Source organism: Rhinoderma darwinii, chromosome 5, assembly GCF_050947455.1.
Source record: "Rhinoderma darwinii isolate aRhiDar2 chromosome 5, aRhiDar2.hap1, whole genome shotgun sequence".
Lineage (NCBI taxonomy): Eukaryota > Metazoa > Chordata > Amphibia > Anura > Rhinodermatidae > Rhinoderma > Rhinoderma darwinii.
The window spans coordinates 315,749,413-315,893,591 of NC_134691.1; positions in this window are offsets into that span (position 1 = coordinate 315,749,413).

Here is a 144,179-nt window from a genome sequence, read left to right on the forward strand (position 1 = left end):
TGCATCATCTTGTGTAAAGAGCAGATGGGGAAGCAGGGGGGGACATATTCACAGAAAAAAAATAACAAAACTTTTCTTACAATGTTTAAATATGAAAAAAAAATCTACACATAATTAGTTTTGCTGCATTTGTAACAACCCGTACTATAAAATGAATACGTTATGTATCACGAAAGGTAAGGCAATAAAAATAGTAAAAAAAAAAAAGCCAGAATCGCTGTTCATTAAAGGCTAAAATGAATTACACTTAAAAGCTATGTACACCTTTTAAAATATTATTATTTTTTTTTTTTTTTTTAATAAAAATGTGAATCAGTGTGTTTGGTGCAACTTTTTAAATAGTTTTAAATAAAAAATCTTTCAACTTTTTGAGATACAGCTGCTTTGCATTCTGTATACAGAGCAGCTGTATCGTGCACTGAGACCTTAGAAATTGAGCGGTTTTTGCCATTGTGTGCCGCGGGCAAAAAACACAACGAAAAAAGCTTTCCCTACCTCCCATTGATTTCAAAGGGAGGTCAAAGGCGGAACTGCGGCAAGAAAGAGCATGCTGCTTTTTTTACCGCGAGCGGCTAAAAACCTCTGCAGAAAAAAACCATTTTCGCCTCCCATTGAAATCAATGGGAGGCAGTTTCGGCCATCCTTTGTCTCTGATTTCAATGCGGATTCCGCGTTAAAATTAGCGTAAAAAAAAATCAGTGTGAACTTGGCCTTAAGAGAAATATCAGTTATGAAAAAAAAAATCACTTTCTCATTGTAATATTTTATATTAAAATCCCTCCAAGGCTTGATCAAGGTTGGTGAAGCCACATGAGCAAAAAAACTTTTGTTGGGGCCCCTCTTAGGTAATAGTGTCATATAATGTGGGGCTAAGGTTATTCAGGGTTTTATAAAACACTTAATTGAAGGCTAAGTATGAAAACAAAAAATGTCAAATATGCATATCTATCCAAAAACTATCTGTTTTTCTTCTATTGTCCTCTGTGCCCTCTCCCCTTGTTCGCATTGCTGTGTGATGTCATCTTGTCCAAAACTCCTGACTACGGTGGCCATTCAATCCCCTGCGGTGACAATTATGACAATAAACATGAACACTCGACCATTTCTTCTAGCTAGTAGAGTAGGCAGACGGGGCTTTAGAGCTCCATACAAGGAGGATAAAGCTCAAACCCTTAATTAAATATAAAAGTTGCATAAAATCTACTGTTACATATCAAAACATTTGTATTGTTGAAGTTCCTCTTAAACACTCTAATTCCCATGCCTTGTCTGGGAAAAGCTGGACCGCACTGGGAGTTGTAGGCCCCTAGGCAATTGCCCCTTTGGCCCTCCCTGCAATGCGGCCCTGGGTGTCTCAAAGTCCCTATATTTTTTATATGGTCTGTTTGCCAGGTCGCCCCAGAATATGTGTGGGCCACTCTATAGCAACTCAGTATAGGATTGGCGTAACCAACTCATCAAAAATAAAAATAAATAACGTATGAGATAAACTAATAGAGGAATTATAGGAGTTTACCATGGTGGTGCCAAGTTGTAATAATTAGTTATATTCACCAAAAATGAGTAACCCCAAAAATGAATTCAGTCTTACAAAAGGCCATTTTTAGCTGCTGAATGATGTCTTTTGATGTCGTATTATTGCCACATCTCCTGCATTCATGTTAGTATCACATCCTAATGACTAATGTTGTATGAAATGAATGCCGAGTCTATAACCTCCATGTCAAAGTCTTCTAAACATACAAAGTTTTGTGCCTAGTGAATTTAATACTCCAAATATCTGCGGGGGCATTTTTCACTAACACAGTATAATTCACTGTTAATCGTGAAATCTGTGGATTTGGGGTCAAATTAACAGCAACTTTATTTGAAATGTTTGCAGGAATCTGAGAAAATGTTTTTATTAACTATGGGTGACCTTGTGTTATCTACTAATACTAACACATGTACAAACGTGTTATTGCAATTGAAACAAACAGTTTTAAAAGGGAATAACTCACATTTCATTTTTTTTTTTTTTTTACGACCTGGAAACTTCATAGACGAGTAATGATACTCCTAGGGCGTAGGGTTAAACTGTCTTGTTTCTTTGATCTTTTTTGTTTTGTGTGAGAAGTCGGATTGTAGATTTGTATTGTCAGGATAGAAGAGATGGACTATTCACCTAAGGAGCGTAATATTATTATACCACTTAGCCTCCAATCTACAAATAAAAGGTAAATGAGCTACTTTGCTTGATCAGCAGATTTTTCCGTTTACAGAATTTAATGGGAAAATCAATTACAATGACAAACATGTCAGATCAATTTAAAGGGTCATTTGAGTTTTGCCTAAATACTTGGTCCTCTCTCTGTACCCACAATCTTATCGCTTTAAGCTTGCTAGTTTTTTTTTATTTTCCCACTGGATTCCTTATCTGACACCTTTTCTAGCGGCATCCAAAGAAGTCCTTAATGATCGTGTCATGTGTCAGAGCTTGAAGTGTTCTATATTAGATCACATGCTCCTTTGCTGGGTACCCGATGCTGGAAGAGGCACCAAATCAGGCCAAGAGAAGAAACCAGTGGAAATCTAAAAAGAAGCAGCAAGCCAAAGTAGGTTAGAAATCGGACCAGGGGTCCCAAAGGCCCTTCTGCAATATAAGAAGACACCCGTAATATAAATGCCACATGGTAGGTGGGGGCCCCCTTACAGATTGCGCATTGGGGCCCATGAGTCAAGTTACACCCCTGGGTCCGGGCAAAGCTCTTATTTTTCATTTTTCCCAGAATGACCCTATAGCCGATGTATCTTAAAGGCTATGTAAACCTTTGAATGGCAATTTTGTTGTTTTTAATAAAAAGGTTAATCAGTGTGATTCGTGCAACTCTCTAAAAAGTTTTTATTAAAATGTTTTTAACTTTTTGAGATACAGCTGCTTTGTATTCTCTATATGAAAAAATAAATAAATAAAAATGCCATTTAAAGGTGTACATAGCCTTTACTGGATCAAAATCGCAGCTCTTTGCAATTACTTATAACGCATACTTGTGTCAGTGATGTATTCTTGGCTCATTTGCTTTTCCTTTCTTTCTATACCCCCTGTGTGGGCTCCACAATATTGTTTTACGTCTAACCTTAGAGTTCTCCATACAATAAGTACACCTTTGAAAATTAGCTTTGTCAATTTGCCCATCTGTAATACTAGATTACTGATTGAAGACCTTGGGGTAAAATAAAGACCCCCTATAGCTCTTAAAATTAATGATTTAGGGTACGCATTAAGCAGGGTGCAATGGCAAAACAGGCAATGTCCCAAGGCTTAGGAGTCATCTCAGAGTCAGGTAAACTATTTTTCACTCTATCTTACTGTCAGCAGTTACCAGTCAACAAGTAAGACTATCTACCAAACAGACAGAACAATGGATGAATCTTGGCCAGATTTTTTGGCTGGACAAGAACATTTAATGTTTGCACACTCAATATGGTGTTGAAAAAAAAAGCATTCTAGACTTCAGGCCAATTCCACTGGCCGAGACTTATTAAATACTCATCCTGCTCTAATATTGAATGTTTGCTTAAAAGGGTTGTCCAGGATTAGAACGACAGCTGCTTTCTTTCAAAAACAATGCCACATCTGTCCACTAGTTGTGTGTGGTATTGCTGCTTAGTCCCATTCACTTCAATTAATCCGAGCTGCAATACCAGACACAACCCAGTGCTGTCAAGAAAGCAGCCATATTTTTCTAATCTTGGAAACCCTTTTAAGGAGAGCGGAAGCGGACGTTTTGAAGAAGTAAACTGTGTGACTATTATGGGAGAATTGTGGCTGACAACTCTAGGGCAGTACTGTTGCTGCCATTGTTATGGCTGCACTGTGGCTGTCACTGATGTTAGAAGAGCGCTGTGTACACTGTCATTCGCTGAATGGGATTTGGATTAGTACAAATTAGTTTGGAAATGCAGTATAACTTCTTATGTTCTTTTAAAAAAAACTGTTATTGATATCACCTGTATAGTGGATTCATGTACCTGTACCAAGGGATCTATTCCTCACTCACCTACGGTAAATTATTTTATTAGTTAAGCGTTTTTGAACTGTCCAAATAATCACATACAGGAAATAAATTGCAATGACAACTTGTATTAAATATATGTAACAGCCCAAAATATATTTTATTTAATAAGTTTTATTTTATTTTAAAACATGGTTTATCATTTTGGTCCAAGAATCAACCAATATGGGCCTGCCAATAATTCTGCACAAAGTTGAATACCCTAATTTTTCATTTTGTGCAGTGACCTTTCTATTCACCGCCCGTTCATTACGTTCAGCTCCGTAGGGTCAGTTGCCATGGTAACTATTATCTGTGAATAAAGCGATGCTTCAGAAGCGGTCGGTTACATGTTTTGTCTTTCTGGTATCATTTATCTGCATGAATGGAGAGACTTGAAACAAATGCTTAACCACTGCAAACATGACCTAATGGGGCTACATTCAGACTTGTACGTAACTAATTGGCAGCTACTTTGGAACTAATTTTGGATTCAAATTAAAATAGTAAATAAAATTAAATTATATTTTATTATAATTGGAAAAGAAAAATAGGAAACAATTTTTAAGTAGAGCCTAGAAATTCACAAAATTTACCAATTCATGTTTTTAACAATAAAAATCTTAAAAATTGAAGGTTATCTAATTTAATCCAATCCCTGGAGAATGGGTACAGAATTTCAAATATGGCACAAAATTTGAATTAAGGGCGCTTTTTGGGACTTAATGTTGATAGCCTGACATTAGACCTCCACAACATGTTGGGTTTACCACCACTAGTATATACAGTATTATCAGCAGTGCTAAATTTAAACATAATCTTTCTATATCATAAATCTAAACCAGTGACATTGCAATTTATTTTTTTTAATTTCTGAGGCTAAGCTGCCTTAATTTTGCTGGCCTAGCACTAGCTTTCCTATAATTTACTGTACACTTGCTTAATGCCTCAATATATAGTGCCAGTTGCTAAGTTATTCCATACTATCTTTAGCGTCCAGTATTATAATGTTCCAAGCTTTCCCTCATAGCTTGTTGACCATTGTCATTGCTGTCCATTGCTTTGTTGACTTACTGTTCTTGGTGTACAAGAAAATGGAAACAGTCACTCTTATCCTTTGGCTTATTGCCCCAGTCATTGGAGTACTGTTATATGCTGGCCCGATGAGCAGTGGCTTTTTGTCCACAGTCGTTGGTATCCATTGGTTTCCTGTACCCTGCCAGAAACCTCCAGTTTCAACTTTTTAAGGCTTTGTTCACATGACTATGAACAATACGTGTGCCATATATGCACCAGATAAAGATCCTAGTGTATACGCCAAACATATCTTTAGGGCTCCATTTACCCAATGGAAGCCAAAAGAGTATAATTTTGGACTGCGTCGGGCTGGTATTAAATTTTTTGCTGTATAGAAAAGCATACATAGTCTACTATGTTTTTGTATGCAGTAACATACCTCATAATAAATATACTGCGTAATATGCATTTTTTTTTTTTAAAACATCGGTGCCTATGGCGATGTATACCACTGTATGCCTATACAGTGACATACTTCAGAGCTTTTCATCAAAGGTGTACTCCTATAGTATATATCTCATGGAAAGCTTAGCGTGGTGTTAACAGAGCCTAAGCTCTTTAGCAATTCTTGACATACAGAGCCTTATTTGTGTGTATAGTGTTGTGGCCTGCTCTATCTAGTCCTCTAGCATTACAATAGGGCTGTCATTAAATGCCCCATCCTATAATTATAATGGGATGACTCTGCTGATTCTATCTCAGTCTACACAGCAAAGCTGAAAAAGTAGGCTGCACAGAAAACAGGAAATGTCAGGGTTCCACCTCTGGGACCTGCAGCTATCTCTGTTACCGACCCGAATGTGTTTGACATTGAAATTGTGCACACCAGCCATCTGCAGCCCGACTGTCTATTGAATACTATCCTCGGGACTGTGACTTGGGAATATTACCAGCAGAGTACTGCAAAGAACGGGTGTTCATTAGACTTCGCACCCCAGGTTAGGCTGCTCCAACTTAATTACTGTCCAAATCATTCATTGTTCCTGCCGGCTGCCAAACTACTACTACTGCACTGTACGCAACTCCTTTTCCAACAAGTCTGCATGGTGCCACTGAAGTCTGTTCCCGCTAAGCAGTGCTACTCTTCTTCACCATTCATGAGATGTCTCGCTTCGCTATGCTAATCTGCTTCACTATCTTCGAAATGTCATCCAAGCTCTGCATAGATTAGCCGTAGACCAGCATCCAGGCACGGTCTTAGGCTTATTTTTGTCAATGGCTGAGTCTGTCACCTGACCTCAACCAGATTGAGCATGCTTTTCACTTATCGAAGATATAACTGAAGGCAGAAAGACCCACAAACAATCCGCAACTGAAGGCGGCTTCAGTACAGACCTAGCAAAGCAACTTATTTGGGGAAACTCAATATTTGGTAATGTCTATGGGTTCCAAACTTCAGGCAGTCATTGACTGCAAAGGATCTTTCATCCAAGTATTAAAAGTAAGCCTCATATTTATAATTATGGAAGTTTGTCCGATTTTGTTTGAACCTGTGTAAATAAAGGAACTATGTAACTCCTACACGGTTGAGGGAATATTTCTGTTAAACCCCTTAAAATAAAGCTAAAGTCTACACTTTAATTACATTTTGATTGCTTTTTTAAACCCATTGTGATGATGTAGGGAGTCTAAAAGATGAAAATTGTGTCACTGTCCAAATAATTTTGGACCCAACTGTATTTTGTGGGAAAACCCCTTTAATGGTTGACCCATTTGAAAAATAGAGAGTGAATTTTTTTAACAACTTGACAGAAGAGAACAACTCAAGGAAATTATTTTGTTAATGGGAATGCTGTAAGGTTATTTGATACTTTTATGCATATATTAGTTACTAAACATGCTTCTCCCAAAATCAACTTTTAATGAATAAATGACCTTAGAGAGACTTTTTTGCTATACACGTTACACAGGAGATTCTCTCCCATACAAATTTCCTACGCATTGCTCATTGACAAGAATGAGCCCCAGGTAGAGCTGTGCCATGTAATGTTGTGTAGACGGGCAGCATTTCCTGTAATGTGTGATGGTTTAATCAAGGTGACCTCTACGTGACTTATTTTCATGAATAACCAGGTTTGTTGCTACCTCTCCCACCGATTTTTCTGTAAGGAAATATTCTGTTAAGGGGCAACAGTTTTCCATTTCAGTGTGAGGCACTTCCCAGATGCATATTATTTCACTTGGCTGGGATTGAGAAACTAATGGTATGTTTGATTTCCAACACAAGATTCTATTGAAGTCCCCGCTGCTTCTATTACAGAATGGGTCTATGTGTGTTTTGTTAAAGCAGCACAGTATCACACTCATACAAAGGTAGGGTAGTCTAGGAAAAACTTTTTCATCAGAGGATGGTCCCATTTATATTATTTTAAATAGCTTAAAAATGTAAATGAATGAAATTCAAATTATTATTAACATTTAATAATGAATAGTAGTTATGGAAACAGTAACTGCCATTCACTACTATGGAAGTGTACGGAAGTAGCGTAGCTCAGCGAGTTGCGCTGTTTCCGTAACTCAGCCATGTATTTCAGTGTATTGTACCAGAGATCTAATGATTACTGGCTCAAGTCCCCTAGGGGAACTAATAAAATGTATAAAAGATAACAGATACATTTTCAGGAGTGTAAAAAATATTAAAAGTTAAAAAAAAAAGAAATTAGTATCGCTGCGTCCGTAAAAGTCTGAACTATTACAATATAGCCTTATTTGACTCGCACGGTGAATGGCGTAAAATAAACGTAATTAAAACGCCAGAATTGCTGTTTTTTGGTCACCATAGCGCTAAAAAAAAATGAAATAAAAAGTGATAAAAAAATCTTATGTACCATAAAATTGTGCCAATAAAAACTACAGCTCGTCCCGCAAAAAATACGCCTTCACATCGCTCAATCGATGAAAAAATATAAAAGTTATAGCTCTCAGAATGTGGTGAAACCGAACAAATAGTTTTTTCTTTGTAAAAGTAGTAAAATATTAAATTTTTTCCTATATTCTGTTGTCTAAAACCTGGGTGCATCTTATAGTCAGGTGCGTCTTATAGTCTGAAAAATTCGATAAGTCAATTTCCTCAACCCTTAAGACCAAATGCACACGATGTGTATTATGTTGCGGATTTTCCGTGCGGATTTTCGTGTGGAAAATCCGCAGCAAAGTAAATGAGATTTCATTTAATCTCATCTACATGTTATGGATTTTTTTCTGCATGTAAATTTTAAAATCCGTAGCATGTCAATTTATCTTGCTTTTCCACCTGCAAATTGTATCTGACAAGTTTATAAAAAAAAAAATGAACAAAATCCGCAGCATAAAAACTTACCTATTATCGCATCAAAATTGAAAAAAAATACATCTAGAAACGCATTAACAAAACGCACTATTAGGTGCTAATTTTATCTACGGAATTACCTGTGTTTACCTGTGGTTTTGATGCAGATTTTCTGCACCAAATTATGCAACGTGTGCATGTAGCCTAAGGGTATATTCACACACACGATAGATTTGTTGCAAAATTGTCTGCGATATAAAATCTGTTCCATACATCCCAATAGGTACATGTATTTCTGCGAGATCCATTAGGATGAATAGGGCAGTCAAAACAAAATTTTGCAACAAATTTGCTCCATGTTCATATAATGTATGGCTTCCCAAATGCATTAAAATAATTTTAAAGTCGGTTTTATTCCAGTATCAATTAAAGGTCAATTGTAATTGGGTTGCTTTACTCTGACCTGAAAATCTGTTCTGAGGTTTCAATCATTGTGGCCGGATATGATATTTCTTCTCAAACTGGAGCAGGAAGTTAAAAAACATACGTAACCATTTTGGGGACTGTGGCGAGCTTTCTTTGATCACTTGGTCATCCATCTACATAAAAGTATACACATATACTCTTATGCTCTGCCCTCTTATTACCTCCTGTACAGGGGGGTAATTAGGAAAGACTGGGCCCCATAGCAAACTTTTGACTGGGGCCCCCCCTCGCCTGGGTATCACGCAACCCCCCTTGTATATAGTGACTCCCTTTAGATTCCGCCACACAGCAGCGCCCCCTATAGATAGTGCCATACAGCTCCCCTGTAGATAACACCATACAGCCCCCTTGTAGATAACTCCATACAGCCCCTGTATATAACACCATACAGCCCCCCTGTAGAAAACTCCATACAGCCCCCCTGTAGATAACGCCATACAGCCCAACCTGTAGATAACGCTATACAGCCCCCCTGTAGATAACGCCATACAGCCCCAAATCCCCCCTGTAGATAACACCATACAGCCCCCCTGTAGATAACTCCATACAGCCCCCCTGTAGATAACGCCATACAGCCCCCCTTGTAGATAACGCCATACAGCCCCCCTGTAGATAACGCCATACAGCCCCAAACCCCCCCAAAAAAGGCCTATAGTTTGTCCTACAAAAGAGATGTATCCCCTATCCACAGGATAGGGGATACATGTGTGATCGCTGGCAGCGGTAAGGAGAACACAAAGTTCTCCATGATGAACCTCGGACTTCTGTGGTCTGCACAGTTCAATAAAAATGAAAGGAGCGCTGGTCACGCATGTGCACAGGCGCGACCGGTGCACAATTGATTTCTATGGAGCTGCCGACAGACCCCGGAAGTCCGAGGTTTGTCATGGAGAACTTCGGGGGACTTTTCGGTGGGCGTCCCAGCGATCACACATGTATCCCCTATCCTGTGGATAGGGGATGTATGTCTTTTGTAGGAACAACCCCTTCAGTGGCGTCGCGCTGTAGCAGCCATAGCCGCTATGGCTGCTACAGTGGTAGTTACGCCACTGCTCCTCTATCCATGTTGTTAAATCTAGTTTATGTTACTTTAATATTCACACTTCTGTGCCTGCTTCAGTTAATACAAGGGAAAGGAATTCCTACACTGAGTTTTGAACAATCCTATTTTTATTAAAAGGATTCCCCAATAATAAACTAATCCTAGATTACCCCACTGGTGGGACCCCCAGCGATCATAATCTGCAGGGAAACAAGCAGCAAGTGTTCAATTCCCCTGCAGCATCACCACAGGAGAAACAAAGCATTACACAGTTTCCAGTTAAAATCAAAGATGAGGTTCCAGAATAGAGGACCCCATCTATTAACTCAGAGTTCCCTAATAAGGGATATGACAGTGGTTTTATTTTAAACCTGACATACCCTTTAAAACCACCACCTGACATGCAAACTTCTTTGTTTCTAATACTTTCAATGAAGGGCACAGATTGAACATAAAATATGTAATTTTGAGAACATTTTGAACTAATAACGAAGAAAAAGCTTAAATATTTTATAAAAACCCTAAGGACCGGGCTATGCTGCTCCTGGCATCTGACTCCTTCCCCACAGTTATTGAAATATTATCCTCTCAGAGACTTGGATTTTTGTGTAACATGTTGTTTCCTGAAGTTACTGTGCCTGTTATCCCTTGATCATTGTGCTAGGTTTACCAACACACCAGCTCTTCTTTGGTGTTTAGTTAAAAGTCTCATAAAGGCCGTTTTAAATCCTTGTGGGTTTTAAGTTGCTTTTCTGTCCACATTTCTTCAGAGTCGGTGACATTATTAGTTGCAACTCACAGACACCTAGTACTCTAGAAAGCAACCTTTTTTATTTCTGCTTTCAAGCTGAGATGAAAGATTGTAAAAGCTTTTTCTTTTCTCCTTAGGGAATTGCAGCTCACAAATGTTCCTGTGTCCAACAGTTATTTTACTACTTGGGGAAGATATTTAAAGGGTACTTTTCTTCCTGAATTGGGCTACAACTTTAATAAATGGTGTCTGTCAGCTACTTAATTCTCATCATACTTTATTTTGATCTTCTAGTGTATTTAAGATGTTAGGGAGAGTGTGTTTTCATGAACCGCGTACACCGGAACCCTTCTTAAAGCCAAATTGTAACTTTTTTTTGTTTTGTGTATATATAACTAGAGTAAAAGGGACGGCTGCCAAAAGTTCCTTGTAAGTCTATTAGCTTCTTAGCTCTCCATATTAACATCTGTCTTTACTAAATGGTTACAGGGCCTTAAACACATAATACAGGGCATGATGAATGCCAGGGACGGAATATTGTCAAGGTTGTAGTAGTGCCTCTATTTAAAGGAACATAACTCTGAATATTGATGGATTTAACTCCAATAGGTAAATCTTCATGAAAATCAAGTGCAAAGAGTCAGCGTGTACAATATCTTTTACATTTTTGTTATTATTATTAGGATATTTTCATGTAAAACTGCTCAACATTGTTTAATTCCACCCAAAGACATGGATATCCCATAAATGTCTGATGAGTCCCACCTCTGGTGATCCCCACTTACTGGGAGAACAGGGATCCTGTGACCCATAATTTGCATTAGAAAAAGTTGGAAAAACCTGTCCGGTTTTTAATGCAAAATGGGGGACTGTAGCTCCACAACAGTTAGGGGCACCTACCTATGAAACATTCATGGCATATATTATCAATATGCCTTAATTATCCATTGTCAGAATACTCCTTTAAAGGAGTATTCCCAGAATCAACAATTATGATCGTCTGATCGCTGAAACCCCCACCACTGGGACCATCACCAATCATGAGTACGAGGGTCCCGAGCCACCTGTTCCTCCTCACTTCTCAATCCAAGTGAGGAGGACATTGAATGGAATAGTGGTCAAACATATGCACTGTTACTCCATTGAAAGTCTTTAGGAATGAAGGAAAGAGCTGAGTACAGCACTCGGCTGTTTCCATCAATCCCATGGACATTGAATGGAGTGGCGGGCGCAAACTCGACCACCGCACTATTCAAGCTCATCCCCAATGCAGGGGAGGAAGTGATGTGGAATGCCTGTTCTCGTGATAATTGGGGGTCCAAATGGTGGAGCACCCAGCGATCAGACAATTATCACCTATGCTGTGGATAGGTGATAATTGTTGATTCTGGTACAACCTTTAAGTTCCATATATTGAGGGAGTAATAATTATGTTTTGTCAAGAGATGTGAAAACTTTTTAGTTTGACCAATACACAAATACAGGTGGCATTTTAAAGAAAGGCAAATGCTTTTTTACAGTACTGCTAATTATATACGAGATAATGTAAATTATAATAGTTTGCATTAATAGCATTTTTGTTTATAAAAAATTATTTACAGACATGTTTTATAAAGATTATTATGCTCGATTCAACTTTGCTCACTATATCAGTCCCTGTCAATCAAAGGTGGAGCTTCACTTTATTATAACTTTAAATAAAATCCACAGACCACATAAAATATTGTACAATATCAAGCCACTGAGAATGGTTTTAAAGTAGGAATTGTTAAAAATGTTAGGAATTTTCAATTTGTAACATATATTTGAGATGCATCAATTTGTGAAATAATTCAAGGAGTATACTCTATAACCTATAAAGCCCTTGGCACTGCAGTCAAATAAATAATGTATTAGTTCCTACTATACTGTAACCTTTCATTTTATGATTTACTATCTGTTAAGCTCTTTCCTACCTTAACATTTTCAATTAGCGTAAAAATATTTGGTTAACCTGAGACGTTCAGTGTTGCTTATAATTTATACTACTGGTGTAATTTTTTCCTCTTTTTTTTTTTTTAACATCATGAGTATACGTTTGAATAACCTTTCCAGAGTACTTTAATTCATAATAAACAGAGCATCATATTTCTCTGCATTACATTTTTGGAAAGAGTTCTAAATACTCCAGTTATACATTTTGCATAAAATAACACTATTTGCTATATCCTTCCTAACTGTTCACTTGCTCTGAATTTACTGCTTTTTCCGTCCCCTCAAGAGGATAGGGCATCAGCTCACTTAGGGGTCAAGTTACAGCTGCCCAGAGAAGTCTATGGGAAGGGGAGATGAGAAGGGAGCAGCGTGAGAGAGAGACAAAAGAGACACAGACACTGCAGCATCCTCCTACTAAGTATTATATATCACCCCAGTGCTGGATTCTCAGATACGTTGCTCATTACTGCTATATATTGTCCTCCATGTTGCTGCAGCTTCTATATATGTGAAAGATAGAGATAGAACCGCATGATTCTCCTCTTCTATGTGTGCAGTGTATAGAAGACATGATAGCAATTAGGCTCTGTCCACTAGCTCAGAGACAACTGAGAATTAGAGAGAGAGCCTGCAGAGCATCCCATTCTAAATCCATAGGCATTCATGTTAAACGTTACCTTTTATATCTATGTCTATGCAGGGAGTTTGAAGCTCTGTAACAAAAAAACAGAGCTTCATATACATAAATATATTAAGAAATTAGTCAGCACAGAATATTGGACCTATTAAGATTCAAAAATAAATGGTGTTCAAGGGTGGACATTCACTGTAAATATGTTAACCTAAGTTTTTCTTAAAAATATCTAAGTTAACTTTTTCTTTGAACATTAATATTAGGATCATTATGTGTATGGCCATTGATTGTGTATAGTTTGCAATGTGCAGAGAGGACCTTCTGTGTACAGTAACTTGTATTGGGTTCTACATTTTAGACATAGCAGCTGCCCATTATATTTTCAACACATGCACTTTAACATTTCCTATGAATGGGATAAAAGCACATCAAAGCAGCAGGACACTGATGACAGACAAACTGATGACAGGAACAGAATACGCGTACCTATAGCTCAGATTGCCCAGTGTGTCTGAAAAGATGTTATTAATAGGAAGTAATAAAAATGTTAATTCTAGTGAAACAAAAGTTCTAGGCAAAGGTCATAATTGTTCTGGATTTTCAAACACGATTAATAAGTAGGTGTAGTCATATTGGTGTAGCTATACTATAATTTAAAGGAAGGGCAGTTTCATTGTAAAAATGACTTTAATTATTAGCTCATAAACCTAAAGATGAACACATTTGTAATATGCTTTAAAGTGACCCTCCAGTCCCCACAAAAAAATAAACTAACAATTGTAGAATGATTTTTAACTTATCTAGTGTCCATCCTGTTGGTTCCTCTCTCTCCGTTGCCTCGTTCTCGGTCCCCGTTGTCTTCTATCCAACATGGCCGCCGCTGTCTCAGACTTGCACAGGGAGTGTAGTCTGCATGTCTGAGACACGCCCCCTACTCCTCCTTCACTGCTCTCTAATAGACCAGTGCTGATGACGTCAGCGCTGGACCATCGCTACTGACACTTCAGGGGGCAGTAAATGAGGAGCTGGCATGTAGACATGCAGACTACATAAAAGCTGCATCTTAAAAAGTAAAAAGCATTTTTAACCCCTTAAGGACGCAGCCTAGTTTGGGCCTTAAGGCCTTAAGCCTTTTTCTTCAGGGTGCTGGCCGTTTTTCTGACGGCTAGCACCCTGACCCATTCATTTCAATGGGGCCATGCACACTTCAGTTTTTTTGACGGTCCCGTTGCTCCATTCCAATCAAAAGTAGAGCATGTCCTACTTTGGTCCGAGATTCCGTGACCGTGAGGCCCATGCAAGTCAATGGGGCGGTCAAAAAAACTGAAGGCACACGGAAGGCATATGTGTGCTGTCCGTGTGTGACGGAGCCGTTGCATAGCAACGGCCGGGCGGGCAGAAATACATTACAGATATATTACACTAAACGGCAGCCACTTCTCTCTATCTATCACTGATAGAGGGAAGAGGCTGCTGATAAAAATGTTAAAAAAAGCAGGTCATACGTACCCCGGTCGTTGTCTTGGTGACGAGTCCCTCTTCTTCCTCCAGTCCGACCTTTCTGTATGACGCGGCAGTCCATGTGGCCGCTGCAGCCTGTGATTGGCTGCAGAGGCGGTCACGTGGGATGAAGCGTCATCCCTGGAGGCCGGCCTTCTGACGTCATCCAGACTTGCGTGACCGCCACTACAGCCTGTGATTGGCTGCAGCGGTGACATGGGATAAAACGTCATCCCAGGAGGCTGGACAGGAGGAAAGTAAGTATGAACTTATTTTTTATTTTTTTATTTCATTGAAATTGTATTTTGCGAGCGCCGAGCATGGTCATTCTTCAGCGCTAGTCACTGTCCAGGGTGCTGAAATCAGTGCAGCCCATTAACTCTTTCAGCACCCTGTACAGTGACTAGCGCTGAACAACCCTGCTTTTTCAGTACCCTGGATAGCAGTGGCGTAACTACCGCTATAGCAGCCGTAGCGGCTGCTACGGGGCCCGCGGCATGGTCGGAGGCTCCGCTAGCAGCCGCTATGGCTGCTACAGAGCGACGCCACTGAACACTACGGCAGAGCAGGGAGGTATCTCCCCGCTCTGCCATTAAACAAAAGACATGTATCCCCTATCCACAGGACAGGGGATACATGTGTGATCGCTAGCAGCAATAGGGAGAATGGGGGACCGAAAGTCCCATGAAGTTCTCCATCACAAACCTCGGACTTCCGGGGTCTGTGTCGGCAGCTCCATAGAAATGAATGGAGCACCGATCGCGCTTGTGCGCATGCGTGACCAGCGCTCCTTTCATTTTTATTGAGCTGCGCAGACGCCGGAAGTCAGAAGTTAGTCATGGAGAACTTCGGGGGACTTTCGGTCCCCTATCGCTGCCAGCGATCACACATGTATCCCCTATCCTGTGGATAGGGGATACATGTCTTTTGTAGGACACACTGTAGGTCGCATTTTTTGGGGGGGTTGGGGACGCTGTATGGCGTTTCCTACAGGGGGAGGGGCTGTATGGCGTTCACTACAGGGGGGGGCTGTATGGCGTTCCCTACAGGGGGGCTGTATGGCGTTCCCTACAGGGGGAGGCTGTATGGCGTTCCCTACAGGGGGGCTGTATGGCGTTCCCTACAGGGGGGCAGTATGGCGTTCCCTACAGGGGGGGCTGTATGGCGTTACCTACAGTGGGGGCTGTATGGCGTTCTCTACAGTGGGGGCTGTATGGCGTTCTCTACAGTGGGGGCTGTATGGCGTACTCTACAGTGGGGCCATACAGCCCCCTCTGTAGATAGCGCCATACAGCCCCCTCTGTAGATAGCGCCATACAGCCCCCTCTGTAGATAATGCCATAAAGTCCCCCCTGTAGATAACGCCATACAGCCCCCTCTGTAGATACCTACAATGGGGGCTGTATGGCGTTATCTACAGTGGGGGCTGTATGGCGTTATCTACAGAGGGGGCTGTATGGCGCTATCTACAGGGGGGGCTGTTTGTCGTTATCTACAGGGGGCTGTATGGCGTTATCTACAGGGGGCTGTATGGCGTTATCTACAGGGGGGGGCTGTAAAAAAGGCACTATCTACAAGGGGGGGGTTGTGTGACACCCAGGGGAGGGGGGGCCCCAGTCAAAAGTTTGCAATGGGGCCCAGTCTTTCCTAGTTACGCCCCTGCTGGACAGTACCATGTTCGGCGCTCGGAAACAGAAACGCAGAGTGCATACAGCAGTGCACACGGAAATCACACGGCCGCTAAAACGGGCACACGGATCCGTCAAAAACGGCCGTGAAAACGGTGATGGAAGTATGCACGAGGGCTTAGGCTCAGAGCCCATTTTTCAAATCTGACATATTTCACTTTTTGTGGTAATAACGGTTTGGTCGATATATTCAGTGTTTATTTGTGAAAAAGTGCAAAATTTTGAGAAAATTTAGAAAAAAATAGCATTTTTCTGAATTTAAATGCATCTGCTTGTAAAACAGATGGTTATACCACCCAAAATAGTTACTATAGAACCTAAATAAAAAGCACTTCGGGAATACTTGTTTGGTTTTGGTTTTCAAGAAATTATTACTTTATTATTTTTTATTTCCAAAGAATAGTAACATAGAATGTATTTTTGAAGCAAGCGATGTATAGTTTAACGTTTCGGCCCAACCTAGGCCTTTCTCACAATCGCTGCATAGAATGTGGACAGGGGAAATCCCGGAGTCATCCAGACTCCACACTACTTACCAGGAGCGTCAGTTCTGAAGTGGCTTTAAGGTCCTATGTATTAGAAATCCCCATAAAACACCCCATTTAAAAACTAGATCCCTCAAAGTATTCAAAACAGCATTTAGAAAGTTTTTTTTAACCCTTTAGGCATTTCACAGGAATTAAAGCAAAGTGGAGGTGAAATTTGGAAATTTAATTTTTCTTGCTGAATTTCAATTTTTTTTCTATATTTTTATTGTGTAACACGGAAGGTTTTACCAGAGAAACACTACTAAATATGTATTGTCCAGATTCTGCAGTTTTTATAAATGTCCCACATGTACCTCTAGTGTGCTCGTGGACTAAAACACAAGCTCCAGAAGCAAAGAAGCACCTAGTGCATTTTGGTGCCTTATTTTTTATTACAATATATTTTAGGCAGCATGCCAGGTTTGAAAAGGTGTTGAGGTGCCAAAAAAGTAGGAATACCCCAAAAGTGACCCTTTGGAAACTGCACCCCTCAAGGAATTCATTCATGGTTGTTGTTACCATTTTGACCCCACAGTTTTTTCACAGCGCGTATTTGAATTGGGCTGTGAAATTAAAAAAATTACATTTTTTCCAATAAGATGTAATTTTTTATCAAAATTTCTTATTTTCCCAGAGAACAAAATGCCGCATTTTGTTTCCCAATTTGTCTTGAGTGCGGCAATACCCCATTTGTGGTGATAAACTGCCGTTTGGGCCCATGGGAGGTCTCAGAAGGAAAGGAGCGCTATGTGTTCTTTGGAGTCCAGATTTTGTTGGATTGGTTTTCGGGTACAATGTCGCATTTGCAGAGCCCCAGAGGTATCAAAGCAATGGAAACCCACCAGAAGTGACCCCATTTTGAAAACTACACCCCTCAAGGAATTAAATTATGGGTGTTGTGACCATTTAGACCCCACAGTTTTTTCCACAGAATTTATTTGAATTGGGCTGTAAATTAATAAAAATCTAATTTTTTTCCAATAAGATGTAGTTTTGGCTAAAAATTTCTTATTTTCACAAGGAATAAAATACCCCATTTTGTTGCCTAATTATTCGTGAGTGCGGCAATACCCCATTTGTGGTGATAAACTGCCGTTTGGGTCCATGGGAGGGATCAGAAGGAAAGGAGCGCTATGTGTTCTTTGGAGTCCAGATTTTGCTGGATTGGTTTTCGGGTGCCATGTTGCATTTGCAGAGCCCCAGAGGTATCAAAGCAATGGAAACCCACCAGAAGTGACCCCATTTTGGAAACTACACCCCTCAAGGAATTCATTTATGGGTGTTGGGAGAATTTAGACTCCACAGTTTTTTCACAGAATTTATTTGAATTGGGCTGTGAATTTAAAAAAAAATTTTTTTTCCAATAAGATGTAGTTTGGGCTCAAAATTTCTTATTTTACAAGGAATAAAATACCCTATTTTGTTGCCTAATTTGTCCTGAGTGCAGCAATACCCTATTTGTGGTGATAAACTGCCGTTTGGGCCCATGGGAGGGATCAGAAGGAAAGGAGCGCTATGTGTTCTTTGGAGTCCAGATTTTGCTGGATTGGTTTTCGGGTGCCATGTTGCATTTGCAGAGCCCCAGAGGTATCAAAGCAATGGAAACCCACCAGAAATGACCCCATTTTGGAAACTAAACCCCTCAAGGAATTCATTTATGGGTGTTGTGACCATTTCGACTCTACAGTTTCTGGACAGAATTTGTTGGAATTGGGCTGTGAATTTAAAAAAATGCATTTTTTTCCAATAAGATCTAGTTTTGGCTCAAAATGTCTTATTTTCACAAGGAATAAAATATCCCATTTTGTTTCTCAATTTGTCCTGAGTGCGGCAATACCCCCTTTGTGGTGATAAACTGCAGTTTGGGCCCATGGGAGGGCTCAGAAGGAAAGGACCACCATTTGGCCTAATGGGGATTTTCTGGTGCTAAGTCATGTATTCAGAAGCCCCTAAAGTACCAGTACAGTTGAAACCCCCGAGAAGTGACCACATTTTAAAAACTACACCCCTTAAGGCATTCATCTAGAGGTATAAGGAGCACTTTGACCACAGGTATTGTGTAAAAGATAATGCGCAGCAGATGGTGCAGAGTGAGATTTGCAATTTTCTATACATATATGCCATTTCAGTGTCCAATATATTGTGCCCAGCATGCGCCACCGGAGACATACATCCCATAAACTGTAATGTGGGTTCTCCCGGGTACGACAATACACTACATGTGGCTGTTAACAGCTGCCTGGGCACACAGCAGGGCCCAGATGGGAAAGACGAGGGGGGATAAGCTGTGCGGAGTGCATCAGGGTAAGTAAAACTGGGGTAGATTGAAAATCAAGGGATGTATGATAAATTTTAAAACACTTTGATACAGAGCCCTGGTTTTTCGGGACACGTGTCACATTGATATATTGTGTCCTCCCTTATCCCCCTCTTATAGCAGATTTTGCACCTCTTGACTTTTTCCCTTCTTGCCAGTTTGGGGAACTTCTCCTGGAAAGTGCTTCCCTGGTACGATGCGTGTGGCCTCGCTTCCAGAAGTACTGGGTGCCCCCCCCTTCCTGGTCCCTAAAGATTAGGTTCTTGATAACCAACTCTTGAAATTCCCGGAAAGTTCCCGTCTGGCCTGTACATCGATGTAGCACGTACACATTGTATAATGCCATCTGTATGATGTGCACAGCAAGCTTCTTATACCACACCGCATGGCGCTGTAGGGCTTCAGGACTTGATCTGACAAGTCCACCCCTCCCATGTACCTATTGTAGTCCAGGATGCAGACTGGTTTGGGGGTGTCTGTACTGGTACCTCTTACTGGTACTTAGGTACTGGTGTGGCCATGTATTGTTGTCAATACAAGGACATCTCTCTTGTCCTTGTACTTGACACACAATATGTTGCTGCTAGATTGTGCCCTGCTGTCACCCCTTCTTGTTTGCCCAAGCAGAGTCTTAGGGAGGCCTCTCAGACTTTTTTCTAGCAGTGCCGCATGCCGCAGGACTTCTGGAAGCGAGGCACTTGAAGAGTGGGACGCTGGTATAAACATTATCCAGGTAGAGGTGGTAACCCTGGTCCAGCTGTGGGTGCACCAAATCCCACACAATTTTTGCGTTAATTCCCAGTAAGGGGGGGGGCATTCTGGGGGCTGAATACTGCTGTCCTTCCCTTCATATATCCTAAATTTGTAAGTATACCCTGATGCAATCTCGCACAACTTATACATCTTCACGCCATACCTTGCCCTCTTACTCGGCAGGTACTGGTGGAATTGAAGCCTCCCTTTAAAATGTACCAAGGACTCATCAATAGAAATACAATTCTCGGGGGTGTATGTTTTTGAAAACTGGGCACTGAAATGGTCTAATATACAAATGGTCAAAACTGGGGTTATCTCGGTGTAGGCACTGCTCATTATCAGTATAATGTAAAAAGCGAAGTATTGCCTCATAACGCATCCTGGACACGGCCATGTGATACATCGGGGTGTGGTATAAGAAAAAGCCTCTTTTTTTTTTTGGGTTCCTGTTCAGTTCTGAAGTGGCTTTGAGGGGCTTATATATTAGAAACCCCTATCAAACACCCCATTTTAGAAACTAGGCCCCTCAAAGTATTTAAAACAGCATTTAGAAAGTTTATTAACCCTTTAGGTGTTTCGCAGGAATTTAAAGCAAAGTAGAGGTGAAATTTACATATTTCATTTTTTTGTCAGAAAATCCTTTTTATTCAATCTTTTTCTGTAAAACAGAAGGTTTTACCCGAGAAATGCAACTCAATACTTATTGCCCAGATTCTCCAGTTTTGAGAAATATCCCACATGTGGCCCATGTGTGGTAATGGACTGAAGCACTGGCCTCCGAAGCAAAGGACCACCTAGAGGATTATGAGGCCTCCTTTTTATTAGGACAAAACAAATAGATTCCACAGCACTGGACTGCAACTGGGTGCACGCCTCAATTGGACCTGGTCCACGGTCCTCAATATCAGGCAGACAAAAAATGGACAAAGGCAGCACTTCCAAAAAGTATCAGCAATTTATTCACCCGTGCGAAGTTTCAGTCCAGCAGGACCTGGTCTCCTTTTTATTAGGTACCATGTCCGGTTTGAAGAGGTCTTGTGGTGCCAAAACAGTGGAAACCCCCCAAAAGTGACCCCATTTTGGAAACTAGACCCCTTGAGGAATTCATTGTAGTTTACATGGGGTGCATGCAAATTTTTGATCAGTTTTTGTTCTATTTTTTAAGAGGTGTGGTCACTAAAAAACAGCAATTCTACTATTGTTTTTTATTCTATTTTTTTTAGAGCGTTCACCGTGCGCTATAAATGACATATTCAATTTATTCTGCGTGGTAATACGATTACGGCGATACCAGATGTTTATAGTTTTTTTATGTCTTATGGCGTTTTCACAATAAAATACTTTTTATTAAAAATCATTTACTTTTTCTTGTATTGCCATATTCTAAGAGCCATAACGTTTGTTTTTTTCCATCAAGAAAGCCGTGTGAGCACTTGTTTTTTGCATAATAAACTGCAGTTTTGATCAGTACCATTTTTAGCTACATGTGACTTTGCAATCTCTTTTTATTCAATTTTTTGGGAAGTGAACTGACCAAAAAATTGTGATTCTGGTATGGTTTATTATTAATTTATTTTACGGCGTTCACCGCGCGGGATAAATAACTAAATACTTTTGTAGTTCAGGCCATTACGGATGCGGCAATACCAATTATGCATAGTTTATTTGTTTATTTATTTTTATTAATAATAAATGACTAATAAGGGAAAAAGGGGGATTTTTACTTTTGTTACTTTTAAAACTTTTATTTTCTTATTTTTTCTTAACTTTTCTTAACTTTATTACTTTGTTCCACTAGGGGACTTTAGGGCAGGAGGCCCTGATCGCAATTCTAATACACCGCACTACATAATAATAATAATAATAATCTTTATTTATATAGCGCCAACATATTACGCAGCACTTTACAATTTAGAGGGAACATGAAACAAACAATATCAGACATTACATAGTGACAAAGTTAATTTACAATTCAAACCTGAGGAGTGAGGACCCTGCTCGCAAGAGCTTACAATCTATGAGGAAATAAAGGAGACACAAAGTGTAAGTGTTTGTTCAGTACAATAGTCCGGCCATTTTTATACACATGGGGTGGTGCACATAAAGCTGCATGAGCCGGTCACTAGCCAGTATCCGTGTATGACGGACATGAAGAAAAGGAGTGTGAGGGAATCTTATTCTGATGACTAATCTAAAAAGAGGGCCATGGAAAGGAGTCAGATTAGGGAATGTTATAGGCCTGTCTAAATAGATGTGTTTTCAGGGCACGTTTTAAACTGTGGATATTGGGAATTAATCTGATTGTCTGGGGTAGCACATTCCAGAGAACTGGTGCAGCACGAGAAAAATCTTGGAGACGGGAGTGGGAGGTTCGGATTATGGAGGATTTTAATCTAAGGTTGTTGGCAGAACGTAGAGCGCGAGTAGGGTGGTAGACAGAGATGAGGGAGGAGATGTAAGGAGGTGCAGCACTGTGGAGAGCTTTGTGGGTGAGAGTAATAAGTTTGAATTTTATTCTGAAGGGGATGGGCAACCAGTGTAGTGACTGGCACAGGGTAGAGACGTTGGTGTAGCGGTTGGACATAAATATGAGCCTGGCTGCTGCATTAAGGATAGATTGGAGAGGGGAGAGTTTGGTAAGGGGAAGACCGACTAGTAATGAGTTACAGTAGTCAAGACGAGAGTGAATCAACAATGAGAGTTTTGGCTGTTTCCTCCGTAAGAAATGGGCGGATTCTGGAGATGTTTTTGAGGTGAAAATGACAGGAGCGTGAAAGTGATTGAATGTTAGGAGTAAAGGAAAGATCTGAGTCAAAAATAACCCTGAGACAGCGGGCGTGCTGCTTAGGAGTTATGATAGTGCCACACACAGAGATGGAGACATCAGGTTTAGGGAGTTTAGTAGATAGTGGGAAGACAAGGAGCTCAGTTTTAGAAAGATTCAATTTCAAATAGAGAGAGGACATGATGTTAGAGACAGCGGACAGACAATCACTGGTGTTCTTTATTAGAGCGCGGGTGATGTCATGGGAAGAGGCATATAATTGGGTGTCATCAGCGTAGAGATGATACTGGAAGCCAAATCTGCTGATGGTTTGTCCAATAGGGGCTGTGTAGAGAGAAAAGAGGAGCGGACCTAGGACTGATCCCTGAGGAACCCCGATAGCAAGGGGAAGAGGAGAAGAAGTGGAACCAGCAAATGACACACTGAATGAGCGGTCAGAGAGATAGGAGGAAAATCAAGAGAGAGCTGCGTCCTTGAGGCCAATAGAGTGGAGCATGTTGAGTAGGAGTTTGTGGTCTACAGTGTCAAAGGCTGCAGAAGAATCCAGAAGAATCAGGAGAGAGGATTTACCCTCCGATTTAGCCGCCAAGAGATCGTTTGAGACTTTAGTAAGGGCAGTTTCTGTGGAGTGTAGAGTGCGGAAACCAGATTGTAAGGGGTCTAGAATGGAGTTGGCAGAGAGATAGCGGATAAGGCGAGAGTAGACCAAACGTTCCAGGAGTTTGGAGATGAAGGGGAGATTAGAGACTGGTCGGTAGTTAGCAGCGCTGGATGGGTCAAGAGTTGTTTTTTTCAGTAATGGGTTTATAATGGCATGTTTGAAAGCGGAGGGAAAGATACCAGAGAAAAGAGAGAGGTTAAATATTTTGGTCAGGTGACTAGTGACAGCCGGGGAGAGGGACTGGAGGAGGTGTGAGGGGACAGGATCACTAGGGCAGGTAGTAGGACGAGAAGAAGAGAGGAGCCTAGAGACTACTTCTTCTGTTATTGGGTCAAATGCTGAGAGTGAAGAAGAGGGAGTGCGGGAGGGAAGGGGGTCAATGTTACTCGGGAACTTGGAGATAATATCATGGCGGATGTTGTCAATTTTAACTTTAAAATAAGTGGCCAGGTCTTCAGCACTGAGATCTGTGATTGGCGTCTGCCCTTTAGGACTAAGGAGGGAGTGAAAAGTATCAAAGAGGCATTTTGGATTATTAGATAGTGTTGAGATGAGAGAACTGAAATAGACTTGTTTGGCGCGGTGAAGGGCAGAGTTGTAAGTTTTGAGCATAAATTTGTAATGGAGGAAATCTGCAGCCAACTGCGATTTTCTCCACAGTCGTTCGGCACATTTTAAGCACCGCTGAAGAAAGCGAGATTGAGGCGTGTGCCAGGGTTGTCGTCGTCTTTGTCGGGTGGTTCGGAGTGTAGGGGGGGGGCTGCTTCATCCAATGCATTCTTGAGAGTGTTATTGTAAAGTTTGGCAGCCAGATTGGGACAGGAGAGGGAAGTGATGGGAGACAATGAGGACTGTAGACTGTCTATGAGTTTTTGAGTGTTAATGGCATGTAGATTTCTGTATGTCTGATACGTAAGGATGTCCTGAGAAGGCAGAGAATATTTGATAGTAAAGGAGAGAAGGTTGTGGTCAGAAAGCGGGAGAGGAGAGTTAATAAAGTCAGAAACTGAGCAGAGACGGAAGAAGACCAGGTCCAGGGAATGCCCGTCTTTATGTGTAGGAGAGTTAGTAAGTTGTGACAGACCTAGGGACGAGGTTAAAGATAGAAACTGTGAGGCATGTGTAGTGCAGTGTATTAGAGCTGTCAGCTACTCACTGACAGCAAGCATAGTGGGTCCTGATTTAGTCCTGACACTAGACTTCCATAGATGGCATAGCCGGACGCCATTGTTAGGCGTCCGGTTGCCATAGCCACCATCGCCGGCCGCTATCGTGTAGCAGGCCGTCGATGGTAGCTTAACCCTTAAGAAGCCGCGATCGCTATTGAACGTGGCTTCTAAGGGGTTAATCAGCAGGGACACAGCGATCGGTCCCCACTGAAGGAGCTGCGGTAACTGCTGTACGAGACAGCAGCTGTCACAGCTCCTGTATGTGTCGGGAAGACGGCTAAAATGGCCTTTCCCCTTCAGTGATGTACCATTCCGGCGCTGAGCGCGAACAATGCACTTAGCACGACGGAATAGTACGTCGCTGAGTGCGAAGGGGTTAATAAATGTCAATTTAAAACTTGTTTAAAATCACATAAATATAGATTTTTTTTAAGTAAGTGATTCTTTAAGTAGCTTTTGAGCTTTGTCTCCTGCTTCATCTACTCCTGGTTAAAGATTTGAGATATAAAAAAACTTTTTTGTCGTACAACTGTCTTGTTGTGTAGTCTGGACCCTCCCTATAACAGCAATCTAGCTGAGTGATATGGTCCACTCCCTATAACAGAAGTATAGATATGTAGTCTGGAGCACCCCCTGCAACAGCAGTCTTAGGCCTAGTTCACATCTGGTTTTGGCCTTCTGTTTAGCATGTATGTCGGGAAAGCTTCTGGCATACACGCTAAACGTGCTCAACAGAGGCAAAAATAGTGTCCTTTTGGCCTCAGTTGGGCTGATATTTCTGGTACAGTATATATGTTTTTTTTTAAGACTAGAGAAGCTTACTAGACTGCGCCATGAGATCCAGCAAAAAAATGCATACCATGCCGTATATGTTTTTTTAACATGGGAGCCTATCTGTGATAGATGTCACTATAGGAGATCTGTCACAGGTATACGTTAAACGTATACGTAGGGGAGCTTCCCCAGGGTCGGAATTCCCAGGGTAGAGCACTCCTGATGCTCTGCCCAGCAATTTCGGCATTGTAAAGATTCCCCAGGTCCAGAGTCCCCAGCCAGAGCGCTACTGATGGTCTGGCTGGGGATTCAGGTGTTGTAAAGCTCCTGACATCACTGTCCATATATTGATAGTAATGTCAGGATCTTCCCCAGAGCCGGAGTCCTCGGCCAAAGCGCTTCCACAGCTCTGGCCAGTGTCTCCGACATTGAGTGCTCCTGACATCACTATCCATATATGTACAGTGATGTCAGGAGCTTACCGGAGCACAGCGATTCAGGTATTCCTATACAGTAGGATACGGGGCAGCCATCTGTCGGAGGTATACGTCGGAAATTTGATGTGAAGGGGGCATCAACGTGTAGTGTAGACCACCACATAGCCCAATTAACAACGCCTAAATCTCACCTGTCCAGATAGTTTGCTACAATATATAAATTTAGGTAAAATATTTCAGTCTGGAGTACAAGTTATTTAGCAAACATATAATAGCCTAGGCTGCAAAAAAACAAAAAAAAAATAACGGTAGCAAACTCTCAACTGTGAGCAGGACCAGGGCTGTAATGGTTTTCAGCTTCTTTATCGAGACAAGAAAAATTTTATTGGAAAAAAAAAGAAGAATTTTGCAAATATTTGCCTCCAAATTAAGTGGACTAAATGGTGATTTTTGTAATATAAAACCCCTCAAAACCAGACATGAAAACCCTCCTGCTATTTGAAGAAGAAAAACTCCTGGAGTTCTACTTTAAGATGCTGGCCTGAAACCAGTCGAGTACAAAGGGAAGTAGTCTCAGCAGTGAGCCTCAGAGGTCCAGTATTCCACCTGTGAAGAACAAGTGTGAAGTGTAAGCCAAATTCATTTAGTTCCCTTTACATACTTGTCAACTTCACTTACTGCAGTTTTTCTCCTCCTTCTTCTCCAGAACGGACAGTTAATTGTTGTTCTATTCACTCCATCACATAACACCATTTAACGGGTATGACAGGCGCTGCTTGCTAATTATGAAGCAAAATTTGCACTGTAAGGTTTGTTGTGTCAACAGGCTCCCTGGACAATTCCGTGATTGTTTTATGAAGAGATTGGGCAGTCAGGGTTGAGAACTTTCACTTCAATTATCCTCATTTAATGTCAAGGCTTGGAGTTGTTCTACTGGAATGAAATGAACAAAATAATGAGCTCCATTCTGGCCCCATGCAAGCAGTTGGTGAACCCTAAAGAAGTCGGCTAGTAGTATGTTATGTCTCCTTTTATTGAGAATGGTACAGACGTCAGGCCATATGTCCCCCCCCCCCCCACCCCAGATGAGCAGCATTGAGAAAATAAAAGAAATATTACGCATTAGTTTAATGCAATGTGAACACAAATGTGTTTCCTAATGCCTGAGATAAATAGCAGCTGGCACTTTTTCATTTGGGCAGATTTAGATAATAGCGAGATGTTTTAATAACCATTAGCTAACTGTTCCTGGACAGTAAATAGTTTTGACATTGTGTTTCCTAATCCCTCTGCTTTTGAGCCACACATAAACAGTTCCTCGCATCTGCTCTAGGACTGGAAAATGTTCATTAGTTTCTAAATTACTTCCTACATTGTTAGAAGCGTTAATAACAATGCCGAACCAAAAATATTCTATAGGGCATAGAATTATTGTCAGCTTAGATTTTAGTAAAATTAACGAGGACCTGACACCATTCCTCACATGTCTGTTTTAGTAAATACTTGTATTCCCCCAAAAAATATGTTTTCTTTGAACTCTGTGTTGTGCTGTTCCTCTGTTATTCCTCCTAAAAATTTATGAATAAATTGACAACTGGGTGTTACCAGTTGGGGGTTGTCCTTACACAGACTGACACTGTCCAATCAGTAGTGAGAGCATGGGACTGCGTAGGGACACGCCCCTTTTGACAAGGGGAATAGTAACACCCAGTTGTCAATTTATTTATAAATTTCCAAGAGAATTAATACAGGAATGGCACAATGCAGAGTTGTAAGACAATATGTTCCAGAATTGTTGTCTCATGGGGAATACAAGTATTTACTAAAATAGACATGTCAGGAGAGGTGACAGATCCTCCTTAATGATGGAAATCTTATTATTAATCATCTTTACAATTCCACAAGTTGAGAAACTTGGCTTTATATATTGCAGTAAACTGCACAGAAGCAACCTAACAAATCTTTGTAGATACATGCTTTATAGTTACATGTGTGGGTCACACCTTGGTGGGTCAGACAAGTTGGCATCATCATGTAAGAGATTTGGAAAAGTTTTCAGGTATGGTTGTAAACCATTTGTCATAGTGTTACAAAACTTTCCAAGAAAGTGGAAGACTTACCCAGGACGTGAAATCTAAGAGACCCTCCTGTTCTTCACACTCAGAGATTTACGGACTTTCCCAGTTAATTCTACAAGTCAACCGGAGTTAGTCACCAATTGGTGGCCCGTGCACTGCTGAAGATATCAGATAGGATTACGGTGAAAAGTACTGATGCGCAGTATTGTCATAATGTACCTATGACAACACTGAAGTGCTAGGGCACAGCACAGGAAATGCTTTCACAGACGCAAAAGGGCAAACGAACTACAGGCATCTTTAGTGTCATTTTAAAGGGTTTTGTGGTTTAGAAAATCCATGTTTAAAAATTCTATTAGAGAATTCTGAGTTTATAGAGGGGGTTTTATAAGATCCTCACCTTTTAGCCAGAATGGAGAGCGGCTGCAAAAAGCGTCTCTCATTCTGGAGGACCCAGCACGTCCATGCGTTATATGGTCAGCCTATTCATTTGAATGTGTTTTGTGTAATGTTTCATTTCCCCTGAGGTGGCGCTGCAGGGACTTTGAGAATTTGCTGCTAGGTTCACTAACTAATTACAGCTAATTTCAGGGGATCTCAGCAATTACTGATGCAAAATACTGGCCTGTAAAAGTGGCCATAATGTAGTATAGAGGGCTGACAGCTGTTGGGAAAGGGGCATCCAGAAAAAAACATCTGTCTTCGGATGCTGTAGAACAGGCTGGATGGCTGCAGTGATATAATACTGTACTATCTATAAGGCTATTTATAAGTAACAAAGTAATACAGGATATCTATAGCAATTACTGTACTATTGACTACTCATTTGTCTTGGTTTTCAAGATTACCAGACATTTCAAACTACCCCAAAAATTATTTTTCTACTTATTAGAGATGCTAGACATGAAATTAGCTGTTTTTTTTACAGTAAATTTTTTTACATTTGGTACATGAAAGCACATTTCTATGCAACTATAAATAATTTCTGCTGCTGCCACCTACTGTACGTATCAGAGAACTACAGTACTAATAATAAAAACATTTTCTTTATAACATAAAATATTTGTATCCCAAAAGCTTTCATATGTCTCATACATGGAAACTTCTGTACCAACTGCCAACGGAATAATTATAATCCGGGCATGACTAGGAAGAGCAGCCTTTATCCCTGAGATAACTTGAGGACTGAATTTGATTGGTGTGTATAGTATAAATTAAGATATGTGCTCTTTTAATGTACTGATGTATACTTGTATTATATATCTGCACAGTTTTTGGTGAGGGTGTTTTGAATCAAGCTGATTATTTTAAATATTAGAACATAAAATTACACATCTCCGAATACCAGGCACAACATGAAGTTCAGATGGTTTCCCCTGGACTCCAAACACTGTGTAAACGGATCATCAATTCCATATGTGATCGTCAGAAAACACATCTAGTAGCAATAGGTGCAGACGGGATCTTGGAAAGGTTTATGATCTTCTGCAGGTCACTCTGTTTGATGAAGTCTGACTGAGCCAGAACAAGCGGAGACAAATTTAAATAATAACATTTCAGACTGAAATATAGCAAATTTATCTTTAAAAACTAGAATGGACATTACCCAGAAATATGACATAATAAAGACGCCAACGGCTAATTTACTAAAGATATGCTATTAAATGAATTTCCTAAATTCTCCTTTTGGGCTCTTTGAACTAAGATTACAGTAATTATACAGAACCATACCATTGACAATAGGTGATGGAGACAGGATGGTCTTCTCCCCCCTCCCTGCACAGTGACCTCCATACATGACACAGAGCATGCCCACAACACTTTCTCATAAAAGTCAATATTTACTGTTTTTGTTGCGCCAGAATTCTAGCCTAAGTTCCGCCTTTTTTGCGCAAATGTATTTAAATTAATGTATTATTGATTTGCGCCAATGGAACAGATGTTTGCGTCTTACTAGACACTTTTCAAAGTGTCTAGAAAAGGGGGCTGGGCGCAAAAAACTGACGATGGTATAAGGAGGAGGAACGTCTCTAACCTGTCGAGCGAAATGAGCAAAATGTATCATACTTTGATTAATATGGCGCATCATCTGACTGCTTGGTTTAAGTTTACACTGTCTAACACTTAGACAGTATTAGTAAATCTGCCCCAATAAGTCATTTTCGGACTTAATTTTTTTATGTTCAGTTTTCTGCAGTAAGGAAAACGTGACGGATTTATTAAGTTTTAGACATTGGCGCATCTTCTGACTGCCTGGTCTAAGTTTACAATGTCTAAAACATAAAAAATCTGTCACGTTTTCTTTACTGCAGACACATGAACATAAAAAAATGAAGTCAGAAGATGACTTATTGGGGCAGATTTACTAAGGGCACGTTCAGACGTGGCGGAATTGCTGTGGAATTCCGCTGTGGACAGTCCGCAGTGGAATTCTCCAGCGGCCGTTATTTACATTTGTTTCAATACATTTTTAGGCAAGTTAGTTCAGATGTTGCGGAAAACTCTGCTGCGGATCATAGGCTGGAGTGCGGAATTTTCCCTCCGCAGCATGCACTGTCTGTTGCGGAGAAGAAGCAGAATTTCACAGCGTATTTCAGCCTTTGCAATGCAAAAACTGAAATCTGTGGCAAGTCCGCTGTGTTTTCTGCAGTGTCTGAATTACCTGTCAAATATGCAAATGTTGGTACAGATTCGTTGCGTAATTGCCCCAAATCTGCACCAACATTTGCAGCGTAAAAATTCTGCCACATCTGAACGTGCCCTGATAATGTCTAAGTGTTAGACATAGTAAACTTAGACCAGGCAGTCAGAAGATGCGCCAAATTTACCACAGTGATATGATAAATTTGGTGCAAGCTAGACTTGTTAGACACTTTTCGCAAGATCTTTGGCGCACTTTGAAGCAATTTGTCTTCGTCTCCTCTTGGTAGGATCCCCCCCCCCCCCCTTTGTCACAACTTTTTTAAGTGTCTAGAGAGGTGCAAAAATCTGTTGTAAAATAAAATGTGCCAAATTTGCACCAAAATACTTCAATTTGTGGGAAATTTTTTGACACTTTCTAGGTGCAGACACATTAGTAAATGCGCTCTAATCTTCCTGTTTCAGCAGCTCAGGCAAGACGGATGCCGCTATAATCATATAAACAACATAAATTGAAAAAGAAATGTACAATCAGAAAACAAAAAACGTGGGACGTCTATTGGATTTGTGTTCTTCATTTTGCTTTGTGCTCCATGAAAAAAAAAATTACTAATAATTTTAGAGAAAAAGTATTTTCTATTTTTATTAATGGCGCCTTCAAAAAAGAAGGAAAAATGCAGCCATATATTCAAGTTGATACAACCGTTCTATAAAACAGACTATTGCTGTATGATTCACTGTACATAATAAATAGCCTCCATAGCAATTTATTGCTACTACATGTAACATTTTGTTTAATTGCCATGTAAAATCCCAATCCTCCATCCCTCCCCCCCCTCTTATAACTTTACTCTAAAGAAAAAAACATGTCATAAAAAAATAGGGAATGACCTCATCCCTGATGGAATGATCTTTAACCACTGAAAGGATTTATATTCTCTTTATCCATTACAGACTGACTCCAGAGCTTGCTGTAACTGGTCTCAGGATATTAATTATGACACTGTGCAATGAGCACCCGCCCCACCAGACAAAAGGAGGCCCTTTTTCTTTAAAATCACTTTTTGGATTATTATGTCGCTTATTATCCACATGAAGCTTGTTATATTTAATGAATGGCATAGACCTGGTACAAGTTTTCTCTTATGCAAAATTGGGATTTCTGTAAATCTTTCTATACGTGTTCTGAAATTCACTTCTCCTTGAGAAAATACAACTGTTATCTGACATATTTTTAGTGTTTTTCCGTGTAAATTCAATAATATTATGGCCGGTTCACCAAGGGGTGGCCTCAGATATGTGTGTGACCTGTGCAGTCACACAGGTTGTATCTGCCGTCCTTGCTGATATGGGTGCCACTAATGGCCTGGCACCCGAGTCTTGTCACCAATATAAATATTGGTATTAATTGTATATTAGTATTATTTAGGGTCAGTTCACACTGAGTTTTTTTGGCACTGATTTTCACGTGGAAACTGCTGCGGAATCAGCGCCCAAAAATATCCAAAATCGCCTCCCCCATTGATTTCAATGGGAGGCGGAGGCGTTTTTTTTTCCCTGGGTGGCTATTGGCTCCTCAAGGAAAAAAAAAAGTGTTGTGTCCCTTCTTGCCGCGATTTCCGCTTCTGACTGCCCAGTGAAATCAATGGGAGGCAGAAAAAAATGACGGTGCTCATTTCTAGGCGTTTTTTGCAAAAAAAATTGCGCGTGATCCTTACATGAGCTTCCATGGCGGCAGATGAAAAACGTGGGAAAATAAGTGCAGGCAGTTCAAAATCCGCCTAAAAATTCCTGAAGGAATTCTGAGGCAGATTTTTTCTGCCTGCAAAAAACTCAGTGTGAACAGGGTCTTAGACTTTGCGTAGCATTGTTATTAGATTACTTTATGTGTAGAGCTGTTATTTGGTCACTGTATATTTATATTATTTGAGCACTGTATGGTGGTATTTACTTAAAGAGGCTCTGTCACCAGATTTTGCAACCCCTATCTGCTATTGCAGCAGATCGGCGCTGCAATGTAGATTACAGTAACATTTTTATTTTTAAAAAACGAGCATTTTTGGCCAAGTTATGACCATTTTCGTATTTATGCAAATGAGGCTTGCAAAAGTACAACTGGGCGTGTTGAAAAGTAAAAGTCCAAGTGGGCGTGTATTATGTGCGTACATCGGGGCGTGTTTACTACTTTTACTAGCTGGGCTTTCTGATGAGAAGTATCATCCACTTCTCTTCAGAACGCCCAGCTTCTGGCAGTGCAGATCTGTGACGTCACTCACAGGTCCTGCATCGTGTCGGCACCAGAGGCTACAGTTGATTCTGCAGCAGCATCAGCATTTGCAGGTAAGTAGCTACATGGACTTACCTGCAAACGCCGATGCTGCTGCAGAATCATCTGTAGCCTCTGGTGCCGATGTGTCCTCGCTCGTCTGACACGATGCAGGACCTGTGAGTGACGTCACAGCGTGATCTCTCGAGAACACGGCTGTGTCTGCACTGCCAGAAGCTGGGCGTTGTGGAGAGAAGTGGATGATACTTCTATGCACAACGCCCAGCTAGTAAAAGTAGTAAACACGCCCCGATGTACGCACCTAATACACGCCCAGTTGTACTTTTACTTTTCAACACGCCCACTTGTACTTTTGCAGGCCTCATTTGCATAAATACGAAAATGGTCATAACTTGGCCAAAAATGCTCGTTTTTTAAAAATAAAAACGTTACTGTAATCTACATTGCAGCGCCGATCTGCTGCAATAGCAGATAGGGGTTGCAAAATCTGGTCACAGAGCCTCTTTAAGCATTTTGTGGCATTTTAGTCTGATTATCAGCGCTCCATGCAATTACTCGCTGGTGAGCTTGTGGAAGGCTTGTAATACAATATCGGAAAGAGCAGAGCTGCCGTGCACAGCATGGGGGATCGAAATAATAGCATCCTGGCCCTCAGATAAGACAGATTATGGACTTTAGACAACTCAACCCCAATGTACGATATCAACTGGACTGTTGTCATTGATCATGACTATGCCCTAATGTAGCAGTGTGAAAAATTGCCAAGAATAAAGAATTAATATAACGAAACCATTACCCAAATGTACTGACTTATTTAAATAATTTTTTAGACAGCAACTATTTCAGTATTTTAATATAAAACAAAAGGAGAAGGTAGAGAAGCTGCTCATAATCACCAACCAATCAGAATGATGCCTAAATTTTATGACCTGTCATCCTATTGGTCGCTATTAGAAATACCATTGGTTGGGCACCCACCCTCAAAACCTCTGTCTTTAAATGTGGGCTAAAAATCATATACAACACTTCTCTCGGCTCTTAGACCTGGGGGACTTCCAATATAAATAATGGAAAACATGGAGCCCATTCATTTCAGTTGGTTCCCCTGTCTGATGTTGCTATTCTCCCACTTCAAACAGCTACACTGAAGCCTCTTTGAGACCACCACCCAAAATTGCATTGAAAAGTGGTCTTCTAGGATGGTGATCTTCTCAAAGAAGATGTCCAGTATGTATAATTATAAATCAGAAGCAAGAAATCTGGTCTGGATAAGGGGGTGGTCTTCTCAAAGAAAGAATATACACCCATGCAGATATAGATGAACTTACTTTATAGGTGGCAGATCTGATTTTGTCAGTAACTCTGTAACTCCTCCTGTCCTATGAAAAACTACAGTTTACACATTATGATAGGTCAATGTGGCAAAATGAGAACATCAGCTCTACTTCATTGACAAATTCACCTGTGCAACAGCTACACATACTATTATATTTTACTTATATTCTCATATATTTAACAGATTCTGCAGAGTTGTACACATATTGTAATAGGTCACATTAGTCCCATTCCCCAATTGAAATTATGATCTCGTTTTCCTATCTAAGACACGTGTCTTATATGTACGTACATATATACACAATTTCATAGGAAGGCAAATAACATGTCAGTTTGTTTTTGTAGTGTGAGGGAATCCCAGAGAACCCAGAATAAACACATGCCAATGAAAGAGGTACATACAAACTCCATGGTATGTTGGTAGTTGCAGTGGCATACCTACTATGAAGTCAGGGTACACCTCCGCTGAGTGGCCCGTGAGGCAGACCTAGCCCCTCTTGGCTCCGCAACTACTGCATTGAACTACATACATGCAGGCAGTTCTGCCTCCCGTGCCCTTGTTACTCCCTCTGATTTCTGTAAGAGAAGAAATAGAAAATACATTTGTTATTGCTTTCAGGAATGGTATACAGGCACAATCCCAAAATCTTTTAATTAAAGTGACTGTCCAATTGTGAGAATAAAAATGATATGTAAGTCAGGAGCCATGGGTGCTGCTTACCTGCTATTTATTTCTCTCACTGCTTGCTGATAAGCTGCTTTTAATCTCAGTGCTAGTAGGGCAGAGCTATGATTGGTGACTACAGCTTAGCTACAGTGCCTACATGGAGTCTGAGGTAGTCTGAGATACACCCCGTCTCATTATTGGTTAAGGCTGCTGTCCTCTCCCTCCCCACTGTAGCTCTGCCTTTTCAGATTGGCTGCTTTGTATAAACGCAAGTGTATCACAGGCTCACCAGGAAGTTAGTGCAACGAAGGCTGATTTCTATCACAGCAAGGGCAGAATGATTCTAAAGTACAGAATACTAAACTGCCCATGAGAAACAGAAAGATCAGGTAATTGACATACATCTACACGTGAGGAGCGGATAGAAATTGTGTTGATGTCTGGTGAACGCAGTACCCGGGTCATTGCAGCAGATTTCAATGCAAGACACCCTACGAGACCACCCATCTCCCATGCTACAGTTTGCAAACTGCTTGCCAAGTTTCGTGAAACTGGTTCAGTGTTGGATTTGCCCAAATGTGGACGCATGAAAACTGTCACTAATGAAGAAACCTCAGTGGCTGTCCTAGCTTCATTCAGCAAGAGCCCACAGCGTAGCACTCGCCGCATGTCACTGGAGAGTGGCATCAGTCAAACATCCCTTCGGCGGATATTAGCTACTCACAAATGGTACCCTTACAAACTCCAGCTGCTGCAGCATCTCAACGAGGATGACCCAGATCGGCACACTGAATTTGCAGAATGGGCAAAACAAAAATTGGAACAGGACCCTCAGTTTACACAGAACATTTTGTTCAGTGATGAGGCAAACTTTTATGTGAATGGTGAAGTTAACAAACAAAACCACCGCTATTGGTCTGACACAAACTCACATTGGATAGATCCCTCCAAGACTGTTGGAACACAACAATTGATGGTATGGTGTGGTATATGGGGTACAAAGATAGTGGGGCCATTCTTCATCAATGGAAACCTCAAGGCCACGGGATATATGAAATTGCTACATGATGCTGTGTTTCCCTCTTTATGCACTGAAGCTGGCACGTTCCCTGAGTTTTTCCAGCAAGATGGTGCACCACCACATTATGGGTGTCAGGTCCGAGCATTCCTAGATGAACAGTTTCCTGGAAAGTGGATTGGTCATCGTGGGCCAGTTGAATGGCCCCCTAGGTCTCCCGATCTGACCCCCTTAGACTTTTAACTTTGGGGTCATCTGAAGGCAATTGTCTATTCTGTGAAGCAACTGAAACTACGGATACTGGAAGCCTGTGCTAGCATTTCTTCTGCGGTGTTGCTATCAGTGTGTGAAGAGTGGGAGAAGAGGGTTGCATTGACAATCCAACACAATGGGCAGCACTTTGAACACATTTTATAAGTGGTCAGAAACTTGTAAATAACTCATGAAAGAATAAAGTAACGTTAAAACCAAGCACACCATTGTTTTTCTTGTGAAATTCTCGATAAGTTTGATGACCCTCTTCCCATTGAAAAAACTAAAGTTGGATACAAAATGGCCGCCATGGTCAACACCCAGCTTGAAAAGTTTCCCCCCTCCCATATACTAATGTGCCACAAACAGGAAGTTAATATCACCAACCATTCCCATTTTATTTAGGTGTATCCATATAAATGGCCCACCCTGTACTGAGGGAAATGAGCCTTAGTAAGTGGGAGCCTGGAGGGTCGCTTTAACTATAACAACTTCTCCTGACAGAGAGTTTCTTAGTTTCACTGCTCTTACAGGAAAGAACCCCCTTTTATGCTTATAGTGGAACCTTTTTTTCTTTCCACCATAGAAAATGCCTCCTTGTCATAGTTGCAAGTCTAAAAAGATAATTAGCTCTCTGTACTTTCCATTCATATATTTCTATAAAGTGATTAGATCATCTTTAAAGTGTAACTAAACTTTCAACAAATTTTTGACATGTCATAGTGACATGTCAGAAGTTTTGATCGGTGGGTGACTGAGCACTGAGACCACCACTGGTCTCTAAAACTAATCGTCAGAATCTTTGGGTGAGCGGTGTGCCGCTTCGTCTCTTATCTGCTTTCCTCTAAGCAGTGTACGGGCTCAATAGAAAGTCTATGAGTCTGTAAACCGCTCGCTCGGCTTTTCCAAGGAGAGCCAATCAGAAACTAACCAATTCTGTTGCTTCGTTTTAGCAACCGGTGGGGGTCTCAGTGCTAGCCCTCCCACCAATCAAAACTTCTGAAACGTTACTACGTTTTTTAAACGTTTACTTACCACTTAAGACATCTTTTTTCAATCAATACGTTGTTCTCTATAAGTAAATTATGAAACTTGTGTGAACAATGTGTATTTTTATGATCATTAAATCTGTTTACTTCATTAGAACAGTCCTGTCCACCAGCAATCTTATAAAGAAAACAAACATTTTCTTTCCGATATCTAATTTTTCTCAATTTTGTTGTTTAGTGGATTAAGTCAAGGCCATTTCAGAACACAATTCTAGCAATATTCTTTCAGCTTGTCCTTCTCTGAGCCTGTTGAATTGGCATTATGTAATTATCACTGGCTAGAACAAGTTTTAGCTTATTTTATGAGATCTGCCATAAAGAAAGATTTCATTATTAATACACAAAGAAAATCATAGCTGTCAATTTCTATCGTTTACAACTCCTTAACTGTGTAGATCCAATTCTGAAACTTACTTGTCCAGTTATTTTGCTGACAGAAGAAATAATATTCCAAAAATATACACTATAAATCTTTGCGTTAAACCTTCAATCACCCCAAACGTAAAATCTATACTTAATAATATAAAACAAATTGAAACTATGCAAAGTTACTGAGTAAGCATTCAGGTTTTATAATATTTCACAAGCATTGTTACATTATTTACAATCCTATAGAGTAGGATGTACTAAAACCTTTCATGGCCCAAACTCCCAGATCCACATGATTCTCCATTATTCTACAGAACCAAACTTAGATCATCATAGGACTTAATGGTAATTTAAGTTTAGTTCAGTAGAACCGTGAGGGTCCTAGTATTGACGCCATAAAACAGACGCTTATATTAAAGGTAATGTCCACCCAGGGCCGGCCTTAGGAGTGTGCGAGCTGTGCGAGCACACAGGGCGCCGCCCCTCCAAGCATGTAGGGGGCGCCACTAGGCTCTGCCTCTACTCTGTGCTCTGTTCTTAGTTACACACACACGGAGTAAATAACAGCCGAGGAGCAGAGGAGGAAGTTCCGCCCACAGCCTGTGATCCTGTCAGCATGGAGAGATGGTGAGTGTCTGTGTGTGTCTGTGTATCTCTGTGTGTGTGTTTGTGTGTGTAAACAGTATGTGTCTCTGTGTTTGTGTTTGTATGTGTATATGTTACAGTGTGTGTGTGTGTGTGTGTGTGTGTGTGTGTGTATGTGTGTCTCTCTGCATGCGTTTATGTCTCTTTGTAAAAGTGTGTGTTCAATATTAAAGAAGAACAGATAAAACAAAGATATCTGTGCTGCCTCCTATATACCCTGCTGCCCCTATATACCCTGCTGCCCCTATATATCCTGCTACCCCTATATATCCTGTTGCCCCTATATATCCTGCTGCCCCTTATATAACCTGTTGCCTCCTATATACCCTGCTGCCCCCTACATATCCTGTTGCCCCTTATATAACCTGCTGCCCCTTATATAAACTGCTGCCTCCTATATACCTTCCTGTCCCTTATATACCATGCTGCCCCCTATATACCCTGCTGCCCCTATATATACTGCTGCCCCTTTATACTATGCTGCCTCCTATATACCCTGCTGTCCCCTACATATCCTGCTGCCCCTTATATACTCTGCTTCCTCCTATATACCCTGCTGCCCCTATATACCCTGCTGCCCCTATATATCCTGCTACCCCCTATATATCCTGCTGCCCCTTATATAACCTGCTGCCTCCTATATACCCTGCTGCCCCTTATATACCCTGCTGCCCCTTATATACCCTGCTGCCCCTTATATGCCCTGCTGCCCTATATACCCTGCTGCCCCTTATATACCCTGCTTCCCCTTATATACTCTGCTGCCCTTATATATATGCGTGTGTGTGTGTGTGTGTGTGTGTGTGTGTGTGTGTGTGTGTGTGTGTGTGTGTGTGTATAGTTATCATCTACAGCATTATCTGTACTCAGAGAGTTATCACTGTGTTATATGTGGTGTTACATAGGACTGCAGGTAACATCTGCTACATTATCTGTACTCAGAGAGATATCACTGTGTTATCTGTAATGTTACATAGGACTGCAGGTAACATCTACATTATCTGTACTCAGAGAGTTATCACTGTGTTATCTGTGTTGTTACATAAAACTGCAGGTAACATCTACTACATTATCTGTACTCAGAGAATTATCACTGTGTTATCTGTGGTGTTACATAGGACTGCAGATAACATCCACTACATTATCTGTAATCAGAAAATTATCACTGTATTATCTGTGGTGTTACATAGGACTGCAGGTAACGTCTACTACATTATCTATACTCAGAGAGTTATCACTGTGTTATCTGTGGTGTTACATAGGACTGCAGGTAACGTCTACTACATTATCTATACTCAGAGAGTTATCACTGTGTTATCTGTGGTGTTACATAGGACTGAAGGTAATGTCTACTACATTATCTGTACTCAGTTATTACTGTGTGTTATCTGTGGTGTTACATAGGACTGCAGGTAACATCTACTACATTATCTGTACTCAGAGAGATATCACTGTGTTATCTGTAGTGTTACATAGGACTGCAGGTAACATCTACATTATCTGTACTCAGAGAGTTATCACTGTGTTATCTGTGGTGTTACATAGGACTGCAGGTAACATCTACTACATTATCTGTACTCAGAGAGTTATCACTGTGTTATCAGCGGTGTTACATAGGACTGCAGGTTACATTTACTGCATTATCTGTATTCGGAGAGTTATAACTGTATGTTATATGTGGTGTTACATAGGACTGCAGGTAACGTCTACTACATTATCTGTACTCAGAGAGTTATCACTGTGTTATCAGCGGTGTTACATAGGACTGCAGGTAACACTACTACATTATCTGTACTCAGAGAGTTATCACTGTGTTATCTGTGGTATTACATAGGACTGCAGATAACATCCACTACATTATCTGTACTCAGAAAATTATCACTGTATTATCTGTGGTGTTACATAGGACTGCAGGTAACGTCTACTACATTATCTATACTCAGAGAGTTATCACTGTGTTATCAGCGGTGTTACATAGGACTGCAGGTAACACTACTACATTATCTGTACTCAGAGAGTTATCACTGTGTTATCTGTGGTATTACATAGGACTGCAGATAACATCCACTACATTATCTGTACTCAGAAAATTATCACTGTATTATCTGTGGTGTTACATAGGACTGCAGGTAACGTCTACTACATTATCTATACTCAGAGAGTTATCACTGTGTTATCTGTGGTGTTACATAGGACTGAAGGTAATGTCTACTACTTTATCTGTACTTAAAAAGGTATCACTGTATTATGTGTGGTGTTACATAGGACTGCAGAGTCTGTTTGTGAATGTGTCTTTGTGCTTGTATATATGTGCCTTTTATGTATTTGTATATGTTCCTGTCTGTGTATTTATCTGCCGTTATGTGTGCGTATATGTGTCTGTACGTCTATATATTTACCTGTATGTATATATTCCAGATGTGTGTATGTATATTTGCCTGTATGTCTAAATATCTGTCTTTATGTATGTACAGTAGATATGTTCCAGCGTGTCTATATATGTGGTTAATTTTTGGTTTGTGTAGGGGGCGGCAATAGAGAGTCCCGCACAGGGCGCCATCCAAGCTAAAGCCGGCCATGTGTCCACCCTATAACATCAATTTGGTATTTTAACCCCTTGGAGGCACAGCCAATTTTCGTTCTTTCATTTTCATATTCCATCTTCGCATTCCAAGAGCCATAACTTAGCCATATGAGGGCTTGTTTTTGGCGGGACGAGTTGTAATTTTTCAATGACTCCATTTAATGTACCATATCATGTTTTGGGAAACTGAAAATGTTTTACTATTTTTACCAAGAAAAAACGAATTGTTTAAAAAAAATAAATTGTTTTATGTTGCCATATTCTGAGAGCCAGAACTTTTTCATTTTTACGTCGATGGAGCCGTGTGAGGGATTTGTATTTTTTTGCTTGGGTATATGTCGTTTTTATTAGTACCATTTTGGGGTATATGCGACTTTTTGATCACTTTTTATTAAAATTTTTGGGGATGCAAAGTGCCCAAAAATCGAAATTGTGTTTTTTGTTTTACCCTACGGCATGCACCCAGTGCGTTACATAACATGATGTTTTGATAGATCTGACTTTTACGCAGGCGGCGATGCCAATTATGTTTTACTTTTTTTTATTGCTTACATCATTTTTAGTGATTTAGTAATTTTACATTTTTTTTATAGGCTTCATAAAAATATTACAGTAGGCAGACCTGGAGGCTTTCAACATGCCTCGGCTGTCATGAGCCTTCTCCCTCTATCTAAGCTCTCAGATATTGCAGTCACTATTGACTGCAGCATCTGAGGGACTAAACGGCCGGGATCGGAGTTATCTCCACACCCGGCTGTTGCAGGTATGGTGTGGGCTTACCACCTGAGCTATATTGTGATGGCGTACATCCAATGTAATCCTACGTTGGATGTCGTCAAAAGATTAAACTGAAGAAGGTTCAGATTTCTTTGCTGATTAATTTCTTATTATATCTTTATCGCGGTTGGAGATTTTTCTACATTGAATTTAATAATAACACAGTATGCAGTAAGCTCCCCCTATTGGTGGCTGCAGGTAACCAGCATTTGGTGAATGTGTAAAACAGACATAAGGGGCAAACATACCATGTGACGTGTGCCTTTAAAATAAAATTTGTCACAATCTTTGTCAAATCAAAAGCAAGAGGTAAATAGATGTTTCCCCAGTCACCGATGCGTAAAACCAGTCTTTTATTTTATCTGTTGAAAACACAGGTATTGTAGATACAGTCTTCTAACATGGGGGATGGCGCTATACGTGCATCATCATGGTCCTATCGGTACCAGCCCCAATACAGAATATTTTTAATCACAGTTAAAAGGAATACACCTCTAATGAGATTTTAATTTTTTAAAAACAATAAATAAATAAGACACCGCTACGTTATTTCCGGATTTATTAGAGCACCTGAAAGTGCTGGTGAATCCTTCTTGTTGCTTAGTTTGTCAAATTAAATTTTACACTTTTCTATTGTGTTGTTCTTACGGCAATATTGATAAATGTTTATGCAGTGCCGTATTATATTTATGTATGTTCACCAAGGGTTAACCAAGCACACCTACTGAATTACCCCATTGTAAACCATCAGCAAATCATGTCTATGTGTTCTGACCTATGTAAGGATGCTAAGCTTGCAAAAAATATTATTGTTTGGTTTTTTTAGACTTCAAACAATGTATTTTAGTCCTGCTTCATGCCATAGACAAGACTTTCTTTTCAAGCAAAATGCTATGATGTAAATCAAAATGACAATTAACCTCCTCCCTACCAGGGAGCACTGTAATAGCACTGTATGTTCAACAAACGTAGGGTATCTTTCATTAACTTGTACATGTCTTTCATTTAAACGTCTTTCATCTCATAATATATGAAACAACCTAAATTCAAAGACTGCTAGTAGCTTGTGAATGATTTAAAATGCGTTATGATAATTAGTTCCAGACTGCACCATTGTAGGCAACGCAAGATACAGAAACACTGTGCATGACTATGAACACTTACTTTATGTAGACATCATAACTAAAGCCTAGTTCACATTGCGTTTTGGGACTAAGTTTAGCATGTAAGTCGAGAAACCTCCCAACTTACACATTAAACATGTCCATTGGGCTCCATTAGCCCAACGGAGGCCAAAAGAGTATCCTTTTGACCTCCGTCCGGCTGGTATGGGTCAGTATACTATTTTTCTTCTTTTTTGAAGGATAGAATAGCACAGTAGACAACGCTTTTCCATTCAGCTGGACCCTACAAAAAATATATATACCGCGCAGTATATGATTTTTTAACATGGGGGCCTATGTGTGACAGATGCCGCGGTACAGCATCTGTCACAGGCCTCCATTAAACGTATGAGTCGGGAAACTCCAGTGACATAATTGTCCATATATGGAAAGATATCACTGGAGTTTCCCAACGCAGCAGAGGCCGCCCTTCCCGTACACACAGTGGCCCTATCCATCGCGACCACAAGACCTTTATAGTCGAAGTCCCCGGCTGCTAACTTTGACCGGGAAAGCCGCGTCCTGTGGTAGCACCAGTGGCGTAAATGGCAAGGTACCCTAGGCAAGCTCCATAACATCCATACGCTTCAGTGGAGAGGGCCATGCATAAGCGCGGCCACCTCCTACATGTGGTTGGGACAGGGGGTCAGGTGGGTACAGGTACCAGAGGTGGGATGTCTCATCAAACACCTTTTTAAAATAAAGTAAGCACAGCAATTGGATAATTTCCATGGTTCCAGCTCCTAAAACCCCGAGTGAACAGCTAATCTCACTGGGAGAAACTGTGGCTAGCCAAACTTGTAGTATCAAATGACAGTCATTCAAATGATGGGTGGGCCAGGTCCACAAGAGCAAAAGCCGCTCTATGTTACTGGCTCTCCAGTTTCACTTATAAAAGGGGGTAAGAGCACGGGACCCACCTCTATGATGTCCAAATTTGCCATTAGGTAAGACAACACTTTAATGTTTTTGTTTTTTTATACTAGTTAGAATGATACATATAGTGTGTATAGTGTGTGTATATATAACTTCATATCGCAGAACACCAGCCACACACTTATTCTGTATTGAAAGATTCTTCTTCCTATACCAGTTTCTAATTTTGAAAAGTCTTTGCATAGAAGTAGAGACATGTATAAATATCCGAGATAGGCCAATTATAGGCAACCGATTTACAAGCAGCTTCTACTCCAAGCAAGTTCCAACACTAATGAAGATAACTTGCATATCTAGGTCTGTTGGAATGTAAGGCTTTGAAGTTTGTCAAAGCTTTTATCAATGTGCTACTAAAATGTCCATTATAAAGTCAGCATGGTTTATGTTGGCAGAGCTCGGAGATCTCATAAGTCATAATTACAAGGTGAAGATGAGTAACTTATGTTACTCAAAGTCCTATCTAATCTACTTTATTCTAATATGCTTATTTGGGTAGGCTGAAATTTATAATGAGTGAGAGTATACAAATTATCTGTGTGCAAGTATAATAAAAATGTTAATTATTAGAGAGCAATTTGTAGAAAAACAACTTTGATAATTGCTATAAAGTTTAATTTGTTCAAGAAAGCATAGATGGGTCTAGTATGTATATATTAATGTTTCTAGACCTTTTTCTTTACATTAGTAGGTAGCAGATGGAAATGAGTGTAATGTACTATTTTAGAAGGGAGACTGACTGCAGAAGCAGACTACACAGGGTACGTTTGTAGTCTGTAACCATGGAAACCTATAGGTCTGTAAAAGAGCATTAGATACAAAATGATAGGAAATTTTCAATCAAGACTATTTGTAAAGTTACTCTTTGTTTTAGACACACTGGAGCAATAAATATACAATATAGCATATCATTAAAAAACATCTCACAGACAGTGCCTGACCGATTTTTGTTCCCACTTTCTCTTGGTCCTGCATTGTGGCATTTTATGCTATTTTCCTGCTCAGATACCTCAAGGGCAGGACTACCTACTGGAATTTTTATGATTGCAAAAGAAATACACCCTTTGCTGGATTGATGTACATACAACATGGATTATTGAGCTAATAAGCAATACATAGTCGCTCACTGTTGAAAGCACTTTTCACATCACTTTTCACATCACATTTCCTGTGATGTATGCCTTACAGTGTCATGCATCCCCTATAGGATTCCATGTTTAAAAAAAAGGTATATCGCGCGGTATCCATTTTTTCGGGATCTTGTGGTATGAAATATTGTAGTCTACGTTCTACAAAAAAAGGTATACTAATGTATACAGCCCAATGGAGTCCAAAATGACACTCTTTTGACCTTCGATGGGCTAAGGGAGCCCTATAGACACGTGCTAAATGTACTTCGGGAGCTTTCCGGGCATACATGCAAAATGTAGGGCAAAAACGTGATGTAAATGGGACCTCGAAGGCACCTGGAAGTGCAATGTCAGTGCTGTTTTCATTAACAACTATTTAAATTTCAGCTTTCTTTATTTTCAGGGCAGTTAAAAATGATATAAGTGATTCAATTGGTTGCTATGGGCAACACTAACACTTTGTTAGAACAGTTTTTATGCATGAGGGCATTGTGCTAAAATGCAAAAGTAGTGTTACCAAGGTGCAGTGCCACTGACAGCCACCAGAGGCCATCAATTTGAATTTGGGGGAAAAAGTTTGTGTATTATACAAATCCTTTGAATGGTGATGCATAAAGTATATACAGCATTTACTGTATATTATTAACATAGGGCCAACCTATTACTCAATGCTTGAGAAATATATTTACTCACATGAGAAATGTCTCAAACATACACAAACATATTATGCTTAATTTCAGGGGAACCTATATGAATATAAGGAGAACATACAGACATGGACATATTGGTGGCTAAAGAAAAACACAACTTGGCACTAAAGTATATGTACTGTGAATGTAGAATAAGGGTCAAATATACTTTTTGTAATCCTTCTTTCCAAAATGACCAATACTGCCCCCTCTAGACTGAGCTTCCAAAGTAGTCAACAACTATTTCACTATATTCAGAGGAAGAAACATTGTTGAACAAAGTCGACTGCACTATATATTCCGTCAAAACGACGGAACCCTTGCACAACTGAGATAAACGGAAACCATTTGCAATCAATGGTGGTGCAAACGTCAGAACGGGACCCTGACGCAGATGTGAACGAAGCCTAACCAGCACAGTATTCTGGCTGTAGCTACTAGAAGTTGTCTTCAATACTAAACAACCAATTATGCACAATGAAAATTGGTAGACTGGACATCTGCCGAGACATTCATACTGGTGCCATCGCTATCTTATGAAAGACAACGTTATTACAGAGAGAGTTGATAGTGAGACCACATCATGTAAGCGTCAGACATTCATGGTGCCTTCCCCAAGATTCCTTGTACATTTCTCATGTGGTCAGTAAGATATACATAGCGGTTTACATTCCAGTACATGGATTACAAAACATAGATACGCTGACCAGGATGTCAGTAATGAGCTTCTAGACACATGGGAATATTTGTGTTATGAAAGGAGCAGATAGTCACGTAGCAGAGAAATGCAACATCTTAGCATAACATAGATTATCAGCATACCGTAATTTAGTAAAAAAAAAAATGAGGTAATGATAGTTTATTCTTATATTATATTTCAGCGACAATGAAAGCAGGCCCACTTACTCCATGGATTTTTTAAAATACATATATACAAATATATATACAGTCCAAAAGCAAATGGACACAACACTCCAAAATACCATAGATTAGGCCATGTGCTCGTTTCCAGGGGATGAATCAGTTCCCAAATTTCAATATAAAATAACCATAGAACAAAGTAACGGCACCAGGACTTCAAGGTAGATGAAACAGGGTGGATTTATTCACCTCAAGTGAGCTACGTTTCGGCAGATGCTCCAGCCTTTCTCAAGCTACAACACACTGCACACAGTCAGGTTTAAATAGAAAGTACAATCACCAATTAGTGAATACATTGTTAGTGTATATTTCATAGAAAATGATCATATAAATATAAATGACATTCCCTATCATAGGATAGTTGTATAAAGCGCATAATAATTCTCATAGATATGTATACAAAGTACACAAAATATCAATACATATCATATCAACCTAACCGAAAAAGCAGCATGAATCAATATGGCCCAAACATATAAAGTACAAGAAGTAGAAGTATTATAATCTATATGGGCCGATTCAAGGGTGTATACCCAAAAGCATCAAGACTAAATATATAACCTATAAGAAATAGATGCTCACAAAAGATAATTAAAATAGAAAAATATTTTTATTGAAACACATAAGAAACAATAGACAATAGATTAAAATGAGGAATCCATGAACCGCAGTTAAAGACTGAGATAGTGCCTGTCGTTTTTGACTGGACCCTCAACTACTACTGTTTTGCAGGTTTTTGAGTATGACAGCTTCTTATAGTGTAGTGGTCAGCTTGTCTGCCTTACATTTGGGAGGTTGCTGGTTCAAAGGCCAGCTGTTTTTAAAAAAAAATATTATTAATATCTTAATTGTATTAGGCTAAATTCACACTGGCATTAATATACGTTTACCTCTCTTCCGTCAGAGGAAGAGAGGATCGATACGTTAAACGGAAAGCAACGGTTCCATTAGAATTACCATTGAATGTAATGGTAATTCTTTTATATCAGTTGCTTTCCGTTTGTCTCCATTCGCTAGATTTCCGTTCTCTTGAACGGAAATAAAAGTTCTGCAGGCTGCACTTTTGTTTCCCTTAAAAAAAACGGTAACTTAGCGAACGGAGACAAATGGAAAGCAACTGATACAAAAGAATTACCATTGAGAGCAATGGTAATTCTAACGGAAACGTTGCTTTCCGTTTAATGTATCGATTCTCTCTTCCTCTAATGGAAGATAGATAAACGTATAGAAACGCTAGTGTGAAAGAAGTCTTAGGGCCTGTTCACATCAGCGTTGGCTTTCCGGTTTCCGTCGGAGGTTTCCGTCAGCGGAAAGTCAAACTGAAACCACAGTTTCCGTTCGTCACCGTTCCGGCAGGTTTCCGTTTTTCCGACGGAATCAATAGCACAGTCGACTTCGCTATTGATTCCATCATTAAAACGGAAACCTGCCGGAATGGTGACGAACGGAAACCATTAGCAATGTTTCCGTCACCATTGATATCAATGGTGACTGGAACGGAAGCTGTGATTTCAGTTGACTTTCCGTTGCGGGGTTCACCCGACGGAGAGCTCCGACGGAACCCCGGAACGGAAAGCCAACGCTGATGTGAACAGGCCCTTACTTTAATCGTTTTTTAATTCAACTTGTGCCCGTACTCTTCTTTTTTACTATCCCACTCGTGTGATCCCTTATAAAAGGTGTTAGTTATGCTCTTTATTATCACTGAGGCCCCGTGCACACGACCGTGCCCGTAATTACAATCTGTGATTACGGGCACGGCCGGCCACGGACGTCTGCAGACAGTCATCCGCATTTGCGGACCGTGTTCCCTTTATAAAGTATAGGACCATGGCCCATAAAATAAAAATTATTTTTACCGATTTTTTACGGAAGGTTTCTACGGCCATAGAAATTAATGGGTCCGTAATTACGGACAAAATCTACGGTCGTGTGCATGGGGCCTTACTCTTGATTTTGTAATGTGTCCGTAAAACTTTTGGTCTGTCCATGATTTTTAGCTCAGTTGTCAAGAAATTTCTGAAGTGGAGGTTGGCAACGATGCCGGGGAGTCTTCGGCGAGCGGAGGAGCTCGCTCCGCTCTGAACTAATTCTGAAGCAGGGAGCTGATCGTTTCCTGCTTCAGAATTAGTGGCTACTCCTTGAGCAGAATCCCAGGCCAGAGTCGGCAACGGGGATTCTCTCAAGGAGTATCTACTGACGTCACTGTCCATATATGGACAGTAACATCAGGGCTTTACTCTGGGAGCGGAATCCCCGGCCTATGCTCTGGCTGGGGATTCCGCTTCTAGAGGGTGTCTCAATGGCGCTGTCTACAGGGTGGGGGCACTATCAACATGGAAACTGTAGCACTATATAGGGGCACTATCTACATAGGCACTGTGGCACTATCGAGAGGGCAATGGCACTTTATATATGGGCACTGGCACTAGGGGCAGCTTTGGGGGTATTATACTGTATAAGGGCAGCTAGGGGGCATTATACTATATGGAGCAACTATGGGGTCATTATACTGTATGGGGAGGCTAATGAGGCATTATGCTGTAGGGGGGCTTTAAGCTGTATGAGGTCAGCTATGGGGCTTTATACTGTATGGGGCAGTTATTGGGCATTATACTGTATGGGGCAGCTATGGGGGCATTATACTGTATGGGGGCATTTGTATGGGCATTTTACTGTATGGGGCAGCTATGGGGCATTATGTTGTATGGGGGAATTTGTTTGGGCATTATACTGCATGGGGGCATCTGTGTGGGCATTATACAGCATGGGAGAATCTATGTGGGCATTATACTGTATGGGAGCATTTGTGTTGGCCTTATACTGTATGGGGGCATTATACTGTATGGTGGCAGCAAGAGGGCAATATACTGTGGCACTACCTACATGGGCACTGTGTCACTATCTACAAGGGCATTGGAACTAGGGGCAGCTAAGCGGGCATTATACTGTATGGGGCAGCTATGGGGGCATTATGCTGTATGGGGGAAGCTATGGGGGCGTTATGCTGTATGGGGAAATTTGTTTGAGCATTATACTGCATGGGGGCATCTGTATGGGCATTATATTGCATGGTAGAATATGTGTGGACTTTATACTGTATGGGGCCATCTGTGTTGACTTTATGCTGTAAGGGTGCATTTATGGGGCATTATACTGTATGGTGGCAGCTAGAGGGCATTATACTGTGTAGGGGCAGCTATTTGGTATTATACTGTGTGGGAGGCACTATGGGAGCATGATACTGTGTGAGCTGAATCGGGTGTGTATGGGCGGGGATTGGGTGGGATTAGAGGCGTGGCTTAAAAGAAAAAAAATTGTCCATCTTTGTGATACTTGAAAGTTGGGAGGTATGAGTTTGCCTACTGTGGAAAATGTGAGGAGAAAATGGGAGGCAGACTCTAAAATGCTGATCTCTCTAGAACTGCATTTATCAACCCTTGGTGAATACTATAGATGCCTCCGCATTCCACGTGGTATGCGTTCTCATTTGAGACCCAATCTCTTCTCGTCTAATATATTATTCAAGGATAGATTTGAAGCCATTTCTAAAAAATATTCTAAAGATCTCCAGTTATTAAATATTGAATTCCTCCAGAAGGAAATTGATCTCGTCAAAATACAGATCAGTGAAAGAGATATTCAGCTGACAGAGTTGCAAATCTTGAAAGACAAGATGACCACTTACCTACAGAAATTTCGTGGCGATATTGAAAAAACAAAAAGCCAAAAATGGCAGCTGGATGACTATGCCACGGGTAAAATCTACTGTTGGCAGGGAGAGGAATCTGACGTTAGGGGTCCCAGAAGAAATTAAAGAGGGCCTAGAAGATGCCCCAAGGGAGTTGAACCCTATATTACAAATTCTGAACTTTCTGATGATCAGTTTACCATCTCTTTTTTAGGGGGCATTATGGACACTCCGGCAGGGCCGGAAGGAAACATAGGAAGATGAGCGAACTACAATAGAACCAGAGGGAGGATGATTCCAGCACGTGGGGCCAGACAATATCAGACCCGGAAGAAAAATCCCCAGATCTAGTGGTGAATATATACTACTCCTTGCTCAACAAAGATGTATGTAGTGGAAAAATAGAATATAATTACCTATGTACTAACAGAAAGACATGGTGGAACCAAAATGTATCATTACATCACAGTCATGTTTTCATTTTAACTGTCAGCTTTTACTCAATCAGTAGTGTGGATAGGTGATCAGAAGAGGGGACTGGGGCCTAGTCATAGGTGATGCAGTGGTAGCCAAAGAAAACTCTGCCACACAAGAAAACCCCAATATTATATAAGGTACATGATAGGTGGGAGCCCCGTTACAGATTTTTCATTGGGATTCATGCACTTCAAGTTACGCCTTGCATGATAGCAAACAAGTTCTTTTAGTATCTTTTACATGGCTCTTACTCTATAGATGCCCCCTATGGTAGTTAAACAAAGACTTAAGGAAATGAATATATAAAATGTCTTGTTTCATGAAACTGCAGCACCTATTTTACATGAACTTTTGTCATTGGGGTCAGACTACCTATAAACAGGCAGGCCCGGGTGCCCAAGTTTTATCCAAGTCAACAGCATGTTATCCCATTGTTCTTATAACTTATATGGACAGTTGGTGCTTACTGTATATTTTATCCCACCAATTAGATTCTGTATCTATTGGATGGAATGGTCATTGGCTGCCTATACACTTAACAATAATTGGCTGGCCACCCTTACTACAGGCTAGAAAAAGTGATCAATTGAGTTAGTGAGCCTTTGTAAGTAAGGCCTCTACTTTGTGAAGATTGACTTAAAGAGGCTCTGTCACCAGATTCTCAAATCCCTATCTCCTATTGCATGTGATCGGCGCTGCAATGTAGATAACAGTAACGTTTTGTTTTTTTAAAAACGTTCATTTTTGGCCAAGTTATGAGCTATTTTATATATATATATATATATATATATATATATATATATATATATATATATATATATATATATATATATATGCAAATGAGCTTTGAAATGGACAACTGGGCGTTTTTTTTTCGTTATGTCCAACTGGGCGTGTATTGTGTTTTTAACTGGGCGTGTTTACATGTATGACGCTGACCAATCAGTGACCAGTCAGCGTCATACACTCCTCTCCATTCATTTACACAGCAGCGATGTGCAGCCACATACACAGAGATTAACGTTAATCAAGTGTCCTGATAATGAATACACATGACCATCCAGCCTGGACGTCATGTGTACTCAGAATCCTGACACTTCTGAATCTTTTCTGTGAGATTCCAGCAAGCCACTCGTAATCTCGCGAGATTACGGAGGTAAACGAGATTTCGTTTCCCTTGCTGGAAATCTCAAAGAAAAAGAGTCAGAAGTGTCAGGATTCTGAATACACATGACGTCCAGGCTGGATGGTCATGTGTATTCATTATCAGGACACTTGATTAACGTTAATCTCTGTGTATGTGGCTGCACATCGCTGCTGCGTAAATGAATGGAGAGGAGTGTATGACGCTGACTGGTCACTGATTGGTCAGCGTCATACATGTAAACACGCCCAGTTAAAAACACAATACACGCCCAGTTGGACATAAAGAAAAAAAAACGCCCAGTTGTCCATTACAAAGCTCATTTGCATATATATAAAATAGCTCATAACTTGGCCAAAAATGAATGTTTTTTAAAAAAAAAACTTTACTGTTATCTTCATTGTAGCGCCGATCACATGCAATAGGAGATAGGGATTTGAGAATCTGGTGACAGAGGCTCTTTAAGAATTATTAAAATGATTGTGTATGAAAAGCAGTCATAGTGCTGTTTTGCACTCTGTAATAAAATTTGGGTAAAACTTCACATCCGAAGACGTTGAGAGTGTGGTGACTTCTTTCCTTCATATCAAAGATCACAAGAAACCAGATAAAGATTACATATGCCAGATAAACGTCTGCAACTGTGATGACTTACAGTTTCATACAGATTTCCAGCCCATTATATAACATGCAATGTATAATATTATATAAAACATTATAATAGTGAGACCTTGTACTGTTAAAGAGGCTCTGTCACCAGATTATCAAATCCCTATCTCCTATTGCATGTGATCGGCACTGCAATGTAGATAAGCGTAAAGTTTTTTTGTTTTTTTTTAAAACGATCATTTTTGGCTAAGTTATGAGCAATTTTATATTTATGCAAATGAGCCTTTCGAATGGACAACTGGGCGTGTTTTCTCTTATTTCCAACTGGGCGTGTATTGTGTTTTTAGCAACTGGGCGTGTTTACTTCTTTCACTGTACAATCACACTGTGCTGTGGATCATGCTGGGCTGGAACAATGAGAAGTGTATGACACTGATTAGTCACTGATTAGTCACTGATTGGTCAGCCTCATACACTCCTCTGTGCAACACCCAGTTGGTAAAAAGTAAAAACACGCCCAGTTGTCCATTGAGCAACTCATTAGCATAAATCTAAACTAGCTCATAACTTGCTCAAAAATAATCGTTTTTCAAAATAAAAACCACTGTTGTAATCTACATTACAGCGCCGATCAGATTATGTAGGAGATAGGGCATTTATAATCTGGTGACAAAGCCTCTTTAAGGATTTTACTGGGACTACAAGGCAGTCCAACCTTTGAATAAATGCTTTTTTTGGGCTTTAGTAACTGGCTTAGTGATAATACAATTATTTAGACTGGGAATAATTGAAAACCTGGACAAGTTCAATAAGGGCTTCTCCAGGACAAAATTGATGGCTTATATTGAGCATAGGCCATCAATGTTTAATCGGTGGGTCTGACCTCTGGAAACCCTGCAGAATGATGAAGAGGTTGAACTCCCACCAATCAAACCTTGATGACCTAAACTCACTATAAGCCACCAATGTTTATGTCCCTGAGAACTCTTTTATTGTTCTTAAACTGAGTGCCCCTTGTGGAAATACCAAAATTGGCAGATTGCTAGTCCAGGCTTGACGATAATGTGCTAGTGAATATGGAAGAGTGAGTGTAAAGCCCTAAAGAGCTGCATAAAATATAGATCTAACAAGGCAGAAAATAAGCTTTGCTTAAAGTTCGGGACTTATATATTATTTGTAAGACTTTAACGGGACATCAATTTAAATACACATTTCTGCCACTATTAGTATTTATATAATTGAGACATGAAATAATTCTAGATTAATTAAAAAAATTATATTTTTAGGAAAATGCCCTATTTTTTTATTACTCATTTCACTTCAGTCATAGCAAAGGTTTAAAATTCTTTTTGCTCCTGGAGATACTTTCTCCTGTGCTCATTGCTGCCCCCTGCGGAGTAATGCACTTTGTATAACCTGGCAAACAGGAATGTGAGAAGGGAAGTGACAACTGCTCTGAACGTATTTCTGTCTCCAGAAAATTATTGTCATTTTTCAAGCCTTTTGAGCCATTGGTCTGGCTAAGAAAATTTATTTATTGCACATACACCAACTACTGTTTTTGCTGCACCCTGCGGACAGGAATTTGACTCTGTACGAGTAGAAGGATTTTCATATCTGACTGGAGTTGATCTTTAACAAGTCAGGTGTTTTTCATCAAGATTTCACACAATGATTTCTGAAATGTAGGCCATTGGGTCAGATAGCCCCATATTTATGACTCGCTAAGAAATGATCCTGTAATCACTCTGCCGAGCAGGAAGGAAACTATTAAGAGTTGTCAAAGTATATGCAAAAATCTGAGTGCCTGATAAATTAAAGGCTTGATCAGTCCAATCCATCCAATGCTGCCCCTTTATATTACTGTAACAGCGGACTTTATAACAAGCTTTCCCGCTGTCTAACTAATCTTAAAGGTAGTAATCCAAGCATTGCCTCTGGGCAAATATTTACAAGCACATCTGGCATTGCTCTGTCTTCCATTCACCAGCCACATTTGTTTTCTTTTTATTAAATTTCCCCTCTGCATTTCTAATGTCAACAACTGCTTTTATCACAGATAATAACTTCCTTTCATGAACGTATTCATATACCTATACAATCCACGATATACTGCACATTATAGTTCATGAGAAAACACTGTACGATGGAATGGCTTTTATACAGATACGTTTGAAACATTCTAAGAATTGTATCTATCTAACCTCAACAAATTTATTTGGGTACAATGTCAAGGAAATAAAATTAATACGTTGCAGAAGTTTTTTCCAATATAATAATTAAAGGAGGTAATTGGGGACCGAAAAGTATTAGTAATGCACTCACTGCAGTATGTGACTACACTCGCTAATATACATTCCGTTTCCCTGTCGTGCTGATTATGAGATTTTAATGGATTTTCAAAGCACTGGCGGGGACAGGAAGTCTAGTGGCACAGTCTTCCTTGGTGAGGACTCTTCATCATGTGACCGGCCCTGCTGTACTCCATGCAATCGCTGTACTAATGCTACATTGATTACATAGGGTACGGCGGGGCCGGTCACATGACGAAGAGTCGTGTCATCTTGAAGGAAGACTGTGCAGCTAGAATTCCGGGCCCCCGCCTGCGCTATAAAAATCTAATAAAATCTAATAATCAGAGCGACAGGGGACCGGAATGTATATTAGCGAATGTACTCACATACTGCAGTGACTACACCGCTAATACTGTTTCTTCCCCACATAACCCCTTTAAAGCAATTTTTCCAAAATTTCAGTGTGCTCAAACTTTGCTGCAAAAATACAACTGGATCATTTTTAGCTGAAAGATCTGCTGCACAACTGTTAAAATTACCTATTGTTACCAATAACATGTAGGCACTGCTTGACTAAACATACATGTATTCCCTGGGTACATGTGATAAAGGGGTTTTCTGTAAGTCAAACATTGTTGGCCTAGCCTTATGATTGGCCATAGATATTTGATCAGTGGAGGTCCCACCCCAGGAACCCCCACAGATCAGAAGAATAAAGAGAACATAGAATTCTAAACATACATACAACAGTGGCTGTGTACCTAAATGTGACGGAGCTGCAGTACAGCCACAACTGATCATATGGATGAGCCAATGTGTCTGTGTAAACAGTGGAGAGTTCACAAAGCCTTGGTCCCTACATTCTGATGAACGGCTGAGGTCCTGGGTTTTGGAACCTCATCGATCAAACATTAATAGACTATCATAAGGCTAGGCCATCAATATTAGACTACCAAAAAAAACAAACCTTCAATAGCTCCAAGATACCACTATACACTTCGGTTGGGTTATAGTTAGACTTTAAAAAAATTTACTTAACCAATACATTTTTCCCCCAGTACGGGCCTCAAAGGGAGTTTGACAGTCCTCCAAAAACATAAAAAGATTTGTGCCGAACCATGAACACTGAAATAGTGTATCACAATTCAACTCAGTAGATATGTTTTGTGATACTTTTGCACAACTGGTTTGCAAGTGTTAAAGGGGTTATCCACGCACAGACAACTGATAACCTATCCACAGGATAGGTCATCACTATATGATCGTGGGGGTCAGACACACGGACCCCGCACCGATCAGCTGCCTCCAGGCACCGGCTGTCCATTTTGTACGTATGATTTTGGGTGCATTTTCAGAAAAAGCTATCGTGTGCACACTGGAGTAATAACAGTATTCTTGACAACAATGTCACTTCTGTCTTGTATTTTTTTTTTAGCAGTTTTGCCCTCCTGCACGCTCCATTTCTAATTGACAGTTTTTTCTGAGCTTAATTAAACTCTGTTGTGAGACGCTATTCGGACACAATCTGACGCATGCAAACGACCCTATTATGACTGTTATGTACAGAGCTGCAATAGGGCTTCCATAGGGATGTCGTTTTGCATGAGCCCTCTACTGTATTTCCGTATGCCTCTGTTTTCATACAGTGGCATACAGTCTTTTTCTGAATGAAAAAGAAAAATAAATAGTGGCACACTCAATCGAAGAGAATATCTCCATACACACAGGGACATGGTTTTAAATAAGCGCAACAGTTACAGACATTACGACAGCGAAAGTGGAGAAAGAGAGACATTTTTCTTTAACAAAGATATATTACAGAATGTTATTATATTTGCATGCACTATTGATTTACGGAAAATAAATAAGGCCTAGTTCACATCTGCGTTGGAGGCTCCATCAGGGAAACCAATGTAACCCATTAAAGTCAACAGGTTCCGTTGGCCGCAGGTGGTGTCCATGGTGCAAAGGAACCGACCCTTCCGGTTATTCCATTGTTCTGCTCCTCTGATGAAGCAAAACGATTGAATAACAAATGCAGATGTGAACTAGGCCTGATAGGTACGCATTAGGCCTTGTTCACATGGTAGTTTTCCGCATTGGAATTAGCATCAAAAACACTTGTAAAAACTTCCCATTAGCTTTAATGGGAAACCACACCGAATGAGCAAGCGAGCGGAATTGCTAACTGACTCGCTAAAAAAATAGTGACATGTCACTTCTTTCTGCTTCCGCAGTGTATTCTGACACGAAAACAGCACCAGGTAGACACACGGAGATTATCTCCATTGGAAGGGACTAATCTGCGTTCAGAAACAGGGCTCGTTTGACTGCAAATTTCGGCAGAAATCTGAAAGTCGGCCTCAGGAAAAATTCATCATCCTTGGATGCGGAAGAGCTGAACATCTTTGTTTTTATTGGAATATGAACTTGCTTCCAACATTAGTTTCTTCAATGTGATAGAAAATTTAAGAGCTTGTCCACAGTTATGAAAATGACAGGGGCCCCCGAGGTATTTGCTTGAGGGACACAAAAAAATGACCCCCAAAAAATGTGTTTTATTGGAATTTAGGGCTGTTATTTAGCATGGATTTGTGTTTGTGTATTTCTCTCCTCCCTTACCATTCTTTTCTCCATATGTAGTAGAATGGTACTTACCATACTAATGTCCCCTATGTCAGCTGTACAGGTGGTACGAGCGGTTTCCAGTTGTTTCTATCTCCAGGCAGATGTTTCCTGGTGAACAGCTGATTGGACGAGGTCAGCTGTGCTAATTGCATGAGCAGGTTCCAGAATCTTCTATCTCCAGGCAGATCTTCTCCTAGGAACAGCTGATTGGCCATTTGAAATCCAAAAGGCGAGAATCTGATCTATAAATGAGTGAGTTTTCATCGTGGTCAAGCAGATCGTCTGGAGCCTGGACCGTCGCCCACCCACCCACTCTTATGTCTGAAATTCCTTCCTGTCACGATGTTTGTTGGAGGGGTTTTGTCACCTAATGCTGGGCGGACTTGGTCTTTTATTATAAAAGCTGGATTTTTTTTATTGGTTTTCATGATTTTAAGTTATGGTTATTTATATATTTTAATTATTATTTCATTTATGTTACCCTTAATAAACATTGTGGCCTTTACTATCCAAAATTCAATTGTCTGTGTTATTTATTGGTTTATTATTTTTGTGGGGTCTGTGCTACCATGGCGTTAGTAATCAAAGGTATAATTATATCTTTATTGGGAAGTGGGTAAAAAACGTTGTCTTGTCAGGGGGCCGTGAAATTTTATGGCGGCCTGGTTTAGCCAGATGCGCTCTAAACACAACATTTTACCATCCGGCATTAAGAAGCCATGTTCAGTTTTTTCAGAGTAATTTTCCCGGCTACATTCAAGAGCAGTTTAAGATAAAGAGATGATTGTTTTATATTTACGGACTGTGAGTGATGTCTCCAGAGTATTTTAAGCTCTAGCAAGTGCATGTTCAACAAACTCCAGCACTAACAAACTGATGATAAACATATTTTCCGCTGCTCTCCAACTTCTCCACTTTTAATACTTTAATCAATGACATCATGCCCCAATCTGGGGAATTAATTGGTTCAAGCTCTGAAGGCCAAAGCTGATGAGAGAGCTTCCATTTGGCTCAGCGTATTGGGGAAATTTTCCTTCTGGCTCAATGTATCTGTTTGCAGGAGACTGACTGACTTCAGCAGCCGTGTATAGTGACAAGCAAGCCTCTTGTATTGATATGATGTCATCCATAAGAATGCAAATAGTCTGGGCAATGTATTAGAGCTGGCATTAAAAGTGAACTCAATCCGCAAGACACTTTTTACGCATCGTACTAAAAATAATGTTCTTAAAAAGAGAATTATGGCTTATTTAAAATGACGAATGTGTCCTCTCGGGGCAGTAAATGTTATTGAACGATTTTTGTTGTCGCTCTTTATGCCTTTTCACATACAGATATGTAATATGTTTAATGGAGGATGGCATATTGGACCTTGGATATTGGGTCCTGTAAGCATATGTGTATAAATCATCCTAGATACAAATTATTATTCATTTTGGTTGCACAAAATACAATCTCATAGAAGAAAGGTTGTTGATTGTTCCAGCCATTAGGGGAAGGCAAGGCACAGGAAGGCAGTGCTGGACAGTCAATATCCGGAGTTTTCTTAGGCCTCATGCACACGACCGTAGCCAATGGCGGGCTGTGCACATGGCCGCGGCCATTATTTGCTTTGAGCCTGGACCACAGAACACGGTCGTAATAAGACTTGCCCGTTCTTTCTGCCGTCCAGGCTCCTGGGCCATGCACGGACCGCAGAAACCACGGTCGTGTGCATGGCCCCATAGGAATAAATTGGGCCACAATTCGGGGGAATTGCGGCCGCAAAAGCACGTTCGTGTGCATGGGGCCTTAGAATAAAATGTTGAGATAATGGAAAGATGCATATTATGTAAGAAATGAAAAATGCAAAATAAAATAAAAAAATGAAGACATGGCCAATATAAATAAATAAGCTGAAAGCAACTAGTATAAATGTGAGCACATCATATAGCTATGTTATTTTGGCTGCAGATACACTGTTACGTCCCAGACTGTAATGACAACCGGGTAAGCTGCCAATCCTCAAGCAACATCCTTAGGCAACCTGAGGACTGGAGCAATAGACTGCAAATAAACTACAGATAAATACAGTAGATAGAGAGATAGAGAGATAGATAGATAGATAGATAGATAGATAGATAGATAGATAGATAGATAGATAGATAGATAGATAGATAGATAGATAGATAGATAGATAGATAGAATTTCAAAGAATAGGCAGCACTCCACGTCTTGGTTTAAAAAAAAATGAAAAAGCTTTTATTTCACCCATATGGCAAAGTGCAACGTTTCAGTCCTAATCCGGACCTTTCTCAAGCAGATAGATAGATAGCATAGTTCCCAACAGTCCCGAATTTGCAGGGACTGTCCCGAATTTACAGAGACAGTCCCGGCAAATAACTGTGCCGGACATTTCCTGGCAACCTCCTTATTCAATTGTATCTGCGTCCTCAGATACAATTGAATATTATGGCAGAGCAGGAAACTATATGCTCCCTCCTTTGCCATTCACTCCTCCACAAGTGGAATCCCCCTCCAGAGAGGATTGCGCTCCTAGAGGTATCCCCTGACATCAGGGGCTCCTCCAGAATAGGGAACCCCCGGGCAGTGCATCGACAATGCTCTGGCTGGAGATTCCACTCCTAGAGGAACCCTAGGAGCGAAATCCACCGGCCAGAGCGTTGCCGATGCACTTGCCGGGGATTCCTCTTCAGGAGGACCACCTGACGTCACTGTCCATATATGACTAGTAGCCATACTATGAGTAAGAACAGTGTTATTCTAAACACATAAGCTGTAACACGCCTAACCTGTGTCCTCTTTGGGTTTTTAAAATGAACAAATGAAGCTCTTTTTATATTTTATGGATGTGCTGAGGAACTTCCTTCTTTCCTAATTTACATGAATTTATTGCCGGCCTGCAAGCCCCCTCCTCACAGCACTCCATTGTGGAACTACAGATCCCAGAACGTACATATTGGGTGAGCACACTGTGGCTTTTCTTGCTACTTTTTTCCTTTTTTCATTAACGCATTAGAAGAATAATCGCTCTTTACCTCTGAAATATATATGCCACACTAGTTCTCTGGAAATTAAGTTAAGTTTCTCCCGAAATATGGTGGTTGTTCTCTATGCATCTCTGTAAGACATGTATGAAAGCCACTGAGTACAATGTATAAATAGTTGTGGCCACTGGATGTTGAGTAGCTATTATAGTGCCAAAGAATGTGTGCCCATAAACTCAAGCAGCATACATTTCAATCCCAACCATATGTTTACACAATGCTCAAACATGAAACGAAGGCAACAGATCATCCAATCATGCACACAGTATTGTCACAGTAGAAGGATAATGCAAACAGTAATGTCACAGAACAGAGACAATGCACACTTTAATGTCACAGCATATAGATAATTCCCACAGTGATGTCACAGTGTAAGGGCCATCTACTCAGTATAGTTACATCACAGTATTTATACAGTGTACATGATGATGTCATACCACAAGAAAAATACTCACAAAAATGTCAACATGCACAAGGTGACATCACACCACAAGAAAAAGTACACACAATAATGTCACCATACATGTATAATGCAAACAATGAAGTAACACAGGAGTATTGCAAATGTTGCCACAGAGAAGGGATAATGTTGCTACTATGTGCACCTTAGCCGTGAGTGGAGATGCACCTATTTAGTCGTTGAGCACCAAAGCAGCTGATAGGTCTGCTACCCTGTTAGTTACGGCAGTAGTTATGATATCGCTATCAGGTTCATTCAAAATTTGTACTAATATTCAATCTTTTGGCCAATTTTCTGAACAAAATAAAGATTCTTCCATCTAAATAATTTTTACAAAACAGTTGATATGGCAGTAAATAATAAAGAAATGTGTTTTTGAAAAAAAACTTTTAAACAATTCGTAATTAAAATTTTAATAACATGTTGAATAATTTTGTAAATACTTGACTTATTTTGTCCTTATATTATATCATATGTCATTTTCTTCTCTATTCACAACCAAGGTGCTGGTTCCTTCATAGAATCTATCGGGTAATTTATCAATCTTTCTACTCCAGTTTTCTGGCATAGAAAAGTCGCAAAAGGTCCCAAAAGTCGCGATTTTGCAAATTGTGACTTTTGGCCTTTTTTTGCCACTTTGTGGGAAAGGGGCGTGGCTTTGGGGAAAGGGCTATCGCAGCCCAACAAATATATTATAATTTACGCCAGAAAAATAATAGTGGACATCTACGCCAACTCCTAGCTGCCATAGATTTCACTCTTTGGGGCAAAACAAGGTAGAGGACCGTGCTGGGTCCCTACCTTGCCCTCCCATCAGACTACCCTCCGCCCCTCCAATGAATAGTTAAATAAAAATATAATATTTGAAAAAAAAATTATACTCACCTCTCCGCTCCTCTTCCCCCCTCAGGCTCCCTCATCACTCCGGTTATAATTAAACTACATTTTATGTAGATTTCAAATTTGAGAGTCTGTGAATATGTTGTTCAAATGTGGAGTGCTTCTTTAAGTCATGAACAGTTTCCTTGCCCTTTTTTTGCCCTCAGCCAAGCGATAATTCCCATAAAGCATGCATTTAAAGGGTAATCAAACTTTCAGAAAACTTCTGACACGACATAGTGACATGTCAGAAGTTTTAAATGGTGGGGGTCCGAGCACTGAGACCTCCACCGATCGCTAAAACGAAGTGGCAGAAGCGCTGAGCCGCTTCGTTTCTGATCGGCTTTTCTCGGAAAGCCGATGTAGTGGTGTAGGGGCCCATAGACATTCTATTGAGTGCGTACACCGCTACATCGGCTTTCCGAGTAAAGCCGATCAGAAACCAAGCGGCTCAGCGTTCACCCGAGCGCTTCTGCCGCTTCATTTTAGCGATCGGTGGGGGTCTCAGTGCTCGGACCCCCACCATTTAAAACTTCTGACATGTCACTATGACATGTCGGAAGTTTTCTGAAAGTTTAGTTACGCTTTAACCAAAGATTTTGCACTATTGCACTCGTTTTCACAATATTTTTTTGTGGTTTGTATATATTTTCATAGTTACTTTGTGCTACAGTCAGTAATGAAAATTTGGGATTTTCACTTAACATTTGTGTTTTTGTCTATCCAATGTTTTTTATTTGCTCTTTCATTAAACTATATTCAGATTCAGAACATAATTTCAGAAGGAGCAATTTGAAGCAAATTTCACCTGCCTGTTTTAAAAGTTGATGAACATGACTCAATGGCCATCCTTACTATGAAAAGTTAATAAAGAAGCTGTCTTCTCTACAATGAATACCAGCAAAGGGAGCAGCCAAATCAGATAATACAATCCTCAAAGCATTCATATTAGACAAACAAGCTTTGTTACACACATATCTGCCTTTGTGAGACAGTCTGCTACGGATACATATTAATGAAAAAGATAGCCAACCTTCTAAATCACTGAAGATGCTCTGCCAAAAATGCAATAATTAAAAATATTAATGTGAAAATGTTGGATATATGTGAAGTCTGAAAGGTCTGAAAAATGTTCTATTGTTTTCGAAGTCTTGTACCTGCGGTCACTATTATCACATTCCTTGCCTAATAAATATTCTTAAAAAGAGGAACAAATGAATTAGGAGGCAAAATAAGGAGTTGCTTGGATTTAGGCCAGTTCCACTTGGCCGTAATACGCCTGAAGTTTAGTGTTCCTCCTACGCCTGCAAACACAGGATCATCTTCAATCACCATATAAACCTATCTACGGCAGCCCCGTAGAAAATGAATGAGCACGTGCAACACCGCTTCATTCACATAGGGCACTTGGGGACCCCCGTTCTCAGGATCGGTGAAGGTCCCAGAGGTTGGAGCCCCACCAATCAGACATTTTTCACCTATCCTGTGGATAGGTAATCAATGATGATTATGTGAAAACCCCTTTAAGTGCGGGTTACGCCATCTTTAGCAGCAATAGCTACAGACACACGCCGTCTATGATTTGTAAATAAAACTATGGCTTTGACCACATATATACATATTTACTTTAATATTAAAGGGTTATTCCTATCATATAAATTGGTTTACAAGATGACAAACATCTTTTTCCAGAAACAGTGCTACCCATGTCTTGGGGCTGTGTCTGGTATTGCAACTCCACTCCATTCAATACCACACACAAACTGTGGACAGGTGTAGCAATGTTTGAGGTTGTGTGGGTTAGATGTCACTTCAGCATTTCTCCAGCACAGCGGCGCTCCTAGTGAAATACATCACTTACTTTAGTGGATAAAACCCTTTAATGACCAGTCCAGTATTGTTATCTCCTTTACCAATATAATATATTCTTTACATAACAAGGAGATTTCTGTATTGTTTTACATTGTAAATGATCCTGATATAGGTGCTGTACCGTGCTGAATAACGTCTATGTATTTTCTGATAATTTATTTTAGATATGCTAGAAAATTACTAATACTTTCCTTGTAAGTACTTAAAAATATTTTTTTTTTTTTTTCTAGCTGGAAAAATATTTGTAGTCTTTCAATATTTTTCAGACTCACTTAATATTTACAATAAAAATAGTTATGTTGTTTTAGAGATGAATAGATGGCTTGGCTCTAAAAGACATTTGTAGCCTAAAGCTGGGTTCACACACCCTATTTACGGACGTAATTCGGGCGTTTTAGCCCCGAATTACGTCCGAAAATACGGCTCCAAAGCGGCAGCAAACTTCTGCCCATTCATTTGAATGGGTTTTACGATGTACTGTGCCGACGGTCATTTTTTTTACGCACCACTGTCAAAAGGCGATGCGTAAAAAAGACGCCCGCGTCAAAGAAGTGCCTGTCACTTCTTAAGACTTAAATGGAGCTGTTTTCCCTTGACTCCATGGAAAAACAGTTCCAATTACGTCCGTAATGGACACAGCGAAAGACGCCTGCACATGCCATTACGGCTGAAATTACGGGGCTGTTTTCTCCTCAAAACAGCCCCGTAATTTCAGCCGTAATGGACGCTGCCGTGTGAACATACCCTAAACAGTAAATCCCCTAAAATAAAAGAAAAAACACCAGTTAGGCTGTGTTCTCATCTGCACTCGATTTCACATTTTTCTGCTCTTTCAAAGGAACAGAAAAACAAGAAAAACAGAAGCTCTAGACCGTCGCCTGGCAGAAACCAACAGCGCCTGACAGAACCCATTGACTTTGATGGTTTTTGTCGGGTTTTCATCATGTTTCATCATGTTTTCCGGAAAAATTAGTCCATAGCATCCATATGAACTGTGTAATCAGGGCAACGATCAGCCGATGAGCGAGCAAACGCTCGTTCATCGGCTGATCTGCTCTTTTATGCAGTACTATAAATCGTCTTTGTCGGCAGCACATCTCCCTGTGTAATCAGGGTGATGTGCTGCCGACATGATAAAAATGTATGAGGATGAGCGATCAGAATAACAATCGCTCATTCCTAAACATAAGCAATCATTGCTTCGTGTGAAAGGAGCAAACGAGCGTCGATCAACAAACTGTCTCGTTGACCGGCGCTCATTTACACAGCCCACGTCGGGCCGTATAAGAGGACCCTTAGTCACTCTTAGTTGGAAAAAATTCTAATCACTTATCTGATCTCACTTCATAGCTGGGCAGTTTTTCCATTTAGAAGTCTATAAAAGTTGGGTGACAACTCCTGTGGGAGCTGCAATATTTATTTCTGTTACTTATATAGCGCCAACATATTCCGCCAACATACCCCACAGAAAGTTGGTTGCCACTAAACTTTCCTTAAAACAGATTGTAAAACTTAAAAATTATTTTTCACCACATGACAGTAAAGGACAACTTAAAATAGTCATCTCATTAAGACAACCCCTTTTTTAAGCTTTTCTAAGCCGTCCGTATTACATGGTGGCTGTTCAAATTAAGGTGATACATGAATGGGCTGGGTCTACGCTCTGTCTCGTAGGGGGGGGCATCTATGACATCCATATGTCTTACTAGGGAATATAGAGAGGGGTTATTGTCATAAGAGAACCCATGTAATTATTTACATTCACTAGGATTTTTTTATTTTACTTATAAGTATTTAAAGAGGCTCTGTCACCACATTATAAGTGCCCTATCCCCTACATAAGGAGATCGGCGCTGTAATGTAGGTGACAGTAATGCTTTTTATTTAAAAAATACTATCTTTTTTCACAACGTTAGGAGCGATTTTGGTTTATGCTAATGAGCTTTCTTAATGCCCAAATGGGCGTGTTTTTACTTTCGACCAAGTGGGCGTTGTACAGAGGAGTGCATGATGCTGACCAATCGGCATCATGCACTCCTCTCCATTCATTTACACTGCACTAGCGATATAGTTATATCGCTATGTGCAGCCTCATACACAAACACTAACATTACTGCAGTGTCCTGATAATGAATACACATGAAATCCAGCCTGGACGTCATGTGTACTCAGAATCCTGACACTTCTGACTCTTTTTTTTGTGAGATTCCGGCAAGTGAAACCAAATCTCGTTTAGCTCCGTGATCTCGCGAGATTTGGTTTCACTTGCCGGAATCTCACAAAAAAAGACTCAGAAGTGTCAGGATTCTGAGTACACATGACGTCCAGGCTGGATTTCATGTGTACTCCTCTGTACAACGCCCACTTGGTCGAAAGTACAAGTACGCCCACTTGGGCATTAAGAAAGCTCATTAGCATAAACCAAAATCGCTCCTAACGTTGTGAAAAAAGATAGTTTTTTTAAATAAAAACCATTACTGTCACCTACATTACAGCGCCCATCTCCTTATATAGGAGATAGGGCACATATAATGTGGTGACAGAGTCTCTTTAAAGACACAGGCCAATTTGGTTTTTGTTTTCAATTTTTGATCTCCTTTTTTTTTACTTGTTTTTTGCAGTACAAATTTTATTTTTTAATGGTACCAGTTAATGTACCATATAATGTACTGAGAAACTTTTCAAAATTCTTTTGCAGGGTGGAATAAAAAAAAATGGGATTCTGTCATAGTTTTCTGGGTTCCATTTTTGTGGCTTTGTCTGTGCAGAAAAATGAAATGGTAACTTTATTCTGCTGGTCAATATGATTACAGCGATACCAAATTGATATAGTTTTTTTTATGTTTTACTACAAAAAGAAAAGAATTTGTAAAGAAAAATTTGTTTTGTGTCATCATATTCTGAGACTTATAACTCTTGTATTTTTCTTTGACGGAGCGGTGTAAGGGCTTGTTTTTTATTACGTTTTTTGGGGGAATGCGAGGTGACCAAAAAATGCCAGCAATTCGGGCATTGTGAATTTATTTATTTATATATTTTTTTGTACCTGAGGCCTTTACCCTGCAGGTAGAATAACCTAATATTTTAATAGTTTGGACTTTAACAAATGTGTCTTTTCCAATTATGTTTATTTTTTTTTAATTGTTTCCATGTTTTTCTTTTTATTTATTTTTTTGTATTTTCATTTTCTGTGCTCTAATATTAAGGCTACATTCACACGAGCGTATCAGATTCACGCGTGTGAAATAAGCGCGTGAATCTGGTCCGTTATGCGTCAGTGTTCTTTTCGCGGGCATGTGTTATTCACGCACTTGCAAAGCACATCTTTTTTTTGAATCAATTGAATTGATGCGTAAATCACGCACAGCACATGGATGTGCATCCAGGTGCTGTGCGTGATTTTCACGCACCCATTGACTTCAATGGGCTATAGGTGAGTGAAAAACGCACCAATATAGGACATGCAGTGAATTTTACGCAACGGACACACGCAGCCTTTCTCTGTCTAACCGCTAGAGACCGCGGGAACCAAGTGGTTAAACAGCTGGTATTGGAGTTATCTCCGATCCCTTCTTTTTCAGCTGTGTAAAACAGCCAGCACACACTGCATATAGAGCGGGCTTAGCTTCTAAGCCTGCGTCCTGTTGTTATAACGCACGTCTGCCGTACATATACGGTAGAGGGAGTTAAGAGGTTAAGTAGAAAATGTAATTCAATTTACTGTACGAAAAATACTATAAAATAGGTGCTATATTTACATGGTGTGTTCTATACAACATATACATTTTGTACGCCTCATGCTGTCGTACTTGCTCTTTCTTGCGCTTGAAAAGGTAAATGTTTAGACAGAGAAGAAAACTAGAAATGACACTTGTGGTGAATAGTCATTATTCAAGAAAATAAACGTCTATTAAGCTGCCACTAGTAGAAGTCTTCACGGTGCTGTCCCCGCGATGATGAAGACTTACAACACTTGATAAACTTGTAGAAGCCAGAATAGCACTTCATACTACCCGGTGCAATTCTCAGCTATTCATAGACTTTAGAACAAAGTTAATTACTTTGGGTTCTTGATAAATGAAAACTTTCTTTTTAGTGCTCAGATTTCCGGCTCCAAAATAATCTTGAGCCGGGCTAAGAATACCTCTCAAATGCCCCTATGTTTCTTATCCAAGCAAAGGCTTTGGCAGGAGTGATCCTAAAGTGGTCTCATTTAAGATGATGTAAGGAAGTCGACTGACAGTGAACTGATTGCAGGCCTCTTACAGGCTCCTCTACTGAATGAGAGAAGCTATTCTAAATGTACTTTGAGAAATGTACTTTGAGAGAGGGACCCGATTCTCTCTGACGGCATATTAATGGTTTGCATGGGTGCGGGGAAATGTATTTAGGGCTAAGTAAAACAAAGCTCTGCCAAACTCTTGCCACAACGTTCCTGTTTCTGACAGCTATGCACTTTCTGAAAATGTTTGAAGATAACAGAGAAGGAAATCATGAAATGATAGGGTGAGAGCAGGAACAATCCTTCGCCTGGCCTCTCCGCGTTATCAGGAGAGCTTGAAAAATAACCTTGTATCTGCTTTTATAAAAAGACTTTAATCACATGTGGACGTAAAAAAATCATTAAAGAGTTGAGACTACAAGTGGAACTTGAGTCTGCCAGAAGTAAGAGAGGAGAAGTTTATTTTTTATGGTCGTGCTTAGAAAAATGATCCAATCATAGTAAGAACATAGTAAAGTGTATGTCCACCTTTAAAAAATAAAATGTTACATGTTACATAATATAGATACATTTTTTTTTTGTAATTTTGTATAATACTTTGCATTACTTATCTTGAAATGTTAAATACTTTTGTGTCAAAAAAGACAAAAGTATAATAGGTATGATACCTTTATTGGCTAACCATAAAAGTTCTATAGCCTGAGCCTGTATTATACTCTATTGCTGCATTCACAATTCTACAGGCTTCAGAGCTAAAATTTCCCATTTTTTCTTGTAGGCTCTTACTGCTCTTGGTGATTTGTGTTCTGGGAAGTATCATCTTTACACAAGGATCTGCACGGTAATTGTATCACTGCACTATAGGAGCTTAGCTAAGCTGTTAGGGGTGTGTCTGATAACAAGGTTGTTGACTGTTTCCAATAGTGACTAACAGAACTGTGAATACAGCTCTGGACTATAAAACAGGCTGTAACTCAGTGTGTAAGAGGGTCAGTTTTTTATGTGTGGCCCTTGAACCTGAAACGATACCCCACTCGCGGATTGTGCAAAAATGGAAACAGACACAGCACAGTTCAATAAAATAGTGCTTTACTCTGGACGGGGCACAATGCGTTATGGTTACAAATGGTGACTGTCGCGGGGTGTGGACCCACCGGGCCGTACTGCGTAGGAATGTCTAACACTGGGAACCGGAAGACACTAGGAGACCATTTGCAAGACAAACTTTAGGTATACAACAACGCTCAGGCAAGGATCAAGTGGGCAGAGCCCTTTTTATAGTCCAGCAGCATTCTGGGCTAATTACTGATAAATGACAGCTGGACGCGTACTGACCCTTTAAGGCCGTTACAGTCTCTAATAAATACACAACATGGAGGCCACAAGTATTGGCACACAGCTTGGCTGTTAGAACCTCTTGTGGGCACTTAGCTGGGCAGTTACAATTTATGATGGGCATTTAGCTTGATGGTTACAGTCTCTGGTGGGCACTTAGTTTCTTGTCACACTTGCTGACAGGGGGAACAAGACTCTCATTTGCCCATGGTACTGAAACATGCTGTGTGTTTGCCTCTCTGTACACTCTTCAATCAAACGCAACTTCTCCACGAGGCGTGTAAGGCTGAGTATTGGTAGGGCCTTGCACGGTTAGTCATGTAATGATGATAAAAGGCCCAGGTTAGGTGCCACAACAGCAGTCTCTTTATTAAGCAAGGAATGTTTGCAGAACGGCCACAAGGAAATACAATCAATTCTTCACAGTCACTTAATACTTTAACACTCTTTATCTTTAGGCCCCTGGTCTTTTCAGCAAATCACGATCATGGGGAGGCCACTGGCAACTACCACCCGGGTTTCTCACAATCTCTGCTTGCATGAAGGCCCCAGGCATCCCTACCTGACAACTCTTGTGGAGGGGAAGACCCCCAGGACAAAGCGTCTTCTCCTTCCCCCACCAATGGCCTCTTTCCCCTAGTCCATGTTAGCACCAACATCATCATACTGCTCTAAGGGCTGTAGCCCAAGCACTGAACCCCATTTGGTGGGAACAGTCACCTTTTAACAATTTAACGCCGATCTCAGCATGAGTAGTTACGCTGTTTGCGTCCTCACCACTGTTATGGAAAATCCACTTAAAAGTGGCGTCCCTCCCATTTCCCCCGGCATTTGCGATAGACAGGATCAGCGACCTTACAGGTGCTTCAAAACACTTCCTTATATAATCTGACTCCAGCCTAGCATAGTGCCTGCCTGTAAACAGCGCAAACATTACAACAACTTAAAGAGGCTCTGTCACCAGATTCTCAAATCCCTATCTCCTATTGCATGTGATCGGCGCTGCAATGTAGATAACAGTAACGTTTTTTTTTTTTAAATCTATAATTTTTGGCTAAGTTATGAGCAATTTTATATTTATGCAAATGAGCCTTTCTAATGGATAACTGGGTGTGTTTTCTCTTATTTCCAACTGGGCGTGTATTGGGTTTTTAGCAACTGGGCGTGTTTACTTCTTTCACTGCACAGTCACACTGTGCTGTGGATCATGCTGGGCTGGAACAATGAGAAGTGTATGAAGCTGATTGGTCACTGATTGGTCAGCCTCATACACTCCTCTGTACAACACCCAGTTGGTAAAAAGTAAAAACACGCCCAGTTGTCCATTGAGAAACTCATTAGCATAAATCTAAACTAGCTCATAACTTGGTCAAAAATTATAGTTTTTCAAAATAAAAGCCACTGCTGTTATCTACATTACAGCGCCAATCAGATTATGTAGGAGACAGGGCACTTATAATCTGGTGACAGAGCCTCTTTAATAAAGGTAGAATACCTGTGGACAAAAGCATGTTAGTAATATCTTGGCATAAAACAAAAACATAACATGAACGTCCAGTTAGCTTTACTGTTGGAACACAGTTCACGTGCACAGAAACAAGTCAGTTTGAGTGCGCTCTTGTGTAAGGAGCGCTATTCTATGCGGTAGTCCATTCATGTTGGAGCAGCACCTTAGAAGTGAATGTAAAGTAATGCAATGTATTACAAAGTTATTAACATTTTTATAAGGATCATATTTATATATAAACTGTAAAATAATATTTAAACAGCGGATATAACTTTCCTAAAAGTTACCATTTCCACCATATGTTAGTATAATGCACAATATATTTACGATACAATGACTGTTAAAGTAGTAGCTCTTGGTCCCCAATGGTAAATCTGTAACAGAGCCCCCACCCACAATGTGCATTTTATAATACTGGGAACTTGAGACCGGATGTGACAGCCACCTCAGTACCCCATAACGCTACTGTATGCTCCTGGTATTAATTTATTGACATTCCCATTTCCCAAACTACAATGTTTACTTGCAGCCTCAGACAATCGAGGGGGTGGGGTGCCGAGGGAGAATGGAGATCAATTAATGCTTGTAATTTAGTAAGTCATCTTATTTAATAAAATACGTAAGTTTATAGGAGAAAAAGTATTTAATCCTGAACACATTTTAATGGCTACCCCCTATAGAAACAAATGCTTTTCTTTGAGAAGTGTGATATAGTTGGGGAGTTGTTTTTATTAATGTATAGCATAAGTCATAGGAGGTCATTATATATTGGTTATTGCCGGGCCCCGATGCTGCTTCATATGCCAGGGATAGATTCTACATTATACAGTATAAGCGGTGTAGGAGCCCATATTATTTGTGTCCTCATGTGCTTTAGAGTTTGGCAATCCTTGATGTCAATGTTTAACCAATGCATTGCAAATATTTTGCAATAAACTGGGAGTACTTGTCCTATTCATTCCTACATGTTGGTTGCTGATAAGGGGACATTTCCTCACTTATGAAAATACACATGCACCTAGGTCATCCATTCTGTGAGTAGACCATACATCAGTCTTACCGCTAACTTCCTCAGTCTGCTTCCTCTTCCTTACAGCTATGGCAAAAGTGACAGAACATCTGGACGTTGTGTGTTCCCCCATGGAGATGCTTCCTCTTCTTCTTCCTTTTTCCTGCGACAGCTAGTAATAGATAACTGGTGTAAAATAAATAAACCCCGGTAGGTCAAATGCTTTGATTACAGACAATAAGTTAGACACAATGAGTAAAAAATGTATTCTCAGAAGTAACAGTGGGAAAGTAGAAAGAGGTTATGATGACATTGGTCCGGAGGTTTAGATAAGAGAACGCTGTATCCGATATGAAGAATAATCCATAGATCCTATTTTTGAAGTTATGTACTTTGGAGCATCTAAATTCCCTTCCATGCAACAAGAGACTATAGGGGGTGCCGAGGTAGCAGTCACTCCTGGGCTCAGGTGTCTGTGGGGGTCCAAATGCCCCTGTGCCACATAAGACACCAGTTGTATAAATGGCACATGATAGATGGAGGGCCCTGTTCCAGATTTGGCATTGGAGCCCAAGTGCGTCAAATTACGCCTCTGCTTGCAACAGCTTAATCTGGCCATAGGCTAAGGCTACAATACTACATGCATTTAAGGTGTTTTTTTTTTCTTGTTTTTTTATGTTGAAAAGATATTTTCCACAATACAAATAAATTGCGGATTTGTGTTTGCCGTTAATGACCAAGAACAAGTGCGAACTGATCACTTTTTAGTAGACATAAATATTACTAGTAGATTATTGTTATCATTTATTATTTATTTATTTATCTACCACACACTATCTATAATTGTGCCATGCACTTCAGACGCAATTTCAAGGAGTCTCTTTTGTTGCTAATGATTTCTCAATCCCCAATTTTCTCCTCAAGTCCCCAGGTAGGAAGGTCGTATCCATTTTATATGCTGATCTTATGCACTTGACTGGGTCAGAGGGGAATACAGCCAAGATGCAATGGGAGATTGACTTGAATGGTCTATCTGACGAACCATGGAAAGTACTTTTAGTTTCCCCTAATTACGCTGAAAGAATGTTCCAAATTTACATCCGTCATACGGCGTACTATACAACTGGCAGGCTTCCCAAGTTAAAACCAGACTACCCCGATAAATGCCCCAAACGCCTGATCCAGCCGGGCACCCTTTTGCATTTATTATGGCCCTGCCCCAGGATCCAGGAATATTGGGCACAGGTATTAAAATTTCTAAATGACTGCATGTGTGTCCCAGTTACTGAAGACCCCAAATTGTGCCTCTTGTTCACAGATTCAAAGATCTACCTAAAAAGGGATGACAGGATATTAATTACTGAAACTCTTTTCCGGGCATGTAAAACTATTGCCAGATATTGGTTGGCAGTCAAAACCCCTTTCTTACACGGTTGGTAGTCAATCTGTCTCTCCCCCCCCCCCCCAGAATAATGGGTATACAAACATAGACAGGTTGAGTCTAAATTCAATAAAAACTGGGACCACTGGCTAAATTTATGCCATACCGTGAGTTCAGGGGTGACATGTCAAATCCTTCCAACATCACCGGAAATGGTTTTATTTTGTTTATTTTTTGGCCGGTCTCTCTCTCCTCCCTTTTTTTAAGCCACCACAACTCCAAAAATGTCAGTACATGAGTCCATTTATCTGCTTATTCCTGGTCGGCCTTAAATTAGCCATTCTGTTGTTACCACGTGTTGCCAGACATACACTTTTTGGAATCGATTCTTTACCTGCACATTATATCTCTGCCTTTGTAGCTATTTATCTTCTGCTTTAGTTATGAGTATTAATCACAGACTGTATTTATTTGTAAACTTCAATAAAGTTTATTGGTTATTATAAAAACAAAAACAAAACAGGGTTGCCTTAATTAAACAACCGCAATAAAGGCCTTACCTTTAATAAAATATCTATAGATAAGAATCTGTAGGAATCTCATAATTTTCGAGAACCACCCCCTACCTGAAGGCGGAAAATGTGAAAAATCTGTATCCAGAAATGAACTCCATGCTCAGCCAATCACAGCTGAGTGCAAAATCCACTCTGCTTTGAATGAGACTCCTTTTCTGCCTCCAGGTGGATCATGCTGGTAAGCTACTCTACTCCTGGGGGCACTGTGTCATCATTTATAGCTGGCCTTAGGGGTGTGGGACCTGTGTGGTGGCAGAGGGTGCATCAGCTACCCCTGCTGAAGGGGATACCTTAGGGGCACCTCAGTGACTTTCGTGCCCACCAGAAATCGTATTATTAATTGTATAGCACTGTTATTAAATTACATATAGATTTTCTTTGGTGACTGTATGTTGGTATTATTTGATCACTGTATGGGGGTATTTACTTAGGCACTGTATAGTATAGTATTTTTGCAGAGTATGATGGTGGTGGGGGCTGCACATTAAATAGTATTGTTATTTAACCAACTGTATAGAATGCCAAGATGTGGCACAGCATGGTAATTATAGCTAGGCACTGTTTGGTTTGGTTATTTGTACACTGTAGGACAAAACACCATATGGGGAAGTGAGCACCAGCAGAAGGTACCGCACAGGGCAACATCCAACAAAAGGCTAACCCTGTCACATTCCTATATACATATATATATATATATATATATATATATATGCCCTCCGTATATATATTTTATTCAGACAAACCGTAGCCAACACCAATATAACCCCTTAGCCTTCCTTATTAAACCTTGATTTTCGACTCCAACTGGAATTCATTGAATTTATATTTTGGCACATTAAGCAGATAAAATTCTTTTGCAGAATCACCATGAATGTGTCTGCCAAGTACACGTAAACCATTGTGCTTTATGAATGTAATCTGACAGCAAAGTGAAAACAAACATTTATATGTAATATATCATTATATCAAATTTATTGTTGTCCACATCACCACGGGTCAACATCTCTGCAGCACTGTACAAATGCTGCTTTTATCTGATGATTTTTTTATTATTATTTGCTAAAGTATCATTATGAATTCTATCATTGTAAACGTTTTAATTTGTTAGCAACAACTACAATTATTTTCATACATTAAAGAATAGCTTTACAATTCTACAGTTTATATATAGTTCTAATCCACAGAAAAAGCTGAGCAACTTTGTATATATCTATATATTGGACTACATATCTTAGACTGACCGTAAAGGATTATGCAGAGGGCAGAGCCATGTGCATGGAGCCTGCAAAGAGAGTCCCTATTGCTCCATACTTCAGAGATGTAGGTAATGCCTTATGTTACCTACGTATGGCACTGTAATACGGAGATACAGTATGAATCCAATAGAAAAACACATGTATGCGTCCATTTAAAATCAGAGGTATATGAAGGCACAGCATGGCCACATAAAGTTCTATGAATACCATATTATAATTCTAAAAGACTCAAAGGGGTTGAACAGATCCTTAATACGGCAATACGCCTAAGGCGCTATTCACACGACAAGGAAACTCGACTGTGTGGTGGCCATTTATTTAACAGCCGTCACACGGCCGCAGTAAGGGTATGTGCACACGGTAGCAGGCATTTACGTGTGAAAAGACAGACTGTTTTCAAGAGAAAACAGCTGCCTCGTTTCACACGTAAATGCTCCTCCTCGCATTTTGCGAGGCTTCCCTGACAGCAGTAAATTTTGAGCTGCTCTTCATTGAGTTCAATGAAGAACGGCTCAAATTACGTCTGAAAGAAGTGTCCTGTACTTCTTTTGACGAGGCTGTATTTTTACGCGTCGTCGTTTGACAGCCGTCAAACGACAACGCGTAAATGACAGGTCGTCTGCACAGTACGTCGGCAAACCCATTCAAATGAATGGGCAGATGTTTGCCGATGTATTGTAGCCCTATTTTCAGGCGTAAAACGAGGCATAATACGCCTCGTTTACGCCTGAAAATAGGTAGTGTGAACCCAGCCTAAGAACAGTAGACCCCAAATGGGGCTATTCACGTGGCTGATATTTTAAAATCGGACTATCAAAAAATGGAGCATGCCCTATTTTGAGCCATTCTCCCGGCCGCACTGCTCCCATAGAAGTCTATGGGGCCATGTAAAAGCACGGCCATCACTTCAAAGTATTCTGAGTGACGGCCGTGTCTACCGCCGCTCGCTCTCTCCTCTTCCTCACAGTGCGAAGTGCATGTGGAGGAGAAGAAGGAGATTTTTTTGCTGCCACAGCCCCCGTGTAGATGGCACTTCCATAGATGGCACCCCTCCCCGTCCGTACATAGCGGCACTGTAGCTCCATGTAGGAGCGGAATCCCTCTAATCAGGGCCGGCCTTAGGGGTGTGTGAGCTGTGAGAGCGCACAGGGTGCTGCACCCTCCCAGCATGTAGGGGGCGCCACTGGGCTCCGCCTCTACTCTGTGCTCTGCTGTTAAACACACAGAGTAAATAACAGTCAAGGAGCAGAGGAGGAAGCTCCGCCCACAGCCCTTCCTGCAAAAACCTGTAAGCCTGTCAGCAAGGAGACATGGTGAGTGTCCATGTGTGTCTCTGTGTATATGTGTGTGTAGTGTGTATACAGTATGTATCTCTGTGTATACAGTATGTGTCTCTGTGTGTATACAGTATGTCTCTGTGTGTATACAGTATGTCTCTGTGTGTGTGTGTGTGTGTGTGTGTATGTCTCTGTGTGTATACAGTATGTGTCTCTGTGTTTATATGTGCATATGTTACAGTGTGTGTATGCGTGTGTGTATGCATGTGTGTGTGTGTGTGTGTGTGCGTGTGTGCAGGGGCGTAACTAGGAAAGACTGGGCCCCATAGCAAACTTTTGACTGGGGCCCTCCCTCCCCTGGGAGTCACACAACCCCCCCCCCCCCTTGTAGAAAGTGCCTTTTTTACAGCCCGCCCTGTAGATAACGCCATACAGCCCCCTGTAGATAACGCCATATAGCCCCCCCTGTAGATAACGCCATACGGCCCCCTTTGTAGATATCTACAGAGGGGGACTGTATGGCGTTATCTACAGGGGGGACTGTATGGCGTTATATGCAGGGGGACTGTATGGCGTTATCTGCAGGGGGACTGTATGGCGTTATCTACAGGGGGGATTGTATGGCGTTATCTACAGGGGGGACTGTATGGCGTTATCTACAGGGGGGACTGTATGGCGTTATCTACAGGGGGGACTGTATGGCGTTATCTACAGGGGGGACTATATGGCGTTATCTACAGGGGGACTGTATGGCGTTATCTACAGGGGGGACTGTATGGCGTTATCTACAGGGGGGACTGTATGGCGTTATCTACAGGGGGGACCTTATATGGCGTTATCTACAGAGGGGGACTGTATGGCGTTATCTACAGGGGGGCTGTATGGCGTTATCTATAGGGGGGACTGTGTGACGTTATCTACAGGGGGACTGTGTGGCATTATCTACAGGGGGGACAGTGTGGTGTTATCTACAGGGGGATCTGTATGGCGTTATCTACAGGTGGGGCTGTGTGGCGTTATCTACAGGGGGGACTGTGTGGCGTTATCTACAGGGGGGACTGTATGGCGTTATCTACAGGGGGCTGTATGGCGTTATCTACAGGGGGGGCTGTGTGGCGTTATCTACAGGGGGGACTGTGTGGCGTTATCTACAGGGGGGACTGTGTGGCGTTATCTACAGGGGGGACTGTGTTGCGTTCTCTACAGAGGGGGCTGTATGGCGCTAACGCCATACAGCCCCCACTGTAGAGAACGCCATACAGCCCCCCCCTGTAGAGAACGCCATACAGCCCCCCCTGCAGGGAACGCCATACAGTCCCCCCTGTAGGGAATGCCATACAGCGCCCCCCCCCCTGCAGGGAACGCCATACAGCGCCCTCCCCTGCAGGGAATGCCATACAGCGCCCCCCCCCCCTGCAGGGAACGCCATACAGCGCCCCCCCCCTGCAGGGAACGCCATACAGTGCCCCCCTGCAGGGAACACCATACAGTGCCCCCCCCTGCAGGGAACGTCATACAGCGCCCCCCCTGCATGGAACGCCATACAGCGTCCCGTCCCCTGCAGGGAACACCATACAGCGTCCCGTCCCCCCCAAAAAAAAATGTGACAGTGTTGTTGTGTCCTACAAATAACATGCATCCCCTATCCACAGGATAGGGGATACATGTGCGATCGCTGGCATTGATAGGGAGAACGGGGGACTGAAAGTCCCCTGAAGTTCTCCATGACTAACCTCGGACTTCCGGCGTCTGTGTCGGCAGCTCAATAAAAATGAAAGGAGCGCTGGTCACGCATGCGCACAAGCGCGACCGGCGCTCCATTCATTTCTACGGAGAAGCCGACACAGAACCCGGAAGTCAGAGGTTTGTGATGGATAACTTCAGGGAACTTTCAGTCCCCCGTTCTCCCTATCGCTGCCTGCGATCACACATGTATCCCATGTCCTGTGGATATCCTGTGGATAGGGGATACATGTCTTTTGTTTAATGGCAGAGCGGGGAAATACCTCCCTGCTCTGCCGTGGTGATCAGTGGCGTCCCGCTGTAGCAGCCATAGCGGCTGCTAGCGGAGCCTGCGGCCATGGTGGGGGCCCGTGCCGGTGGGCGACACGGGCCCCCTCATGCCGCGGGCCCCGTAGCAGCCGCTACTGCTGCTACGGCGGTAGTTACGCCACTGCGTGTGTGTGTGTGTGTGTTTGTGTGTGTGTGTCTCTGTCTCTGCATGTGTTTATGTCTCTTTGTAAAAGTGTGTTCAATATTAAAGTGGAACAGATAAAATGCAGCTATCTGTGCTGCCTCCTCTACACCTTCCTCCTATATACCCTGCTGCCCAAATAAAACCTGCTGCCCCGATATATCCTGCTGGTCCTTTATACCCTTCTGTCCCCTATATATCCTGCTGCCCCTTATATAACATGCTGCCCTTTATATACCCTGCTGCCACTATATACCCTTCTGTCCCCTATATATCCTTCTGCCCGTGTGTATATCCTCCTGCCCCTATATATCCTGCTGCCCCTTATATAACATGCTGCCCTTTATATACCCTGCTGCCCCTATATACCCTGCTGCCCCCTATATACCCTGCTGCCCCTATATACCCTGCTGCCCCTATATACTCTGCTGCCCCTTATATACCCTGCTGACCGCTATATACCCTGCTCACCCCTATATAGCCTGCTGCCCCTTATATACTCTGCTGCCCTTTTATATATATATATATATATATATATATATATATGCCTATGTGTGTGTTTATATGTGTCTATGGGTATAGTTATCATCTACTACATTATCTGTACTCAGAGAGTTATCACTGTGTTATCTGTGGTGTTACATAGGACTGCAGATAACATCTACTACATTGTCTGTACTCAGAGAGTTATCACTGTGTGTTATCTGTAGTGTTACATAGGACTGCAGGTAACACTACTACATTATCTGTACTCAGAGAGTTATCACTGTGTTATCTGTGGTGTTACATAGGACTACAGGTAATATCTATATTATCTGTACTCAGAGTTATCACTGTGTTATCTGTGGTGTTACATAGGACTGCAGGTAACGTCTACTACATTATATGTACTCAGTTATTACTGTGTGCTATCTGTGGTGTTACATAGGGCTGCACGTGAAATCTACTACATTATCTGTACTCAGAGAGTTATCACTGTGTTATCTGTGATGTTATGTAGGACTGCATGTGAGATTTACTACATTATCTGTACTGGGTAAATATGGGTCTGTTTGTGAATGTGTCTTTCTGCCTGTATATATGTGCCTTTTATGTATTTGTATATGTTCCTGTCTGTGTATTTATCTGCCGGTGTGTGTGTGTATTTTTGTTTGTACGTCTATATATTTACCTGTATATATATATTCCAGAATGTCTGTATGTATATTTGCCTGTATGTCTAAGTATCTGTCTTTATGTATATATGTTCCAGTATGTGCGTGTCTATATATGTGGTTCATTTTTGGTTTGTGTAGGGGGTGGCAATAGAGAGTCACGCACAGGGCGCCATCCAACCTAAGGCCGGCCCTGCCTCTAATCCCCTGCCCCGGGGATTCCGCTCCAGGAGAAGTCACTGACTTCACTGTCCATATATGGATAGTGACATCAGGGACTTCTCCTGGATCGGCCTCCTACAGCGGTGCTATCTACAGGAAGGGAGTGCCATCTACGGGGGGGGGGTGCCATCTACAGGGGTGCCATGTACAAGGGGGCTGTGTGCCACTACCTACAAGGGGGCTGTGTGGCACTACCTACAGGGGGGCTGTGTGGCACTACCGACAGGGGGGCTGTGTGGCACTGCCTACAGAGGGGCTGTGTGGCAGTATCTACAGAGGGCAATGTGTGGCATTTTCTACAGAGGGAAGTGTATGGCACTATCTACAGAGGGCAGAGTGGGGCATTATCTACAGAGGTCAGTGTGTGGCATTATCTACAGAGGTCAGTGTGTGGTATTATCTACAGAGGGAAGTGTGTGACATTATCTACAGAGGGCAGTGCGTGGCACTATCTACAGAGGGCAGTGTGTGGCACTATCTACAGAGGGCAGTGGGGGGGCATTATCTACAGAGGCCAGTGTGTGGAATAATTTACAGATGGAAGTGTGTGGCATTATCTACAGAGGGCAGTGTGTGGCACTATCTATAGAGGGCAGTGTGTGGTATTATCTACAGAGGCCAGTTTGTGGCATTATCTACAGAGGGCATTGTGTGGCATTATCTACAGAGGGCAGTGTGTAGCATTATCTACAGAGGGCACTGTGGCATTATCTACAGAGGACAGTGTGTGGCATAGAAGTCAGTGTGTGGCATTAGCTACAGAAGGCAATGTGTGGCATTAACTACAGAAGGCAGTGTGTGGCATTAGCTACAAAGGGCAGTGTTTGGCATTATCTACAGAGGTCAGTGTGTGGCATTATCTATAGAGGTCAGTGTGTGGTATTATCTACAGAGGGAAGTGTGTGGCATTATCTACAGAGGGCAGTGTGTGGCACTATCTACAGAGGGCAGTGTGGGGAATTAGCTACAGAGGGCAGTGTGTGGCATTATCTACAGAGGCCAGTGTGTGGCATTATTTACAGAGGGAAGTGTGTGGCACTATCTATAGAGGGCAGTGTGTGGCATTATCTACAGAGGCTAGTTTGTGGCAATATCTACAGAGGGCATTGTGTGGCATTATCTACAGAGGGCAGTGTGTAGCATTATCTACAGAGGGCACTGTGGCATTATCTACAGAGGACAGTGTGTGGCATAGAAGTCAGTGTGTGGCATTATCTACAGAAGGCAGTGTGTGGCATTAGCTACAGAAGGCAATGTGTGGCATTAGCTACAGAAGGCAGTGTGTGGCATTAGCTACAAAGGGCAGTGTGTGACATTATCTACCGAGGGAAGTGTGCGGCATTATCTACAGAGAGCAGTGTGTGGCATTATCTACAGAGGGTAGGTAGTGTGTGGCATTATCTACAGAGGGCAGTGTGTGGCATTATCTACAGACGGCAGTGTGGGGAATTAGCTACAGAGAGAAGTGTGTGGCAATAAATTAACAAATTAAATTCATCCATTTTTAAAACGGACAGGGAAAAAACGGGTTAAGATGCAAAACGGGTCAAAATCGTCTGTTAAAAAAGGAAACACGGACCGGAAAGTATGCAAAACGGATACAAAACAGCCGGGAAAAACGGACCAAAACGACCGTTTTTATCGGCCGACACTTGGATCCTGTAGTGTGATTAGGGACCGTTTTATACAAAGCCATAATAGGGATACCATAGAGATGCATGAGCCCCCTACTGTACCAAAGTATGTTCCAATTTCATTCGGAGGTTTTTTCTAATTTTGTACAAATCAATCTATATAAAAATTGTAGCATACTCTATCAGACTTTAAAGCATTGCTTCTAGGAGAGAAGATCTTCCTATATACGGAGTACAACAGATCCTGAAAGGAAGTGCGCAGAGGTTGTATGGCCTCATACTAAGGAGCCATACAGGCTCCGTTCACAAGGTTTTGACGTGTTCATTAGCCCTTCAGCTGTATTAAGATTTCTGCTGGTTGCTATTAGAACCAACAGTCAACAGCTTGTTGAGAAACATACCCCTAACAAGTCAAATCCCATAATGCTATTCTGCCTTTTCAAAGAGTCCTTTTATCCAACATCAGGTGACTGTACAGTGTCTGGAGTTAAATCTATACTTCCCACAATACAACCTACCAGAAAAGTCCTAAATAGAGACTGAAATAGCAAGGCATGATATAAGATGTGAGCTTAGAAACCTGTACAATTCTGGATGCAGCTATGGATAACAATGGGTTATTATTACATGTAGATAAAAAAAATGCTAAGTATTTGCAACGTTATTATATTTTAATGTAGATTGGAACTTTATGTACATTGCAAAACTGTGTTGAAATATGAGCCATATGAGTGTAATGGCAAAGTAGCAGCTTTTCTTATGTAAAGTAAAAAAGCGTAACGTTTGTTAGAATTTCAGAAACTGGGATACATCCTGTAAGATGATAACTACCAATTATAGAAACATATGAAAACTGTTTTAAGCTACCATAACAGATTCTGCTAAATAAAGAACCCTGGACGTACAGAAGGGAATGGCCATGAGAATGCGAACACTGAATGTAAAGCTCTATTCATACTGCACGGATTTTTGATGTATAAATCAGGATGTATTCCCGACGGACACCTCCAAGGTATGCCTCACAGATGAAAACGTCACCATAGAGCGCAATTTAAAAAAAATAAATATCCTCCATAGGGGAGTTATTCTCCATAGGGGATACACTTGTCATATACACTAGGAGCATTTCCAGGCGCATACGCCAAACAAACACTGCATATGCAAACAGTGCCTTGCAAAATATGCACCTAATCTTATTAGAAAATATATAAGTAAATTGGTAATAGTAAAAAGGAAAAATATACAAGGGTACTGTAATGGCAGGAAGGAGGTGAAGGGAAAGTGAGCCCTAATCTACCCACCGCCCTGTCCCTGCCTACTTGCAACGACCCGCCCTAGGCGACGGGGTACAACTGGGCGGCGGTCCCTACGCTGTCTAAGTGCACGGGGGAACAAACAGGGAACACGCAAGGGAAGGGGCAGTAGCCCACGGAACGCCGCGAGGAAACGGAGCGGTGAATGAATAGTCAGGACCAGGATGAAGTGGAGTATACCAACATGAGCATGGAGAAGGAAGAAAGCCGGGGGCAAAGCGAAGCAGGTTAAGCGGAACTGCAGCAAGGCAGAAGCACGGCAGAAGCAGGCTGGAGCAAGCAGCAGTGGGGCCAGGAATCCAGAAGAATTACAAGCACTGAGGAAGAGAACACGGCAGGTAATAAAGGACAGGGGGCGGAGCTAACTCCGACTGACCAGGCCGCGATAGGCTCTCCCACTCCTGAGCCTGCCACCCTGGTTGGTGGGAGACGGTGTCAGTCTAATAGGTCTGGCCTCAGGTGTGGATTGATTAATCCCAGGAGTATACCTAGACGTAGTACCTGGCAGATCCCTAACAGTACTCCCCCTTTTATGAGGGGCCACCGGACCCTTACTAAGAGGACCCGGTTTAGTAGGGAAGAGAAGGTGGAACCTCCTGATCAATACCCCAGCGTGAACATCACGGGCAGGTACCCAAGTCCTCTCCTCCGGCCCGTATCCTCTCCAATGGACCAGGTACTGGAGGGAGCCCTGGACCATCCTACTGTCCATAATCTTGGCCACCTCGAATTCCACCCCCTCAGGGGTGAGAACGGGAACAGGAGGTTTCCTCGAGGGGGACCAGGACGGGGAGCAGCGTTTGAGGAGGGAGGCATGGAAGACGTCATGTATGCGAAAGGATGGGGGCAGCTCCAGACGGAAGGATACAGGGTTGAGGACTTCAATGATCTTATAAGGTCCAATGATACCCACCCGCTGGTTCTCGGAACCTGAGGAGTGGGGTTTTAGGCGGAAATACAGTCTGCAACTCTCCCGGAAGGAGAGAAACGTCTTACGGTCCCCTGAGAACCGGTCAGGTAACTTGAGGTCGGGTTCTAGAGGTGAGGTGAGGGGTACTACTAAGGCAGCGTAACCCTGGTTGACCCTCTGGGCCAGGGCCTGGACCTGTAGGGAGAGGCCCTGCATCTGCTGGGTCAGGGTCTCAAGGGGGTCCATGATAGCGTCAGCGTAGGAGAATGGTAGACTAGGTATGGGCTTGTAATTATGTAATGGCAGGAAGGAGGTGAAGGGAAGTGAGCCCTAATCTACCCACCGCCCTGTCCCTGCCTACTTGCAACGACCCGCCCTAGGCGACGGGGTACAACTGGGCGGCGGTCCCTACGCTGTCTAAGTGCACGGGGGAACAAACAGGGAACACGCAAGGGAAGGGGCAGTAGCCCACGGAACGCCGCGAGGAAACGGAGCGGTGAATGAATAGTCAGGACCAGGATGAAGTGGAGTATACCAACATGAGCATGGAGAAGGAAGAAAGCCGGGGGCAAAGCGAAGCAGGTTAAGCGGAACTGCAGCAAGGCAGAAGCACGGCAGAAGCAGGCTGGAGCAAGCAGCAGTGGGGCCAGGAATCCAGAAGAATTACAAGCACTGAGGAAGAGAACACGGCAGGTAATAAAGGACAGGGGGCGGAGATAACTCCGACTGACCAGGCCGCGATAGGCTCTCCCACTCCTGAGCCTGCCACCCTGGTTGGTGGGAGACGGTTTCAGTCTAACAGGTCTGGCCTCAGGTGTGGATTGATTAATCCCAGGAGTATACCTAGACGTAGTACCTGGCAGATCCCTAACAGGTTCGCTCACCACGTTTCCACTGCATTACTCCACGTGTTTGTCCAGAACACATTATGAATAATGATGGTGCTCGTAGATATCCGAACAAAAGTCCTGAGTCGACAGCAGGTATATAAGGCAATGAACAAGGAGAAGCGGTATATCCAGCACTCTTATAAAAAAAAAAGATTTATTTGTTCATATTAAAAAAACAGGACAATTAAAATGATAATCCCGTGACTATGCTTACGCGTTTCAAACCTCTAGGGTTCTTAATCATAGCTGTTTTTTTAATATGACCAAATAAATCGTTTTTTTATAAGAGTGCTGGATATCTCCTTGTTCAAATTGGTAATAGTATTAGTAATCAGTGCCCCTGGCCAATCTAATCTAAGGCCTAATGCACACTTCCTTTGTCCGTCGTACGGCCCCTAAGGACGGATCCGTGTAACATGGACTGCACACGGATGGCTTCCGTGTGCAGCCCACTGTTTCAATGGACCAAATTAATGGAATGGCTGAGACTGTTCCGTCAAAAACTAACAGGAGTAGGACCTGTTCTATTTTTGTCGGAAGGGCCACAATTCCGTTAAAACAATGGAAGTGTGCATGGCCCCATAGAAATGAATGTGTCAGTGTGCTATCCGTTAAAAAAAGGGATAGCACCCTGAAGAAAATAACTGAAGTGGGCATGAGGCCTAAGATAAAAGGCCCCATTCACACGACAAGGATACTCGGCCGCGTGACGGACGTTTATTTAACGTCCATCACAAGGCTGCAGTAAGGATAATAGGCCCCAAATGGGGCTATTCAAATGGCCGGTTTTTTGATGGCCCGATAAACCAGGCCGTCAAAAAATGGAACATGCCCTAGTTTGGGCTTTTCTCCCAGGCACACGGCTCACATAGAAGTCTATGGGGCCATGTAAAGCTCGGCTGTCCCTTGGATGCGATCCGAGTGACAGATAAGCTTTCCGCTGCTCGCTCGCTCTCTCCTCCTCCTCACAGTGCGAAGTGAATGTGAGGAGGAGATTTTTTTGCTTTAGGTAGTGCCACATCCCCCTTGTAGATGGCACTCACTACCCCCCCCCCCCCCCCCGTAGATGGCACTCCCCCCCCCCCGTCCGTAGATAGCGCCACTGTAGCTCCCCGTAGGAGCGGAATCCCTCTAATCACCGGCCACAGCGTTGCCGAAGTTGCGACTGGGGATTCCGCTTCAGGAGACATCAGTGGCAACTCCTGAAGGGGAGATTCCCGGCCAGAGGGATTCAGCTCCTACAGGGAGCTACAGTGGCATTATCTACAGAGTGGGTGTGATCTACCGGGGTGCTATCTACAAGGGGGCTGTGTGGCACTACCTACAGGGGGGCTTTGTGTGGCGTTATCTACAGAGGGCAGTGTGTGGCATTATCTACAGAGGGCAGTGTGGCATTATCTACAGGGGGCTGTGTGTGGCATTATCTACAGAGGGTAGAGTGTGGCATCTACAGAGAGAAGTGTGTGGCATTATCTACAGAGGGAAGTGTGTGGCAAAAAACTGGCAAATGAAATTCATCCGTTTTTAAAACGGACAGGGAAAAAAATGTATGCAAAAAGGGTCAAAATTGGCCCAGAAAAATCAACCAAAAGGGCCGTTTTATTGGCCTACACTCGGACCCTGTCGTGTGAATAGAGCCTAAGGCTGTGGAAACATGTAAGTAGGGGAATTAGTTTCTCTAAAAACTGATAAACAGCTGTAACTTTGTAGCATGTTTAATCAATCAGAAGTGACAATGAGACCAAGAAGCTAATTCACCGGTGACAACCAATATGGCTGCATTTTCTTTCACTTGATCAAAAATGACTGCCACAACTGAATAGAAAAATTTCAATATCTTTGTAGGAATAAAAAAGATAGTCATTAAACTTTGACTGCTGTTCTAACTTCTGATATACAAATGTATGTCCAATTTAACGTTATCTGTGAAAATCAGAGGGGCTGAAACAATGTGATAATGGCCTTCTATGCTCCTATGCTTGTCCATATGGACGTGTTTATTGTGTTGATTGCTTCTCTTTAAAGGGAATGTGTTGCGAGTTTTTTTTTTTTGTTTTTTTTTAATTGAACAGTTAGTGTAAAAATGATTAAACATTGTTCGAATTTTTTACTTTTTTTCACTAGTCAGGAAATATTATAAATTAGATTCTAATTTATAACACTTCCCAGTGCTGGTCACTAGATGGAGCAATTCCCAAAATTGCAGCATTGCATGTGGTAAAGCAACTACATTGCTTTATGCTTCAAAATTTGGGAAAACTCACTCGCTCTAGTGAGCTCTCAGAACCCCCCCTCCTTTATCCTGGCTAGTGCCGGGAGAAACGAGGGGATTGAACGGTCAAACCTCCTACACTGTGTGTCGCCATTTTTTGAGCTAACACACAGTGTAGTAGGTTAACATACACTAGTAAACACACAGTAAAACACGAACATACATAGAAATAACTTACCTGCTCCAGTCGCCGCCGCTCCCTCCGGCCGTCCGCTCCGTCTGCTACCGCCACTCCAAGTGCACAAGTCCGGAAGCCGCGACCGGAAGTAGTAATCTTACTGTCCGGCCGCGACTTCCGGTCTACAGGAAAATGGCGCCGGACGGCGCACAGTTCAACTTGGTCTGTGTGGGAGCAGCTCATGTACCGTTCCCACACAGACGTCGTACAGCATAGTGGATGGAACGGGCCCCGTTCACATTCACTATGGGACTGTAGCTGCCGTATTCCATGTCTGTATGTGTCGTTAATCGACACATACAGAAATGGAAAAAAAAATGACAGCCCCCATAGGGAAGAAAAAGTTAAAAAATAAAAAAAAGTAAAACACGAACACACAAATATAAAAGTTTTTAATAAAACACTAAAATCAAACTGATGTAAAAAAAATTTTTTCGTGACACTGTTCCTTTAATGGTAGATCGCGTTGTATAGCTCACAGGGTCAGCACAATCCTCCTCAAGTGACAAGGAGCTGAAGTGATCAACACCTTGTCACAAAAAATGCTATATACAGTGTTTAAAGTGAGCAATATTGGACAAATTGCTGGGAGGGGCTGGTGACGATCCAGCTGTCGTGGTCCATGTCGGTACCAACGACAGAATAAATGGTAGGTGGAGGAGCCTTAAGAATAATTTTAAAGAACTAGGCTACAAGCTGAAGGGAAGGACCTCCAAGGTTGTATTCTCAGGAATACTGCCTGTGCCATGCGCATCACAGGAAAGACAGCGGGAGCTCAGGGAGTTAAATGCATGGCTGAAGTCTTGGTGTAGAGGAGAAGGATTTGGGTTCCTAGAGCACTGGGCTGACTTTTCATTGGGGTACAAACTGTATTCTGCAGATGATTTGCACCTAAATGGAAGGGGGTCCGCTGTGCTGGGGGAGAGAATTCTAGCTGGGGTGGCGGAGTATTTAAACTAGGGCTGAGGAGGGAGGTCAATGTAGAAAAAAAAGGGGTAGCCAGGTTAGAGAGGGGTCAGACTATATTGGTGGGGGGAGAAACAGAATGTGGGGAGAAGACTAGACAACAAGATAAGGAGATCCTTTCGTTACAAAACATCAGTGTAAATAAAAAGGCCCGATTAATGTCAAATCACATTTCTGATAATAAAAGTGAAAAACTGACAGGCAAGTTAAAGTGTATGTTCACAAATGCCAGAAGTCTAGCAAGCAAAATGGGGGAGCTGGAGGCCTTGATACTGGAAGAAAATATAGATATAGTTGGTGTTGCTGAAACATGGCTGGACTCTTCACATGACTGGGCTGTAAATCTACAGGGTTTTACACTTTTTCGGAAAGACAGGACAAATAGGAAAGGTGGTGGTGTATGTCTGTATGTGAGAAATGATATGAAGGCGAGTGTGAAAGAGACAATAGTGGGTGAATACTGTGAGGAGGTTGAAACCTTGTGGGTGGAACTAGAAAGGGAGGTAAACACTGAAAAAATTACTTTTGGTGTAATCTATAGACCCCCCAATATAACTGAGGAGATGGATGTTCAGCTATATAAACAGATGGAGCGGGCTGCACAGCCGGGTACTGTAGTGATAATGGGAGATTTTAATTTCCGGGATATTAATTGGTGTCATGGTTCGGCTTCAACTGCAAAGGGGAGACATTTCCTCAACCTGTTGCAGGAAAATTTTATGGGCCAGTTTGTGGAAGACCCGACTAGAGGTGAAGCTCTGTTGGATCTGGTCATTTCTAATAATGCAGATCTTGTTGGGAATGTCAATGTTCGTGAAAACCTCGGTAACAGTGATCATAATATAGTTACATTTTACCTATACTGTAAAAAACAAACACAGGCTGGGAGGGCAAAAACATTTAATTTTAAGAAAGCCAATTTCCCCAGGATGAGGGCTGCAATTCAGGATATGGACTGGGAAGAACTAATGTCAAATAATGGAACAAATGATAAATGGGAGATTTTCAAATCTACTTTGAGTTATTATAGTGCAAAATTTATTCCTATAGGTAACAAGTATAAACGACTCAAATTAAACCCCACATGGCTTACACCTTCTGTGAAAGGGGCAATACATGACAAAAAAAGGGCATTTAAAAAATACAAATCTGAGGGTACAGCTGTAGCCTTTGTAAAATATATTAAAGAGCTTAATAAAATCTGTAAAAATGTAATAAAATTAGCAAAAATACAAAATGAAAGGCAGGTGGCCAAGGATAGTAAAACAAATCCCAAAAAATTCTTCAAGTATATAAATGCTAAAAAGCCAAGGTCTGAACATGTAGGACCCCTAGATAATGGTAATGGGGAGTTGATCACAGGGGATCAAGAGAAGGCAGAGTTACTAAATGGGTTCTTTAGCTCTGTATATACAACAGAAGAAAGAGCAGCTGATGTAGCCGGTGCCAGTGCTGTTAATATATCAGTTGATATACTGAATTGGATGAATGTAGAGATGGTCCAAGCTATATTAAATAAAATAAATGTACACAAGGCCCCGGGACCAGATGGGTTACACCCTAGAATTCTTAAAGAGTTTAGTTCAGTTATTTCTGTCCCCCTTTTCATAATATTCAGAGAATCTCTAGTGACTGGTATAGTGCCAAGGGAATGGCGCAGGGCAAATGTGGTGCCTATTTTCAAAAAGGGCTCTAGGTCTTCCCCAGGTAATTATAGACCAGTAAGCTTAACATCCATCGTGGGGAAAATGTTTGAGGGGCTATTGAGGGACTATATACAGGATTATGTGACAATAAATAGCATTATAAGTGACAGCCAGCACGGTTTTACTAAGGACAGAAGTTGTCAAACTAACCTAATCTGTTTTTATGAAGAGGTGAGCAGAAGTCTAGACAGAGGGGCCGCTGTGGATTTAGTGTTTTTGGACTTTGCAAAGGCATTTGACACTGTCCCCCATAGACGCCTAATGGGTAAATTAAGGACTGTAGGTTTAGAAAATATAGTTTGTAATTGGATTGAGAATTGGCTCAAGGACCGTATCCAGAGAGTTGTGGTCAATGATTCCTACTCTGAATGGTCCCCAGTTATAAGTGGTGTACCCCAGGGTTCAGTGCTGGGACCACTATTATTCAACTTATTTATTAATGATATAGAGCAGGGGTCGGGAACCTATGGCTCGCGAGCCAGATATGGCTCTTTTGATGGCCGTATCTGGCTCGCAGACAGGGCTCCTACCCAGTGGCGGATTATCATATGGGCGTTTCGGGCGGCCGCCCGAGGCTCCCAGGGGGCCCATGGCAGCCCGAAACGCACATTATCTCCTAAATCTATTCAGCGCGCTAGCGCTGCTAACGGCCGAAGATGGGGAGGAGCAGGGAATTCGCCGGTATCCAGGGGTAGGACACGCCTCCCTGACAGTGCGGGCCGCCGCCATTGAGTAACAGAACAGCGACGGACGGCTGTTCTGTTACTCCAAAGCAGCAAGAGAAGAGCCGGCGGGCGGTCACCGGCGCTGAGGTCAGTACAGGATTATCCTCCTGCCCAACTGGTTCCCGACCGCTGGCTGTATTTTTACGGCCAGCGGTCAGGGACGGGTGCTTAAAACCCGAGCCATAGACTTTCTACGGCTCGGGTTTTAACTTGCTGCCCGCGCGATCGGGCAGCTGAATGTCGGGTCTCCGGCTGTCAGTGACTGCCGGGGACCCTGAGGAGAAGACAGAAGCAGCTTTCGCTGCTTCTTTCTTCTCCGATGTCTTCTTACACAGCGTTCAATGAACGCTGTGTACAGGAATAGAGACAGCAGCAGCGGCGCTGTCTCTATTCCTCCCGGTGATCATGTGACAGGTCACATGATCGCCGGGTGCCGTTAGTGGCAGACTGTTGCTGGGTCTTACTAGACCCAGCACAGCCCTATTAGTGACAATCGTCACTGTGAGAGGGCTGATTTCCCCTGTAACTGGGGCTGCTGTGCAGCTCCAGTTACAGTGGCAAAACATGGTGTAAAACAAAGAGAAAGTAGATATAAAGTTCCCCAAAGGTCTTTTTTGACCTTTGAGGATCAGAACATAGTAATAAAAAATAGTAAAGTGCAAAAAAAAAATATAATAATAAATACACATAAAATACCCACCCCAAAAAAAACGTTCCCCCCGCCAATCATTGTTGTAACGCTAGCGCTGACCCAATTACCCTAATATAGACATGTAATATATTAAAATTTACGGTAGACAATGACGATCACAAATAAAAGGTCTATTTTAGGGTAAAACAATGTTATTACCAAAAAAAAATACAAGGGGGAGCGCTGTGTGGCACTATATACAAGGGGGAGCTCTGTGTGGCACTATATACAAGGGGGAGCGCTGTGAGGCACTATATACAAGGGGGAGCGCTGTGAGGCACTATATACAAGGGGGAGCGCTGTGAGGCACTATATACAAGGGGGAGCGCTGTGAGGCACTATATACAAGGGGGAGCGCTGTGAGGCACTATATACAAGGGGGAGCGCTGTGAGGCAAGGGGGGGCTGTGTAGTGCTATCCACCGTGGTATGTGTGTGGCGCTCTTTATAGGGGGGGCTTTTTGGTGCTATTTACAAGAGGGGGAGGGCTGTGTGGCGCTCTCTACAGGGGGGCTGTATGGCACTATCTATAGGGGGCTGTGTGTAACGCTCTCTACGAGGGGGATGTGTGATATATAGAGGGGGCTGTGTATGGCGATATCTATGGGGGTGTGTAATATCTACAGGGGCTGTGTGTGGCACTATGTACAGGGGGCTGTGTGTATGGTGTTTTACAGTGTGTGGTATTATATTCAGGCGCGCAGTGTTTGGTGCTATTATATTTAGGGGTACACTATGTGGCACCATGATAACTTTATTTTCGTTTATAGGTGTGGAAATGTTGGAAAAGTGAGGAGACGTCTAAGTGGCAAATTCTGCAGAAATGAGTCATGGCCGGGAGAAGTCGTCATGAGCGCTGGACCGGATGGAGAAGAAAAGAGGAAAAAAACTACTAGAATCTGAGACGTCGTCACCTGTGAGTCACTAGATTTATAGAGAATCTGTCACCTCTCCTGGCATGTTTATTATAGGAAATCCTTGTATTTCACAAAAAGTCTTTCTGCGGTCCAGGACTGATAGACAATTCCCCTTGTCAGGAGGTTGTGTCCCTGCACAGTGTGATCCTGTCAGTATGTAGGGACACCGCGCTGTGACAAGGGGAATCGTAACACTGTTAATGCTTGCCCAAAAAGGTAGTGTTAAAAATAGTTACGGTGAGGAAGGGGGGCCCAAGTTTGGGTAACAGCCCAGGGCCCATGGTCTACTTAATCCGCCACTGCTCCTACCTGTCTATGGGAAGGATGCATGCACCGCGCTCCATCAGCCCGTGCACCGCGCTCCATCAGGCCGCGGTGCACGCTGATATTGGTAGTTCTTTGATGGCCTGATAAGCATTGGCGGCAGTGGTGAGCGGCAGGGAGCATGGACTACATTTCCCATAACTCCCTGCATAGCCGCGCCGTCTGCAAGCACGCACCTGCGTCCCCTAGTGAAGCGGCATTCTTTCTTCTGCGAATGCCTCAAAGCTGGCATTCTCTCAACATCAGGTGGGAAGAATGCCAGCTTCCAGTCATGCGCAGGAAAAAGAAGAAGCCAGACTGCTGGACTGATGTCATGCATCGCAAGCTCACAATGTAAGTTATTTATTTAATTTTTTTACTGCTAATTACCATTGTTTCAGTCCAGTTGTGGCTTTATACAGCAGGGAGGAGCATTCCTTGCTGTACTAAGTGAACATTGGAGCGATTGATCTGTCAATGGCCCTTTAAACATATTGTACGGCTCTCGCGGAATTATATTTCAAAATATGTGGCGTTTACGGCTCTCTTAGCCAAAAAGGTTCCTAACCCCTGATATAGAGGATGGGATTAATAGCACTATTTCTATTTTTGCAGATGACACCAAGCTATGTAATATAGTTCAGTCTATGGAAGATGTTCATGAATTGCAGGTAGATTTAAACAAACTAAGTGTTTGGGCGTCCACTTGGCAGATGAAGTTTAATGTAGATAAATTTAAAATTATGCATCTGGGTACCAACAACCTGCATGCATCATATGTCCTAGGGGGAGCTACACTGGCGGATTCACTTGTTGAGAAGGATCTGGGTGTACTTGTAAATCATAAACTCAATAACAGCATGCAGTGTCAATCAGCTGCTTCAAAGGCCAGCAGGATATTGTCGTGTATTAAAAGAGGCATGGACTCGCGGGACAGGGATGTAATATTACCACTTTACAAAGCATTAGTGAGGCCTCATCTAGAATATGCAGTTCAGTTCTGGGCTCCAGTTCATAGAAAGGATGCCCTGGAGTTGTAAAAATACAAAGAAGAGCAACGAAGCTAATTAGGGGCATGGAGAATTTAAGTTATGAGGAAAGATTGAAAGAATTAAACCTATTTAGCCTTGAAAAAAGACGACTAAGGGGGGACATGATTAACTTATATAAATATATTAATGGCACATACAAAAAATATGGTGAAATCCTGTTCCTTGTAAAACCCCCTCAAAAAACAAGGGGGCACTCCCTCCGTCTGGAGAAAAAAAGGTTCAAGCTGCAGAGGCGACAAGGCTTCTTTACAGTGAGAACTGTGAATCTATGGAATAGCCTACCGCAGGAGCTGGTCACAGCAGGGACAGTAGATGGCTTTAAAAAAGGGTTAGATAATTTCCTAGAACAAAAAAATATTAGCTCCTATGTGTAGAAATTTTTCCTTCCCTTTTCCCTTCCCTTGGTTGAACTTGATGGACATGTGTCTTTTTTCAGCCGTACTAACTATGTAACTATGTAACTATGTAAATATGTTTATCACCAGGATCCAAATGTTGGAAGCTTCCTCAATGCATTTGGGCTGTTATGGAAACCCTTGATGTCACAATGACATCACAAGCCTCCAACTGTCACAAGGGGGAGAGGCGCATGCTGGGAGAGCATAATCTGTTCCCCCCCAGAATTCCTCTGTAAGGAAATCACTGCTCAATAGTGATCTAACAGCTAGCAGGCATTAGATCACTATTTTCTGGGATCTGCAAACAGAGAAATAGTGGGAGGACACATATCATGTTATCCCAGATTCCTCCAGCCCAGGGAAAATAAACGAAAAAAGAAGTAATAGTAAAAAAAAAATTCAAACAGTAAAAGTAAAGATAAACAAATAAAAAACAAAATAATAATAAAAAGAAAAAATGTGGGGAAAAATGACTTTTGTTCTCAGATGTTAGGGTGAGTTCACACTGAGTTTTTTGCAGGAGAAAAATTCTAAACAGAATTTTGAGGCAGATTTTCCTCTGCCTGCACGCAGATTTTCGTAGCGTTTTTGCGGCGTTTTTTGCCCGCGGCCATTGAGCGCCGTGGGCATAAAACGCCACGAAATATGCTTTCTTTGCCTCCCATTGATGTCAGAGGCGTAAACGGCCGAAGATAGGGCATGTCCCTTCTTCTTACCACGAGCCGGTTTTTCCGCTTGCGGGAAAAAAACGCTTCCGCCTTCCATTGAAATCAATGGGATGCATTTTCAGTCGGTTTTTGGCGTGTTTTTTTGTGTCGTGGTTTTCGCTTAAAAAAACTCTGTGTGAACTCCCCCTTATAGCGATGATGTACGAAAATGAAAACATTAAAAAAAAATCTGTTTAACATAAAAACTTAATTTAAACAATAGGTCATTTTCTGACGATACAAACGTTTTAAGTCCGGATGTTTTTAAGTAAGCTCGTTCCATATATACAAAGCTGTAATAAAGTAGCAAACTGGCCCATCATTAGAAATTCATTTAACCGGTTTGAAAAAAGAATATCAGTGTTTTAAGTATTCTTCTGTTTATACAAATATTAAACAAGGTTCAAAGGTTTTGCTGGCCAGACATCAGTTGTGCCTTCAAAAATAAACATTGAGCTCAGTTAGTTCTGCAAATTATCGTGATAAGTTCCTGCCACGCTAAATGCAAGAGTCCTGCACAACTTCAAATAGATCATATCTGAATATATTATTTATTCGATTTTTTTTTTTTCTGGGAAAATAAAGTTTTCTTCTAAATCTCATTAACAGCTATTTTTGGCAGTAGATATAAGTTATGGAAACTGGACATTCATCTATAGGATTACAGTGACTTTGACTGTTTAGGAAATGTAATAGTTTATATTACTTGGTTTTTCTTTCTTTTTTCGCTATTAAATAATAAAAATACAAATTTCATCAGGGCTGGGTGAAAGCCTGGGGGAGGGGGGGTCTCAGACGAAATATAGTGTAGGGGCCACTTCCTTATAAACTGGCTTAAATAATTCATGGTTACAACAGTGCTTAAAAAGTGTCTATCGCCAAACAGAGCTGTTCATTTTTTTTGGGCATCTATTAAATGCTCTAGTAAAAAGAAAATATTGGATGCACCTGAATGTACTAAACAACTTATAAAGGAGTATCCTCACTGTATACTAATGTAGGCACATGACCTATCTCGCCACTTCTCACAAGAAATGAAGCCTTCTTCTGGCAGCTCACACTCTTTTAGGTTCTCAAGCAATATTTCCACTTATAACTGTAATTAGTTCAATATTTTTTTGTTTGATAATGCAGTTTTTAATATGTTAGTGAAGGGTCACCACAGGTAGGTTTAACAGGGTTTTCCAAGACTTCAATTTTGATGGTCCATTCTTAAGGTCCCTAAGGCCCGAAATGGGCCGTGAAAACAAAAACAGATCAACGAGACAGATCGTTGCTCGGCGCTCGTTTGCTCCTTTCACAAGGAGCAATGCTTGGTTATGTATGGGAAGGAGCCATCATGTCGGCAGCACATGTCCCCGTTTACACTGGGAGATGTGCTGCCGACAACGATAATATTTATTGCTGCATAAACTATACGATCAGTCGATGAACGAGCGTTTGCTTTTTCATCAGCTGATCGTGGCCCAGTTTACACAGGGCAATGATCGGGAACGAGTGTTCATATGATAATTGGCCCGTGTAAAAGGGCCTTTAGCCTGGCCATACACTTGAAATAGCTGAACGATCATCCGTCCAACAGCTGTTTCTCCCGACTCCTCCATATACAGGCACACGCGGCTCGTGTATGTGCATGGGGGGAGTATAATAAAAGTCATTTCAGGGCCTCATGTTTATGAGGTAGTCAGGAAATATAGCTTTTGGACAAAACACATCTTATGTGAATGTTCAGCTTAAAGAAACAATCAGTGGAAAGACAGGTAGGATTTTAACCCGTCATAATAAAAAGGGGACAGACAGAGATAGATAGATAGATAGATAGATAGATAGATAGATAGATAGATAGATAGATAGATAGATAGATAGATAGACAGACAGACAGACAGACAGACAGACAGACAGACAGACAGACAGACAGACAGACAGACAGATAGATAGATAGATAGATAGATAGATAGATAGATAGATAGATAGATAGATAGATAGATAGATAGATAGATAGATAGATAGATAGATAGATAGATAGATATCCAATCCATCCTTTGTGACTGCCGCAGATCACATTCTAATGCACAATGGTGACTTGCACCCCTCTTCTACCAAACTGTATATATCATAGAGGGGTATTCTGATCGGTCAGGCCCCCACAGGTCATCATCAGACATTACATTTCTTTTAATGAAAACCACTATAAAGGAGAATTCCTATATGACAGTTATTGCAGATCCAAAGCAGAATACTCCTCTAAAAAAGATATAGATCAACATACACATATGTTTTAAAGTTGAACTGGTTATCTGACCTGAATAGCACGGTCTCCCTGATTCCAGCGTTTTATTTTTTCCTGGACCCCCGCAAAATCATGACAAAAACGTGACTTGTGAAAATATGCAGGCGGAAAAAGAAATAAGGTAGAGAACAGGATGGAAAACCAGTGCCTAAAACTTGTAGCGACAGCATATGGGAGCACTTTTCCATGGCAGATTTATCAAGACTATCACAATGGAAAAGTGAGGGACTTGACCACAGCATCAGATTCCCTGTGTCATTTTTTATGGGCCATTTTAAAATTTAAGCAGGAACTCAATGGGTTGATATGAACAACCCCTCTACTTTTGCCTTTTACAAAATCTCCTTTGCTAGCCCAAAGCCTTTCAATAAATCTCACCCAATGTGCACAAAATGCCATTAAATATCAACATTAACACAAAGTCATTATTAAAGGGGTTGTTCAACTACGCCAATAGGGCATATGGAAGTCATAGAGGGAATCTCCAAGTTAGGACACCCTTTATGTGCCAGAATGTAGAGCTGCTCTATATGAGGTGCTCCCGCTCTGACGGACTTGGCGACGCCATGCGTTACATTGCGGCAGCTACATGGAAAATGAGTGGCTGGCCGTGGCTTCCCCCAGAGAAACCGCTGATCGCTGGTGGGTAGAGAAGTCAGACACGCAGCCAACAGTTGGTCGTTGTACCGGCTTCGCATGAAGCAACCCCTTTAATGGCCATAAAGTAGCAAATGGCTATGGGCCAATATTCTGGACTCTTTTTTTTTTTTTGTGGTAGTTCATGTTTTACATTTTATATTCTTATAAAACCCTTTTTGCCAGATTTCTGTAAATCACTTTGATGTTTTTTCAGCCTTCATTCGAAGAGTTTATCTTTATCGTGTAGTAACTATTGGAATCAAAAGATGAATAAAATAAAAAAACTAAGACTTGATGGAGCCTTTTTCTTATCCTTTCAATTAAAGTAAGTGCTTTATCTATTTTGAGTGTCTTTGGAAGAAAATCATATTTCTGCTGTGATTTATTATATTAGAAAATAATCTTTGGAAGGAGACAGTAAGTTATCAGCTGATATTTTCCATCCGAAGTCCTTGCAGGAAGGTCTGCTCCTCAGCCAATTACAGAATGAAAGAAGGATTATCAGTAAGGACAAGCCATTTAAACTGGGAGATAAGGGCTTTAGAACAAGGAGACTCCAGTACGCAATCTACACATGAAAGAATGCAGAGTACAGTATCTTAGAGAGACAAAGGGATTTTGCTTATCACAACATTTTCTAAATACCTTGGAAAAGTTCATAGTATAGTTACTAAATATTTTACAGACCTGTGATGATGTTCTGTTTATATAGTCTATATCTCCTGCTTCGAAACTTGGAAAACTCCGAAATTACCCAGTAAAAGATTTCAAATATAATATGAGTAGAGGACCTGCTTTCTCCATAATATGTATGTTTATAATTTGGATTAAAGCAATAGAGCCACCAAAAGGGGAACTACCAACGCCTCTGAAAATTGAGGAATGTTGTATTTTATATATCCACAGTTCTTGCTGGTTAAAGTAAGAGGTACGTGGTATCTGTGTAGTCTTCTATTTGTGTTAAGGCCCTTTTACACGGGCCAATGATCGGGTAAACGAGCATTCATATGAACGCTTATTCCCGCTCAATGCCCTGTGTAAACAGGGCAACGATCAGCTGATAAACTAGCTCTTTCATCGCCTGATCTGCTCGTATATGCAGCATTAAATATTATCATTGTCGGCAGCACATCTCCTTGTGTAAACAGGGAAATGTGCTGCAAACATGATGAAAATGTATGGGGATGAATGATTGTAGTAACGAGCGCTCGTCCCCATACATAACCAATCATTGCTCCTTGTAAAAGGAAAAAACGAGCGTCGATCAACGAGCTGTCTAGTTGATCGGCACATGTTTTCACGGCCCATATTGGCCCATGTTACAGGACACTTACTTGCAATACAAGTCAGATAGTATAATGCACTAGGTATCTGTTACCAGGACAGGCCACTTTTTTTTAACTATTAATAATATATACTAAAGCATATTATTTTTTAATAATCTGTATTTATTTTCTTACTATAAGACCACCTGATGATTGCTTTTGGTTGTTGTTGTTGTTGTTGTTTCTTTGTTGTTTTTTTTTAAAGTGTTGTATTATCTTAACAACCCCAATTGAAAAGCATAGACTGCTACCCTATTCAATACAACTGGAAACACCCCAAAAATGTATTCAACGTGGTCTACATTTCTTTTACAATGGAAGTAAATTGCGGACGTATGCAACTTTATAGGTATACAGTTGCAAATGCTTTGGGCATAAGTACAAGCCAAATGTATGACATAGACGTAATTTAAATAAAGCCTATCTGTCATGCCCATGGCCGCGGGCCGTCAGGCTCACTCACCTCCTGACTGCCGCAGCCATGGGTCTGTGAGCGCTGGCCCCCATCTCCTCCTCAGGAGATACCAGTGCTCACTTCCGCTTCTCTCGGCCGGGTCCCGTAGGGTGCGCACATTCTCGTGCCCGCTCTTAAAGTTAAAGTGCCAAATTAGCCCATGAGCACCCTGGACTATAAGAGGGGCCCAGCCCCTTCCAGCCTTGCCTGAGCTTTGTTGTTGTTACCCTAGTTTGTCTCTGCAAATGGTCTCCTAGTGTCTTCCAGTTCCAAGTGTTTCCCGTTCCCGTTCCTGCTACCTGTAACCTGTATCCCGTGCTATCCTGGTCAAGTGCCGCATTGAGTTGGAGTCGTGCTGTGCTGTGTACTACGCCTGTCCTGTTACCTCACGCCTGGTGTCCGCCTGCGGCCAAAGTCCTTTCCGAGCCTGCCTCGCTACTGTCTGAATCTACCACAGGTACACCTATACGAACTATAGACTTTGACCTGTGTCCTGTTGGCCAGCTGCTATACCATTAAGGTGGTACAGCCCAGTGGGTCCACGTACCCAACGTGACACTATCTCTAGAATGGGGCCCCTAATCTCCATTCTACTGCTCTGTGTTGTGGCTGACGCGTATGATTCCCGACCATGAATAACAGAAACAGCGTAGCGCGCTGAGCTACTTTGTTTCCGTAAATCCCATAGAACTGAATGGTAGTTACGGAAACAGCGTAGCTCACATGCTGCGCTGCTTCTGTAACTGCCATTCACTACTATGGGAGTTACAGAAACAGCGTAGCTCAGCGATTCATAGTCGGGAATCACATGCGTTACACAGAGCAGTAGAATAGAGTTTAGGGGGCCCCGTTCTAGAGATAGCTTTAATTAAACTACGTCTATGTCATACATTTGGCTTGTACATATGCCCAAAGCATTTGCAACTGTATACCTATACAGTTGCATACGTCTGCAATTGACTTCCATTGTAAAAGAAATGTAGACCACGTTGAATACATTTTTGGGGGGTTTCCAGTTATATTGAATAGGGTAGCAGGCTATGCTTTTAAATAAGCTTGAAAAAGGTCTACTGACGTGTTGCGGCCAAACATATGCCAAAAAGACATACTGTACATATGGGCATAATAGAAATATATACGTTGAAACACTCTTTACATTTACGCAGGACGTAGAGCCTAAATATGATGTGAATGGAGCCTCTGAATGAATGAATAAATGTTGAATATTTTTAATTTACTCCAAAAGTCATAAAAAATAATAACTGTATAACTGGCAACTAAAATAGGTAAAATATCTTGTTTCATTTTTACAGAACTGCGAGTAAGGTTTTGCTTGCCAACAGTGTATTTCCTGACCAAAAAAACCTTGTGTATTGTCCATGTTCAGATGTAGAGAGTAAATGGTTTTAATCAGGCTACTCAATAAGTGCTATGCATTTGTGGTCAGATCTCAGGTTTCGGGGATAGGAGGAATGTGGTGATGGGGGTTGAAAGTTTAAATAAAGTCTTTCGCTTTACTTTGTTTTCAGTACCCCATGTATTGCTGATTATTTCTAATGTATACTCATTAGGACTCCTATACTGTAACGTAGTGTTGTGGTTCCATTAAGTGCACATTGCTTCTTCTTCAGGTTATAACATGATTAAAAGCTATTCCTGATACAATCTCATACTAGCTAATGTTGACATTAACCACCCGCTAATGGCAGAAAACGTTGATTACTGGGGTGTTGGTAGAGAATTTAATCCAAGACGAGTTTCTAAAGGCACCATTATTTCTAACTTGTGTATAGGGTTAGGTACCTCAAAAATGTGTTCACTTCATTCTAGAAAAGTGTAAAAGCCAATAGTTAAAATAAAAATATAGTATCTCTTAAAGGGAACCTGTCACTAGTTTTAGGGCACTCAAGCACCAGCATGTCGTTATACTGCTGGGGTTTAGCATCCTAAACATGCCCCTATGAAAACTGTCCGTTTTAGTATTTTGTCTAAAAATAAATTATAATACAACGTGCGCTGCATGTAAATTACCAGAGAAGAGCCCTGAGATGAGTCCAGGTGTATTGACTTTGGCCTCATCTGTGCACTGAGCATGTGCAGGATTCCACTGGACTCATCTTAAGACTCTCCTAATTTACATTATGTTCAAGAAGTTTTATTTAAGTTTTGCAATGAGAAAATAAACAAGTACAAGCAAATGCTGTATGCATTAAATTAGTACATAATAACAAGAAAAATGAGCATTGAATGATACGATAAAGAACCATAAACAGGTATCACAGAGTCTCGGTCAATATCTGATGTTGAGAAGTTACAACATTAAGCAATGGGAGAAAAGGGGAAACAAAATTAAAAAAATAAAGGGGAGGGGCAAAGGGGAAGGGTCGGTCTGAGAGCTAGGAAAAGGTTACAACTCAGTGATTAGAGCGGTGTGTAGGTGAGGATAAGCGTAGTTGGTCCAACTTCACATTTCTATCAAGTAAAATGCTGGTGAGCTTCTCGTTAATAACCATTTGATCCATTCTCGATTTGACTCCATCGAATGTGACTGAAATATGTTTATTTTAGCTGCTAGGGGGATGTAGGAGAATAGCTGAAATTGTGGGGTTGTGAGATCAGGAGGTCTGAGATGAAGTGCCAGTTTAGGATCCTTGCAAAGGATTATACCAAATAGGCTCTGGATGAGACCACATACTCAGCTCCAGAATCTGGTGAGCTTCGGGCAGGACCACCATATGTGGTACATGTCACCGGGCGAGAGGCAACCACTCCAGATATCTTGCCAATCTGCTGTCTCGATCGTTGTCCCCAAGTCCTGACGCCATTTGTCAACATATAAATGAGAAGCAGGGGGGGTTACTGATGAGCCATTTGTATAATACAGATATTACACCTCTAGAGGTCGGGCATGTTTTGCAGATTCTCTCGAACTGAGAGTATGAGGAGTTAGTTTCAGTTTTGTGTCTGAAAAGCGATGATACCCAGGTCTTGAATTGTAAGTAGCGGAATAACTCGTTACTGGGGATTTTTTTCGAATATTGAAGATCACAGAACGAGAGAATCTGAGAATGGATAGGCGTGAGAAGATGGTGTGCCTTTAAAAAAGCATGGGACCACCACCATTTAAAGTCCTGATAATTATCTGCGCCTGGGGAGAAAAGGGGATTATGCCATAGGGAGATGAGGGGCAAATACGGAGAGATCAGTCTGCTAGAATATTTAATATTATCCCATGCTGATAGAAAATGTATGAGAGTGGGGTCAGGTGTTTAGGAAGTAGAGGGGGGGTATCCATGGCAAGGATTGGCTAGCTAAGTTGATACCTCTGAAATATCCAGGTACACCCAAGAGGCATATTTGTAGTTGTATGTAGTTTGGTCAAGGGAGCTATCATAGCCGTCTGATAGTATTTGGAGATATTTGGAACACTAAGGCATCGTCATGTTTCGATTAGTATAGAATGGACCTGGATATTCCGGGGCATGTGCCATGCCAAACAAAAGAAAACATGTGATTTTAAAGGGGACGTAGTATGTTTGGTGGAACTTTAATTGGCAGAGTTTGGAACAGGTATAAAAGTTTGGGAAGGAAAGTCATTTTAACCGCGTGTATTACGCCAACTAAGGTCTTTTAACCCGTTAGTGACCGCCAATACGCCTTTTAACGGCGGCCACTAACGGGCTTTATTCTGATGCATGTGCCTTTTTACGGCACTGCATCAGGATAAAGTAAACAGAGCAGGGAGCGTCAAATCTCCCCGCTCTCAGCTGCTAGAGGCAGCTGAGGGCTGGGAGCGTCCCTGCTCTGCCGGGTGAGATCGATATTAGTATCGATCTCACCCGTTTAACCCTTCAGATGCGGTGCGCAATAGCGAGCACCGCATCTGAGTGGTTTTGGAGAGAGGGAGAAAGCTCCCTCTCTCCCCCACCGACACCCGGCGATACGATCGCCGAGTGTCTGTGTCTCTAATGGCAGACGGGGGCCTAATAAAGGCCCCCAGGTCTGCCTGGAGCGACTGCCTGCTAGATCATGCCAGAGGCATGACCTAGCAGATGCCTGGCCGTTTTAAACGGACAGGCAGTAATACACTGCAATACAAAAGTATTGCAGTGTATTACAATAGCGATCGGAGAATCGCATATTATAGTCCCCTAGTGGGACTAGTAAAAAAGTAAAAAAAAAGTTTAATAAAGTTAATGAAAAAAAAAATTGGAAAAAAAATGAAAAACCCAGCTTTTCCCCTTACACAATGCTTTACTATTAAAATAACAAAATAAAGTAAAAAAGTTACACATATTTGATATTGCCGCATCCGTAACGACCCCGACTATAAATCTATAACATTATTTATCCCGCACGGTGAACGGCGTAAAAAATTTAATAAAAAACGATGGAAAAATTGCTGTTTTCTGTGAATCCTGACTTTAAAAAAATGTTAGAAAAAGTGATCAGAAAGTCGCATCTACTCAGAAATGGTACCAATAAAAACTACAAGTCTTCCCGCAAAAAAAAAGCCCTCATACAACCGCATCGGCGAAAAAATGAAAACGTTACGGCTCTTCAAATATGGAGACACAAAAACAAATAATTTTGAAAAAAATGCGTTTTTACTGTGTAAAAGTAGTAAAACATACAAAAACTATACAAATTTGGTATCGTTGCAATCGTAACAACCCGCTGAATAAAGTTATGGTGTTATTTATATCACACGGTAAACGGCAATGATTTAAGACGCGAAAAAGAGTGGCGAAATTTCAGGTTTTTTTCTATTCCCCCCCCAAAAAAAAGTTAATAAAAGTTAATCAATAAATAATATGTCCCCCAAAATAGTGCTATTAAAAAGTACAACTTGTCCCGCAAAAAACAAGACCTTATACAGCTATGTCGACGCAAAAATAAAAGAGTTATAGATCTTGGAATGCGACGATGGAAAAACGTAAAAAATGGCTTGGTCATTAAGGTCTAAAATAGGCTGGTCATTAAGGGGTTAATGTGTGCTCAGAAATGTTACAGATGTGTTATAATTCAGTGGTAGGGAGTGCTAAATTTTTTGCTGTGATTTGTTGGTATGGTAATGTGAGGCTTATGGACATTAAGGGTATGTTCACACGCAGTGTCTTCAGACGTAATTTGGGCATTTTACGCCTGAAAAAACGTCTCCATTACGCCTACAAACATCTGCCTATTGCTTGCAATGGGTTTTACGGTGTTCTGTTCCCACGAGGTGTCATTTTACGCATCGCTATCAAATTAGTTCGTCAAAAGAAGTGCAGGACACTTAGATTCTAATTTATAAAATTTCCATGTGCTGGTCACTAGAGGGAGCAGTTCCCAAAATTGCACCATGGTCAATGTGGTAAAGCAACTTCATTGCTTTATGCTGCAAATTTGAGGTAGACACACTCGCTCTAGTGTCCTCACACAATCCCCCCTCCTGTAACGGCAGGGGGTAGGGAGACGGACAAGTGAGCCGTAATCTACCCGCCACTCTGTCCCTGCCTACTTGCAACGACCCGCCCTAGGCGACGGGGTACAACTGGGCGGCGGTCCCTGCGCTCAGTAAGTGCACGACAAACACGACAAACATACAAGGAACACAAGCAAGGAAAAGGGGCCGTTGCCCACGGCAACACCGTGAGCAACCAGAGTGGTGAACGAGCCGAGTCAAGCCAGGAGTGTGCGAGGTACAAAATGAAAAGCAGAAGAGTAGTCGGTAAGCCAGGGTCGGTATGGAGCATGATCAAAAATAGCAGGAGCTGTAGCTGGGCCAGGAACCACAAGGAAGGAAACCAAAGCAATAACAAGCACCGAGGGAAAGGAAGTGCAGGCTAAAATAGACCGAGGGCGGGAGCTAGCTGAGTCTGGCCAGGTTACGATAGGCTCTCCCACTCCTAAGCCTGCCAGCCTGAATGGTGGAAGCAGGAGTCAGTCTCAGGGATGTATTCTCAGGTGCTGACTGATTAGTTCTGGGAGTTAACCCCGCAGTGCCTGGCAGATCCTTTACAGTACCCCCCCTTTTATGAGGGGCCACCGGACCCTTTCTAAGTGGACCTGGCTTACTGGCGAAACGCAGGTGGAACCTCCTGACCAATACCCCAGCGTGAACATCCCGGGCGGGTACCCAAGTCCTCTCCTCGGGCCCGTATCCTCTCCAATGGACCAGGTACTGGAGGGAGCCTTGGACCATCTTGCTGTCCACAATCCTGGCCACCTCGAATTCCACCCCCTCCGGGGTGAGGATGGGAACAGGAGGTCTCCTCGAGGGAGCCAAGGACGGGGAGCAGCGTTTGAGGAGGGAGGCATGAAACACGTCGTGTATCCGAAAAGACGGGGGTAACTCCAGCCGGAAGGAGACAGGATTGAGGACCTCAATGACCTTATACGGCCCAATAAACCGGGGAGCAAATTTCTTGGACGGAACCTTGAGACGCAAGTTCCTAGACGACAACCACACCAGATCCCCGACCATAAACAGGGGGTTAGCAGAACGTTTTCTATCAGCCTGAGTTTTTTGTACGCTCTGGGACACCTCTAGGTTTTTCTGAACCTGGGCCCAGACTGTGCACAGTTCCCGATGAACGACCTCTACCTCAGGATTGTTGGAACTACCAGGTGAAACGGAGGAGAACCGTGGATTAAACCCAAAATTACAAAAAAAAGGAGAGACCCCAGACGAGTTACTGACCCGGTTATTAAGGGAAAATTCGGCGAGGGGAATGAAAGAGACCCAATCAAATTGACAGTCAGAGACAAAACACCTTAAGTATTGTTCTAGGGACTGATTAGTCCTCTCCGTTTGGCCATTGGTTTCAGGATGGAAGGCAGAGGAGAAGGACAGATCAATCCCCAACTTCATACAGAAGGCTCTCCAAAACAATGAAACAAATTGTACCCCTCTGTCCGAAACAATATTGACAGGGACCCCATGGAGACGCAGGATGTGTTTGACAAACAAGGTAGCCAACGTTTTGGCGTTGGGTAGTTTCTTGAGGGGCACAAAGTGGCACATCTTACTGAAGCGGTCCACCACCACCCACACCACCGACTTGCCTTGGGATGGAGGCAAATCGGTGATAAAATCCATGGAGATATGTGTCCAAGGTCTCTGGGGAATGGGCAACGAACGCAGTAAGCCCGCTGGTCGGGACCTGGGAGTCTTGGACCTAGCACAAACCTCACAAGCGGCGACGTAGGCCTTAACGTCTTTAGGCAACCCAGGCCACCAATAATTTCTGGTAATGAGGTGTTTGGTACCCAGGATGCCTGGATGGCCAGATAGTGCGGAGTCATGATTTTCCCTAAGTACCCTTAGCCGGAATTGCAGGGGAACAAACAGCTTGTTCTCAGGAAGGTTCCCGGGAGCTGCACCTTGATCAGCAGCAATTTCAGAGACTAAATCAGAATCGATCGAGGAAATGATTATACCTGGAGGCAAAATACAAGCAGGATCTTCCTCCGAAGGAGGGCTGGCCATGAAGCTACGCGACAGTGCATCAGCCTTAATATTTTTAGACCCAGCCCTATAGGTAACCAAAAAATTGAATCTGGTAAAAAATAACGCCCATCGAGCTTGTCTCGGGTTTAGCCTCCGGGCAGATTCTAGGAAGACCAGATTCTTGTGGTCGGTAAGGACCGTTACCTGGTGCCTAGCCCCCTCCAGGAAGTGGCGCCACTCTTCAAATGCCCATTTAATGGCTAAGAGTTCGCGGTTGCCAATATCATAGTTACTTTCAGTTGGCGAAAACTTCCTGGAGAAGTAGGCACAGGGGCGGAGATGGGTGAGGGACCTGGTACCCTGGGACAAGACAGCCCCCACTCCCACCTCAGATGCGTCAACTTCCACGATAAATGGCTCCATTTGGTTGGGCTGAACCAGCACCGGGGCCGAGACAAAGCACTTCTTAAGGACCTCAAAAGCCTGGACAGCCTCAGGAGGCCAGTGGAGGAGATCAGCACCTTTGCGAGTGAGGTCCGTAAGGGGCTTAGCGATGACCGAGAAGTTAGCAATAAATCTCCTGTAATAATTAGCAAATCCCAAAAAACACTGTAACGCCTTCAGGGAGGCAGGTTGGACCCATTCCGCCACAGCCTGAACCTTGGCGGGGTCCATGCGGAATTCATGAGGAGTGAGGATTTGACCCAAAAATGGAATCTCCTGTACCCCAAACACACATTTTTCGGTTTTGGCAAACAGTTTATTTTCCCGAAGGACCTGGAGCACCTTCCTGACATGCTCCACGTGGGAGGACCAGTCCTTGGAAAACACCAGTATGTCATCAAGGTACACTACCAGAAAAATCCCCAGGTAATTTCTCAAAATCTCATTTATGAAATTCTGGAAGACCGCAGGGGCATTACACAACCCAAAGGGCATGACGAGGTATTCGAAATGGCCTTCGGCCGTGTTAAACGCAGTCTTCCACTCATCCCCCTCTTTGATGCGAATAAGGTTATACGCCCCCCGTAGATCCAATTTAGAAAACCATTGGGCCCCCTGAACCTGATTAAAGAGATCAGGAATCAAAGGAAGGGGATACTGGTTCCTTACCGTGACCTTATTCAGGCTACGGTAGTCAATGCATGGCCTAAGACCACCATCCTTCTTCCCCACGAAGAAGAAGCCAGCACCTACCGGAGAAGAAGAGGGACGAATGTAACCCTTGGCCAGGGATTCCTGGATATACACTCTCATAGCTTCACGTTCGGGACAAGAAAGATTAAATATCCTACCCTTAGGAAGCTTAGCTCCTGGTACCAATTCGATAGCGCAATCGTATTCTCTATGAGGAGGTAACACTTCGGAGGCCTCCCTAGAGAAAACATCAGCGAAGTCCTGAACAAACTCGGGTAGCGTATTCGCCTCCTTAGGGGGAGAAATAGAATTAACAGAAAAACATGACGTACAACATTCATTACCCCATTTGGTTAGCTCCCCAGTATTACAGTCAAACGTAGGATTATGCAACTGCAACCAGGGAAGACCTAGCACCAAATCGTACGATAATCCCTGCATCAACAGTACAGAGCATTGCTCCAAATGCATGGAGCCAACAAGGAGTTCAAAAACAGGGGTATGCTGTGTAAAATAACCATTAGCAAGAGGAGTGGCGTCGATACCCACTACCGGGACAGGTTTAGGCAAATCAATAAGAGGCATAGCAAGGGACATAGCAAATTCCACAGACATGATATTAGTAGAGGACCCTGAATCCACGAAAGCACTGCCGGTAGCAGACCTACCACCAAAAGAGACCTGAAAGGGAAGCAAGATCTTAGTACGTTTCATATTTACGGGAAATACCTGTGCGCCCAAGTGACCTCCCCGATGATCACTTAGACGCGGAAGTTCTCTGGCTGCAACCTTATGCTTAGGACAGTTGTTCACTTGATGCTTGTCGTCCCCACAGTAGAAGCAGAGACCATTCTTCCTGCGGAATTCTCTACGTTGTTGGGGGGACACGGAGGCCCCGAGTTGCATAGGTATCTCTGAATCTTTCGGGGAGGAACGAAGCAACGGAGCTTCGGGAGGCATCATGGGGGAGTCGGAGGAGAAAACACATAAACGTTCACGTTGTCGTTCCCTGAGACGTCGGTCAAGTCGTATCGCTAAAGCCATAACCTGGTCTAGGGAGTCACAAGAGGGATAGCTAACTAGCAGGTCTTTCAGGGCATTCAACAGACCCAACCTAAACTGGCACCTTAAGGCAGGGTCATTCCACCGAGAAGCTACGCACCACTTCCGAAAGTCAGAGCAATACTCCTCAACAGGTCTCTTACCCTGACTTAAGGTCACCAGCTGACTCTCGGCAAAGGCAGTCCTGTCAGTCTCGTCATAAATAAGTCCGAGAGCAGAAAAGAAACAATCAACGGAGGAAAGTTCAGGGGCGTCAGGAGCCAAGGAGAAGGCCCACTCTTGGGGCCCTTCCTGGAGCCGGGACATAATTATACCCACCCGCTGGCTCTCAGAACCTGAGGAATGAGGCTTTAAACGAAAGTAAAGCCTACAACTCTCCCGAAAGGAGAGAAAAGTCCTCCGGTCCCCTGAGAACCGGTCGGGCAACTTGAGGTGGGGTTCAAGAGGTGCGGTGCGGGGAACTACCAGGGTAGCATCAGGCTGGTTGACCCTCTGAGCCAGGGCCTGGACCTGTAGGGAGAGACCCTGCATTTGCTGAGCCAGGGTCTCACGGGGATCCATAGTGGTGTCAGGGACCAGGGGTAGACTAGGTATGGGCTTGTTATTATGTAACGGCAGGGGGTAGGGAGACGGACAAGTGAGCCCTAATCTACCCGCCACTCTGTCCCTGCCTACTTGCAACGACCCGCCCTAGGCGACGGGGTACAACTGGGCGGCGGTCCCTGCGCTCAGTAAGTGCACGACAAACACGACAAACATACAAGGAACACAAGCAAGGAAAAGGGGCCGTTGCCCACGGCAACACCGTGAGCAACCAGAGTGGTGAACGAGCCGAGTCAAGCCAGGAGTGTGCGAGGTACAAAACGAAAAGCAGAAGAGTAGTCGGTAAGCCAGGGTCGGTATGGAGCAGGATCAAAAATAGCAGGAGCTGTAGCTGGGCCAGGAACCACAAGGAAGGAAACCAAAGCAATAACAAGCACCGAGGGAAAGGAAGTGCAGGCTAAAATAGACCGAGGGCGGGAGCTAGCTGAGTCTGGCCAGGTTACGATAGGCTCTCCCACTCCTAAGCCTGCCAGCCTGAATGGTGGAAGCAGGAGTCAGTCTCAGGGATGTATTCTCAGGTGCTGACTGATTAGTTCTGGGAGTTAACCCCGCAGTGCCTGGCAGATCCTTTACACCTCCCTTATTCTGGCTAGTGAGGAGAAGGAGGAGTTTGAATCTTCAAACCTCCTACACTGTGTGCCGCCATTTTCTGAGCGACTGCACAGTGTAGGAGGATTAGATACAGTGCTCAGCAGACAGTATAACATGAACATATGTGCAGTTCCCACACAGACGGCGTACGCCTCTGGGGATGTATGTGCCGTATTCCATCTCTGTATGTGTCGTTAATCGACACATACAGAGATGAAAAAAAAATGGCAGCCCCCATAGAGAAGTAAAAGTAAGAAAAAAATTAAAAGTAGAACACGAGAACACAAATAAATAATATTTATGTTCATATCATACTAAAAGCAATATGATAAAAAAAAATATATAAATTCATGACACCTTCCCTTTAAACCAAGAGAGAGGCATGCATTTCCATGATTGTAGTGAGAATTTAAGGAGCGGAGAAGGGGGGATAATTATCAGAGTATAATTGGTCGTAAGATGGGGTGAGGTGAATTCCCAGATACTCAGATGACTGTTTAGCCCATTGAAAGGGGAAGCGACTGTGAAGTGAGTGTAAGACCTCGAGGGAGAGGTTAATATTTAGCGGTACAAATTTTGTGTGATTTTTAGTGAGCCCAGATTTTGAGGAAAAATCGGAGAGGGTGGTCATTAAGTTGGGGAGGGAGATGATGGGGTGAGAAAGTAAAATCAGCATGTAATTGGCAAAGGGATAGTTTATGGTGCATGCCCGCCAGTTCCAGTCCTTTAATGTCCGGATTTTGGCGGATCATCATGGCCAGGGGCTCAAGTGTCAAAATAAATAAAATAGGGTAGAGAGGGCGCCCCTGTCTCGTGCAACCCTCGATTTTAAAGGAGCGGACTGATAAGCTGCACAGCAAACCTTGGCTGTCGAGCTAGAATAGAGGGCATGCACCCAGGACAAAAAGTGTCATTGGAAGCCCCACCTCCCAAGGCGAAGTCCATGTAGGACCAGGAGACCGTATCAAAGGCCTTTTGAATATCTAATGAGAGACGCATTGAAGCTAGGTTTCTTTTACGTGCTATGTGAATCAAGGATATAACTTGTCTGGTGCAGTCACTAGCCTGTCTGCCCGGGACAAAGCCAGCTGGTCCCCATGGACGATCGCGCTAAGTAAGCGGGTGATCTGAGTTGCCAATACTTTGGCCAGGAGTTTAATGTCAATGTTCAACAAGCATATGGGTCTGTAGTTGGCAACAAGGGGAGGCTCTTTTTGGGGTTTGGGTATCATCCCAATATGGGCTGTAAGAGTGGTTTGAAGAGGTGGGGAGCATGATCTAAGGCTGTTAAAGAGTTGGGCTTAGTGTGGGATTAATAATGGGGAAAGTTTTTTTTATAATACAGCGGGGAAAACGGGATAAGGGTGTTCTGGGAAAATGTTAATAATAATAATAATAGTTTGGGGTTAAATATATGGACTCACTCTTTTGGAATTTACAGCAATATCCAGCCGATATCTTGCTGCAATGGACAGGATCAGATATAACTCTAACTGCAGCTCTCCAAACCCCTAAATGGCGCAGTCAATAGCAACCGTGGCATCTGAGTGATAAGAAAAATGGAGGGGCTCCCTTCATAACCCTATTGGTGCCCCGTGACCAGATGGTGGGGAGCCAATGGGTATCCACGGAAGCCAGAGGCCTTACACAAGGCCTGCCATAGCTATATGCCTATTAGGCAATGCCAAAGGCACAGCCTAATAGATTGCCAACTGAGTATACCAAAACATTATAGAAGCAATTAAGTTATTGCATTGTGAAGTGTCCTAGTGGGCCAATTCAAGAAAGTTAAAGGGGTTCAGCTGCTCCGGCTGCCTCCGGGCACTGGATGTTCGTTCCGGAAGCATATGGCTCTAGTTGCAGTGTAGGGGCCGTGCTGCAGTACTGGAGCTCTGCCCCTATTCAAGTGAATGGGAGCAAAGCTGCAGTTCTGCAGCAAGGCCGTTATGCAGTGCATGGAGTCATCTGCTATCGGCACAGAACACTGCATAAAATTTGGTGCCTGGAGACAGCTGGAGCAGCTGTTCGGTATGGGGTACAGATGTCGGACCCCCACCGATCATATACTGGTGACCTTTCCTGTGTATAGGTCATTAGTGTAAAAAAACGTCCCATGCCCAGATAACCCCTTTAAAAAAAGTTTATTAAAATTATAAAAACAAAGTGTTTAAAGTAAAAACAAATAAAACCATTTTTTTCCCATAAAAAGTGGTGTTATAAAAAAATATACACATGTTTGGACTTGCCGGAATCTTCCATGGAAGTTAACATGTTCTTTTATACCGCACAGTGAACAACATAAAAAAACAAAAACAACAAAGGCGGAATATTTTTTGATCCCCAAATAAAATTAAAAAGTTAATCAACAAGTTATATGTAGCCCAAAATGGTTCCATTGAAAATACGACTCATCCTGCAAAAAAAAAAAAAGATATCATACAGTATAACTGCATTGATGTGAAAAATAAAAAATATTTTGCTCTTGGAACGTCACAAAACTGTAAAACATAGACAAAACGACACATATTTGATATCGCTGCATACGTAACGACCCATGATGTCCACAACACATTTTTGGAAATGAAAATACAAGGCATTTAAGATATACAACTTTTTTGTTATTAATTGACCATTTACACATTGTGCTTAAAATATTTTGACCATTTAAAAAATTGTTACAACATAACAATCATTCCGTGTAAAGAGTAACAATTTTAATTGTAATCACTCCAATAATTGCCAGTGGTCGTATCTAGAAAATGGCTACATGTAAAGACACCCTAATTCAGACATTAAGCCTTCAACAAGCGTAACATATGTATTATGTGTAATGTCACCGAACTGTGAGAAAATAGCCATATGATGTTGCCTTAAATTTAGTGATAACCTTACTGAAACGAAATAAAATAGACTCATAAGCAACAGAACACAAGTTACCACTGAGAACTAGCAGATGGAAATAGCAGAAAGCTCAAGTATGGGAGATAAGCTAGATCACATACCTCCTTTGTTCCTGGATCTTGTGATTGAATGATTTATTATCAGATTTTTGTTAAACTGAGATAATATAATGTAATGTGCTGGTTATATTTAAAACACGACAATAAACTCAGCATAAAACACATTAATTGTAAGTTATTGACGGAAAACTTACAGAGGGAAAACATGAATCATGTTTAATAAAGTTTCCTGTTATTCATTTCTTCCTGTATAACTGAAAACAAACTGACCTGCTCAATCTTAGGCTATGTTCACACGGGGTATTTTGCCGAGTTTTTTGACGCGGAAACCGCGTCGCAAAACTCGGCAGAAACGGCCCGAGAACGCCTCCCATTGATTTCAATGGGAGGCGTCGGCGTCTTTTTCCCGCGAGCAGTAAAACTGCCTCGCGGGAAAAAGAAGCGACATGCCCTATCTTCGGGCGCTTCCGCCTCCGACCTCCCATTGACTTCAATAGGAGGCAGGAGAAAGCGTATTTCTGGCTGTTTTATGCCCGCGGCGCTCAATGGCCGCGGGCGAAAAACGGCGACATAATTGCCGCGAAAATCGGCGTGCAGGGAGAGGAAAATCTGCCTCAAAGTTCCAAACGGAATTTTGAGGCAGATATTCCTCCCCCAAAATACTCCGTGTGAACATAGCCTTAAAGAGAACCTTTCACCTGCCCATACATGTGCAGCGGAGCGCAGCATGTAATAGGCAGGGCTGCACAAACCCTGGGGCACTTTAAAAAATTTTCCTAAACTGCACCGTTATTTAGATATCGGTGCCGTTATATTTGGCACCTGATATTTAAAAAAAATCCCTGAAGTGTCAATGAGGCGTGTAATTGACAAGGGGGCGTGTAACACCGCTGTGACACTGTCCAATCAGCTACGGACAGTGTCACAGCAAGAGCTGGAGAGAGGAGAGCGCGCACGCTCTCTCTCACTCTTCAGCTCTTGGCAGACAAGAATGTGTGATCTCTCACGTGGGACGTCCTTCTTGTGTGCCGAGAGCTGAACAGTGAGAGCGTGCGCGCGCACACGCTCTCCTCTCTCCAGCTCTTGCTGTGACACTGTCCGTAGCTGATTGGACAGTGTCACAGCGATGTTACACGCCCCATTGACATTTCACATCTCCCCTCCAGTGGCGGCTGCAGGGAAAATGTAGCATTATATGCCGACTTTTCAGAGTGGTTCTCCGTCATGACAAATAGATGGGGGCATAACAGGGGATACCCCTCCCCCCTAATAAAATCATTCCTCAAACACCAAAAAACAAAAAAAAATTCCTCCCCTTATTTTATTACCAAAAAACAACAATTATAATACATGATAACATAATCACTCAAAGCCCATGATGGTCTGCATCTATTTTTATGTACCGTAACCTATATATAACCAAATGAAATAATGAAGAAATTAAATGATGTTTAAAGATGGCCCTACACTTAAAGATAGGATCACTAGCAATCTGATTGAGTATCTATCAGATAAGGTCAGACCGAGGTCCAAATTTATACATCAAATATTACTGTTGTTTTAGAGTCATAAGGGTCATAAAAAAGCTAATTAAAAAATGTATTTTAGTTCACAATTTTGTCTAAATTTTCTTAAGAGCTTGTATGATCCTATAGCAATTTTCATTTTATGCCTAGTGGCCCTTTAAATCAGCCAGACTGAGTGAGCGCCAGCAGTAATAGCAGATATGGACAGCTGTCACATGTAACATTTCCCAGACTGTACTGAGTCAGATAGGACAAGCTTTTGTGTGCTACACAATGTTGTTTTTGTCAGAGAACCCTTCCTATGACTCCCTCATGATGGGATTTGATGTTACACCATTCTAAGTATAATCATCAAAGTCAAGTCTTGAAGCTGGAATTTACATTATTATTTTTTTCTGCTCCTTATATAGCGCCAACATATTTCACAGCGTTGTACAGAAGTTGTCCTTACTCTCTGCCCCAATGGGGCTTACAATCTAAATCCCCATGTCTGTATGCATGGGCGTAACTAGGAAACACTGGGCCCCATGACAAACTTTTAACTGGCCGCGCTCCCTTCCCCTGGGTGCTACACACAGTCCCCCCCCCCCCCCCTGGTAGATAGTGCCTCCTGTAGATTGTGCCAAACATCCCCCTGTAGACTGTGCTATACAGCCCCCCTGTAGACAGTGCTATACAGCCCCCTCTGTAGACAGGGCTGTACAGCCCCCCTGTAGACAGTGCTATACAGCCCCCCTGTAGACAGTGCTACACAGCCCCCCTGCAGACAGTGCTTAACAGCCCCCTCTGTAGACAGTGCTATACAGCCCCCCTGTAGACAGTGCTACACAGCCCCCCTGTAGACAGTGCTTAACAGCCCCCTCTGTAGACAGTGCTATACAGCCCCCCTGTAGACAGTGCTACACAGCCCCCCTGTAGACAGTGCTACACAGCCCCCCTGCAGACAGTGCTACACAGCCCCCCTGCAGACAGTGCTATACAGCCCCCTCGGTAGACAGCGCTATACAGCCCCCCTGTAGACAGTGTTTTACAGCCCCCCCTGTAGACAGTGCTACACAGACCCCCCTCTGTAGACAGGGCTATACACCCCCCCCCCCTGCAGACAGTGAAATACAGCCGCCCTGTAGACAGTGCTTAACAGCCCCCCTGTAGACAGTGCTTAACAGCCCCCCTGTAGACAGTGCTTAACAGCCCCCCTGTAGACAGTGCTTAACAGACCCCTGTAGACAGTGCTTAACAGCCCCCCTGCAGACAGTGCTATACAACCCCCTCTGTAGACAGCGCTATACAACCCCCTCTGTAGACAGCGCTATACAGCCCCCTCTGTAGACAGCGCTATACAGCCCCCCCTGTAAACAGTGCTACACAACCCCCCTGTAGACAGTGCTACACAGCCCCCCTGTAGACAGTGCTACACAGCCCACCTGTAGATAGTGCTATACAGCTCCCCTGTAGATAGTGCTATACAGACCCCCTGTAGACAGTGCTACACAGCCCCCCGCTGTAGACAGTGTTACACATTCCACGTTGAGACAGTGCTATACAGTCCCCCTGCAGACAGTGCTATACAGCCCCCCTGCAGACAGTGCTATACAGCCCCCCTGCAGACAGTGCTATACAGCCCCCCTGCAGACAGTGCTATACAGCCCCCCTGCAGACAGTGCTATACAGCCCCCCCTGTAGATAGTGCTATACAGCCCCCCTGTAGATAGTGCTATACAGCCCCCCCTGTAGACAGTGCTATACAGCCCCCTGTAGACAGTGCTATACAGCCCCCCTGTAGACAGTGCTATACAGCCCCCTGCAGAGAGTGCTACACAGCCCCCTGCAGACAGTGCTACACAGCCCCCTGCAGACAGTGCTACACAGCCCCCTGCAGACAGTGCTACACAGCCCCCTGCAGACAGTGCAACACAGCCCCCCTGTAGACAGTGCTATACAGCCCCCCTGTAGACAGTGCTATACAGCCCCCCTGTAGACAGTGCTATACAGCCCCCCTGTAGACAGTGCTATACAGCCCCCCTGTAGACAGTGCTATACAGCCCCCCTGTAGACAGTGCTATACAGCCCCCCTGTAGACAGTGCTATACAGCCCCCCTGTAGACAGTGCTATACAGCCCCCCTGTAGACAGTGCTATGCAGCCCCCCTGTAGACAGTGCTATACAGCCCCCCTGTAGACAGTGCTATACAGCCCCCCTGTAGACAGTGCTATACAGCCCCCCCTGTAGACAGTGCTATACAGCCCCCCTGTAGACAGTGCTATACAGCCCCCCCTGTAGACAGTGCTATACAGCCCCCCTGTAGACAGTGCTACACAGCCCCCTGTAGACAGTGCTACACAGCCCCCTGTAGACAGTGCTATACAGCCCCCTGTAGACAGTGCTATACAGCCCCCTGTAGACAGTGCTATACAGCCCCCTGTAGACAGTGCTATACAGCCCCCTGTAGACAGTGCTATACAGCCCCCTGTAGACAGTGCTATACAGCCCCCCTGTAGACAGTGCTATACAGCCCCCCTGTAGACAGTGCTATGCAGCCCCCCTGTAGACAGTGCTATACAGCCCCCCTGTAGACAGTGCTATACAGCCCCCCTGTAGACAGTGCTATACAGCCCCCCCTGTAGACAGTGCTATACAGCCCCCCTGTAGACAGTGCTATACAGCCCCCCCTGTAGACAGTGCTATACAGCCCCCCTGTAGACAGTGCTACACAGCCCCCTGTAGACAGTGCTACACAGCCCCCTGTAGACAGTGCTATACAGCCCCCTGTAGACAGTGCTATACAGCCCCCTGTAGACAGTGCTATACAGCCCCCTGTAGACAGTGCTATACAGCCCCCTGTAGACAGTGCTATACAGCCCCCCTGTAGACAGTGCTACACAGCCCCCTGTAGACAGTGCTACACAGCCCCCTGTAGACAGTGCTATACAGCCCCCTGTAGACAGTGCTATACAGCCCCCTGTAGACAGTGCTATACAGCCCCCTGTAGACAGTGCTATACAGCCCCCTGTAGACAGTGCTATATAGCCCCCCCTGTAGACAGTGCTACACAGCCCCCCCTGTAGACAGTGCTACACAGCCCCCCCTGTAGACAGTGCTACACAGCCCCCCCTGTAGACAGTGCTACACAGCCCCCCCTGTAGACAGTGCTACACAGCCCCCCCTGTAGACAGTGCTACACAGCCCCCCCCCTGTAGCCAGTGCTATACAGCCCCCCCTGTAGATAGTGCTATACAGCCCCCCTGTAGATAGTGCTATACAGCCCCCCTGCAGACAGTGCTATACAGCCCCCCCTGTAGATAGTGCTATACAGCCCCCCTGTAGATAGTGCTATACAGCCCCCCTGTAGACAGTGCTATACAGCCCCCCTGTAGACAGTGCTATACAGCCCCCCTGTAGACAGTGCTACACAGCCCCCCCTGTAGACAGTGCTACACAGCCCCCCTGTAGACAGTGCTACGCAGCCCCCCCTGTAGACAGTGCTACACAGCCCCCCCTGTAGACAGTGCTACACAGCCCCCCCTGTAGACAGTGCTACACAGCCCCCCCTGTAGACAGTGCTACACAGCCCCCCCCCTGTAGCCAGTGCTATACAGCCCCCCCTGTAGATAGTGCTATACAGCCCCCCTGTAGATAGTGCTATACAGCCCCCCTGCAGACAGTGCTATACAGCTCCCCCTGTAGATAGTGCTATACAGCCCCCCTGTAGATAGTGCTATACAGCCCCCCTGTAGACAGTGCTATACAACCCCCCTGTAGACAGTGCTATACAGCCCCCCTGTAGACAGTGCTACACAGACCCCCCCTGTAGACAGTGCTACACAGCCCCCCTGTAGACAGTGCTACACAGCACCCCCTGTAGACAGTGCTACACAGCCCCCCCTGTAGACAGTGCTACACAGCCCCCCCCTGTAGCCAGTGCTATACAGACCCCCTGTAGCCAGTGCTATACAGCCCCCCTATAGACAGTGCTATACAGCCCCCCTGTAGACAGTGCTATACAGCCCCCCTGTAGACAGTGCTATACAGCCCCCCTGTAGACAGTGCTATACAGCCCCCCTGTAGACAGTGCTATACAGCCCCTCTGTAGACAGTGCTATACAGCCCCCCTGTAGACAGTGCTATACAGCCCCCCTGTAGACAGTGCTATACAGCCCCCCTGTAGACAGTGCTATACAGCCCCCCTGTAGACAGTGCTATACAGCCCCCCTGTAGACAGTGCTATAAAGCCCCCCTGTAGACAGTGCTACACAGCCCCCCTGTAGACAGTGCTATACAGCCCCCCTGTAGACAGTGCTATACAGCCCCCCTGTAGACAGTGCTATACAGCCTCCTATAGACAGTGCTATACAGCCCCCTGTAGACAGTGCTATACAGCCCCCTGTAGACAGTGCTATACAGCCCCCCTGTAGACAGTGCTATACAGCCTCCTATAGACAGTGCTATACAGCCCCCTGTAGACAGTGCTATACAGCTCCCTGTAGACAGTGCTATACAGCCCCCTGTAGACAGTGCTACAGAGCCCCCCCTGTAGACGGTGCTACACAGCCCCCCCTGTAGCCGGTGCTACACAGCCCCCCCTGTAGCCGGTGCTACACAGCCCCCCCTGTAGCCGGTGCTACACAGCCCCCCCTGTAGCCGGTGCTACACAGCCCCCCCTGTAGCCGGTGCTACACAGCCCCCCCTGTAGCCGGTGCTACACAGCCCCACTGTAGACGGTGCTATACAGCCCCCCCTGTAGATAGTGCTATACAGCCCCCCTGTAGATAGTGCTATACAGCCCCCCTGCAGACAGTGCTATACAGCTCCCCCTGTAGATAGTGCTATACAGCCCCCCTGTAGATAGTGCTATACAGCCCCCCTGTAGACAGTGCTATACAACCCCCCTGTAGACAGTGCTATACAGCCCCCCTGTAGACAGTGCTACACAGACCCCCCCTGTAGACAGTGCTACACAGCCCCCCTGTAGACAGTGCTACACAGCACCCCCTGTAGACAGTGCTACACAGCCCCCCCTGTAGACAGTGCTACACAGCCCCCCCCTGTAGCCAGTGCTATACAGACCCCCTGTAGCCAGTGCTATACAGCCCCCCTATAGACAGTGCTATACAGCCCCCCTGTAGACAGTGCTATACAGCCCCCCTGTAGACAGTGCTATACAGCCCCCCTGTAGACAGTGCTATACAGCCCCCCTGTAGACAGTGCTATACAGCCCCTCTGTAGACAGTGCTATACAGCCCCCCTGTAGACAGTGCTATACAGCCCCCCTGTAGACAGTGCTATACAGCCCCCCTGTAGACAGTGCTATACAGCCCCCCTGTAGACAGTGCTATACAGCCCCCCTGTAGACAGTGCTATAAAGCCCCCCTGTAGACAGTGCTACACAGCCCCCCTGTAGACAGTGCTATACAGCCCCCCTGTAGACAGTGCTATACAGCCCCCCTGTAGACAGTGCTATACAGCCTCCTATAGACAGTGCTATACAGCCCCCTGTAGACAGTGCTATACAGCCCCCTGTAGACAGTGCTATACAGCCCCCCTGTAGACAGTGCTATACAGCCTCCTATAGACAGTGCTATACAGCCCCCTGTAGACAGTGCTATACAGCTCCCTGTAGACAGTGCTATACAGCCCCCTGTAGACAGTGCTACAGAGCCCCCCCTGTAGACGGTGCTACACAGCCCCCCCTGTAGCCGGTGCTACACAGCCCCCCCTGTAGCCGGTGCTACACAGCCCCCCCTGTAGCCGGTGCTACACAGCCCCCCCTGTAGCCGGTGCTACACAGCCCCCCCTGTAGCCGGTGCTACACAGCCCCCCCTGTAGCCGGTGCTACACAGCCCCACTGTAGACGGTGCTATACAGCCCCCCCTGTAGACGGTGCTATACAGCCCCCCTGTAGACGGTGCTATACAGCCCCCCTGTAGACGGCGCTATACAGCCCCCTGTAGACAGTGCTATATTGTAGATAGTGCTCGCCCTTGTAGATAGTGCCATACAGCCCCTATAAATAGGGCCATATATTGCCCCTGAAACAAATAAAACAAAAAAGGTTCTACTTACCAAGGCCCTATTCCCACGATGAACAGAGCTGCTTCACAACGCCAACGAGATCCTAGATTATCCGGTGTGATCCAGTGACGTCATCACGCCGGCCTACGCAGGGATCCCTGTGCCTGACTGGCTGCAGGCTGAACGTGACCTGTAGCCTATGGCAGAGCAGGGAGATACCTCCCTGCTCTGCCATAGTGTTCACTAGTCATTAATTTCTATGTCCGATGAACACCTTCCCGTATGTCTACGGTAGGGTGTCCGTGCCATAGAAACCTGCTGAAAAAATAGGACATGTCCTATTTTTTTATTTTACGGACCGTGCTCCTATACTTTATAATGGGCGCACGGCCCGTAAAAATGGCCGGCTGTTTGCGGCCGTCCGTGCCTGTAATTACGGGTCGTAATTACGGGCACGGTCGTCTGCATGAAGCCTTAGGCCAGTGGCGTAACTACCTCCGTAGCAGCCGTAGCGGCTGCTACGGGGCCCGTGGCATGAGGGGGCATGGGTCGTCCGCCGGCACGGGCCCCCACCATGGACGGAGGCTCCGCTAGCAGCCACTATGGCTGCTACAGCGCGACGCCACTAAACACAACTACGGCAGAGCAGGGAGTTGTCTCCCCGCTCTGCCATTAAACAAAAGACATGTATCCCCTATCCACAGGATAGGGGATACATGTGTGATCGCTGGCAGCGATAGGGAGAACGGGGGACTGAAAGTCCCCTGAAGTTCTCCATCACAAACCTCGCACTTCCGGGGTCTGTGTCGGCAGCTCCGTAGAAATGAATGGAGCGCCGGTCGCGCTTGTGCGCATGTGCGACCAGCACTCCTTTCATTTTTATTGAGCTGCGCAGACGCCGGCAGTCAGAGGTTAGTCATGGAGAACTTCGGGGGACTTTCGATCCCCCGTTCTCCCTGTCGCTGCCAGCGATCACACATGTATCCCCTATCCTGTGGATAGGGGATACATGTCTTTTGTAGGACACACTGTAGGTCGCATTTTTTTGGGAGGGGGGGCGCTGTATGGCATTCCCTACAGGGGGGGCTGTATGGCGTTCCCTAAAGGGGGGGGCTGTATGGCGTTCCCTAAACGGGGGGCTGTAGCCCCCTCTGTAGATAACGCCATGCAGCCCCCCCTGTAAAGAACGCCATACAGCCCCCTCTGTAGAGAACGCCATACAGCCCCCTCTGTAGATAATGCCATACAGACCCCCCCTGTAGATAACGCCATACAGACCCCCCTGTAGATAACGCCATACAGCCCCCCCCTGTAGATAACGCCATACAGCCCCCCTGTAGATAATGCCATGCAGACCCCCCCTGTAGATAACGCCATACAGCCCCCTCTGTAGAGAACGCCATACAGCCCCCTCTGTAGAGAATGCCATACAGACCCCCCTGTAGATAACTCCATACAGCCCCCCTGTAGATAACGCCATACAGAGTCCCCCCTGTAGATAACGCCATACAGAAGGGCCATTAAACCTAAAGTCTGCCGTTTCTAGAAGTTCCGATTATAAAAGATCTGCTAATATCACACACATGTACATCCAGTTGCATATGTAAACACATCCCTATTAAAAAAAAAAACAATTAGGGATTTCTCAAATGGTTCAGAACATATACCAATCATTTGTCTGAAAATTGAGTATATTTGTTTACATTCCTTCTTTTGCTCTATACGTTTTCTTTGTAAATGTATACCTTAGCTGTATAGGTCAAGGATATGTACATAGCCTGAAATTGATTTTAGGTTTAGGTCGTGGCATATCTAGGGGGCAGGGTGTGATGTATGCCACTGTACAGCATTCGTCACAGGCGTCTATTAAACAGATATGTCATGGGTTTTCAATAGCTTTACATGACATATACGTTAAAAATATACCATTATAGTCTATAGGCGACGGAACAGTGGCATCTGTCACCCATAGGCTATAATAGTATTAGTTTAACGGATTAGTCATGAAAAGGGTCAAAAGAGTTCATGACATATCCATTATACCGCAACCATTATAGCCTATGGGCGATGGATGCCACCGTAAGGCATCCGTCACAGCCAACGTTCAACCTATATGTTCATCTGTCTACTTCAGATGAACTGAATCTTTGCCTGGGTGAAGGAAAGCCTATCTAAGGTTGAGGTTCCATGTACATATTACCGATTCAATTATTCTCTATGTAATTCTTGGAATGTGTTTTATGTTGTTATTATTATTATTACTTGTATTGTTATAAAATTGTTTGTTTATTATGTAGAATAAGTTTCTTGTATCTGCTCTTTGTATTGAAAAACTGAATTGGCAGCAGTGGTTGGTACCGTTGACTTATAGCACTGGGGTCCTGGGTTGAAAGCCGAGCACGGGCAATATCTACTTGGCCTTTGTATGTTCTCCCTGTTTTTCCTCCCACGCTCGGAAAACATACTGATAGGTAAATTGGCTTCCTATGAAATTGGCCCTAGTGTTTTAGATAGGGAAATTGGAATATGAGTCCTTATGGGGAAAGTGACTGATGTGAATGTTGACCATCTCTGTACAGCGCTGCATGCATGTTAGTGCTATATAATCAACGGGAAATAAATGATGTTGTGTTCAATAAAGGTTAGTAATAGTAATAAACATATATTATTCTTATTTATCCAAGGAACATGTGTATTTAGCTGAAGAGCAATGTAATGGATTCTGTCATAATGTTTTCATGATCTTAGTCACATGTGTCACAAGTCTTTTTGGCCCTTTTGTTTAGTCACCAGAGTTTTTCTTCATTTGTTTCCAGTATGGAACCTCTGAGCTTTATTCTTTCATTCCAAGAGCTAATATTTAGGGAAACACATACATTAGACACAGCGGCATGGAATATTCTGCTCTATGATAAAGTGCTGAAGCCATAGCTTAAACTGGGGAATAAATTGCACCAATTATGGGCTACCGGGTTTTGTTGTTTTGACTTTCTGGCTTGTTCGTCTTTTCCATAAATTACGCACAGTGGTACAATGGAGAACTGTATTTTAAACAAGGTACATGTTGAATCCTTTTTCCTTTTAACTAGGAAATGTTTGACACAGTTGTAAATGAAGTTTACTTATTAAGAACCACAAATTATTCATGGTTTACAAAGAATTTTCAGGACGGGAAAATTAAAAGTGGAGTTTACGGAACAGGCTGAAGTTGCACAATAGGTACATTTAACCCTACTACTACCGCTGCTAGTAAACTTTCCTTTGAGGCTTATATTTCTATGGAAGCCTTTCTACTGGAGTAGGAGGAGAAGAGTAGAATGAATTGAATGTGACAGCAGCTTCCTCAAGACTAACTGAAGCAGTATGTGTGAAATATAAATTGATGGGTAGTTTAATAGCCAAACTTTGTGTTTTCTCTTCCATTCATACAATATAATAGTAGTGAATGTGGCTGGCACGTACTTTAACCCTTCATAAGAATGAATCATTATTAGGAAAACCATGATAGACATCATTGAACTTTCCATATGATCACAACAAAGAAATATTAAAGCAAAAAACATTAACCCATTCAGGGCCGAGCCGATTTTGGCCTTCAGGACTTAGCCCTATTTTTAAAATCTGACGTGTCTTTTTTTTTTTTTTTTTTTTCAGTAATAACTTTTCAATGCTTTAATTTATCCAAGTGATTGTAAGATTGTTTTTTCATGACACATTGTACTTTAACCTAGTGATTAATTTTAGTCAATATGATCACTCTTTTTTTTATAAAAAAAAATAAATAAATATGTGAAATGTAAAGTAAATTTGGAAATATTTGCATTTTCCTACATTTGAAATCCTCTGATTCTAAAAAGGATTATGATACCACAAAAATTTGAAAATAAATAAGGTTTACCATATGTCTTTCTATTGTAGGGATAATTTTTTAATTTCATTTAAATGTTTTAAGACGTTGTAAAGCTTAAAATGTTACTAGTAATTTTTAACATTTTCAACAAAATTTGCAAAACATTTTTTTGGCACCACTTCAGGTTTGAAGTGGCTTTAAAGGGGCCTATATATTAGAAACCCTTCATATATCACTCCATTTTAAAATTTGCACCCCTCAACGTATTCAAACTAGAATTTAGGAAGTTTGTTAACCCTTTAGGTGTTACATAGGAATTGAAGCAAAATGAAGGTGAAACATTTTTTTTTTTGCAGATATTAATTCTTTATCTATTTATTTCAGTTACATAAGAGGTGTTAACAGAGAAAGGACAACTCAATATTTATACCCTGATTCTGCAGTTTTCAAAAATATCCCATATCTGGCCCTAGTGTGCTACGTGACTAAAACACAAACCTCAGAAATGAAGGAGCACCTTGTGGATGTTGGGGCTTCTTTTTCGTTAGGATGTTTTCCATGCACTATTTCATGTTTGAGGAGACCTTGAGGTGCCAAAACATAAGAAACACCACAAAAAGGACCCATTTTCAGAAACTACACTCTTAAGGAAATTATCTAGGTGTGAAGTGAGCATTATGACTACACAGGTATTTCATAGAATTTGATAGAACTGAGCCATAAAAATTGCAAATTTTTTTTCCCAACAATATGTGATTTTAGCTAGTTTTTTATTTTCACAAGGACAATAGGAGAAAGGGCACCCCAACGTTTGCTAAGCATTTTCTCCGAAGTACAGCAATAACCCATATGTGGTCATAAACTGCTATTTGGGCACAGGGCAGGGCTCAGAAGGAAAAGAGCGCCATTTGGCTGTTGGAGTGCACATTTTGCTGGAATGCTTTTCTGGTGCCATGATGCATTTGGAAAGACCCTGAGGTACCAGTATAGTGTAGACCCCAAAAGTGACCCCATTTAGGAAAAAAACACCCCTCAAGAAATTTTTAGGGGTGTAGTAAGCATTTTAGGGGTGTTTCAGTAACTTTATTAGAATTACATTTATTAGAATTGGGGCATAAAAATGGAGAAAAATGTTTTCTAGTAATATGTAGTTTTTATCTAAAAAAAAATATTTTCACAAGAACAATAGGAGGAAAAGCACCCCAGCATATGTAAAGCATTTCTCCCAAGTATAGCAATACCCCATATGTGGTTGTAAACTGCTGTTTGGTGACACGGCAGGGCTCAGAATGGAAGAAGCGGCATTTGACTTAGCTTGCAGATTTTGCTGAATTGGTCTCTGCGCACCATGTCGAATTTTCAAACCCCCTGAAGTACCAGTACAGTGGAAACTCCCCCCCCCCCCCCCAACACCAGATGTGAGCCCATTTTTTTGAAACTGTATCCCTCAAGGAATTAGTTTGGTGGCACAGTGAGCATTTGGGTGTTTTATAGATTTTATTATAATTGGACGAAAATGAAAAATAAAATTGTATCCAATAATATGTAGAATGAGCGCAATTTTTTTTATTTTATTAACCTCTTAATGACCAGCCTATTTTAAACTTTAATGACAAAGCTATTTTTTAAGTTTTTCCATCGTCACATTCCAAGTACTATAACTTTTTTATTTTTGCGTCGACATAGCTGTGTCTTGTTTTTTGCTGGACAAGTTGTATTTTTTAATAGTATCATTTTGGGGTACATATAATTTATTGATTAACTTTTTTTGGGGGAATAGAAAAAACCCAGAAATTTCACCACTCTTTTTTGCGTCCTAAATCTATGCCATTTACCGTGTGGTATAAATAACACTAACATTATTCAGCGGGTTGTTACAATTGCAACGATACTAAATTTGTATAGATTTTGTATGTTTTACTACTTTTACACAGTAAAAATACTTTTTTCTCCATATTTGAAGAGCAATAACTTTTTTATTTTTCCGCCGATGCAGTTTTATGAGGGCATTTTTTTTTGCGGGATGACTTGTAGTTTTTATTGGTATCATTTTGGAGTAGATGCGACTTTTTGATCACTTTTTATCAAATTTGTTTTTTAAGGCGGGATTCACAGAAAACAGCAATTTTTCCATTGATTTTTATATTATTTTTTGCGGAGTTCACCGTGCGGTTTAAATAATGTAATAGCTTTATAGTCGGGGTCGTTACGGACGCGTTGATACCAAGTATGTGTAACTTTTTTACTTCATTTTGTTTTTTTAATAGTAAAACATTTTGTAAGGGGAAAAAGTGGGTCTTCCATTTTTTTTTCAAATTTTTTTAAATTAGCTTTATTAAACTTTTTTTTTTACTTTTTTACTAGTCCCACTAGGGGACTTTAATATGTGATCCTCCGATCGCATTTATAATACACTGCAATACTTTTGTATTGCAGTGTATTACTGCCTGTCCGTTTAAAATGGACAGGCATCTGCTAAGGCCATGCCTCTGGCATGACCTAGCAGGCATACACTACAGGCAGACCTGGGGGCCTTTATTAGGCCCCCGGCTGCCATCAGAGACACAGACACTCAGCGATCTTATTGCCGGGTGTCAGTGGTGTGAGAGGGAGCTCCCTCCCTCTCTCCAAAATCACTCAGATGCGGTGCTCGCTATTGAGCGCCGCATCTGAGGGGTTAAACGGGTGAGATCAATACTGATATTCATCTCACCCATTACAGTCGGGATGCCCCCAGCCCTCAGCTACCTCTGGTAGGGAGATTTAACGGCTCCCTGCTCTGTTTATTTACTCTGATGTAGAGCCGTGAAAAGGCGTATGCATCAGAATAAAGCCCATTAGTGGCCGCCGTGAAAAGGCGTATTGGCGGTCACTAACGGGATAAGGAATACAGGAGTAAAGGCCACTAAAAATTTGGAAATACCCCATATGCAGTTGTAAACTGCTGTTTGGATTGCTTATCTAGAGGTGTAGTGAGCATTTTGAACCCACAGGTGTTTGCACAAATTAGTGCACAATGAATGTTGCAGAGTGAAAATTGAAATGTTTCCATAGATATGCCATTTAAGTGCCCAATATGTTGTCCCTTGCTTTTGCCACTTTGAAAAGACAGCTCTCTGATTATTATGTTGTGTTTTATGAGTTATTATTATTATTTCAGTTACTTATATAGTGCCAACATATTAGGCAGTGCTGTACAGAGGTCCTCTTTTTTTACTGTCCCCATTGGGGCACACAATCTAAATTCCCTATTGGTATGTTTTGGGGTGTGGGAGGAAACCCACGCAAACACGGGGAGAACATACAAACTACATGCAGATGTTGTCCTTGGTTGGATTTGAACCCAGGACCCCAGCACTGGCAATAGTGCTAACCACTGAGCCACCATGCTCAGTGGTTGAGTCATGTCTGACATGGTCTTTCGTGTCATGTGAGTCTGAACGATAGCAATAAGTTGTCTGTTGTTATGGATGACCAAAAACCACTTGTAAATGGCCAGCTTAATGTTGTTTGCCCATCATGGACATTTATGGCATTTCCACAGGATATGCCATAACTGTCCGATAGTTGCGGGTCCCACCACTGGGACCCACACCTATCTCTAGAAAGGGCCCCTAAACATCGTTGTACCCTTCTCGGCTCTTGCTGCTTCCCAGCCACTTCCTGGTTAGGGGTCGAGAGTTACGGAAACAGCCAAGCTCGCTGAACAATTCTGTTTCCATAACTCCCACAGAAGTGAATAAGAGTTATAGAAACAACGTAAATAGTGTAGCTCAGCTGTTTCCGTAACTCCCGACCACATAACCAAGAAGTGGCTGGGAGGCAGAAAGGTAGCCCGGTTCTAGAGATTATGGATATGGACAGTTTAGAAAAGACCCCTCCAACATGTCAATTATAGTAAATACTTGCGTTCCTCATGAAGTAATAATTCTGAAACATATTATTTTAGACCTTTGCATTGTGCCATTCCTCTGTTATTCCTCCTAGAAATGTATGACTAAATGGACAACTAGGTGTTTCCATTCCCCTTATCAAAGGGGCATGTCCCTACATAGTCTCACTCTGTCATCACTGATTGGACATTGTCAGTCTGTGTAGGGACACACCCCCAACTGGTAGCATCCAGATGTCAATTTATTTAAACGTTTCTAGGAGGAATAATAGAGGAACGGCACCACGTAGAGTTCTAAGAAAAGATTCTCCAGAATTGATATTTTATGGGAAATACATTTATTTACTAAAACAGGAGAGGTGACAGGTCCTCTTTAATGGTTGGATGCTGTTCTTGGTTCATGAACTGCTATAAGAGCTATGACATCTCTATCTGATAAATGACTGGGATCCCCTGTATTAACTTTACCAGTAGAGTGGCATACTCAATGTTCTGCTAGTGCACAAAATAATTTTCCAAACAAAGGAAGGTATGTACCAAGAATAGGGTATGGACCAATAGTCAGTGGATTTCCAGCCATAGTTCTGTATATTGTCCATACTGACAAAAAATAAAATTCTTCTTAGAAGTCATTTGACATGAATGACGCAGACATCACTAAAGAGTGTTTAGAGCACTAATGATGATTGGTTACCCAGCCTGACGTGAATTAAACCAAGTCAATGTAGTATTTACACCAGACTTGGATTTAGGATAAATAAACTTTGTTTTGTTTAGCTCTGAAATGTTCACGACAGTCCCCTCTACTATGGTAGATGACTATTTTCTACAGTCTTATAATAAACAGACCTATAAAGAGCAAGTGGCAACTAAAGTATTTCTAAACCATCAACTAAATATAACAAAAAAGTATAAAAGTATGAAAGGCTCGTGGCAGGATATATAGTTTGAGGCTGGCATATTTTCAGTGATCAAAGAGGTAATTAGACAATCTAGTCATTCAATTTTTTTAAATCAATGAAAAATGTATAGATTGAGTCCATCAAATAAAACTCTTTGGGTATGTTCACACGGCTTATTTACGGACGTAATTCGGGCATTTTACGCCTGGAATTACGTCCGAAAATACGGCTTGAAAGCGTTGACAAACATCTGCCCATTGAAAGCAATGGGCTGACGTTTGTCTGTTCACACGAGGCGTGTATTTACGCGTCGCTGTCAAAAGACGGCGCGTAAATAGACGCCCGCGCCAAAGAAGTGTCATGTCACTTCTTCAGACGTAAATGGAGCCGTTTTCCATGGACTCCATGGAAAACAAGCTCCAGTTACGTTCGTAATGGACGCGGCGTTCAAGCGCCTGCACATGCCGTTACGGCTGAAATTACGGGGCTGTTTTCTCCTGAAAACAGCCCCGTAATTTCAGCCGTTACGGACGCTGCCGTGTGAACATACTCTTTATGTTATATTGTATGCCATTTTGCTAGATTTAAGTAGCATTAAATAACAGGACTCAGGGGCGGACATACCATATGAGCAACTTGTACAGCTGCACAGGGGCCCTATAGGCAATGGGGCCCATTCTCACCTTAAAATGACAATAATTTTGCTTCTGACTGTCTACTGGTCTGCATGCAAGAGACTACACTAATGGTTCTCATGAGGGGATTTCTGAGGGGAGTTCTCTTCACTGTCAATAAATTAGCCATAGTGGAGCAAGGGCCATATATTGTACCTGCAAAAAAAAACAAAAAAAACGCTCTACTTACTGCCTCTGATGGGTTCAATGTTTAGAAAAGATTTCAAAAAAATCTGATCAGAATCTGATCATAAAAAATAAAAAAAAGTACAAATATTAAGGTGTAACTCTAAGCAGAAAATGTAATTTTGTTTTTGACTGAGTTAAAGGTGATCACCAAAGATCTTACGTTCCTGGGGCCATACAAAGTGACATCCTGGGGGTCTACTGGCCTGCTACCTCATGGGTCTTTCTCTCGCACCCTATATGAATAAATAATTCTTCTGCTAGAGTATATATCTGACAGGGGTAGTATTTATTTATACAAACAATGGGCAGGATAATGCATTCGCCAAGGGTATCCTGATCCAGAGGAAATCCTCTAAAACCTCTATGTCACAAGATTTTGGGTGGCAAATTAGTCATGATCCTGACCTAACCAAAAAGTTAATTTTTAGTGTTGGCCTAAAGTTTAAAGGGTTTTATGCAATGTTAAATACGTTTGTTTAAAAAAAGACACAGGGGTTTATGAGATAAGGAAAAAGGGTCTTTTGGTTTTTCCCCAGAAACATCGCCACTCTTGTCCATTGCTGTGTCTGGTATTACAACTCCGCTCCATTCACTTGAATACTGCAATACCAGACACAACCTTGAACAAAAGTGGTGCTGTTTTTGGGGGAAAAAAATACTATTTTTTAATAATCTCATGCATTATACTGATGGTGTAAGCATCTGAATTTCCCACAGCTGGTCTACTCTATTCTATTACCTCAATCCCTCCTCTTTGTAGGTATATATTAGGCATTTATGGATTAAGATAAACTTTATCAGGGATGATTAAGAGACATAAGTAGTATTATAAGCTTGCTATGCTTTTCAGTTAAACATTAAAAGGTATCCACTACAGAGAAGTCTTAATTTTCATCTTTTTTATCTGCTGGTTAAACCTTATAAAAATATTTTTTTTCTTTCCTAAACCACATAATCATTTCGTGGATCTATGACCCTGCAGTAGATACAGTGTATCAAGTCACAATTAAAAATAAACAAAAATACACTCAATCTTTCCGAGCATTGTTTCCGTGCCTGATGTGCAACTGTGCGTTTATTATTCAACAAACAAAATTAATATTCCACATTCAACAAGCCCATGAGAAGGTCAGGCAAAAAAATACAATCGCTCTTCCAAAAACACACGGCTCCAGACCAGGCCAGTAACTCTATAGAAACCAGATATGGCTGTCAAAGTTCAGGAACTGTTTATTCTCAATGAAATACACCAAAGCTCCCAAAAAGTGCATCCCACACATGTAGCACAAATTGAGTGTGACATGTATGGACGGGAGATAGAAATATAAATCAACCCAGAGAATTCTCAGAAGCTTGTGGTTAGCGCAGTAGTTACTAGAGGGATTGTCTGCCCTCTGATAACTTTTATTCATTGGCCTTTACACACCCTCGTGACATTTTTACATACTATAATGCTTTCTTATCAATGACATCTTTCTTATGGTTTTGATAGTCTCTGCTTCTTCTTCAGGTATTTTATATAATCAGGGAGAGTTGTTTATTTTTTTTGGCTTGGGCTATGGCACAAGTTTGATCTGATCTCTGCATTGGAATATTATTATACTTTATTTATGTAGATCTGACATATTCCACAGCACTGTAGAGAGAGGTTAGAATAGGGATACATGATGAAATCATTTACTTCAAACATTGATAGCAGCCATTCTGGACAAGTCTTCTATTCACCATATGAAAACAGCACGGCATCTAAAAAATGGTTAAATGGTTAAAAAATGGTATAGAGGATTTCCACCCAAGATCAGCGTTGAGTGTTAATGCCCTATTACACTGGCCGGTTTTGGCCAGTGCAGCGAGTGCCGATCAACGAGACAGCATGTTGATCGGCGCCCGTTTGCTCCTGTCACAAGGAGCTATTAATGGGGACGAGTGGTCGTTACTCCGATCGCTCGTCCCCATACATTATTATCATGTCAGCAGCGCGTCTCCCTGTTTACACAGGGAGATGTGCCACCGACAACGATAAGGCTGGGTTCACACTACCTATTTTCAGACGTAAACGAGGCGTATTATGCCTCGTTTTATGTCTGAAAATACGGCTACAATACGTCGGCAAACATCTGCCCATTCATTTGAATGGGTTTGCCGACGTACTGTGCAGACGACCTGTAATTTACGCGTCGTCGTTTGACAGCTGTCAAACTACGACGCGTAAATTGACTATCTCGGCAAAGAAGTGCAGGACACTTCTTTGCAACGTAATTTGAGCCATTCTTCATTGAAGTCAATGAAGAGCAGCTCAAGATTACAGGCGTCAAAGACGCCTCGCATATTACGAGGAGCAGCATTTACGTCTGAAACGAGGCAGCTGTTTTCTCCTGAAAACAGTCTGTCTTTTCAGACGTAAAAGCCTCTCATCGTGTGCACATACACTAATAGTTAACTTTTTTAAAACCATACGATCAGCAGATGAACAAGCGTTTGCTCGTTCATCTGCTGATCGCTGCCCGCTTTACACAGGGCAATTATCGGCAACAAGCATTCTATGAACGATCGTTTGACCGATAATTGCCCAGTGTAAAACCCCCTATAGTTATATGCTTTGTCATTAATCATCTTCATCATACACACTAGGCAATAGCAATCATTTGGAAACAAGCAATTCATAACAGTGATAAACAGGCCATTAGCTTTATACATCAGTCCATGTACCAGTGGAGCTTACGCTGTACATTTCCTTCTATAAGCACAGGTGTACAGTATACAGTTCCCAGGGTCAATATATATTTTTATGGTAGATATTTAATGTTTCTGGATTGTTGGAAGTAGAATTTTTATAGTTAACGGGGGACATACCTGAGGTTAGCACATCAATATTTCATAGGTGGAAATCCAACATCAGTCGATCAGCAGAATTACAGTACAGTACATACAATACAGCAGATACGTTTGTCGATGTGCCTGATACTACAGCTTCGTCCCATTTAGCTCCTTCAGATCATGGTACTGAGGGTCCAACCTGCACCAATCAAATATTGAGAGCCTATCCTAAGTATAGTCCATCAATATTTAAAGGGGTTTTCCCATCTTGGGCATTTATGGCATATTTCTAGAGCGGGGCCCCCTGACACTAGACTTACTTTGTCCTGCTCCCGGTGCTTTCCAGCCACTGTCTGGCGAGGTGGTCAGGAGTACAGAAACAGCTGAGCTCACTGTTTCCGTAACTCCCACAGAAATTAAAACATGCCAAATTAAAGTATTTGTATTGTGGATAGATAGATAGATAGATAGATAGATAGATAGATAGATAGATAGATAGATAGATAGATAGATAGATAGATAGATAGATAGATAGATAGATAGATAGATAGATAGATAGATAGATAGATAGATAGATAGATAGATTTATATGGACATGTTTGCTAAATACAAAACTAAAGCAGATGCCCATTGCTTTCTTTTAGTAGATGAAAGTCAAGGACACATATGCCATAATAATAGGGCAGCAAAGAAAATGAGATAAATACTGCGTCCCCCATAGCCTATCCTGAGCCGATCTTATAATGTGCACACAGTAGGCCTCTGGCTTTCATGTAGCCTGTATGTACTGAGATGATAGAAACATTCAATTATCTAGAATAACAACACCAGAAACAACTGGACTGGGGCTGCTGCCTGCCAGCCATTATAACAGACCTGCCTTTGATCTTTCCCGGGAGCTGTCCTTTAGATCAACTAGTTAATAGACTTCTTACCCACTAATGGTCCCATCAGCTTATTACTTTGGACAGACGTCCTACTTATCAGATACACACCCCAACCTTACTTCATGAAGCTGGACTCCTTCTCTAGAAATAACATAATTATGAAACCACTTTGCGCCCCTCATGGCTAATGATTTCCGTCTTGTAACACAAATTCGTGGTAAAAAAAAAGTTTTGAGAGCGCTCCTATTTCCCATTACGCTCCTATTGAGGTTACAAGCTACTTGAACCCACTAATTAAATCAACATCTTGTTCAAATCACTTTTGTATGCTCAAAACTGTTTTAACCATGAATTTACTGAAAAAATATACCTGAGGTGAAAAAGTCACACTAATTTTCGATAGCGTAACGTTTCTCCTTTGGAACTCAAAACATAGAGAGATTGGATGTGGCTTAATGTTTTCTTTTCGCCTGTCTAACTGAAATTGATTATTTCTGGCAAGGGGGTAATGTAGAAAGACAGTGAGGAGGTAGTGGTGGCCGTTCAGTATAATGTCATACAGATATTATAGCGGCATATTGGTCACTGTATTCCTTTACTGGGATGCGGGGTATTTACTAACAAAGTGAAAAGTTCAAATATGAAGGGAGCTACAGCGGCAGGCCAGCAATGAGGTTCCACTGGTCGAATTTAAGTAACGTCAGGAAAACAAATGTCTGATTGATTGTTATGGGTCGCTGTATATTTGCACATTTGGACTGTGTTAGTAAGAAAAAATAAACTCTCAGCTAAGAATGAAAGAAAATAAAAAAATAACTGTACAAAAAATTAAGCTTGCTCTAATCCAGCCAAGCCAGATGCCATTTCCAGTTCATCAAAAACTTATTTAATAGTAGCAAGTCCCATCGATCTTCCGACCATTATAAACTACACTTTAAGGGGTTGTCCGGACTTAATATTATTATATATTTTAGAGCGCCATTAAATGCAGGGCGCTGTACATAGGAAATACAGAATATTTTAAATACATAACATCAGACAAAAAAAAACAGTAGTACAATAAACATGAGCTTGTTAAATGACAGACTGGTACAGAAGGAGTGGAGGGCCTGACCACGAAGGCTTACAATCTGCAAAGGAAGCGGCAAGGAGACAGTAGGTTAGGGTAGAAGCTGTTCATCCAGTAGTGTAGTGGTGGCAGTGTTATTGTAGGTTGTCATTTTTCCTGGAGAGGGGGTATTCAGGTTTCTTTTGAAGGTTTGGATGGTGGGAGAGAGTCTGATGTGTTTGGGTAGAGAGTTCCAGAGTATGGGGATGCACGGGAGAAATCTTGAAGACGATCATATGAGGAGCAGACAAGAAGAGAGCAGCGAAGAAGGTCTTGGGAGGACCGGAGATGACTTGTGGTGAGGTATCGAGAGTCTTGTGGAAATAAAACTTAAAGGAACATTCCAGGAAAAACTGATACACTGTGTTATACCTAGAATGGCCTGAAGGGGTGGAGTGTGACTTCTATCTTTGGTGTTCTTTGAATCTCAGAGTAGTGCAATGTATCCAGTTTTTCTGTAGTGATCCTTTAATTCACTAAGAACGAAAAGATATGGAACTTTCTAATATATTGTGTTTCAATTCCTCATCATTTTTAATATCTGTTTGTTTTCAGTTTATGCAAACATTCTTGAGAGTCTACAGACCTATTACTTAAAGAGGCTCTGTCACCACATTATAAGTGCCCTATCTCCTACATAAGGAGATTGGCGCCATAATGTAGGTGACAGCAGTGCTTTTTATTTAATAAAATGATCTGTTTTCACCACTTTATTAGCGATTTTAGATTTATGCTAATGAGTTGCTTAATGCCCAAGTGGGCGTATTTTTACTTTAGACCAAGTGGGCGTTGTACAGAGGAGTGTATGACGCTGACCAATCAGCTGTCATGCACTCCTCTCCATTCATTTACTCAGCGCATAGGGATCCTGCTAGATCGCTATGTGCTGTCTTATACTAACACATTAACAATACTGAAGTGTTTAGACAGTGAATAGACATTCCACGGGATGTCTATTCACAATCTCTGTAATCTCGCGAGATTATGCTTCCTCTGCTGTAACTACCACAGACAGAGTAACGAAGTGCAGAGATCCCTATGCAGTGAGTAAATGAATGGAGAGGAGTGCATGAGGCTGATTGGTCACTGATTGGTCAGCGTCATACACTCCTCTGTACAACGCCTAAAGTAAAAACACGCCCAGTTGGGCATTAAGCAACTCATTAGCATAAATCTAAAATCGCTAATAAATTGGAGAAAACAGATCATTTTTTTAAATAAAAAGCACTGTTGTCACCTACATCATAGCCCAGATCTCCTTATATAGGAGATAGGGCACTTATAATGTGGTGACAGAGCCTCTTTAATACAACTGAGGGTTTTCTACAGTGTATCCTATCAAGGTAGCCCTCTGTGAGATAAACGCAGCAAAACATATGTCTACTCTCCTAAAAGATTCCTTTAAAGGCTATGTAAACCTTTGAGAACATTTAAAAACAAAAAACAATGTATTAGAAGCTCTATCTCTAAAAGTAATATATTTAAAAAAAATAAAAAACAATTAAAAAGTTGCTTTAAATCCTCTATGTATCCTGGATTCATAGAAGCTGTATATTGCGCTCAAACCCGAATGTGTCAGGTCAGCGGGACTGATGGCTTTGGTGACAGTGGGTCCTGCGTGTGTAACGTCTATGGCCGCGGTCCGTCATTCAAACTTACCCCTCGATGACCACGGCCAAGGACATCCTGCTGATGTGCTGTGTCGTCCCCCTGTGATGCACCTGCACTTATTTCCGGGTATCGAGACAGTCTCCCGGAGGGTGCACGCGCGCGCTTGTGCCCGCTCTAAATGAAAATCATCATTATCAACTCACATGATGTCCTGGACTATAAGAAGACCACCGCTCTTCTGATCCTCGCCTGAGGGTTGTTGTTGTTTCCCAAAGTCTGTCTTGCAAATGGTCTCCTAAGTGTCTTCTCAGCTTCCCAGTGTTCCCCGTACCTGTATCCTGTATCCTGTTTCCCGTGCTATCCAGTACTATCCTGATCTACTTCCGTGCTGAGCTGTTGTCGTGCTGTGCTGCATTTACACGCCTGCTCTGCTACTCCACGCCTAACGTCTACCTGCCGCCTGGTCCCAGCCGAGCCTGCCTTGCTACTGTCTACATTGCCTCAGGTAACCTTTCTGGACTATAGACTCTGTAACATACCTGTTTGGCCAGCTGCCATCCCGCTGCGCGGTACGGCCCAGTGGGTTCACACTCCGCATTGTGACAGCGTGTCTCGCAAGACATGCAGGATCCACCTGTTTCCGATCACATCTAAGGGCATGAACTTAAAAAACAGCTTAAAAAACGGCTGTTAAAAACGCAGCGAAAAACGTGACTTTGATTAAAAAACGTCTGAAAATCAGGAGCTGTTTTCCCAGACACTTAGTAAGTATGGCCTTTGTTGTGGTTTTGAAGTTATCTATGTCCCATTTTTTCTGCTGTTGTTTTTAAATTAGGAACGAAAAGTTCTAGTTAGGGACTCGCAAGGCACTGAGGACCCTTGACGTTGGGTTGCGAGCTTTGCGTATTTTGGCCAAAATAACAACTAATACCCCATGTTTCATTGATATTTTTACTATGTATACTTTTTTTCAGGACGCAGCCAGGTCTTATATGCTGGGAGGGCATGATGTGCTGGCGTTTGGCTTGGCATGCAGAGCAGCCCGCCTTAGCTAACAGTAGCGGCGTTACAAATAGGCTGTGATTCGGCAAGATATGCTATGCCTGACGACCGGTACATTATCCCTCCATGTATTACACATAGTACTGACACCCCATGTACTATTCACAGCACTGACCCCCATTCATCACACATTTATTTCTTATTACATGATCACACAGTTCTGACACTTCCATAAATACACTTTTCTTTTTTACTATACATTCACACCCTAGCACTACACTGACACTGACACTCATTTATCGCACACCTTTGAGCACTTAGTTCGCCCCTCCCCTCAAGACTAGTGGGAGGGGCTATCACTATTTAATGCACCCTCCTTCTGCAGCATTCTTTGACCTGTCTGCGTCCTGCTGGGAACGGGTTTTCACCCACCCATTTAGTAAGTATGGCCTTTTTTGTGCTTTTGAAGTTATCTATGTCCCATTTTTTCTGCTGTTTCCCATGAAAACAGCTCCATATTTTCAGACGTTTTTTATTTTGTGTGTGCACATACCCTTAGACGCAGTTTGTAGCAAGAATAAATCTTGCTAAAAAGTCCCTTTATCTTATAGTCGGCAGTCAAGGGACCCGGATGCGTGGGGCCCCCTGACCGAATTCCTTACTTAACCCCTTCCCGACCCATGACATGCCAGCACTTCATGGAGCGGGGGGGGGGGATGATGTTTGGAGCAGGCTCACGTGCAGGATGTGGATCTGTCATAAATGTCAGATAAATGCCACAGATCCCACCTCTGGGACCTGCACCTATCTCTAGAACGGGGCCGCCTAAACCCCATTCTAGCTTTTTGTGCTCTCCAGGCCACTTAATGATTACATGTCGAGTTACGAAAACAGCGTAACTCGCTGAGCTACGCTGTTTCCGTAACTCCCATAGAACTGAATAGTAGTTACAGAAACAGCGCAGCTCGCATGCTACACTGCTTCTGTAACTGCCATTCACTACTATTGGCATTATGGGGACACCGTAGCTCATGTATTGCAGTGTATTGTACCAGCAATCTAACGACTGGTTCAAGTCCCCTAGGGGAACTAATAAAATTTGTAAAAAAATGTTAGATACATTTTCAGGAGTGTAAAAGAAAAAAAAATTATATTAAAACTTAAAAAAAGAAACCATTTCCATTTTTTCCCCTAAGCACAATGTAAAAAAAAAACAAAAAACAAATTGGTATTGCTGCGTCTGTGAAAGTCCAAACTATTAGGGTATGTTCACACGATTAACAAAATACGTCTGAAAATACTGAGCTGTTTTCAGGAGAAAACAGCTCCTGATTTTCAGACGTTTTTTGAGGAACTCGCGTTTTTCGCAGCGTTTTTTACAGCCGTTTTTGGAGCTGTTTTCAATAGAGTCTATGAGAAAATGGCTCCAAAAACGTCCCAAGAAGTGTCCTGCATTTCTTTTGACGAGCCGTCATTTTACGCGCCGTATTTTTACAGCGATGCGTAAAATGACAGCTCGTCTGCACAGAACATCGTAAGACCCATTGCAAGCAATGGGCAGATGTTTGCCGACGTATTGGAGCCGTCTTTTCAGGCGTAATCCGAGGCGTAAAACGCCTCCATTACGTCTGAAAAGAGGTCGTGTCCACATACCCTTACAATATACCATTATTTAACTCGTACGGTGAACTGTGTAGAAAAATAACATTTAATACACCAGAATAGTGGTTGTTTGGTCGCCTTAGAAGTAAAAAAAATGAAATAAAAAGTGATCAAAAAATCGTATGTACCAAAAAATGGTGCCAATAAAACCTACAGCTTGTCCCGTAAAAAATAGCCTTCACAACGCTCAATGGATGAAAAAATATAAAAGTTATGGCTCTCAGAATGTGGTAAAACAGAACAAAAATTTTTTAACAGTTTTTTTTCCTTTGTAAAATATGAAGAAATTTTTCCCTATTTTCTGTTGTCTAAAATCTGGGTGCGTCTTATAGTCCGAAAAATGCGGTAGGTTGATGGTGCCCTGTGCAGCACTTTCTATTGATGGTGCCCTGTGCAGCACTTTCTATTGATGGTGCCCTGTGCAGCACTTTCTATTGATGCACAGAGGGCCGGGTCAGTTAGGCCAGCACTCCCCCCCCCCCCCCCCCCCCCAACTATACAAACTTATTGTACATTGTTTCTGATGCTACTTGAAGTTCTATCTTCCTGTTGTGCTACTAAAATATTTCATATATCAATAAATCCCACAAAACTGCTAAATGGGGGCAACATGTGATGGGCTGAATGTATTAAAAATATTAAGGATATATGTGTGCAGTAAATGTAATCATTATACACTACCAGGATATATAATGTGTCCCTGATTTATTTCTGAAACTAATTTTGGGCAGTAAGAATTTGAAATTAATACTTTAGTAATCCTTACACATGAATATTGCTGCAATATATGCTTTACACATAAAAATGGCACCATATACGCTGTACACATGAATAATGCTGCTATATATGTTATATACATGAATAATGCCGCCATATATACTGTACACATGAATAATGCCACCATATATACTAAACATATGAATAATGCTGCTCTATATAATATATACATGAATAATGCCACCATATATCATGTATACATGAATTATGATGACATAAACTGTACACATGAATGACTCCCCTATATAATGTACACGCAAATAATGCCGACGTATATACTGAACATATGAATAATGCTGCTATATATAATATACACATGAATATTGCTGACATATAAACTATACACAAGAATAACACCACTATATACTGTACACATGAATAATGCTGCTATATACATGAATAGTGCCACCATATATACTGTGCACATAAATAACGCCACTATATACTGTACACATAATTAATGCTGCTATATATAATGTACACATGAATAATGCCACCATATATACTGTACACAATAAAAATTCCACTATATACTGTACACATAAATAATACTGCTATATATAATGTACACATGAATAATGTCACCATATATACTGTACACAATAATAATGCCACTATATACTGTACGCATGAAAAATGCCCCCATATATAATGTACACATGAATAATGCAGCTATATTTAATAAACACATGAATAATGGCACTGTACACATGAATAATGGTCCTATATACTGTACATATGAATAATGCCTCTATATATGCTATACACATGAATGATACCGCCATATAAACTGTACACTTAAATAACACCACTGTATACTGTACACATGAATAATTGTGCCATATATAATGTTTATGTGAAATAACACCAGTATATACTGTACACCTGAAAAATGGTGCCATATATACTGTACACATGAATTACCTGGAACACACAGCAAATGTGCCCCACACACGTAGGACACATGCTGCCCACGTGCAACTCAAAACTAGGATATTTACTTACAATGGGGGTGTTGGGGTTCCGGCACAGTATCCATTGCTTTGATGTGAAAAGTAACGCAGCATGTAGCGCTATTTTCCTCAACAAATTTGGAAAACTCTTCAACCACTGCTCTGCCGCAGATGCAAACAGAGTAATGGAGAAATCTTAGTTACAAGGAAATATTTTAAAAAAAAAAACGTATTTAGCCTTGAAAAGGGACGACTAAGGGTGGACTGTGTGGGTGGCAGCCAACCAGCCCACTGTGCACCAGCCCATCTGGCATTTGCCAGAATTGCCAGATGGCCAGTTTAGCCCTGGATGCACCCCACTAATGGTGTAGAGTGTCCAAATAATACAGTGATACAGTGCACAAATTAATATATTCCAAACAGTGTCCAAATAACACTGCCAGTTCCCATAGGTTAGGCCTATTAGAGTGGGATCAGGGGTGCAATATTCAGGGCCAGTTCCCCCTTCTTCAGAAGTGACAGGTGTTTGTCAAAGTAATGCATCCTCTGTAACTGCACTGGTGGCACATGCCTATGGCCGACCCTGGTAAGGACAAATCCAATTTCTCCAGTTCTCTCTTGGCTAGGGAACGTTCACATATACATTTGTTAATGGTTGTGTTTAATATATATGGAACATAACATTTATTCATAGTTTCCCATTATAATCTACTTAAAACCCAGCTGCGAAATTTAAAGACACAGAATAAAAAGTGTTCATGGTTAATAAATCTTACACAGTTTAATCCACAGAGTCATTAACTACTAATTACCATTTCTTCAGAATATAAGGTTAGAAAAGAAATGTGAAAATAGGGCACAACCTACCAGTATAAGAGTATAAATTGAACACTATTTTGTTTCCTTCATGTGCACATAATCCCATGGAACGAAGCCAAAGTGTGGTCCTGACCTGCGCTTTCCTCCAATTTACAATGAACTGATGACCTCATCCATTTATATACTAAGTGAGCTTATGAATAAGGTTAGAAAATTTAACCTCACACGGTAAATGAAAACAAATTATGAAAACTGGAATCTCACCAACTTCCTCCCATCCAGTTCATGTCACCAGTACTTCTATGTAAGTGCTGTATTGCTGGACGTAATTTAATATACATAGGGAAACCTACTGAGCTAGCTGGCAGGGCAGGAGTCTAGAAAAATTTAAAGGAATTGACCACATTTCTTTTGCTCATTGTATCTTTAACGGAGTCAGAAGATTTTATATTTATTAACTCTTTGCTTTGCATATACCCACATAAATTCCAAGGTATCATGTAAAAGTTTTGACCAGGCTCACAGTTGTCCAAGTATCTCAGGTACAATTACTTGGCCACAATTGAAGACACCTACCTGGTAGTGTTGATCTTCACTAGAGATGGTAGAAGTGAACTTCTAGGTTCAAGGTCTTCAATTAATTGTCCGATTTCCATCTTGGAGAAACCATAAATTGCATCATGTAGAAACAATCTAAATCACCAGACTTAAGATTTGTCTCCTGCAGAATCAATGGAGAAGAGACTTTATTGATTTGCACCCCTGTAAAAATATATATTTTTTTACTTTAGTTGAGTCTAAATGATATAGATTCTAGCCTAGCCCTACTTAGTATATTTTTATAAAAATCATCCCATACAGCTCCATAATATACCAAACCATACCAATCATGTTACCATTACAATGTCTATATACTATCCACTTGTCAACCCACCATCCGCCCCGGCATCGTGATCTGACGGTTTAATAGTGACAGCCCAAGGCCTAAGTAAGACCCCCAGGGCTGTCCTATGAGCGTGCCCATTATAATATATATCTAAGGTATACCAGGGCATCTTGTATGCTCAGGCAGTAATGTATTGGAATGCAAATGTGGCATACTTCTCTCCCCACACTGCACTTTCCAGGTCATTCCCCCTGTCCCCTCCCTTGCATTCCCCTCCTTTGAAGTCCACACCCTCAGACTCTTTCACCCTTTTTCCCTTGGAGTGGTAGTTGTCTTTGACCCAATAACAGAAGAAGTCACTAAGCTCCTCTCTTCTTCTCGTCCCACTACCTGTCCTAGTGATCCTATCCCCTCACACCTCATCCAGTCTCTCTCCCCGACTCTCACTAGTCACCTGACTAAAATATTTAACCTCTCTCTGCTGGAATCTTTAACTCTTCTTTTAAAGGAACAGTGTTACCACAAATTTTTTTTTAATATGTTAAAGATGTTAGTGCTTTATTAAAAACGTTTGGATTAATTTGTGTGTTTGTGTGTTACTTTTTCTTATTTTTACACTTTTTCTTCCCTATGGGGGCTGCCATTTTTTTTTCCATTTCTGTATGTGTCGATTAACGACACATACAGACATGGAATACGGCAGCCACAGTCCCATAGGGACTGCGAACGGGTCCCGTCCCATCCACTTCTGTGTACGCCATCCGTGTGGGAACTGCGCATGCGCCGCTCCCACACAGTCCAATTTGAAATGTGCGCCGTCCGGCGCCATTTTCCTGTGGACCGGAAGTCGCGGCCGGACAGTAAGATTACTACTTCCGGTCGCGCCTTCCGGACTTGTGCACTTGGACCAGCGGCAGCAGACGGAGCGGACGGGCCGGAGGGAGCCGCGGCGGCAGGAGCAGGTAAGAGATTTCTATGTATGTTCGTGTTTGTGTGTGTTTACTACTGTATGTAAACCTACTACACTGTGTGTTAGCTCAAAAAATGGCGACACACTGTGTAGGAGGTTAGACCGTTCAATCCCCTCGTTTATCCCGGCACTAGCCAGGATAAAGGAGGGGGGGATTCTCAGAGCTCACTAGAGCGAGTGCTTTTTACCCAATTTTGCAGCAAAAAGCAATGTGGTTGCTTTACCACATGCAATGCTGCAATTTTGGGAATAGCTCCATCTAGTGACCAGCAATGGGAAATATTATAAATTAGAATCTAATTTATAATATTTCCTGACTCGTGAAAAAAATTAAAAAAATTTGAACAATGTTTAAACACCTACACACTAAATGTTTAATTAAAAAAATATATATATGTTTTGCTGGCAACACATTCCCTTTAAACATGCCATTATAAACCCATTACTGAAAAAAACAATTCTTGACCTATCCAGCGCGACTAAATACCGACCAGTCTCTAATCTCGCCTTCATCTCCAAACTCATGGAACGCTTGGTCTACTCTCGCCTTATCCGCTATCTCTCTGCTAACTCCATTCTTGACCCCTTACAATCTGGTTTCCGCACTCTACACTCCACAGAGACTGCCCTTACTAAAGTCTCAAATGATCCCTTGGCAGCTAAATCGGCCGGTAAATACTCTCTCCTGATTCATCTGGATCTCTCTGCAGCCTTTGACACTGTAGACCACAAACTCCTACTTAACATGCTCCACTCTATTGGCCTTAAAGACACAGCTCTCTCTTGGTTTTCCTCCTATCTCTCTGACCGCTCGTTCAGTGTGTCATTTGCTGGTTCC